Raw genomic sequence first — 144,179 nt, 5'->3', positions numbered from 1 at the left:
CAGTCTAACCCCAAACCTTAACTCTGACTAGACAGCAGGTCTGACAGTCTAACCCCTAACTTTAACTGACGAGACAGCAGGTCTGACAGTCTAACCTTAACTCTGACTAGACAGCAGGTCTGACAGTCTAACCTTTACTCTGACTGGACAGCAGGTCTGACAGTCTAACCCCTAACCTTAACTCTGACTGGACAGCAGGTCTGACAGTCTAACCCCTAACCTTAACTCTGACTGGACAGCAGGTCTGACAGTCTAATCCCTAAACTTAACTCTGACTGGACAGCAGGTCTGACAGTCTAACCCCTAACCTTAACTCTGACTGGACAGCAGGTCTGACAGTCTAACCTCAACTCTGACTGGACAGCAGGTCTGACAGTCTAACCTTAACTCTGACTAGACAGCAGGTCTGACAGTCTAACCCCAAACCTTAACTCTGACTAGACAGCAGGTCTGACAGTCTAACCCCTAACTTTAACTGACGAGACAGCAGGTCTGACAGTCTAACCTTAACTCTGACTAGACAGCAGGTCTGACAGTCTAACCCCAAACCTTAACTCTGACTGGACAGCAGGTCTGACAGTCTAACCCCTAACCTTAACTCTGACTAGACAGCAGGTCTGACAGTCTAACCCCTAACCTTAACTCTGACTGGACAGCAGGTCTGACAGTCTAACCTTTACTCTGACTGGACAACAGGTCTGACAGTCTAACCCCTAACCTTAACTCTGACTGGACAGCAGGTCTGACAGTCTAACCTTTACTCTGACTGGACAACAGGTCTGACAGTCTAACCCCTAACTTTAACTGACGAGACAGCAGGTCTGACAGTCTAACCCCGAACCTTAACTCTGACTAGACAGCAGGTCTGACAGTCTAACCTCAACTCTGACTAGACAGCAGGTCTGACAGTCTAACCTTAACTCTGACTGGACAACAGGTCTGACAGTCTAACCCCTAACTTTAACTGACGAGACAGCAGGTCTGACAGTCTAACCCCGAACCTTAACTCTGACTAGACAGCAGGTCTGACAGTCTAACCTCAACTCTGACTAGACAGCAGGTCTGACAGTCTAACCTCAACTCTGACTAGACAGCAGGTCTGACAGTCTAACCTCAACTCTGACTAGACAGCAGGTCTGACAGTCTAACCTTAACTCTGACTGGACAGCAGGTCTGACAGTCTAACCCCTAACCTTAACTCTGACTGGACGGCAGGTCTGACAGTCTAACCTTAACTCTGACTGGACAGCAGGTCTGACAGTCTAACCTTAACTCTGACTGGACAGCAGGTTCTAACATATAGAATTGTTTTAAGATGGTCATAACAGGGATTATTTAGCTATTTGAAATGTAATTTTAGGACCTTTAAGGTATAAATATATACATATAAACATACACTGGGGAGAACAAGTATTTGACACCATGCCGATGTTGCAGGTTTTCCTACTTACAAAGCATGTAGAGGTCTGTAATTTTTATCATAGGTACACTTCAACTGTGAGAGACGGAATCAAAAATCCAGAAAATCACATTGTATGATTTTTAAGTAATGTCTCCAAGAACACAGTGGCCTCCATCATTCTTAAATGGAAGAAGTTTGGAACCGCCAAGACTCCTAGAGCTGGCCGCCCGGCCAAACTGAGCAATCGGGACAAGGGCCTTGGTCAGAGAGGTGACTGAGAACCCACTGGTCACTCTGACAGAGCTCCTTTGAGGAGATGGGATAACCTTCCAGAAGGACAACCATTTCTGCAGCACTCCACCAATCAGGCCTTATGGAGTTTGCAAAAAGGCACCTAAAGGACTCTCAGACCATGAGAAACAAGATGAAACCTCGGATGAAACCAAGATTGAACTCTTTGGCCTGAATGCCAAGCGTCACATCTGGAGGAAACCTGGCACAATCCCTACGGTGAAGCATGGTGGTGGCAGCGTCATGCTTGTGGGGATGTTTTTCAGTGGCAGGGACATGAAGACTAGTCAGGATCGAGGGAAAGATATACGGAGCAAAGTACAGAATGGAGCATATCTCTGGAGAGACCTGAAAATAGCTGTGCAGCGACACTCCCCATCCAACCTGACAGCGCTGGAGAGGATCTGCAGAGAAGAATGGGAGATCCTCCCCAAATACAGGTGTGCCAAGCTTGTAGCATCTTATCTAAGAAGACTCAAGGCTGTAATCTCTGACAAAGGTGCTTCAACAAAGTACTGAATAAAGGGTCTGAATACTTATGTAAATGTGATATTTCCATATTTTGTTTGTAGTAAATTATCAAAAATGTTTTTGCTTTGTCATTATGGGTTATTGTGGTGTCATTATGGGGCATTGTGATGTCATTATGGGTTGTTGTGGTGTCATTATGGGGCATTGTGATGTCATTATGGGGTATTGTGTGGTGATTGAGTGGATTTAAAAATATATATATATTTTATAATAAGGCTATAAAGCAACAAAATGTGGTAAAAGTCTTGTGAGGCTAATGTACATCCAGTTAACTAATGTAATATCTTTGTGCTCTAGGAGCTGACGGGGTTCCGTTTGCGTTCCTGAACGGCTTGGAGATCTCCTCTCAGACTGGGATCATTTACTTTACGGACTCCTCCTCTCGCTGGGGACGACGACACGTCAAACTAGAGGTCTGTCGCTCTGTACTCCTACAAATCACCCTTCTTTATACGCTCTATAACCCCTGACTTCTAACGTCTAGGTGATAGAGACCAACGCTCTGGGTCGTCTCCTGACCTTTGACCCCTTGTCAGGACGTGTGGGTGTCCTACTGGATGGTCTCTACATGCCCAATGGCATCGCCCTGTCACCTGACGAGAGCTTCCTGCTGCTAGCCGAGACCAGCATCGGGTGTATCCTCAGGTACACACACACACACACTAACGGAGGACAGTGTTTTCCATAGTAACTGTCCTTCCTGTGTTTTTCCTTTTAACATGTAAATATCATTGTGTTATCAGAGGTGGCTGATCAGCAGGACAGAGGAACCCTCACAGTACAGAAAGGCCTTTTTGTCATAGAACAATCATTGCCCTCCCTCCCTCCCTCCCTCCAGATACTGGCTGAAAGGCCTTTTGTTTGAATGACTCATGGTTCCTTTTCTCTCTCTACCTCTGTAGGTACTGGCTGAAAGGCCCCAAGGCTGGCACCAAGGAGGTCATCATGAACAATATGCCCGGTTACCCTGACAACATCCGCCTTAGCGACCGTGGAACCTTCCTGGTTGGCCTAACGACCACACGCTTCAGGAAGCTCATGCCTCCATTCCTGGACCTGATTGGTCCGTACCCAGCGGTCAAACGCTTTCTGGCTAAGGTTAGTTTCACCATCATCATCATCATCATCATCAATGTGTGGTAGACCTCTCTCCCAGGCCCCTGTGTTGTAGACCTCTCTCCCAGGCCCCTGTGTGGTAGACCTCTCCCCCAGGCCCCTGTGTGGTAGACCTCTCTCCCAGGCCCCTGTGTGGTAGACCTCTCTCCCAGGCCCCTGTGTTGTAGACCTCTCTCCCAGGCCCCTGTGTGGTAGACCTCTCTCCCAGCCCCCTCCCTGTGTGGTAGACCTCTCTCCCAGGCCCCTGTGTGGTAGACCTCTCTCCCAGCCCCCTCCCCGTGTGGTAGACCTCTCTCCCAGGCCCCTGTGTGGTAGACCTCTCTCCCAGGCCCCTGTGTTGTAGACCTCTCTCCCAGGCCCCTGTGTTGTAGACCTCTCTCCCAGGCCCCTGTGTTGTAGACCTCTCTCCCAGGCCCCTGTGTGGTAGACCTCTCTCCCAGGCCTCTGTGTGGTAGACCTCTCTCCCAGGCCCCTGTGTTGTAGACCTCTCTCCCAGGCCCCTGTGTGGTAGACCTCTCTCCCAGGCCCCTGTGTGGTAGACCTCTCTCCCAGCCCCCTCCCTGTGTTGTAGACCTCTCTCCCAGGCCCCTCCCTGTGTAGTAGACCTCTCTCCCAGGCCCCTCCCTGTGTGGTAGACCTCTCTCCCAGGCCCCTCCCTGTGTTGTAGACCTCTCTCCCAGGCCCCTCCCTGTGTTGTAGACCTCTCTCCCAGGCCCCTGTGTGGTAGACCTCTCTCCCAGGCCCCTGTGTGGTAGACCTCTCTCCCAGGCCCCTGTGTGGTAGACCTCTCTCCCAGGCCCCTCCCTGTGTTGTAGACCTCTCTCCCAGGCCCCTGTGTGGTAGACCTCTCCCCAGGCCCCTGTGTGGTAGACCTCTCTCCCAGGCCCCTCCCTGTGTGGTAGACCTCTCTCCCAGGCCCCTCCCTGTGTGGTAGAGCTCTCTCCCAGGCCCCTGTGTGGTAGACCTCTCTCCCAGGCCCCTCCCTGTGTTGTTGACCTCTCTCCCAGGCCCCTGTGTGGTTGACCTCTCTCCCAGGCCCCTCCCTGTGTTGTTGATCTCTCTCCCAGGCCCCTGTGTTGTAGACCTCTCTCCCAGGCCCCTGTGTGGTAGACCTCTCTCCCAGGCCCCTGTGTGGTAGACCTCTCTCCCAGGCCCCTGTGTGGTAGACCTCTCTCCCATGTCCCTGTGTGGTAGACCTCTCTCCCATGCCCCTGTGTTGTAGACCTCTCTCCCATGCCCCTGTGTGGTAGACCTCTCTCCCAGGCCCCTGTGTGGTAGACCTCTCTCTCAGGCCCCTGTGTGGTAGACCTCTCTCCCAGGCCCCTGTGTGGTAGACCTCTCCCCAGGCCCCTGTGTGGTAGACCTCTCTCCCAGGCCCCTGTGTTGTAGACCTCTCTCCCAGGCCCCTGTGTTGTAGACCTCTCTCCCAGGCCCCTGTGTGGTAGACCTCTCTCAGGCCCCTGTGTGGTAGACCTCTCTCCCAGGCCCCTGTGTGGTAGACCTCTCTCAGGCCCCTGTGTGGTAGACCTCTCTCCCAGGCCCCTGTGTGGTAGACCTCTCTCCCAGGCCCCTGTGTGGTAGACCTCTCTCCCAGGCCCCTGTGTGGTAGACCTCTCTCCCAGGCCCCTGTGTGGTAGACCTCTCTCCCAGGCCCCTGTGTGGTAGACCTCTCTCCCAGGCCCCTGTGTTGTAGACCTCTCTCCCAGGCCCCTGTGTTGTAGACCTCTCTCCCAGGCCCCTGTGTGGTAGACCTCTCTCCCAGGCCCCTGTGTGGTAGATCTCTCTCCCAGGCCCCTGTGTGGTAGACCTCTCTCTCAGGCCCCTGTGTTGTAGACCTCTCTCCCAGGCCCCTCCCTGTGTTGTAGATCTCTCTCCCATGCCCCTGTGTGGTAGACCTCTCTCCCAGGCCCCTGTGTGGTAGACCTCTCTCCCAGGCCCCTGTGTGGTAGACCTCTCTCCCAGGCCCCTGTGTGGTAGACCTCTCTCCCAGGCCCCTGTGTGGTAGACCTCTCTCCCAGGCCCCTCCCTGTGTTGTAGACCTCTCTCCCAGGCCCCTCCCTGTGTTGTAGACCTCTCTCCCAGGCCCCTGTGTTGTAGACCTCTCTCCCAGGCCCCTGTGTTGTAGACCTCTCTCCCAGGCCCCTGTGTTGTAGACCTCTCTCCCAGGCCCCTGTGTTGTAGATCTCTCTCCCATGCCCCTGTGTGGTAGACCTCTCTCCCAGGCCCCTGTGTTGTAGACCTCTCTCCCAGGCCCCTGTGTTGTAGACCTCTCTCCCAGGCCCCTGTGTGGTAGACCTCTCTCAGGCCCCTGTGTGGTAGACCTCTCTCCCAGGCCCCTGTGTGGTAGACCTCTCCCAGGCCCCTGTGTGGTAGACCTCTCTCCCAGGCCCCTGTGTGGTAGACCTCTCTCCCAGGCCCCTGTGTGGTAGACCTCTCTCCCAGGCCCCTGTGTGGTAGACCTCTCTCCCAGGCCCCTGTGTGGTAGACCTCTCTCCCAGGCCCCTGTGTGGTAGACCTCTCTCCCAGGCCCCTGTGTTGTAGACCTCTCTCCCAGGCCCCTGTGTTGTAGACCTCTCTCCCAGGCCCCTGTGTGGTAGACCTCTCCCCAGGCCCCTGTGTGGTAGACCTCTCTCCCAGGCCCCTGTGTGGTAGATCTCTCTCCCAGGCCCCTGTGTGGTAGACCTCTCTCAGGCCCCTGTGTTGTAGACCTCTCTCCCAGGCCCCTCCCTGTGTTGTAGATCTCTCTCCCATGCCCCTGTGTGGTAGACCTCTCTCCCAGGCCCCTGTGTGGTAGACCTCTCCCAGGCCCCTGTGTGGTAGACCTCTCTCCCAGGCCCCTGTGTGGTAGACCTCTCTCCCAGGCCCCTGTGTGGTAGACCTCTCTCCCAGGCCCCTCCCTGTGTTGTAGACCTCTCTCCCAGGCCCCTCCCTGTGTTGTAGACCTCTCTCCCAGGCCCCTGTGTTGTAGACCTCTCTCCCAGGCCCCTGTGTTGTAGACCTCTCTCCCAGGCCCCTGTGTTGTAGACCTCTCTCCCAGGCCCCTGTGTTGTAGATCTCTCTCCCATGCCCCTGTGTGGTAGACCTCTCTCCCAGGCCTCTGTGTTCTTTGTTCCAGGCTGCAGTGAGACTAGAGAGAGTAATCTGAGAGGACAGAGAGCCTCCATCAAGAGATGATTCAGACAGCAACATGATACAGTGCCTTGTTAAAGTATTCACTCCCTTGGCGTTTTTCCTATTTTGTTACATTACAACCTGTAATTTAAATAGATTTGTATTTGGATTGCATGTAATGGACCTACACAAATTAGTTCAAATCGGTGAAGTGAAATTTAATTAACTTCAATAAATTCAAAAGAAATTCAAAAGGAAAAGTGGTGTGTGCATATGTATTCACCCCCTTCGCTATGAAGCCCCTACATAAGATCTGGTGCAACCAATTACCTGCAGAAGTCACATCATTAGTTCAATAAAGTCCACCTGTGTGCAATCTAATTGTCACATGATCTACGTATATACAGATCAGGGTTGGATTATAAAAAAGCACCATTAAATCCATTATAAAAAAATGGAAAGAATATGGCAACACAACAAACCTGCCAAGAGAGGGCCGCCCACCACAACTCACAGACCAGGCAAGGAGGGCATTAATCAGAGAGGAAACAAAGAGACCAAAGATAACCCTGAAGGAGCTGCAAAGCTCTACAGCAGAGATGGGAGTATCTGTCCATAGGGCCACTTTAAGCCATACACTCCACAGAGCTGGGCTTTACAGAAGAGTGGCCAGGAAAAAAAGCCATTGCTTCAAGAAAAAATAAGCAAATATGTTTGGTGTTCGCCAAAGGGCATGTGGGAGACTCCCCAAACATATGGAAGAAGGTACTCTGGTTAGATGAGACTAAAATGTAGCTTTTTGGCCATCAAGGAAAACGCTATGCCTGGCGCAAACCCAATCCCAAGATAAATACAAGAGATAATTCAGACAGCAACATGGTGTTCTAGAGGAGATAAATACAATAGATAATTCAGACAGCAACATGGTGTTCTAGAGGAGAAAAATACAAGAGATAATTCAGACAGCAACATGGTGTTCTCGAGGAGATAAATACAAGACATAATTCAGACAGCAACATGGTGTTCTCGAGGAGATAAATACAAGACATAATTCAGACAGCAACATGGTGTTCTAGTAGAGAAAAATACAAGAGATAATTCAGACAGCAACATGGTGTTCTTGAGGAGATAAATACAAGAGATAATTCAGACAGCAACATGGTGTTCTAGAGGAGATAAATACAATAGATAATTCAGACAGCAACATGGTGTTCTAGTAGAGATAAATACAAGAGATAATTCAGACAGCAACATGGTGTTCTAGAGGAGGTAAATACAAGACATAATTCAGACAGCAACATGATACAGTGCCTTGTTAAAGTATTCACCCCCTTGGCGTTTTTCCTATGTTCTAGTAGAGATAAATACTATAGATAATTCAGACAGCAACATGGTGTTCTAGTAGAGATAAATACAAGAGATAATTCAGACAGCAACATGGTGTTCTAGTAGAGATAAATACTATAGATAATTCAGACAGCAACATTGTGTTCTAGAGGAGAAAAATACAAGAGATAATTCAGACAGCAACATGGTGTTCTAGAGGAAATAAATACAAGAGATAATTCAGACAGCAACATGGTGTTCTCGAGGAGATAAATACAATAGATAATTCAGACAGCAACATGGTGTTCTAGTAGAGAAAAATACAAGAGATAATTCAGACAGCAACATGGTGTTCTTGAGGAGATAAATACAAGAGATAATTCAGACAGCAACATGGTGTTCTCGAGGAGATAAATACAAGACATAATTCAGACAGCAACATGGTGTTCTCGAGGAGATAAATACAAGACATAATTCAGACAGCAACATGGTGTTCTAGTAGAGAAAAATACAAGAGATAATTCAGACAGCAACATGGTGTTCTTGAGGAGATAAATACAAGAGATAATTCAGACAGCAACATGGTGTTCTAGAGGAGATAAATACAAGACATAATTCAGACAGCAACATGGTGTTCTCGAGGAGATAAATACAAGACATAATTCAGACAGCAACATGGTGTTCTAGTAGAGAAAAATACAAGAGATAATTCAGACAGCAACATGGTGTTCTAGAGGAAATAAATACAAGAGATAATTCAGACAGCAACATGGTGTTCTCGAGGAGATAAATACAATAGATAATTCAGACAGCAACATGGTGTTCTAGTAGAGATAAATACAAGAGATAATTCAGACAGCAACATGGTGTTCTAGAGGAGGTAAATACAAGACATAATTCAGACAGCAACATGATACAGTGCCTTGTTAAAGTATTCACCCCCTTGGCGTTTTTCCTATGTTCTAGTAGAGATAAATACAAGAGATAATTCAGACAGCAACATGGTGTTCTAGAGGAGATAAATACAAGACATAATTCAGACAGCAACATGGTGTTCTAGTAGAGAAAAATACAAGAGATAATTCAGACAGAAACATGGTGTTCTTGAGGAGATGAATACAAGAGATAATTCAGACAGCAACATGGTGTTCTAGAGGAGATAAATACAAGACATAATTCAGACAGCAACATGGTGTTCTCGAGGAAATAAATACAAGAGATAATTCAGACAGCAACATGGTGTTCTAGTAGAGAAAAATACAAGAGATAATTCAGACAGCAACATGGTGTTCTAGAGGAGATAATGTATGTAAACAGTACTGTTCTGGAATGTACGATGCTATAGTAATATTATAGTACAGTGGTATAATACTAATAGTAAAGTACCCTTTGTGTTCTGGTGGATGTTTCCAGGAATATACACTTAGTGGACAAAAGATTAAGAACACCTGCTCTTTCCATGACATAGACTGACCAGGTGAATCCAGGTGAAAGCTATGATCCCTTTTTATTTATTTAACCTTTATTTAACCGGGTAGGCTGGTTGAGAACAAGTTCTCATTTGCAACTGCGACCTGGCCAAGATCAAGCATAGCAGTGTGAACAGACAACACAGAGTTACACATGGAGTAAACAATAAACAAGTCAATAACACAGTAGGAAAAAAAGAGAGTCTATATACATTGTGTGCAAAAGGCATGAGGAGGTAGGCGAATAATTACAATTTAGCAGATTAACACTGGAGTGATAAATGATCAGATGGTCATGTACAGGTAGAGATATTGGTGTGCAAAAGAGCAGAAAAGTAAATCATTATAAACAGTATGGGGATGAGGTAGGTAAAATTGGGTGGGCTATTTACCGATATACTATGTACAGCTGCAGCGATCAGTTAGCTGCTCAGATAGTTGATGTTTGAAGTTGGTGAGGGAGATAAAAGTCTCCAACTTCAGCGATTTTTGCAATTCGTTCCAGTCACAGGCAGCAGAGAACTGGAACGAAAGGCGGCCAAATTAGGTATTGGCTTTAGGGATGATCAGTGAGATACACCTGCTGGAGCGCGTGCTACGGGTGGGTGTTGCCATCGTGACCAGTGAACTGAGATAAGGCAGAGCTTTACCTAGCATGGACTTGTATAAGGTGCTTTAGTGACAAAACGGATGGCACTGTGATAAACTGCATCCAGTTTGCTGAGTAGATTGTTGGAAGCTATTTTGTAGATGATATCGCCGAAGTCGAGGATCGGTAGGATAGTCAGTTTTACTAGTGTAAGTTTGGCGGCGTGAGTGAAGGAGGCTTTGTTGCGGAATAGAAAGCCGACTCTAGATTTGATTTTAGATTGGAGATGTTTGATAGGAGTCTGGAAGGAGAGTTTACAGTCTAGCCAGACACCTAGGTACTTATAGATGTCCACATATTCTAGGTCGGAACCATCCAGGGTGGTGATGCTAGTCGGGCGTGCGGGTGCAGGCAGCGAACGGTTGAAAAGCATGCATTTGGTTTTACTAGCGTTTAAGAGCAGTTGGAGGCCACGGAAGGAGTGTTGTATGGCATTGAAGCTTGTTTGGAGGTTAGATAGCACAGTGTCCAAAGAAGGGCCAGAAGTATACAGAATGGTGTCGTCTGCGTAGAGGTGGATCAGGGAATCGCCCACAGCAAGAGCAACATCATTGATATATACAGAGAAGAGAGTCGGTCCAAGAATTGAACCCTGTGGCACCCCCATAGAGACTGCCTGAGGACCGGACAGCATGCCCTCCGATTTGACACACTGAACTCTGTCTGCAAAGTAGTTAATGATGTCACCTGTTAAATCCACTTCAATCAGTGTAGATGAAGGGGAGGAGACGGGTTGAAGAAGGATTTTTAAGCCTTGAGACATGGATTGTGTATGTGTGCCATTCAGAGGGTGAATGGCAGAGGCCAGAGATTTAAGTGCCTCTGAACGGGTTCTGATAGTAGGTGCCAGGCGCACCAGTTTGTGTCAGGAACTGCAACGCTGCGGGGTTTTACACACTCAACAGTTTCCTGTGTGTGTCAAGAATGGTCCACCACCCAGCGGACATCCAGCCAACTTGACACAACTGTGGGAAGCATTGGAGTCAACATGGGCCAGCATCCCTGTGGAACTCTTGACACCTTGTGGAGTCCACGACCCAATGAATTGAGGCTGTTCTGAGGGCTAAAGGGGAGGAGCAACTCAATATGAGGAAGGTGTTCTTAATGTTTTGTCCAGTGTCTTTCTATGATAAAATGCCATATTAAAGCCTGGAGCCTGTGTTCTGTTTTCTTCCAGGTGGTTCCTCTGAGCTGGTACAACATGCTGTTGCCTAGATACGGCCTAGTGTTGGAGTTGGACGGGGAAGGGGAGGTGCTGGGGAGTCTCCATGACCCTACAGGCAGCCTGACCTGGGCCGTCAGCGACGTGTTCTCCCACCAGGGGAGAATCTACCTGGGTAGCACCGACCTGCCCTTCCTTCCTGTCCTGGAGGACTGGAGCTAACCACTAACTTCTGCTGCAGGCCTCTCATACGGCAGGGTAGCCTAGTGGTTAGAGCGTTGGACTAGTAATGGAAAGGTTGGGGGGGGGAGTTAACTGACTGTGACGTGTCCAGAGACTGTAGCAGGCCTCTCATACTAGGCCTGGGGGGGGGGGCTGGAAGTTAACTGACTGAGGTGTCCAGAGACTGTGGGGTGTCCAGAGACTGGAGCAGAGATACTCTGGTTCTGGCTCTACTGCCAATCACAACCAGGTATCCTTTTCACTCCATACAGACAGATTCCTGTTGATCTGGGACATTTTAATACAGATCATTTGGTTCCACAGTGTCTCCTCAGACCCATACAGGGACCAGATGCTGTTGTAGGGGTCTGTCTAACCCAGCTGTAGTTAGTAGTGGTCAGTGTCTCCTCAGACCCACACAGGGACCAGATGCTGTTGTAGGGGTCTGTCTAACCCAGCTGTAGTTAGTAGTGGTCAGTGTCTCCTCAGACCCATACAGGGGCCAGATGCTGTTGTAGGGGTCTGTCTAACCCAGCTGTAGTTAGTAGTGGTCAGTGTCTCCTCAGACCCATACAGGGGCCAGATGCTGTTGTAGGGGTCTGTCTAACCCAGCTGTAGTTAGTAGTGGACAGTGTCTCCTCAGACCCATACAGGGGCCAGATGCTGTTGTAGGGGTCTGTCTAACCCAGCTGTAGTTAGTAGTGGACAGTGTCTCCTCAGACCCATACAGGGGCCAGATGCTGTTGTAGGGGTCTGTCTAACCCAGCTGTAGTTAGTAGTGGTCAGTGTCTCCTCAGACCCATACAGGGACCAGATGCTGTTGTAGGGGTCTGTCTAACCCAGCTGTAGTTAGTAGTGGTCAGTGTCTCCTCAGACCCATACAGGGACCAGATGCTGTTGTAGGGGTCTGTCTAACCCAGCTGTAGTTAGTAGTGGACAGTGTCTCCTCAGACCCATACAGGGGCCAGATGCTGTTGTAGGGGTCTGTCTAACCCAGCTGTAGTTAGTAGTGGTCAGTGTCTCCTCAGACCCATACAGGGACCAGATGCTGTTGTCGGGGTCTGTCTAACCCAGCTGTAGTTAGTAGTGGACAGTGTCTCCTCAGACCCATACAGGGGCCAGATGCTGTTGTAGGGGTCTGTCTAACCCAGCTGTAGTTAGTAGTGGTCAGTGTCTCCTCAGACCCATACAGGGACCAGATGCTGTTGTCGGGGTCTGTCTAACCCAGCTGTAGTTAGTAGTGGTCAGTGTCTCCTCAGACCCATACAGGGACCAGATGCTGTTGTCGGGGTCTGTCTAACCCAGCTGTAGTTAGTAGTGGTCAGTGTCTCCTCAGACCCATACAGGGGCCAGATGCTGTTGTAGGGGTCTGTCTAACCCAGCTGTAGTTAGTAGTGGTCAGTGTCTACTCAGACCCATACAGGGGCCAGATGCTGTTGTCGGGGTCTGTCTAACCCAGCTGTAGTTAGTAGTGGTCAGTGTCTCCTCAGACCCATACAGGGACCAGATGCTGTTGTAGGGGTCTGTCTAACCCAGCTGTAGTTAGTAGTGGTCAGTGTCTCCTCAGACCCATACAGGGGAAGGAATGTTTTTGGCCCACCAGACGACAAGGAAGGATGTTTTAAATGATCATAACATGGTTATATCTTGCCGTAACTAATCTGAAAGACCATTTAATAAAGAACACCAATAATATCACAATGTTACTGTTCTGTGGACTCATAAAGCATCTCTGTAATAGTCTGGAATACTGTTCTGTGGACTCATAAATCATCTCTGTAATAGTCTGGAATACTGTTCTGTGGACTCATAAAGCATCTCTGTAATAGTCTGGAATACTGTTCTGTGGACTCATAAAGCATCTCTGTAATAGTCTGGAATACTGTTCTGTGGACTCATAAAGCATCTCTGTAATAGTCTGTAATACTGTTCTGTGGACTCATAAATCATCTCTGTAATAGTCTGGAATACTGTTCTGTGGACTCATAAAGCATCTCTGTAATAGTCTGGAATACTGTTCTGTGGACTCATAAAGCATCTCTGTAATAGTCTGGAATACTGTTCTGTGGACTCATAAAGCATCTCTGTAATAGTCTGGAATACTGTTCTGTGGACTCATAAATCATCTCTGTAATAGTCTGGAATACTGTTCTGTGGACTCATAAAGCATCTCTGTAATAGTCTGGAATACTGTTCTGTGGACTCATAAAGCATCTCTGTAATAGTCTGTAATACTGTTCTGTGGACTCATAAAGCATCTCTGTAATACTGTTCTAATATCGGACTCTGCTGATCTGAAGACAGTCAATGGTGTCACCTGTCACTGATTTTAGAGAGCTGCATAATGTTTTGAATGGTTTCTCTGTCCAGATCTGTCAAAAGATGATTTTAGAGAGCTGCATAATGTATTGAATGGTTTCTCTGTCCAGATCTGTCGAAAGATGATTTTAGAGAGCTGCATAATGTATTGAATGGTTTCTCTGTGCAGATCTGTTGAAAGATGATTTTAGAGAGTAGCATAATGTTTTGAATGGTTTCTCTGTCTGCATAATGTATTGAATTGTTTCTCTGTCTAAAGATGGTTTTAGAGAGCTGCATAATGTTTTGAATGGTTTCTCTGTCCAGATCTGTCGAAAGATGATTTTAGAGAGCTGCATAATGTTTTGAATGGTTTCTCTGTCTGCATAATGTTTTGAATGGTTTCTCTGTCCAGATCTGTCTAAGGATGATTTTAGAGAGCTGCATAATGTTTTGAATGGTTTCTCTGTCCAGATCTGTCTAAGGATGCATCTGACGACCTCCCGAGGGGGGCGAGGAGCTCTTCCTCATGATTTCCTGCTCTGACAGGTTCTCCACTAGGACCAGTAGAGACACAGAACACTATTCAATCCCCTCTATTCAACCTCCAGCTGCCTACCCCCTATATTCAACCTCTAGCTGCCTACCCCCTCTATTCAACCTCCAGCTGCCTACCCCCTCTATTCAACCTCCAGCTGCCTACCCCCTCTATTCAACCTCCAGCTGCATACTCCCTCTATTCAACCTCCAGCTGCCTACCCCCTATATTCAACCTCTAGCTGCCTACCCCCTCTATTTAACCTCCAGCTGCCTACCCCATCTATTCAACCTCCAGCTGTCTACCCCATCTATTCAACCTCCAGCTGTCTACCCCCTCTATTCAACCTCCAGCTGCCTATCCCCTCTATTCTACCCCCTCTATTCAACCTCCAGCTGCCTACCCCCTCTATTCAACCTCCAGCTGCATATCCCCTCTATTCTACCCCCTCTATTCAACCTCCAGCTGCCTACCCCCTCTATTCAACCTCCAGCTGCCTATCCCCTCTATTCTACCCCCTCTATTCAACCTCCAGCTGCCTACCCTCTCTATTCAACCTCCAGCTGCCTACCCCCTCTATTCAACCTCCAGCTGCCTACCCCCTCTATTCAACCTCCAGCTGCCTACCCCCTCTATTCAACCTCCAGCTGCCTACCCCCTCTATTCAACCTCCAGCTGCCTACCCCCTCTATTCAACCTCCAGCTGCCTACCCCCTCTATTCAACCCCCTCTATTCAACCTCCAGCTGCCTACCCCCTCTATTCAACCTCCAGCTGCCTATCCCTCTATTCAACCCCCTCTATTCAACCTCCAGTTGCCTACCCCCTCTATTCTACCCCCTCTATTCAACCTCCGGCTGCCTATCCCTTCTATTCAACCTCCAGTTGCCTACCCCCTCTATTCTACCCCTCTATTCAACCTCCAGCTGCGTACCCCCTCTATTCAATCTCCAGCTGCCTACCCCCTCTATTCAACCTCCAGCTGCCTACCCCCTCTATTCAACCTCCAGCTGCCTACCCCCTCTATTCAACCTCCAGCTACCTACCCCCTCTATTCTACCCCTCTATTCAACCTCCAGCTGCGTACCCCTCTATTCAATCTCCAGCTGCCTACCCCCTCTATTCAACCTCCAGCTGCCTACCCCCTCTATTCAACCTCCAGCTGCCTACCCCCTCTATTCAACCTCCAGCTGCCTACCCCCTCTATTCAACCTCCAGCTGCCTACCCCCTCTATTCTACCCCCTCTATTCAACCTCCAGCTGCCTATCCCCTCTATTCTACCCCCTCTATTCAACCTCCAGCTGCCTACCCCTCTATTCAACCTCCAGCTGCATATCCCCTCTATTCTACCCCCTCTATTCAACCTCCAGCTGCCTACCCCCTCTATTCAACCTCCAGCTGCCTACCCCCTCTATTCTACCCCCTCTATTCAACCTCCAGCTGCCTATCCCCTCTATTCTACCCCCTCTATTCAACCTCCAGCTGCCTACCCCTCTATTCAACCTCCAGCTGCCTATCCCCTCTATTCTACCCCCTCTATTCAACCTCCAGCTAGCTACCCCCTCTATTCAACCTCCAGCTGCCTACCCCCTCTATTCTACCCCTCTATTCAACCTCCAGCTGCCTATCCCCTCTATTCTACCCCCTCTATTCAACCTCCAGCTGCCTATCCCCTCTATTCTACCTCCTCTATTCAACCTCCAGCTGCCTAACCCCTCTATTCAACCTCCAGCTGCCTACCCCCTCTATTCAACCTCCAGCTGCCTACCCCCTCTATTCAACCTCCAGCTGCCTACCCCCTCTATTCTACCCCCTCTATTCAACCTCCAGCTGCCTACCCCCTTTATTCTACCCCCTCTATTCAACCTCCAGCTGCCTATCCCCTCTATTCTACCCCCTCTATTCAACCTCCAGCTGCCTACCCCCTCTATTCAACCTCCAGCTGCCTATCCCCTCTATTCTACCCCCTCTATTCAACCTCTAGCTGCCTACCCCCTCTATTCAACCTCCAGCTGCTTATCCCCTCTATTCTACCCCATCCATTCAACCTCCAGCTGCCTACCCCCTCTATTCTACCCCTCTATTCAACCTCCAGCTGCCTACCCCCTCTATTCTACCCCCTCTATTCAACCTCCAGCTGCCTATCCCCTCTATTCTACCCCCTCTATTCAACCTCCAGCTGCCTACCCCCTCTATTCAACCTCCAGCTGCCTATCCCCTCTATTCTACCCCCTATTCAACCTCCAGCTGCCTACCCCCTCTATTCAACCTCCAGCTGCCTACCCCCTCTATTCAACCCCCAGCTGCCTACCCCCTCTATTCAACCTCTAGCTGCCTACCCCCTCTATTCAACCTCCAGCTGCTTATCCCCTCTATTCTACCCCCTCTATTCAACCTCCAGCTGCCTATCCCCTCTATTCTACCCCCTATTCAACCTCCAGCTGCCTACCCCCTCTATTCAACCTCCAGCTGCCTACCCCCTCTATTCAACCTCCAGCTGCCTATCCCCTCTATTCTACCCCCTCTATTCAACCTCCAGCTGCCTATCCCCTCTATTCTACCCCCTCTATTCAACCTCCAGCTGCCTACCCCCTCTATTCAACCTCCAGCTGCCTATCCCCTCTATTCTACCCCCTCTATTCAACCTCCAGCTGCCTACCCCTCTATTCAACCTCCAGCTGCCTATCCCCTCTATTCTACCCCTCTATTCAACCTCTAGCTGCCTACCCCCTCTATTCAACCTCCAGCTGCTTATCCCCTCTATTCTACCCCATCTATTCAACCTCCAGCTGCCTATCCCCTCTATTCTACCCCCTATTCAACCTCCAGCTGCCTACCCCCTCTATTCAACCTCCAGCTGCCTACCCCCTCTATTCAACCCCCAGCTGCCTATCCCTCTATTCAACCCCCTCTATTCAACCTCCAGCTGCCTATCCCCTCTATTCTACCCCCTCTATTCAACCTCCAGCTGCCTACCCTCTCTATTCAACCTCCAGCTGCCTACCCCCTCTATTCAACCTCCAGCTGCCTACCCCCTCTATTCAACCTCCAGCTGCCTACCCCCTCTATTCAACCTCCAGCTGCCTACCCCCTCTATTCAACCTCCAGCTGCCTACCCCCTCTATTCAACCTCCAGCTGCCTACCCCCTCTATTCAACCCCTCTATTCAACCTCCAGCTGCCTACCCCCTCTATTCAACCTCCAGCTGCCTATCCCTCTATTCAACCCCTCTATTCAACCTCCAGTTGCCTACCCCCTCTATTCTACCCCCTCTATTCAACCTCCGGCTGCCTATCCCTTCTATTCAACCTCCAGTTGCCTACCCCCTCTATTCTACCCCTCTATTCAACCTCCAGCTGCGTACCCCCTCTATTCAATCTCCAGCTGCCTACCCCTCTATTCAACCTCCAGCTGCCTACCCCCTCTATTCAACCTCCAGCTGCCTACCCCCTCTATTCAACCTCCAGCTACCTACCCCCTCTATTCTACCCCTCTATTCAACCTCCAGCTGCGTACCCCCTCTATTCAATCTCCAGCTGCCTACCCCCTCTATTCAACCTCCAGCTGCCTACCCCCTCTATTCAACCTCCAGCTGCCTACCCCCTCTATTCAACCTCCAGCTGCCTACCCCCTCTATTCTACCCCCTCTATTCAACCTCCAGCTGCCTATCCCCTCTATTCTACCCCCTCTATTCAACCTCCAGCTGCCTACCCCTCTATTCAACCTCCAGCTGCATATCCCCTCTATTCTACCCCTCTATTCAACCTCCAGCTGCCTACCCCCTCTATTCAACCTCCAGCTGCCTACCCCCTCTATTCTACCCCCTCTATTCAACCTCCAGCTGCCTATCCCCTCTATTCTACCCCCTCTATTCAACCTCCAGCTGCCTACCCCACTATTCAACCTCCAGCTGCCTATCCCCTCTATTCTACCCCCTCTATTCAACCTCCAGCTAGCTACCCCTCTATTCAACCTCCAGCTGCCTACCCCCTCTATTCTACCCCCTCTATTCAACCTCCAGCTGCCTATCCCCTCTATTCTACCCCCTCTATTCAACCTCCAGCTGCCTATCCCCTCTATTCTACCTCCTCTATTCAACCTCCAGCTGCCTAACCCTCTATTCAACCTCCAGCTGCCTACCCCCTCTATTCAACCTCCAGCTGCCTACCCCCTCTATTCAACCTCCAGCTGCCTATCCCCTCTATTCTACCCCCTCTATTCAACCTCCAGCTGCCTACCCCCTTTATTCTACCCCCTCTATTCAACCTCCAGCTGCCTATCCCCTCTATTCTACCCCCTCTATTCAACCTCCAGCTGCCTACCCCCTCTATTCAACCTCCAGCTGCCTATCCCCTCTATTCTACCCCCTCTATTCAACCTCTAGCTGCCTACCCCCTCTATTCAACCTCCAGCTGCTTATCCCCTCTATTCTACCCCATCCATTCAACCTCCAGCTGCCTACCCCCTCTATTCTACCCCCTCTATTCAACCTCCAGCTGCCTACCCCCTCTATTCTACCCCCTCTATTCAACCTCCAGCTGCCTATCCCCTCTATTCTACCCCCTCTATTCAACCTCCAGCTGCCTACCCCCTCTATTCAACCTCCAGCTGCCTATCCCCTCTATTCTACCCCCTATTCAACCTCCAGCTGCCTACCCCCTCTATTCAACCTCCAGCTGCCTACCCCCTCTATTCAACCCCCAGCTGCCTACCCCCTCTATTCAACCTCTAGCTGCCTACCCCCTCTATTCAACCTCCAGCTGCTTATCCCCTCTATTCTACCCCCTCTATTCAACCTCCAGCTGCCTATCCCCTCTATTCTACCCCCCTATTCAACCTCCAGCTGCCTACCCCCTCTATTCAACCTCCAGCTGCCTACCCCCTCTATTCAACCTCCAGCTGCCTATCCCCTCTATTCTACCCCCTCTATTCAACCTCCAGCTGCCTATCCCCTCTATTCTACCCCTCTATTCAACCTCCAGCTGCCTACCCCCTCTATTCAACCTCCAGCTGCCTATCCCTCTATTCTACCCCCTCTATTCAACCTCCAGCTGCCTACCCCCTCTATTCAACCTCCAGCTGCCTATCCCCTCTATTCAACCCCCTCTATTCAACCTCTAGCTGCCTACCCCCTCTATTCAACCTCCAGCTGCTTATCCCCTCTATTCTACCCCATCTATTCAACCTCCAGCTGCCTATCCCCTCTATTCTACCCCCTATTCAACCTCCAGCTGCCTACCCCCTCTATTCAACCTCCAGCTGCCTACCCCCTCTATTCAACCCCCAGCTGCCTATCCCTCTATTCAACCCCCTCTATTCAACCTCCAGCTGCCTATCCCTTCTATTCAACCTCCAGCTGCCTACCCCCTCTATTCTACCCCTCTATTCAACCTCCAGCTGCGTACCCCCTCTATTCAATCTCCAGCTGCCTACCCCCTCTATTCAACCTCCAGCTGCCTACCCCCTCTATTCAACCTCCAGCTGCCTACCCCCTCTATTCAACCTCCAGCTACCTACCCCCTCTATTCTACCCCTCTATTCAACCTCCAGCTGCGTACCCCCTCTATTCAATCTCCAGCTGCCTACCCCCTCTATTCAACCTCCAGCTGCCTACCCCTCTATTCAACCTCCAGCTGCCTACCCCCTCTATTCAACCTCCAGCTGCCTACCCCCTCTATTCAACCTCCAGCTGCCTACCCCCTCTATTCAACCTCCAGCTGCCTACCCCCTCTATTCTACCCCCTCTATTCAACCTCCAGCTGCCTACCCCCTCTATTCTACCCCCTCTATTCAACCTCCAGCTGCCTATCCCCTCTATTCTACCCCCTCTATTCAACCTCCAGCTGCCTACCCCTCTATTCAACCTCCAGCTGCCTATCCCCTCTATTCTACCCCCTCTATTCAACCTCCAGCTGCCTACCCCCTCTATTCAACCTCCAGCTGCCTACCCCCTCTATTCTACCCCCTCTATTCAACCTCCAGCTGCCTACCCCCTCTATTCAACCTCCAGCTGCCTATCCCCTCTATTCTACCCCCTCTATTCAACCTCCAGCTGCCTACCCCCTCTATTCAACCTCCAGCTGCCTATCCCCTCTATTCTACCCCCTCTATTCAACCTCCAGCTGCCTACCCCCTCTATTCAACCTCCAGCTGCCTACCCCCTCTATTCTACCCCCTCTATTCAACCTCCAGCTGCCTATCCCCTCTATTCTACCCCTCTATTCAACCTCCAGCTGCCTATCCCCTCTATTCTACCTCCTCTATTCAACCTCCAGCTGCCTAACCCCTCTATTCAACCTCCAGCTGCCTACCCCCTCTATTCAACCTCCAGCTGCCTACCCCCTCTATTCAACCTCCAGCTGCCTACCCCCTCTATTCTACCCCCTCTATTCAACCTCCAGCTGCCTACCCCCTCTATTCTACCCCCTCTATTCAACCTCCAGCTGCCTATCCCCTCTATTCTACCCCCTCTATTCAACCTCCAGCTGCCTACCCCTCTATTCAACCTCCAGCTGCCTATCCCCTCTATTCTACCCCCTCTATTCAACCTCTAGCTGCCTACCCCCTCTATTCAACCTCCAGCTGCTTATCCCCTCTATTCTACCCCATCCATTCAACCTCCAGCTGCCTACCCCCTCTATTCAACCTCCAGCTGCCTACCCCCTCTATTCTACCCCCTCTATTCAACCTCCAGCTGCCTATCCCCTCTATTCTACCCCCTCTATTCAACCTCCAGCTGCCTACCCCCTCTATTCAACCTCCAGCTGCCTATCCCCTCTATTCTACCCCCTATTCAACCTCCAGCTGCCTACCCCCTCTATTCAACCTCCAGCTGCCTACCCCCTCTATTCAACCCCCAGCTGCCTATCCCCTCTATTCTACCCCCTCTATTCAACCTCTAGCTGCCTACCCCCTCTATTCAACCTCCAGCTGCTTATCCCCTCTATTCTACCCCCTCTATTCAACCTCCAGCTGCCTATCCCCTCTATTCTACCCCCCTATTCAACCTCCAGCTGCCTACCCCCTCTATTCAACCTCCAGCTGCCTACCCCTCTATTCAACCTCCAGCTGCCTATCCCCTCTATTCTACCCCCTCTATTCAACCTCCAGCTGCCTATCCCCTCTATTCTACCCCCTCTATTCAACCTCCAGCTGCCTACCCCCTCTATTCAACCTCCAGCTGCCTATCCCCTATATTCTACCCCCTCTATTCAACCTCCAGCTGCCTACCCCCTCTATTCAACCTCCAGCTGCCTATCCCCTCTATTCTACCCCCTCTATTCAACCTCCAGCTGCCTATCCCCTCTATTCTACCCCCTCTATTCAACCTCCAGCTGCCTACCCCTCTATTCAACCTCCAGCTGCCTATCCCCTCTATTCTACCCCCTCTATTCAACCTCCAGCTGCCTACCCCCTCTATTCAACCTCCAGCTGCCTACCCCCTCTATTCTACCCCCTCTATTCAACCTCCAGCTGCCTATCCCCTCTATTCTACCCCCTCTATTCAACCTCCAGCTGCCTATCCCCTCTATTCTACCTCCTCTATTCAACCTCCAGCTGCCTAACCCCTCTATTCAACCTCCAGCTGCCTACCCCCTCTATTCAACCTCCAGCTGCCTATCCCCTCTATTCTACCCCCTCTATTCAACCTCCAGCTGCCTATCCCCTCTATTCTACCCCCTCTATTCAACCTCCAGCTGCCTACCCCCTCTATTCAACCTCCAGCTGCCTATCCCCTCTATTCTACCCCCTCTATTCAACCTCCAGCTGCCTACCCCCTCTATTCAACCTCCAGCTGCCTATCCCCTCTATTCTACCCCCTCTATTCAACCTCTAGCTGCCTACCCCCTCTATTCAACCTCCAGCTGCTTATCCCCTCTATTCTACCCCATCTATTCAACCTCCAGCTGCCTATCCCCTCTATTCTACCCCCCTATTCAACCTCCAGCTGCCTACCCCCTCTATTCAACCTCCAGCTGCCTACCCCCTCTATTCAACCCCCAGCTGCCTATCCCCTCTATTCTACCCCCTCTATTCAACCTCTAGCTGCCTACCCCCTCTATTCAACCTCCAGCTGCTTATCCCCTCTATTCAACCTCCAGCTGCCTATCCCCTCTATTCTACCCCCCTATTCAACCTCCAGCTGCCTACCCCCTCTATTCAACCTGAGTTTGTAACAACCCGGCTCGTGGGAAGTGAGAAAGAGGTCTTATCAGACCAGGGCACAAATAATAATAATCAATTTTGCTCATTATTTAACCATCTTTAACCACCCTATTTGTTCATTGAAAATGGTGAATAACTCCCCACAGATTAATGTTGTGTTGTATTGGAGAGTCTCAGTCAAATCATTTTCCACACAGTCTGTATTTAGTTTTCATGCTAATGAGGGCCGAGAATCCACTCTCACATAGGTACAGTGGGGCAAAAAAATTAATACAGGTAACGAGTGGAGGACAGAGGAGCCTCTTAAAGAAGAAGTTACAGGTCTGTGAGAGCCAGAAATCTTGCTTGTTTGTAGGTGACCAAATACTTATTTTCCACCATAATTTGCAAATAAATTCATAAAAAATCCTACTGTGATTTTCTGGATTTTTCTTCCTCATTTTGTCTGTCATAGTTGAAGTGTACCTATGATGAAAATTACAGGTCTCTCATCTTTTTAAGTGGGAGAACTTGCACAATTGGTGGCTGACTAAATACTTTTTTGCCCCACTGTATGTGCACAAATAATATAAAGGGCTTCAGTGTCTAAACAGCAGGATTTGCCAAGGCAGGATACTCTGAGCGCAGCCCTATCCAGAAATCTGGCAGTGGCTTCTGATTAAATTACATTTTCACAGCACCGCTTGTTGTAATTTCGATGAGGCTCTCTTGTTCAGATATCGGTAAGTGGACTGGAGGCAGGACATGAAAGGGATAACAAATCCAGTTGTTTTTGTCATCTGTTTCAGGAAATTACCTGCGTAATTGAGCACCCAACTCACTCAGGTGCTTAACTATATCACATTTGACATTGTCCATTAGCTTGAGTTCATTTGCACACAAAAAAATCATACAACGATGGAAAGACCTGTGTGTTGTCCTTGTTAATGCAGACAGAGAGGAGCTCCAACTTCTTAATCATAGCCTCAATTTTGTCCCGCACATTGATAGTTGCGGATAGTTGAGGATAGTCCCTGTAATCCTAGATTCAGAACATTCAGGTGAGAAAAACATCACCCAGACAGACCAGTCGTGTGAGAAACTCGTCATCATCAAGCGATCAGACAAGTGAAAATGATGGTCAGTAAAGAAAACTTCAGTGTACTACAGTGGACCCAAGAGCCTCTTGGTGGATGCTAGTGGACCCAAGAGCCTCTCGGTGGATGCTACAGTGTACCCAAGAGCCTCTCGGTGGATGCTGCAGTGTACCCAAGAGCCTCTCAGTGGATGCTGCAGTGTACCCAAGAGCCTCTCGGTGGATGCTACAGTGGACCCAAGAGCCTCTAGGTGGATGCTAGTGTACCCAAGAGCCTCTAGGTGGATGCTGCAGTGTACCCAAGAGCCTCTCGGTGGATGCTACAGTGGACCCAAGAGCCTCTCGGTGGATGCTAAAGTGGACCCAAGAGCCTCTAGGTGGATGCTAGTGTACCCAAGAGCCTCTAGGTGGATGCTGCAGTGTACCCAAGAGCCTCTCTGTGGATGCTACAGTGGACCCAAGAGCCTCTCTGTGGATGGTGCAGTGTACCCAAGAGCCTCTCTGTGGATGCTGCAGTGGAACCAAGAGCCTCTAGGTGGATGCTGCAGTGTACCCAAGAGCCTCTAGGTGGATGCTGCAGTGTACCCAAGAGCCTCTCGGTGGATGCTACAGTGGACCCAAGAGCCTCTCTGTGGATGCTACAGTGGACCCAAGAGCCTCTCGGTGGATGCTACAGTGTACCCAAGAGCCTCTCAGTGGATGCTACAGTGTACCCAAGAGCCTCTCGGTGGATGCTACAGTGGACCCAAGAGCCTCTCGGTGGATGCTGCAGTGGACCCAAGAGCCTCTCGGTGGATGCTGCAGTGTACCCAAGAGCCTCTCGGTGGATGCTATAGTGGACCCAAGAGCCTCTCGGTGGATGCTGTAGTGGACCCAAGTGGTGTTGGGAGCAACTGCTTGCACACGCGTTACCAGTCCACTATGTCTCCCTGTCATGACTTTTGCGCCATCAGTACAGATACCAAACACATCTTGACCAAAGTCCATTTGATGTCACAAAACTGTCCAGTACTTTAAAAATATCCTCTCCTGTTGTCCTGGTTTGCAGAAGAGAATGTCTTCCTTAATTGACCCCCCATAAAAGTAACAGACATATACCAGGAGCTGTGCCAGGCCCCACCACGTCTGTTGACTCATCCAGCTGTAACAGACATATACCAGGAGCTGTGCCAGGGCCTCCACGTCTGTTGACTCATCCAGCTGTAACAGACATATACCAGGAGCTGTGCCAGGCCCTCCACGTCTGTTGACTCATCCAGCTGTAATGCATAGATTTCACTGGCTTGTATGCGAAGCAGTACTCGTTTCAAAACATCTCCTGCCATGTCACTGATGCGTCAGGAAACAGTGATATTTGATGGAGACATTGTCTGTATAGTTTTTGGGCCTATTCCCCCAGCATTGTCCCAGCCAACAGGAAGAATGAAGTCATCCACAATAGTATGTGTCTTGCCTGTCCCAGCCACTCGGTAGCTCACCATATAAGACTCTTCTAGCCCCTTCTTATTAATGGTATCTGTTGCTTTTATTCATGTCTTACTACTCAGAAGTCTTTATTCTCACTCAAACTCCTGTGGCTTATTTTTCTAATTGTCATGTTTTGTTTCTAAATGTCTTCGCAAGAGTGAAGGTTTCCTGTGAGAGAGTAACGGTTAACATGATTGGATGAGTAACGTGATTGGATGAGTAACGTGATTGGATGAGTAACGTGATTGGATGAGTAACGTGATTGGATGAGTAACGGTTAATGTGATTGTATGTTAATTATTTGACTAGGATACCTGGTTAATGTGATTGTATGTTAATTATTTGACTAGGATACCTGGTTAATGTGATTGTATGTTAATTATTTGACTAGGATACCTGGTTAATGTGATTGTATGTTAATTATTTAACTAGGATACCTGGTTAATGTGATTGTATGTTCATTATTTGACTAGGATACCTGGTTAATGTGATTGGATGTTAATTATTTGACTAGGATACCTGGTTAATGTGATTGTATGTTAATTATTTGATTAGGATACCTGGTTAATGTGATTGGATGTTAATTATTTGACTAGGATACCTGGTTAATGTGATTGTATGTTAATTATTTGACTAGGATACCTGTATTTGACTGTGTTGTTACTTCACTGAACACTAGATGGTCATTGTATTTGGCTGTGTTGTTATTTCACTGAATACTAGATGGTCATTGTATTTGACTGTGTTGTTATTTCACTGAACACTAGATGGTCATTGTATTTGACTGTGTTGTTATTTCACTGAACACTGGATGGTCATTGTATTTGACTGTGTTGTTATTTCACTGAATACTAGATGGTCATTGTATTTGACTGTGTTGTTATTTCACTGAATACTAGATGGTCATTGTATTTGGCTGTGTTGTTATTTCACTGAACACTAGATGGTCATTGTATTTGACTGTGTTGTTATTTCACTGAACACTAGATGGTCATTGTATTTGACTGTGTTGTTATTTCACTGAACACTAGATGGTCATTGTATTTGACTGTGTTGTTATTTCACTGAACACTAGATGGTCATTGTATTTGACTGTGTTGTTATTTCACTGAACACTAGATGGTCATTGTATTTGACTGTGTTGTTATTTCACTGAACACTAGATGGTCATTGTATTTGACTGTGTTGTTATTTCACTGAACACTAGATGGTCATTGTATTTGACTGTGTTGTTATTTCACTGAACACTAGATGGTCATTGTATTTGACTGTGTTGTTATTTCACTGAACACTAGATGGTCATTGTATTTGACTGTGTTGTTATTTCACTGAACACTAGATGGTCATTGTATTTGACTGTGTTGTTATTTCACTGAACACTAGATGGTCATTGTATTTGACTGTGTTGTTATTTCACTGAACACTAGATGGTCATTGTATTTGACTGTGTTGTTATTTCACTGAACACTAGATGGTCATTGTATTTGACTGTGTTGTTATTTCACTGAACACTAGATGGTCATTGTATTTGACTGTGTTGTTATTTCACTGAACACTAGATGGTCATTGTATTTGACTGTGTTGTTATTTCACTGAACACTAGATGGTCATTGTATTTGACTGTGTTGTTATTTCACTGAACACTAGATGGTCATTGTATTTGACTGTGTTGTTATTTCACTGAACAGTAGATGGTTTGTATTTGGCAGTGAAACGAGGCTGATCAGGCGAGAAAAAAAACCCATTGGAAAATATAAAACGGACCGTTTGAAAATGTGAATCACATTTTTATTTGGCGTACCCCCGACAGCACCCCGTACCCCAGTTTGGGAACACCTGGACGAATCAACCTTGATCTGGCAGTGTTCCTGTTTGAGGTAAGTTAGTGCTGTGCTGGAACAAACCCCTGCACCCCTTCTCTAGAACCAAGGTTAGTGACCACTGGGGTAACATGTTGTACTACGACTGTGGTCAGATCTCTGTCTTCCAACAGTACATTTTAAACACCACGAACCAGGAAGTGATTTCAGAATACCGTTAGTTTATTGGACAAAACACCCAGAAATGTAACAACCGCATAACAAAAAACTAAATGTGCAAAACCACAGAAAGGTTTTGACAGATTGGAAAGCGCACCAGAGGCTGGCCAATGGATACAGTTGGATTATATGATTGGCAGGCTGGCTGTGTGTGATTAGTCTGACTGTGTAGAGACAATCCAAACAGGTTTTAACGGAAATTAAACTGGACATTTATTTCTGTAACGTAACTAAATGCACCCTGTAGATAGATATCCATAAGATCAGTTGTAATCAACAAGAAACCCTCTGGAATTACAAACACAAAGTTGATGCTGGTTTATGTGCTGCCATGGCAACACATCAGAAGATGTTCAGTTAAAGGCCCTCAGTCTCCCGGACCCCTCCACCGTTTCTGTCCGTACCACTAGACTCCCCCTCCACCGTCTCTGTCCGTACCACTAGACTCCCCCTCCACTGTCTCTGTCCGTACCACTAGACTCCCCCTCCACTGTCTCTGTCCGTACCACTAGACTCCCCCTCCACTGTCCGTACCACTAGACTCCCCCTCCACTGTCCGTACCACTAGACTCCCCCTCCACCGTCTCTGTCCGTACCACTAGACTCCCCCTCCACCGTCTCTGTCCGTACCACTAGACTCCCCCTCCACCGTCTCTGTCCGTACCACTAGACTCCCCTCCACCGTCTCTGTCCGTACCACTAGACTCCCCCTCCACCGTCTCTGTCCGTACCACTAGACTCCCCCTCCACTGTCTCTGTCCGTACCACTAGACTCCCCCTCCACTGTCTCTGTCCGTACCACTAGACTCCCCCTCCACTGTCTCTGTCCGTACCACTAGACTCCCCTCCACTGTCTCTGTCCGTACCACTAGACTCCCCTCCACCGTTTCTGTCCGTACCACTAGACTCCCCTCCACTGTCTCTGTCCGTACCACTAGACTCCCCCTCCACTGTCTCTGTCCGTACCACTAGACTCCCCTCCACTGTCTCTGTCCGTACCACTAGACTCCCCTCCACTGTCTCTGTCCGTACCACTAGACTCCCCCTCCACTGTCTCTGTCCGTACCACTAGACTCCCCTCCACTGTCTCTCTCCGTACCACTAGACTCCACCTCCACTGTCTCTGCCAGTACCACTAGACTCCCCTCCACTGTCTCTGTCCGTACCACTAGACTCCCCCTCCACTGTCTCTGTCCGTACCACTAGACTCCCCCTCCACCGTCTCTGTCCGTACCACTAGACTCCCCTCCACTGTCTCTGTCCGTACCACTAGACTCCCCCTCCACCGTCTCTGTCCGTACCACTAGACTCCCCTCCACTGTCTCTGTCCGTACCACTAGACTCCCCTCCACTGTCTCTGTCCGTACCACTAGACTCCCCCTCCACTGTCTCTGTCCGTACCACTAGACTCCCTCCACTGTCTCTGTCCGTACCACTAGACTCCCCTCCACTGTCTCTGTCCGTACCACTAGACTCCCCCTCCACCGTCTCTGTCCGTACCACTAGACTCCCCCTCCACCGTCTCTGTCCGTACCACTAGACTCCCCCTCCACTGTCCGTACAACTAGACTCCCCCTCCACTGTCCGTACCACTAGACTCCCCCTCCACTGTCTCTGTCCGTACCACTAGACTCCCCCTCCACTGTCCGTACAACTAGACTCCCCCTCCACTGTCCGTACAACTAGACTCCCCCTCCACTGTCCGTACCACTAGACTCCCCCTCCACTGTCCGTACCACTAGACTCCCCCTCCACTGTCCGTACCACTAGACTCCCCTCCACTGTCCGTACCACTAGACTCCCCTCCACTGTCTCTGTCCGTACCACTAGACTCCCCCTCCACTGGTTAGATATATTTCTCAGAACTTTAAGGTCTGTAAATATGTTCAAATGATGCCACAACCGTACATACAGTGATCTCCAACAGTACTGTCACGCACTCATCTAGAGGAAATACAGTGATCTCCAACAGTATTGAGACAGGGATCCATGTTGGTTGGTTTGGCTCTGTACTCCAGAACTTTGGATTTGAAATGATACAGTGACTGAGGTTAAAGTGCAGACTGTCAGATGAATTTGAGGGTATTTTCATCCATATTGGGTGAACCGTTTAGAAATTACACCACTTTTTGTACATAGTCCTCCTATTTTAAGGGACCAAAAGTTTTGGGACAAATTCACTTGTGTATATTCAAGTAGTAAAACACATTGTCCCATATTCTTAGAACACAATGACGACATCCCATATTCTTAGAACACAATGACGACATCCCATATTCTTAGAACACAATGACGACATCCCATATTCTTAGAACACAATGACGACATCCCATATTCTTAGAACACAATGACGACGTCCAGCGTGTGACTCTATAAACGTGGACGCATTGGCTGTTTGTTTTGGTTGTAGATCACATCATTTTGTGCCCAATAGAAATGAACGGTAAAGTGGTCATTTGGAGTCACTTTTACCTTTTTAATTAAGAATAGAACATGTTTCTGAACACTTCTACATTAAAAGTGGATTAATTCAGGATTATCCGTAACCATGGTAGCATCCACATTCATGTAGAAGCGTTCAGAAACATATTCTATTCTTATTTACAATAAAAGTGACTCCAAAATGACCTGTTTCTAGTCCTACTGGGAGAAAGAGGAATGGTTTCTAGTCCTACTGGGAGAAAGAGGAATGGTTTCTAGTCCTACAGGGAGAAAGAGGAACAACAGGAATGGTTTCTAGTCCTACAGGGAGGAAGAGGAACAACAGGAATGGTTTCTAGTCCTACAGGGAGGAAGAGGAACAACAGGAATGGTTTCTAGTCCTACTGGGAGGAAGAGGAATGGTTTCTAGTCCTATACTGAGAGGAAGAGGAACAACAGGAATGGTTTCTAGTCCTACTGGGAGAAAGAGGAACAACAGGAATGGTTTCTAGTCCTACAGGGAGGAAGAGGAACAACCGGAATGGTTTCTAGTCCTACTGGGAGAAAGAGGAACAACAGGAATGGTTTCTAGTCCTACTGGGAGAAAGAGGAATGGTTTCTAGTCCTACTGAGAGAAAGAGGAACAACAGGTATGGTTTTTAGTCCTACTGGGAGAAAGAGGAACAACAGGAATGGTTTCTAGTCCTACTGGGAGAAAGAGGAATGGTTTCTAGTCCTACTGAGAGAAAGAGGAACAACAGGTATGGTTTTTAGTCCTACTGGGAGAAAGAGGAACAACAGGAATAGTTTCTAGTCCTACTGGGAGAAAGAGGAACAACAGGAATGGTTTCTAGTCCTACTGGGAGAAAGAGGAATGGTTTCTAGTCCTACAGGGAGAAAGAGGAACAATAGGAATGGTTTCTAGTCCTACTGGGAGAAAGAGGAACAACAGGAATGGTTTCTAGTCCTACAGGGAGAAAGAGGTATGGTTTCTAGTCCTACAGGGAGAAAGAGGAATGGTTTCTAGTCCTATACTGAGAGAAAGAGGAATGGTTTCTAGTCCTACTGAGAGAAAGAGGAACAACAGGTGTGGTTTTTAGTCCTACTGGGAGAAAGAGGAACAACAGGAATGGTTTCTAGTCCTACTGGGAGAAAGAGGAACGGTTTCTAGTCCTACTGAGAGAAAGAGGAACAACAGGTGTGGTTTTTAGTCCTACAGGGAGAAAGAGGAACAACAGGAATGGTTTCTAGTCCTACTGGGAGAAAGAGGAACAACAGGAATGGTTTCTAGTCCTACTGGGAGAAAGAGGAACAATAGGAATGGTTTCTAGTCCTACTGGGAGAAAGAGGAACAACAGGTATGGTTTCTAGTCCTACTGGGAGAAAGAGGAACAACAGGAATGGTTTCTAGTCCTACTGGGAGAAAGAGGAATGGTTTCTAGTCCTACAGGGAGAAATAGGAACAATAGGAATGGTTTCTAGTCCTACTGGGAGAAAGAGGAACAACAGGAATGGTTTCTAGTCCTACTGGGAGAAAGAGGAATGGTTTCTAGTCCTATACTGAGAGAAAGCGGAATGGTTTCTAGTCCTACTGGGAGAAAGAGGAACAACAGGTATGGTTTCTAGTCCTACTGGGAGAAAGAGGAACAACAGGAATGGTTTCTAGTCCTACTGGGAGAAAGAGGAACAACAGGAATGGTTTCTAGTCCTACTGGGAGAAAGAGGAATGGTTTCTAGTCCTATACTGAGAGAAAGAGGAATGGTTTCTAGTCCTACTGGGAGAAAGAGGAACAACAGGTATGGTTTCTAGTCCTACTGGGAGAAAGAGGAACAACAGGAATGGTTTCTAGTCCTACTGGGAGAAAGAGGAACAACAGGAATGGTTTCTAGTCCTACTGGGAGAAAGAGGAACAACAGGAATGGTTTCTAGTCCTACAGGGAGAAAGAGGAACAACAGGTATGGTTTCTAGTCCTACTGGGAGAAAGAGGAACAACAGGAATGGTTTCTAGTCCTACAGGGAGAAAGAGGAACAACAGGAATGGTTTCTAGTCCTACTGGAAGAAAGAGGAACAACAGGTATGGTTTCTAGTCCTACTGGGAGAAAGAGGAATGGTTTTTAGTCCTACTGGGAGAAAGAGGAACAACAGGTATGGTTTCTAGTCCTACAGGGAGAAAGAGGAACAACAGGTATGGTTTCTAGTCCTACTGGGAGAAAGAGGAACAACAGGAATGGTTTCTAGTCCTACTGGAAGAAAGAGGAACAACAGGTATGGTTTCTAGTCCTACAGGGAGAAAGAGGAATGGTTTCTAGTCCTATACTGAGAGAAAGAGGAATGGTTTCTAGTCCTACTGGGAGAAAGAGGAACAACAGGAATGGTTTCTAGTCCTACTGGGAGAAAGAGGAACAACAGGTATGGTTTCTAGTCCTACAGGGAGAAAGAGGAATGGTTTCTAGTCCTATACTGAGAGAAAGAGGAATGGTTTCTAGTCCTACTGTAGCAGGTCAAGACTTGTTAATTATTTGAAAAACAGCTGATTTGAGGTAATTGATTTTCCTCACGTAATTAACAAACATGTAAAATTAAAATCAGTCAAACAATGTCTTAAAATAACCAATCAATGGGTGATACTGTGTCCAAACACAGGGTAGACGGGGGGGTGTCGTGTACAGACTGTTAAAAGTGCTGTAGTGTGGAGTTTACAGAGGTCCCCCTCCAACCCTGACCCCTACAGGGCTGAGGTCTCAGACACTAGGGAACAGCAGCACAGGCTCAGACAGCCTCCTCTCCTCCTCTCATTTCAGGCCCGTCTCAGCCTGGTGCTCCGGGGGCTCCTGTTACTGAACATCAGCTCAGGGGCAAACGTATATCTGCAGAGAGAAGAACAGAGGGGGGAGTAGAGCTGGGTGGTCTGCAGAGAGGAGAACAGAGGGGTGGTTAGTTCTGGGTGGTCTGTAGAGAGGAGAGGGGGGTAGAGCTGGGTGGTCTGCAGAGAGGAGAACAGAGGGGGGGGGGGGGTAGAGCTGGGTGGTCTGCAGAGAGAAGAACAGAGGGGTGGTTAGTTCTGGGTGGTCTGTAGAGAGGAGAGGGGGTAGAGCTGGGTGGTCTGTAGAGAGGAGAGGGGGTAGAGCTGGGTGGTCTGTAGAGAGGAGAGGGGGGTAGAGCTGGGTGGTCTGTAGAGAGGAGAGGGGGGTAGAGCTGGGTGGTCTGTAGAGAGGAGAGGGGGGGTAGAGCTGGGTGGTCTGTAGAGAGGAGGGGGTTAGAGCTGGGTGGTCTGTAGAGAGGAGAGGGGGTAGAGCTGGGTGGTCTGTAGAGAGGAGAGGGGGGTAGAGCTGGGTGGTCTGTAGAGAGGGGGGGGTTAGAGCTGGGTGGTCTGTAGAGAGGAGAGGGGGGTAGAGCTGGGTGGTCTGTAGAGAGGAGAGGGGGGTAGAGCTGGGTGGTCTGGGGAGAGGAGAGGGGGGTAGAGCTGGGTGGTCTGTAGAGAGGAGAGGGGGGTAGAGCTGGGTGGTCTGGGGAGAGGAGAGGGGGGTAGAGCTGGGTGGTCTGTAGAGAGGAGAGGGGGGGGGGTCGAGCTGGGTGGGCTGTAGAGAGGAGAGGGGGGTAGAGCTGGGTGGTCTGTAGAGAGGAGAGGGGGGTAGAGCTGGGTGGTCTGTAGAGAGGAGAGGGGGGTCGAGCTGGGTGGTCTGTAGAGAGGAGGGGGGGGTAGAGCTGGGTGGATGGTCAGTGTACCGTGCATACCGTGTATCGTAGACCCCAGGGGTCCTACAGGACTGTCCAGAACAGGACTGGAGCATCATCAGTCTGTGGTTCATCTTCTCCAGGACTTCCTGGTCGATGGTCTTAGCCAGGTTAATGAGCTGGTAGGGGTCAACTGTTATGTTATACACCTCTACAAACACCTGGGGAACACAGAGAGAGAGAGTTAGTCATTACTAATGACCTGGTAGGGGTCAACTGTAATGTTATACACCTCTACAAACACCTGGGGACACAGAGAGAGAGTTAGTCATTACTAATGACCTGGTAGGGGTCAACTGTAATGTTATACACCTCTACAAACACCTGGGGAACACAGAGAGAGAGTTAGTTATTACTAATGACCTGGTAGGGGTCAACTGTTATGTTATACACCTCTACAAACACCTGGGGAACACAGAGAGAGAGTTAGTTATTACTAATGACCTGGTAGGGGTCAACTGTTATGTTATACACCTCTACAAACACCTGGGGAACACAGAGAGAGAGTTAGTTATTACTAATGACCTGGTAGGGGTCAACTGTAATGTTATACACCTCTACAAACACCTGGGGACACAGAGAGAGAGTTAGTTATTACTAATGACCTGGTAGGGGTCTACTGTTATGTTATACACCTCTACAAACACCTGGGGAACACAGAGAGAGAGTTAGTTATTACTAATGACCTGGTAGGGGTCAACTGTTATGTTATACACCTCTACAAACACCTGGGGAACACAGAGAGAGAGTTAGTTATTACTAATGACCTGGTAGGGGTCAACTGTAATGTTATACACCTCTACAAACACCTGGGGAACACAGAGAGAGTTAGTTATTACTAATGACCTGGTAGGGGTCAACTGTAATGTTATACACCTCTACAAACACCTGGGGACACAGAGAGAGAGTTAGTTATTACTAATGACCTGGTAGGGGTCTACTGTTATGTTATACACCTCTACAAACACCTGGGGACACAGAGAGAGAGTTAGTTATTACTAATGACCTGGTAGGGGTCTACTGTTATGTTATACACCTCTACAAACACCTGGGGACACAGAGAGAGAGTTAGTCATTACTAATGACCTGGTAGGGGTCTACTGTTATGTTATACACCTCTACAAACACCTGGGGAACACAGAGAGAGAGTTAGTCATTACTAATGACCTGGTAGGGGTCTACTGTAATGTTATACACCTCTACAAACACCTGGGGACACAGAGAGAGAGTTAGTCATTACTAATGACCTGGTAGGGGTCAACTGTAATGTTATACACCTCTACAAACACCTGGGGAACACAGAGAGAGAGTTAGTTATTACTAATGACCTGGTAGGGGTCAACTGTTATGTTATACACCTCTACAAACACCTGGGGAACACAGAGAGAGAGTTAGTTATTACTAATAACCTGGTAGGGGTCAACTGTAATGTTATACACCTCTACAAACACCTGGGGACACAGAGAGAGAGTTATTACTAATGACCTGGTAGGGGTCAACTGTTATGTTATACACCTCTACAAACACCTGGGGACACAGAGAGAGAGTTAGTCATTACTAATGACCTGGTAGGGGTCTACTGTTATGTTAAACACCTCTACAAACACCTGGGGAACACAGAGAGAGAGTTAGTCATTACTAATGACCTGGTAGGGGTCAACTGTAATGTTATACACCTCTACAAACACCTGGGGACACAGAGAGAGAGTTAGTCATTACTAATGACCTGGTAGGGGTCAACTGTAATGTTATACACCTCTACAAACACCTGGGGACACAGAGAGAGAGTTAGTCATTACTAATGACCTGGTAGGGGTCAACTGTTATGTTATACACCTCTACAAACACCTGGGGACACAGAGAGAGAGCGTTAGTTATTACTAATGACCTGGTAGGGGTCAACTGTTATGTTATACACCTCTACAAACACCTGGGGAACACAGAGAGAGAGTTAGTCATTACTAATGACCTGGTAGGGGTCTACTGTTATGTTATACACCTCTACAAACACCTGGGGAACACAGAGAGAGAGTTAGTCATTACTAATGACCTGGTAGGGGTCTACTGTTATGTTATACACCTCTACAAACACCTGGGGAACACAGAGAGAGAGTTAGTCATTACTAATGACCTGGTAGGGGTCTACTGTTATGTTATACACCTCTACAAACACCTGGGGACACAGAGAGAGAGTTAGTCATTACTAATGACCTGGTAGGGGTCAACTGTAATGTTATACACCTCTACAAACACCTGGGGACACAGAGAGAGAGTTAGTCATTACTAATGACCTGGTAGGGGTCTACTGTTATGTTATACACCTCTACAAACACCTGGGGAACACAGAGAGAGAGTTAGTCATTACTAATGACCTGGTAGGGGTCTACTGTTATGTTATACACCTCTACAAACACCTGGGGAACACAGAGAGAGAGTTAGTCATTACTAATGACCTGGTAGGGGTCTACTGTTATGTTATACACCTCTACAAACACCTGGGGACACAGAGAGAGAGTTAGTCATTACTAATGACCTGGTAGGGGTCTACTGTTATGTTATACACCTCTACAAACACCTGGGGACACAGAGAGAGAGTTAGTCATTACTAATGACCTGGTAGGGGTCTACTGTAATGTTAAACACCTGGGGAACACAGAGAGAGAGTTAGTCATTACTAATGACCTGGTAGGGGTCTACTGTTATGTTATACACCTCTACAAACACCTGGGGACACAGAGAGAGAGTTAGTCATTACTAATGACCTGGTAGGGGTCTACTGTAATGTTATACACCTCTACAAACACCTGGGGACACAGAGAGAGAGTTAGTCATTACTAATGACCTGGTAGGGGTCAACTGTTATGTTATACACCTCTACAAACACCTGGGGAACACAGAGAGAGAGTTAGTTATTACTAATGACCTGGTAGGGGTCAACTGTTATGTTATACACCTCTACAAACACCTGGGGAACACAGAGAGAGTTAGTTATTACTAATGACCTGGTAGGGGTCAACTGTAATGTTATACACCTCTACAAACACCTGGGGACACAGAGAGAGAGTTAGTTATTACTAATGACCTGGTAGGGGTCTACTGTTATGTTATACACCTCTACAAACACCTGGGGAACACAGAGAGAGAGTTAGTTATTACTAATGACCTGGTAGGGGTCAACTGTTATGTTATACACCTCTACAAACACCTGGGGAACACAGAGAGAGAGTTAGTTATTACTAATGACCTGGTAGGGGTCAACTGTAATGTTATACACCTCTACAAACACCTGGGGAACACAGAGAGAGAGTTAGTTATTACTAATGACCTGGTAGGGGTCAACTGTAATGTTATACACCTCTACAAACACCTGGGGACACAGAGAGAGAGTTAGTTATTACTAATGACCTGGTAGGGGTCTACTGTTATGTTATACACCTCTACAAACACCTGGGGACACAGAGAGAGAGTTAGTTATTACTAATGACCTGGTAGGGGTCTACTGTTATGTTATACACCTCTACAAACACCTGGGGACACAGAGAGAGAGTTAGTCATTACTAATGACCTGGTAGGGGTCTACTGTTATGTTATACACCTCTACAAACACCTGGGGAACACAGAGAGAGAGTTAGTCATTACTAATGACCTGGTAGGGGTCTACTGTAATGTTATACACCTCTACAAACACCTGGGGACACAGAGAGAGAGTTAGTCATTACTAATGACCTGGTAGGGGTCAACTGTAATGTTATACACCTCTACAAACACCTGGGGAACACAGAGAGAGAGTTAGTTATTACTAATGACCTGGTAGGGGTCAACTGTTATGTTATACACCTCTACAAACACCTGGGGAACACAGAGAGAGAGTTAGTTATTACTAATAACCTGGTAGGGGTCAACTGTAATGTTATACACCTCTACAAACACCTGGGGACACAGAGAGAGAGTTATTACTAATGACCTGGTAGGGGTCAACTGTTATGTTATACACCTCTACAAACACCTGGGGACACAGAGAGAGAGTTAGTCATTACTAATGACCTGGTAGGGGTCTACTGTTATGTTAAACACCTCTACAAACACCTGGGGAACACAGAGAGAGAGTTAGTCATTACTAATGACCTGGTAGGGGTCAACTGTAATGTTATACACCTCTACAAACACCTGGGGACACAGAGAGAGTTAGTCATTACTAATGACCTGGTAGGGGTCAACTGTAATGTTATACACCTCTACAAACACCTGGGGACACAGAGAGAGAGTTAGTCATTACTAATGACCTGGTAGGGGTCAACTGTTATGTTATACACCTCTACAAACACCTGGGGACACAGAGAGAGCGTTAGTTATTACTAATGACCTGGTAGGGGTCAACTGTTATGTTATACACCTCTACAAACACCTGGGGAACACAGAGAGAGTTAGTCATTACTAATGACCTGGTAGGGGTCTACTGTTATGTTATACACCTCTACAAACACCTGGGGAACACAGAGAGAGAGTTAGTCATTACTAATGACCTGGTAGGGGTCTACTGTTATGTTATACACCTCTACAAACACCTGGGGAACACAGAGAGAGAGTTAGTCATTACTAATGACCTGGTAGGGGTCTACTGTTATGTTATACACCTCTACAAACACCTGGGGACACAGAGAGAGAGTTAGTCATTACTAATGACCTGGTAGGGGTCAACTGTAATGTTATACACCTCTACAAACACCTGGGGACACAGAGAGAGAGTTAGTCATTACTAATGACCTGGTAGGGGTCTACTGTTATGTTATACACCTCTACAAACACCTGGGGAACACAGAGAGAGAGTTAGTCATTACTAATGACCTGGTAGGGGTCTACTGTTATGTTATACACCTCTACAAACACCTGGGGAACACAGAGAGAGAGTTAGTCATTACTAATGACCTGGTAGGGGTCTACTGTTATGTTATACACCTCTACAAACACCTGGGGACACAGAGAGAGAGTTAGTCATTACTAATGACCTGGTAGGGGTCTACTGTTATGTTATACACCTCTACAAACACCTGGGGACACAGAGAGAGTTAGTCATTACTAATGACCTGGTAGGGGTCTACTGTAATGTTAAACACCTGGGGAACACAGAGAGAGTTAGTCATTACTAATGACCTGGTAGGGGTCTACTGTTATGTTATACACCTCTACAAACACCTGGGGACACAGAGAGAGAGTTAGTCATTACTAATGACCTGGTAGGGGTCTACTGTAATGTTATACACCTCTACAAACACCTGGGGACACAGAGAGAGTTAGTCATTACTAATGACCTGGTAGGGGTCAACTGTTATGTTATACACCTCTACAAACACCTGGGGAACACAGAGAGAGAGTTAGTCATTACTAATGAGCTGGTAGGGGTCAACTGTTATGTTATACACCTCTACAAACACCTGGGGACACAGAGAGAGAGTTAGTTATTACTAATGACCTGGTAGGGGTCAACTGTTATGTTATACACCTCTACAAACACCTGGGGACACAGAGAGAGAGTTAGTTATTACTAATGACCTGGTAGGGGTCTACTGTTATGTTATACACCTCTACAAACACCTGGGGAACACAGAGAGAGAGTTAGTTATTACTAATGACCTGGTAGGGGTCTACTGTTATGTTATACACCTCTACAAACACCTGGGGACACAGAGAGAGAGTTAGTTATTACTAATGACCTGGTAGGGGTCTACTGTTATGTTATACACCTCTACAAACACCTGGGGAACACAGAGAGAGAGTTAGTTATTACTAATGACCTGGTAGGGGTCTACTGTAATGTTAAACACCTGGGGAACACAGAGAGAGCGTTAGTTATTAGCTGGTGTTAGCTGGTAGGGGTCTACTGTAATGTTAAACACCTGGGGAACACAGAGAAAGCGTTAGTTATTAGCTGGTGTTAGCTGGTGTTCCCCATTCAGTTCAATGCCATAATAGGTGGACTGGCGGCCATGTTGAATGTCCCCATAGCAGTAAAGCAGGAACTTCATTGAATTTCTATGGGTGAGACATGTCTACACATCCCCACAGACACGTGGCGACTAAACAGTTCTCTCCCTTTCACCTCGTTGTCATCAAACTCGCAGTACTGGAGGTTGGCAGAGGGGGCGACGGTACGAACGCAGGCGTACGTGTTGTTGAAGGAGTCCTCACACACACAGTCAGGGAAACACACGGAGACCCCAGGACCCAGCAGGGGGCAGGCGGGATCAGACACATTAGACCCCTCCCCTTCATACTCCACCAGGAAGTCTGTTCTCCACGTAGTGCTGTTCACAGATCCCTCCTGACACAGAGAATACACACACCAGTTAAACACTGATCCCTCCTGTCACAGAGAATACACACAACTGCCACCAGGTCTAGGCTGCGTTGCGCTAGGCTACTAGGCTGCGTTGCGCTAGGCTACGTTGCGCTAGGCTACGTTTCGCTAGGCTACGTTGCGCTAGGCTACGTTGCGCTAGGCTACTAGGCTGTGTTGTGCTAGGCTACAAGGCTGCGTTGTGCTAGGCTACGTTGTGCTAGGCTACTAGGCTGCGTTGACGTTGTACTTGGTGTGATATATAGTATAGTGGGTTCTCACCAGTACAGACAGGAAGGACATGACGTTGTACTAGGTGTTATATATAGTATAGTGGGTTCTCACCAGTACAGACAGGAAGGACATGACGTTGTACTAGGTGTTATATATAGTATAGTGGGTTCTCACCAGTACAGACAGGAAGGACATGACGTTGTACTAGGTGTTATATATAGTATAGTGGGTTCTCACCAGTACAGACAGGAAGGACATGACGTTGTACTTGGTGTGATATATAGTATAGTGGGTTCTGTATGGGTTCTCACCAGTACAGACAGGAAGGACATGACGTTGTACTAGGTGTTATATATTGTATAGTGGGTTCTCACCAGTACAGACAGGAAGGACATGACGTTGTACTAGGTGTTATATATAGTATAGTGGGTTCTCACCAGTACAGACAGGAAGGACATGACGTTGTACTAGGTGTTATATATAGCATAGTGGGTTCTCACCAGTACAGACAGGAAGGACATGACGTTGTACTAGGTGTTATATATAGTATAGTGGGTTCTCACCAGTACAGACAGGAAGGACATGACGTTGTACTAGGTGTTATATATAGTATTGTGGGTTCTCACCAGTACAGACAGGAAGGACATGCCATCCATGGCAGTCTTGCTGATGTTGTAACCGGCCATGTCCAGGATGGTAGGACCCAGGTCAACGTTCTGGACCGCCAGCCCGGTGGTCTGGTTAGGCTTGATGTTGGGCCCTCGGATCAGCAGAGGAACTCTTATATCAGACTCATACAGCTGCCTCTTATCCAGGGGGAGAGAGAACTGACCTGGAGGGGTGGGAGGAGGAGAGAGGGGGGGGGGGGGTCAGCAGAGTGGTATCCAGGGGGAGAGAGAACTGACCTGGAGGGGTGGGAGGAGGAGAGGGGGGGTCAGCAGAGTGGTATCCAGGGGGAGAGAGAACTGACCTGGGGGGTGGGAGGAGGAGAGAGGGGGGGTCAGCAGAGTGGTATCCAGGGGGAGAGAGAACTGACCTGGAGGGGTGGGAGGAGGAGAGGGGGGGTCAGCAGAGTGGTATCCAGGGGGAGAGAGAGAACTGACCTGGGGGTGGGAGGAGGAGAGAGGGGGGGTCAGCAGAGTGGTATCCAGGGGGAGAGAGAACTGACTTGGGGGGTGGGAGGAGGAGAGGGGGGTCAGCAGAGTGGTATCCAGGGGGAGAGAGAACTGACCTGGGGGGTGGGAGGAGGAGAGGGGGGGTCAGCAGAGTGGTATCCAGGGGGAGAGAGAACTGACCTGGGGGGTGGGAGGAGGAGAGGGGGGGGGGGTCAGCAGAGTGGTATCCAGGGGGAGAGAGAACTGACCTGGGGGGGAGGAGGAGAGAGGGGGGGTCAGCAGAGTGGTATCCAGGGGGAGAGAGAACTGACCTGGAGGGGTGGGAGGAGGAGAGGGGGGTCAGCAGAGTGGTATCCAGGGGGAGAGAGGACTGACCTGGAGGGGTGGGAGGAGGAGAGGGGGGGGGTCAGCAGAGTGGTATCCAGGGGGAGAGAGAACTGACCTGGGGGGTGGGAGGAGGAGAGAGGGGGGGGGGGGTCAGCAGAGTGGTATCCAGGGGGAGAGAGAACTGACCTGGGGGGTGGGAGGAGGAGAGGGGGGGGGTCAGCAGAGTGGTATCCAGGGGGAGAGAGAACTGACCTGGGGGGTGGGAGGAGGAGAGGGGGGGGTCAGCAGAGTGGTATCCAGGGGGAGAGAGAACTGACCTGGAGGGGTGGGAGGAGGAGAGAGGGGGGGGTCAGCAGAGTGGTATCCAGGGGGAGAGAGAACTGACTTGGGGGTGGGAGGAGGAGAGGGGGGGGTCAGCAGAGTGGTATCCAGGGGGAGAGAGAACTGACCTGGAGGGGTGGGAGGAGGAGAGAGGGGGGGTCAGCAGAGTGGTATCCAGGGGGAGAGAGAACTGACCTGGAGGGGTGGGAGGAGGAGAGGGGGGTCAGCAGAGTGGTATCCAGGGGGAGAGAGAACTGACCTGGGGGGTGGGAGGAGGAGGAGAGGGGAGGGGGGGTCAGCAGAGTGGTATCCAGGGGGAGAGAGAACTGACCTGGGGGGTGGGAGGAGGAGAGGGGGGGGTCAGCAGAGTGGTATCCAGGGGGAGAGAGAACTGACCTGGGGGTGGGAGGAGGAGAGAGGGGGGGGGGTCAGCAGAGTGGTATCCAGGGGGAGAGAGAACTGACCTGGGGGGTGGGAGGAGGAGAGGGGGGGGGGGTCAGCAGAGTGGTATCCAGGGGGAGAGAGAACTGACCTGGAGGGGTGGGAGGAGGAGAGGGGGGGGTCAGCAGAGTGGTATCCAGGGGGAGAGAGAACTGACCTGGGGGGGTGGGAGGAGGAGAGGGGGGGGGGGGTCAGCAGAGTGGTATCCAGGGGGAGAGAGAACTGACCTGGGGGGTGGGAGGAGGAGAGAGGGGGGGGGGGTCAGCAGAGTGGTATCCAGGGGGAGAGAGAACTGACCTGGGGGGTGGGAGGAGGAGAGGGGGGGGGGGGTCAGCAGAGTGGTATCCAGGGGGAGAGAGAACTGACCTGGGGGGGTGGGAGGAGGAGAGAGGGGGGGGGTCAGCAGAGTGGTATCCAGGGGGAGAGAGAACTGACCTGGGGGTGGGAGGAGGAGGGGGGGGTCAGCAGAGTGGTATCCAGGGGGAGAGAGAACTGACCTGGGGGGTGGGAGGAGGAGAGGGGGGTCAGCAGAGTGGTATCCAGGGGGAGAGAGAACTGACCTGGAGGGGTGGGAGGAGGAGAGAGGGGGGGGGGGGGGGGTCAGCAGAGTGGTATCCAGGGGGAGAGAGAACTGACTTGGGGGGTGGGAGGAGGAGAGGGGGGTCAGCAGAGTGGTATCCAGGGGGAGAGAGAACTGACCTGGGGGGTGGGAGGAGGAGAGAGGGGGGGGGTCAGCAGAGTGGTATCCAGGGGGAGAGAGAACTGACCTGGGGGGTGGGAGGAGGAGAGGGGGTCAGCAGAGTGGTATCCAGGGGGAGAGAGAACTGACCTGGAGGGGTGGGAGGAGGAGAGAGGGGGGTCAGCAGAGTGGTATCCAGGGGGAGAGAGAACTGACCTGGGGGTGGGAGGAGGAGAGAGGGGGGGGGTCAGCAGAGTGGTATCCAGGGGGAGAGAGAACTGACCTGGGGGTGGGAGGAGGAGAGGGGGGGGTCAGCAGAGTGGTATCCAGGGGGAGAGAGAACTGACCTGGGGGGTGGGAGGAGGAGAGGGGGGGTCAGCAGAGTGGTATCCAGGGGGAGAGAGAACTGACCTGGGGGGTGGGAGGAGGAGAGGGGGGGGTCAGCAGAGTGGTATCCAGGGGGAGAGAGAACTGACCTGGGGGTGGGAGGAGGAGAGGGGGGTCAGCAGAGTGGTATCCAGGGGGAGAGAGAACTGACCTGGGGGTGGGAGGAGGAGAGAGGGGGGTCAGCAGAGTGGTATCCAGGGGGAGAGAGAACTGACCTGGGGGTGGGAGGAGGAGAGAGGGGGGGGGGTCAGCAGAGTGGTATCCAGGGGGAGAGAGAACTGACCTGGGGGGTGGGAGGAGGAGAGAGGGGGGGTCAGCAGAGTGGTATCCAGGGGGAGAGAGGACTGACCTGGGGGGGTGGGAGGAGGAGAGGGGGGGGGGGGTCAGCAGAGTGGTATCCAGGGGGAGAGAGGACTGACCTGGGGGGGTGGGAGGAGGAGAGAGGGGGGGTCAGCAGAGTGGTATCCAGGGGGAGAGAGAACTGACCTGGGGGGTGGGAGGAGGAGAGAGGGGGGGGGTCAGCAGAGTGGTATCCAGGGGGAGAGAGAACTGACCTGGGGGGTGGGAGGAGGAGAGAGGGGGGGGGGTCAGCAGAGTGGTATCCAGGGGGAGAGAGAACTGACCTGGGGGGTGGAAGGAGGAGAGAGGGGGGGGGGTCAGCAGAGTGGTATCCAGGGGGAGAGAGAACTGACCTGGGGGGTGGGAGGAGGAGAGGGGGGGGTCAGCAGAGTGGTATCCAGGGGGAGAGAGGACTGACCTGGGGGGTGGGAGGAGGAGAGAGGGGGGGTCAGCAGAGTGGTATCCAGGGGGAGAGAGAACTGACCTGGGGGGTGGGAGGAGGAGAGAGGGGGGGTCAGCAGAGTGGTATCCAGGGGGAGAGAGAACTGACCTGGGGGTGGGAGGAGGAGAGGGGGGGGTCAGCAGAGTGGTATCCAGGGGGAGAGAGAACTGACCTGGGGGGTGGGAGGAGGAGGGGGGGGGGGTCAGCAGAGTGGTATCCAGGGGGAGAGAGAACTGACCTGGGGGGTGGGAGGAGGAGAGAGGGGGGGTCAGCAGAGTGGTATCCAGGGGGAGAGAGAACTGACTTGGGGGGTGGGGAGGAGGAGGGGGGGTCAGCAGAGTGGTATCCAGGGGGAGAGAGAACTGACCTGGGGGGTGGGAGGAGGAGAGGGGGGGGGTCAGCAGAGTGGTATCCAGGGGGAGAGAGGACTGACCTGGGGGGTGGGAGGAGGAGAGAGGGGGGGGTCAGCAGAGTGGTATCCAGGGGGAGAGAGAACTGACCTGGGGGGTGGGAGGAGGAGAGGGGGGGGGTCAGCAGAGTGGTATCCAGGGGGAGAGAGAACTGACCTGGGGGGGTGGGAGGAGGAGAGGGGGGGTCAGCAGAGTGGTATCCAGGGGGAGAGAACTGACTTGGGGGTGGGAGGAGGAGGAGAGGGGGGGGGGGGGTCAGCAGAGTGGTATCCAGGGGGAGAGAGAACTGACTTGGGGGGTGGGAGGAGGAGGAGAGGGGGGTCAGCAGAGTGGTATCCAGGGGGAGAGAGAACTGACTTGGGGGGTGGGAGGAGGAGGAGAGGGGGGGGGGTCAGCAGAGTGGTATCCAGGGGGAGAGAGAACTGACTTGGGGGGTGGGAGGAGGAGGAGGGGGGGGGGTCAGCAGAGTGGTATCCAGGGGGAGAGAGAACTGACTTGGGGGGTGGGAGGAGGAGGAGAGGGGGGGGTCAGCAGAGTGGTATCCAGGGGGAGAGAGAACTGACCTGGGGGTGGGAGGAGGAGAGAGGGGGGGTCAGCAGAGTGGTATCCAGGGGGAGAGAGAACTGACCTGGGGGGTGGGAGGAGGAGAGAGGGGGGGTCAGCAGAGTGGTATCCAGGGGGAGAGAGAACTGACCTGGAGGGGTGGGAGGAGGAGAGAGGGGGGGGGGTCAGCAGAGTGGTATCCAGGGGGAGAGAGAACTGACCTGGGGGTGGGAGGAGGAGAGAGGGGGGGGGTCAGCAGAGTGGTATCCAGGGGGAGAGAGAACTGACCTGGGGGGTGGGAGGAGGAGAGAGGGGGGGGGTCAGCAGAGTGGTATCCAGGGGGAGAGAACTGACCTGGGGGTGGGAGGAGGAGAGAGGGGGGTCAGCAGAGTGGTATCCAGGGGGAGAGAGAACTGACCTGGGGGGTGGGAGGAGGAGAGAGGGGGGGTCAGCAGAGTGGTATCCAGGGGGAGAGAGAACTGACCTGGGGGGTGGGAGGAGGAGAGAGGGGGGGGGTCAGCAGAGTGGTATCCAGGGGGAGAGAGAACTGACCTGGGGGGTGGGAGGAGGAGAGAGGGGGGGTCAGCAGAGTGGTATCCAGGGGGAGAGAGAACTGACCTGGGGGGTGGGAGGAGGAGAGGGGGGGGTCAGCAGAGTGGTATCCAGGGGGAGAGAGAACTGACCTGGGGGGTGGGAGGAGGAGAGAGGGGGGGGGGGGTCAGCAGAGTGGTATCCAGGGGGAGAGAGAACTGACCTGGGGGGTGGGAGGAGGAGAGAGGGGGGGGTCAGCAGAGTGGTATCCAGGGGGAGAGAGAACTGACCTGGGGGTGGGAGGAGGAGAGAGGGGGGGTCAGCAGAGTGGTAGCTATCCTCTTAGGAGGGGTGGAGCTTTACTTTTCTGAAGGCAGTGTATGTGTGTGTTGTGTACCTGTGTCAGGTGTGTTGTGTACCTGTGTCAGGTGTGTTGTGTACCTGTGTCAGGTGTGTTGTGTACCTGTGTCAGGTGTGTTGTGTACCTGTGTCAGGTGTGTTGTGTACCTGTGTGGTATCCGTTGTCTGAGGTAAAGATGATGTAAGTGTTGTCCAGTTCCCCTCTGACCTCTAACCTCTTCACCACCTTCTCCACCAGGTCATCCACTGACAGCAGAGTACGCCACCTAGTGGGGGGGAGGGGGAAAACATTACTCAAAGGATAGGGGGGATACATTATCACTCATAAAGGATACATTATAACTCATAAAGGATACATTATAACTCATAAAGGATACATTATAACTCAAAGGATAGGGGGGATACATTATCACTCATAAAGGATACATTATAACTCATAAAGGATACATTAGAACTCATAAAGGATACATTATAACTCATAAAGGATACATTAGAACTCATAAAGGATACATTAGAACTCATAAAGGATACATTATAACTCATAAAGGATAGGGGGGATACATTATCACTCAAAGGATACATTATCACTCGTAAAGGATACATTATCACTCATAGAGGATACACTATCACTCATAAAGGATACACTATCACTCATAAAGGATACACTATAACTCATAAAGGATACATTATAACTCATAAAGGATACATTATAACTCATAAAGGATACATTATAACTCATAAAGGATACATTATAACTCATAAAGGATACATTATAACTCATAAAGGATAGGGGGGATACATTATAACTCATAAAGGATACATTATAACTCATAAAGGATACATTATAACTCATAAAGGATACATTATAACTCATAAAGGATACATTATAACTCAAAGGATACATTATAACTCAAAGGATACATTATAACTCAAAGGATACATTATAACTCATAAAGGATACATTATAACTCATAAAGGATACATTATAACTCAAAGGATAGGGGGGATACATTATAACTCATAAAGGATACATTATAACTCATAAAGGATACATTATAACTCATAAAGGATACATTATAACTCATAAAGGATACATTATAACTCAACATTCCGCGTCGCTCCACAGGTAGTATCACATTTTCATTTCACTTCATTACAGTACAACGGTTTGATTTGTTTGATCGTAGCTAGCCAGCTACATAGCCGTCTTTGTATCTAAGACAATTGTGTAGTCTAGAGCGATTTTCTAGGTTAGCTGGCCAGCTATTGTCGTTCTGTTAACGTAGCTAGCCAGCTAGCCCCCGAATAGCAGCACTGTAGAAACTATTACAGTACAACGGTTTGATTTGTTTGATCGTAGCTAGCTAGCTACATAGCCGTCTTTGTATCTAAGACAATTGTGTAGCCTAGAGCGATTTTCTAGGTTAGCTAGCCAGCTATTGTCGTTCTTTTAAGGTAACGTAACGCAATCAACCTGCTAGCTAGCCAGCTAGCCCCGAATAGCAGCACTGTAGAAACTATTACACTCGACGGAACGACTTGATTAGTGTAGTGTCAACATCGCAGCCACTACCAGCTAGCCTACTCCAGCAGTACTGTATCATTTTAGTCAATAAGATTCTTGCTACGTAAGCTTAACTTTCTGAACATTCGTGACGAGTAGTCCACTTGTCATTCCAATCTCCTTTGCATTAGCGTAGCCTCTTCTGTAGCCTGTCAACTATGTGTCTATCTATCCCTGTTCTCTCCTCTCTGCACAGACCATACAAACGCTCCACACCGCGCGGCCACCCTAATCTGGTGGTCCCAGCGCGCACGACCCACGTGGAGTTCCAGGTCTCCGGTAGCCTCTGGAACTGCCGATCTGCGGCCAACAAGGCAGAGTTCATCTCAGCCTATGCCTCCCTCCAGTCCCTCGACTTCTTGGCACTGACGGAAACATGGATCACCACAGATAACACTGCTACTCCTACTGCTCTCTCTTCGTCCGCCCACGTGTTCTCGCACACCCCGAGAGCTTCTGGTCAGCGGGGTGGTGGCACCGGGATCCTCATCTCTCCCAAGTGGTCATTCTCTCTCTCTCCCCTTACCCATCTGTCTATCGCCTCCTTTGAATTCCATGCTGTCACAGTTACCAGCCCTTTCAAGCTTAACATCCTTATCATTTATCGCCCTCCAGGTTCCCTCGGAGAGTTCATCAATGAGCTTGATGCCTTGATAAGCTCCTTTCCTGAGGACGGCTCACCTCTCACAGTCCTGGGCGACTTTAACCTCCCCACGTCTACCTTTGACTCATTCCTCTCTGCCTCCTTCTTTCCACTCCTCTCCTCTTTTGACCTCACCCTCTCACCTTCCCCCTACTCACAAGGCAGGCAATACGCTCGACCTCATCTTTACTAGATGCTGTTCTTCCACTAACCTCATTGCAACTCCCCTCCAAGTCTCCGACCACTACCTTGTATCCTTTTCCCTCTCGCTCTCATCCAACACTTCCCACACTGCCCCTACTCGGATGGTATCGCGCCGTCCCAACCTTCGCTCTCTCTCCCCCGCTACTCTCTCCTCTTCCATCCTATCATCTCTTCCCTCTGCTCATACCTTCTCCAACCTATCTCCTGATTCTGCCTCCTCAACCCTCCTCTCTTCCCTTTCTGCATCCTTTGACTCTCTATGTCCCCTATCCTCCAGGCCGGCTCGGCCCTCCCCTCCCGCTCCGTGGCTCGATGACTCATTGCGAGCTCACAGAACAGAGCTAAGAGGCAGCCGAGCGGAAATGGAGGAAAACTCGCCTCCCTGCGGACCTGGCATCCTTTCACTCCCTCCTCTCTACATTTTCCTCCTCTGTCTCTGCTGCTAAAGCCACTTTCTACCACTCTAAATTCCAAGCATCTGCCTCTAACCCTAGGAAGCTCTTTGCCACCTTCTCCTCCCTCCTGAATCCTCCCCCCCCTCCTCCCTCTCTGCAGATGACTTCGTCAACCATTTTGAAAAGAAGGTCGACGACATCCGATCCTCGTTTGCTAAGTCAAACGACACCGCTGGTTCTGCTCACACTGCCCTACCCTGTGCTCTGACCTCTTTCTCCCCTCTCTCTCCAGATGAAATCTCGCTTCTTGTGACGGCCGGCCGCCCAACAACCTGCCCGCTTGACCCTATCCCCTCCTCTCTTCTCCAGACCATTTCCGGAGACTTCTCCCTTACCTCACCTCGCTCATCAACTCATCCCTGACCGCTGGCTACGTCCCTTCCGTCTTCAAGAGAGCGAGAGTTGCACCCTTCTGAAAAAACCTACACTCGATCCCTCCGATGTCAACAACTACAGACCAGTATCCCTTCTTTCTTTTCTCTCCAAAACTCTTGAACGTGCCGTCCTTGGCCAGCTCTCCCGCTATCTCTCTCAGAATGACCTTCTTGATCCAAATCAGTCAGGTTTCAAGACTAGTCATTCAACTGAGACTGCTCTTCTCTGTATCACGGAGGCGCTCCGCACTGCTAAAGCTAACTCTCTCTCCTCTGCTCTCATCCTTCTAGACCTATCGGCTGCCTTCGATACTGTGAACCATCAGATCCTCCTCTCCACCCTCTCCGAGTTGGGCATCTCCGGCGCGGCCCACGCTTGGATTGCGTCCTACCTGACAGGTCGCTCCTACCAGGTGGCGTGGCGAGAATCTGTCTCCTCGCCACGCGCTCTCACCACTGGTGTCCCCCAGGGCTCTGTTCTAGGCCCTCTCCTATTCTCGCTATACACCAAGTCACTTGGCTCTGTCATAACCTCACATGGTCTCTCCTATCATTGCTATGCAGACGACACACAACTAATCTTCTCCTTTCCCCCTTCTGATGACCAGGTGGCGAATCGCATCTCTGCATGTCTGGCAGACATATCAGTGTGGATGACGGATCACCACCTCAAGCTGAACCTCGGCAAGACGGAGCTGCTCTTCCTCCCGGGGAAGGACTGCCCGTTCCATGATCTCGCCATCACGGTTGACAACTCCATTGTGTCCTCCTCCCAGAGCGCCAAGAACCTTGGCGTGATCCTGGACAACACCCTGTCGTTCTCAACCAACATCATGGCGGTGGCCCGTTCCTGTAGGTTCATGCTCTACAACATCCGCAGAGTACGACCCTGCCTCACACAGGAAGCGGCGCAGGTCCTAATCCAGGCACTTGTCATCTCCCGTCTGGATTACTGCAACTCGCTGTTGGCTGGGCTCCCTGCCTGTGCCATTAAACCCCTACAACTCATCCAGAACGCCGCAGCCCGTCTGGTGTTCAACCTTCCCAAGTTCTCTCACGTCACCCCGCTCCTCCGCTCTCTCCACTGGCTTCCAGTTGAAGCTCGCATCCGCTACAAGACCATGGTGCTTGCCTACGGAGCTGTGAGGGGAACGGCACCGCAGTACCTCCAGGCTCTGATCAGGCCCTACACCCAAGCAAGGGCACTGCGTTCATCCACCTCTGGCCTGCTCGCCTCCCTACCACTGAGGAAGTACAGTTCCCGCTCAGCCCAGTCAAAACTGTTCGCTGCTCTGGCCCCCAATGGTGGAACAAACTCCCTCACGACGCCAGGACAGCGGAGTCAATCACCACCTTCCGGAGACACCTGAAACCCCACCTCTTCAAGGAATACCTAGGATAGGATAAGTAATCCTTCTCACCCCCCCCTTAATAATTTAGATGCACTATTGTAAAGTGGCTGTTCCACTGGATGTCAGAAGGTGAATTCACCAATTTGTAAGTCGCTCTGGATAAGAGCGTCTGCTAAATGACTTAAATGTAATGTAAATGTAATAAAGGATACATTATAACTCAAAGGATAGGGGGGATACATTATAACTCATAAAGGATACATTATAACTCATAAAGGATACATTATCACTCATAAAGGATATATAACTCATAAAGGATAGGGGGGATACATTATAACTCATAAAGGATACATTATCACTCATAAAGGATACATTATAACTCATAAAGGATAGGGGGGATACATTATAACTCATAAAGGATACATTATCACTCATAAAGGATACATTATAACTCATAAAGGATAGGGGGGATACATTATAACTCATAAAGGATACATTATAACTCATATAGGATACATTATAACTCCTAAAGGATACATTATAACTCATAAAGGATACATTATAACTCCTAAAGGATACATTATAACTCATAAAGGATACATTATAACTCATAAAGGATACATTATCACTCATAAAGGATACATTATAACTCATATAGGATACATTATAACTCATAAAGGATACATTATAACTCATAAAGGATACATTATAACTCATATAGGATACATTATAACTCATATAGGATACATTATAACTCCTAAAGGATACATTATAACTCCTAAAGGATACATTATAACTCATAAAGGATAGGGGGACACATTATAACTCATAAAGGATACATTATCACTCATAAAGGATACATTATCACTCATAAAGGATACATTATCACTCATAAAGGATACATTATCACTCATAAAGGATACATTATAACTCAAAGGATACATTATAACTCAAAGGATACATTATAACTCAAAGGATACATTATAACTCATAAAGGATACATTATAACTCATAAAGGACACATTATAACTCAAAGGATAGGGGGGATACATTATAACTCGTAAAGGATACATTATAACTCATAAAGGATAGGGGGGATACATTATCACTCATAAAGGATACATTATAACTCATAAAGGATACATTATCACTCATAAAGGATACATTATAACTCATAAAGGATACATTATAACTCATATAGGATACATTATAACTCCTAAAGGATACATTATAACTCCTAAAGGATACATTATAACTCCTAAAGGATACATTATAACTCATAAAGGATACATTATAACTCAAAGGATACATTATCACTCATAAAGGATACATTATAACTCATATAGGATACATTATAACTCATAAAGGATACATTATAACTCATATAGGATACATTATAACTCATATAGGATACATTATAACTCCTAAAGGATACATTATAACTCCTAAAGGATACATTATAACTCCTAAAGGATACATTATAACTCATAAAGGATAGGGGGACACATTATAACTCATAAAGGATACATTATCACTCATAAAGGATACATTATCACTCATAAAGGATACATTATAACTCAAAGGATACATTATAACTCAAAGGATACATACTAACTCAAAGGATACATACTAACTCAAAGGATACATTATAACTCAAAGGATACATTATAACTCATAAAGGATACATTATAACTCATAAAGGACACATTATAACTCAAAGGATAGGGGGGATACATTATAACTCGTAAAGGATACATTATAACTCATAAAGGATAGGGGGGATACATTATCACTCATAAAGGATACATTATAACTCATAAAGGATAGGGGGGATACATTATCACTCATAAAGGATACATTATAACTCATAAAGGATACATTATCACTCATAAAGGATACATTATCACTCATAAAGGATACACTATAACTCATAGGATACATTATAACTCATAAAGGATACATTATAACTCATAAAGGATAGGGGGATACATTATAACTCATAAAGGATACATTATAACTCATATAGGATACATTATAACTCATATAGGATACATTATCACTCAAAGGATACATTTTCACTCATAAAGGATAGGGGGATACATTATAACTCATAAAGGATACATTATAACTCATATAGGATACATTATAACTCATATAGGATACATTATAACTCATAAAGGATAGGGGGACACATAACTCATAAAGGATACATTATAACTCATAAAGGATAGGGGGGATACATTATAACTCATAAAGGATACATTATAACTCAAAGGATACATTATAACTCAAAGGATACATTATTAATCATAAAGGATGGGGGGATACATTATAACTCATAAAGGACACATTATAACTCAAAGGATACATTATAATTCAAAGGATACATTATAACTCATAAAGGATACATTATAACTCATAAAGGACACATTATAACTCATAAAGGATACATTATAACTCATAAAGGATACAAAATCACTCATAAAGGATACATTATAACTCATAAAGGATACATTATAACTCATAAAGGATACATTATAACTCATAAAGGATACATTATAACTCATAAAGGATAGGGGGGATACATTATAACTCATAAAGGATACATTATAACTCATAAAGGATAGGGGGGGGATACATTATAACTCATAAAGGATAGGGGGGATACATTATAACTCATAAAGGATACATTACAACTCATAAAGGATAGGGGGGGGGATACATTATAACTCATAAAGGATACATTATAACTCATAAAGGATAGAGGGGGGATACATTATAACTCATAAAGGATAGAGGGGGATACATTATAACTCATAAAGGATACATTATAACTCATAAAGGATAGAGGGGGGGATACATTATAACTCATAAAGGATACATTACAACTCATAAAGGATAGGGGGGGGGATACATTATAACTCATAAAGGATAGAGGGGGGATACATTATAACTCATAAAGGATAGAGGGGGATACATTATAACTCATAAAGGATACATTATAACTCATAAAGGATAGGGGGGATACATTATAACTCATAAAGGATACATTACAACTCATAAAGGATAGGGGGGGGGGGGATACATTATAACTCATAAAGGATAGAGGGGGGATACATTATAACTCATAAAGGATAGAGGGGGGGGATACATTATAACTCATAAAGGATAGGGGGGATACATTATAACTCATAAAGTATACATTACAACTCATAAAGGATACATTATAACTCATAAAGGATAGAGGGGGGATACATTATAACTCATAAAGGATACATTATAACTCATAAAGGATACATTATAACTCATAAAGGATAGAGGGGGATACATTATAACTCATAAAGGATACATTACAACTCATAAAGGATAGGGGGGATACATTATAACTCATAAAGGATAGAGGGGGATACATTATAACTCATAAAGGATAGAGGGGGATACATTATAACTCATAAAGGATAGAGGGGGGATACATTATAACTCATAAAGGATAGAGGGGGGATACATTATAACTCAAAGGATAGAGGGGGGATACATTATAACTCATAAAGGATAGAGGGGGATACATTATAACTCATAAAGGATAGAGGGGGGATACATTATAACTCATAAAGGATAGAGGGGGGGGATACATTATAACTCATAAAGGATAGAGGGGGGATACATTATAACTCATAAAGGATAGAGGGGGATACATTATAACTCATAAAGGATAGAGGGGGGGATACATTATAACTCATAAAGGATAGAGGGGGGGATACATTATAACTCATAAAGGATAGAGGGGGGGGATACATTATAACTCATAAAGGATAGAGGGGGGGATACATTATAACTCATAAAGGATACATTATAACTCATAAAGGATATATTATAACTCATAAAGGATACATTGTAACTCATAAAGGATAGGGGGGATACATTATAACTCATATAGGATACATTATAACTCATAAAGGATATATTATAACTCATAAAGGATACATTGTAACTCATAAAGGATAGGGGGGATACATTATAACTCATAAAGGATACATTATAACTCATAAAGGATACATTATAACTCATAAAGGATACATTATAACTCATAAAGGATACATTATAACTCATAAAGGATACATTATAACTCATAAAGGATACATTATAACTCATATAGGATACATTATAACTCATATAGGATACATTATAACTCATATAGGATACATTGTAACTCATAAAGGATACATTGTAACTCATAAAGGATACATTATAACTCATAAAGGATACATTATAACTCATAAAGGATACATTATAACTCATAAAGGATACATTATAACTCATATAGGATACATTATAACTCATATAGGATACATTGTAACTCATAAAGGATACATTGTAACTCATAAAGGATACATTATAACTCATAAAGGATACATTATAACTCATAAAGGATACATTATAACTCATAAAGGATACATTATAACTCATATAGGATACATTGTAACTCATAAAGGATACATTATAACTCATAAAGGATAGGGGGGATACATTATAACTCATAAAGGATACATTATAACTCATATAGGATACATTATAACTCATAAAGGATATATTATCACTCAAAGGATACATTGTAACTCATAAAGGATACATTATAACTCATAAAGGATCGGGGGGGATACATTATAACTCATAAAGGATACATTATAACTCATAAAGGATACATTATCACTCATAAAGGATAGGGGGATACATAACTCATAAAGGATAGGGGGATACATTATCACTCATAAAGGATACATTATAACTCATAAAGGATACATTATAACTCATAAAGGATAGGGGGGGATACATTATAACTCATAAAGGATAGAGGGGGGGATACATTATAACTCATAAAGGATAGAGGGGGGATACATTATAACTCATAAAGGATACATTATAACTCATAAAGGATAGGGGGATACATTATAACTCATAAAGGATACATTACAACTCATAAAGGATAGGGGGGATACATTATAACTCATAAAGGATAGGGGGATACATTATAACTCATAAAGTATACATTACAACTCATAAAGGATAGGGGGGATACATTATAACTCATAAAGGATAGAGGGGGGATACATTATAACTCATAAAGGATACATTATAACTCATAAAGGATACATTATAACTCATAAAGGATAGAGGGGGATACATTATAACTCATAAAGGATACATTACAACTCATAAAGGATAGGGGGGATACATTATAACTCATAAAGGATAGAGGGGGATACATTATAACTCATAAAGGATAGAGGGGGGATACATTATAACTCATAAAGGATAGAGGGGGATACATTATAACTCAAAGGATAGAGGGGGGATACATTATAACTCATAAAGGATAGAGGGGGATACATTATAACTCATAAAGGATAGAGGGGGGGATACATTATAACTCATAAAGGATAGAGGGGGGATACATTATAACTCATAAAGGATAGAGGGGGGATACATTATAACTCATAAAGGATAGAGGGGGATACATTATAACTCATAAAGGATAGAGGGGGATACATTATAACTCATAAAGGATAGAGGGGGGATACATTATAACTCATAAAGGATAGAGGGGGGATACATTATAACTCATAAAGGATAGGGGGATACATTATAACTCATAAAGTATACATTACAACTCATAAAGGATAGGGGGGATACATTATAACTCATAAAGGATAGAGGGGGGATACATTATAACTCATAAAGGATACATTATAACTCATAAAGGATACATTATAACTCATAAAGGATAGAGGGGGATACATTATAACTCATAAAGGATACATTACAACTCATAAAGGATAGGGGGGATACATTATAACTCATAAAGGATAGAGGGGGATACATTATAACTCATAAAGGATAGAGGGGGGATACATTATAACTCATAAAGGATAGAGGGGGGATACATTATAACTCAAAGGATAGAGGGGGGGATACATTATAACTCATAAAGGATAGAGGGGGATACATTATAACTCATAAAGGATAGAGGGGGGATACATTATAACTCATAAAGGATAGAGGGGGATACATTATAACTCATAAAGGATAGAGGGGGATACATTATAACTCATAAAGGATAGAGGGGGGATACATTATAACTCATAAAGGATAGAGGGGGGATACATTATAACTCATAAAGGATAGAGGGGGATACATTATAACTCATAAAGGATAGAGGGGGATACATTATAACTCATAAAGGATAGAGGGGGGATACATTATAACTCATAAAGGATAGAGGGGGGATACATTATAACTCATAAAGGATAGAGGGGGATACATTATAACTCATAAAGGATAGAGGGGGGATACATTATAACTCATAAAGGATAGAGGGGGGGGATACATTATAACTCATAAAGGATAGAGGGGGGGATACATTATAACTCATAAAGGATACATTATAACTCATAAAAGATAGGGGGGATACATTATAACTCATATAGGATACATTATAACTCATAAAGGATATATTATAACTCATAAAGGATACATTGTAACTCATAAAGGATAGGGGGGATACATTATAACTCATAAAGGATACATTATAACTCATAAAGGATACATTATAACTCATAAAGGATACATTATAACTCATAAAGGATACATTATAACTCATATAGGATACATTATAACTCATATAGGATACATTGTAACTCATAAAGGATACATTGTAACTCATAAAGGATACATTATAACTCATAAAGGATACATTATAACTCATAAAGGATACATTATAACTCATATAGGATACATTGTAACTCATAAAGGATACATTATAACTCATAAAGGATAGGGGGGATACATTATAACTCATAAAGGATACATTATAACTCATATAGGATACATTATAACTCATAAAGGATACATTATCACTCAAAGGATACATTGTAACTCATAAAGGATACATTATAACTCATAAAGGATCGGGGGGGATACATTATAACTCATAAAGGATACATTATAACTCATAAAGGATACATTATCACTCATAAAGGATAGGGGGATACATAACTCATAAAGGATAGGGGGATACATTATCACTCATAAAGGATACATTATAACTCATAAAGGATAGGGGGGGATACATTATAACTCATAAAGGATAGGGGGTGTTGTGAGAGAAGATGGGAGAGAGAAGAGGAGGTACTACTAACCGTTTCCTGTAGGCCTCGTCCAGTAACTCGATAGAGGAGTTGGTCATGGGAGTCTTCGCCTGTCTGATCAGCCAGTGCTTGTCCTGGAGAAGGTCATTATGGGAAAGACAGAGCACTTAATAAGTGGTAGGTCTCTGTAGTGTGTTGAGAGGTTAGACGTGGCCATCAGACAGTGGGAAAGGAGAGGGGATACCTAGTCTGAAAGCACTGAAATGTGTCTTCAGCATTTAACCCAACCCCTGAGGTGCGTGGGACTGCCTTAATCCACGTCAACGACATCAGCTCCCGAAAAGCATTATTGTTAGGGGTAACTGCCTTGCTCAAGAGAAGAACGTCTCGGGGGTTCGAACCAGAAAACTTTTGGTTACTGTCCCTATGCTAGGCTACACGTCACCCCTAAAACTGTAGTGAGAACGAAGAGACGTCCACCCCTAAAACGGTAGTGAGAACGTCCACCCCTAAAACGGTAGAGACGTCCACCCCTAAAACGGTAGTGAGAACGTCCACCCCTAAAACGGTAGAGACGTCCACCCCTAAAACGGTAGAGAGAACGAAGACGTCCACCCCTAAAACGGTAGTGAGAACGAAGAGACGTCCACCCCTAAAACGGTAGTGAGAACGAAGAGACGTCCACCCCTAAAACGGTAGTGAGAACGAAGAGACGTCCACCCCTAAAACGGTAGTGAGAACGAAGAGACGTCCACCCCTAAAACGGTAGTGAGAACGAAGAGACGTCCACCCCTAAAACGGTAGTGAGAACGAAGAGACGTCCACCCCTAAAGCGGTAGTGAGAACGAAGAGACGTCCACCCCTAAAACGGTAGTGAGAACGAAGAGACGTCCACCCCTAAAACGGTAGAGAGAACGAAGAGACGTCCACCCCTAAAACGGTAGAGAGAACGAAGAGACGTCCACCCCTAAAACGGTAGAGAGAACGAAGAGACGTCCACCCCTAAAACGGTAGAGAACGAAGAGACGTCCACCCCTAAAACGGTAGAGAGAACGAAGAGACGTCCACCCCTAAAACGGTAGAGAGAACGAAGAGACGTCCACCCCTAAAACGGTAGTGAGAACGAAGAGACGTCCACCCCTAAAACGGTAGTGAGAACGAAGAGACGTCCACCCCTAAAACGGTAGAGAGAACGAAGAGACGTCCACCCCTAAAACGGTAGAGAGAACGAAGAGACGTCCACCCCTAAAACGGTAGAGAGAACGTCCACCCCTAAAACGGTAGAGAGAACGAAGAGACGTCCACCCCTAAAACGGTAGAGAGAACGAAGAGACGTCCACCCCTAAAACGGTAGAGAGAACGAAGAGACGTCCACCCCTAAAACGGTAGAGAGAACGAAGAGACGTCCACCCCTAAAACGGTAGAGAGAACGAAGTGACGTCCACCCCTAAAACGGTAGAGAGAACGAAGAGACGTCCACCCCTAAAACGGTAGTGAGAACGAAGAGACGTCCACCCCTAAAACGGTAGAGAGAACGACGAGACGTCCACCCCTAAAACGGTAGTGAGAACGACGAGATTCAGGCATTGAAGACTTGCACGGTGTTGGGGTTGTGGTGGAGTTGGGGTGGTGGTGGTGGAGTGGTGGTATGGGTGGTTTGATATGGGTGCGGCGGTGGTGTGGGTGCTGTGGTGGTATTGGTACTGCGGTGGTATGGGTGGTTTGATATGGGTGCTGTGGTATGGTTGCTGTGGTGGTATATGTGCTGCGGTGGTATGGGTGGTTTGATATGGGTGCTGCGGGGGTATGGGTGCTGTGGTAGTATATGTGCTGTGGTGGCATGTTTGGAGCCTACCTTCCCATGGACGTTGAAGTTAGGGTCTCGAGGGGCCTTGAGGTCCTTGAAGCGGTCCTGGTACTGCGGGGCGGGGTCCAGGGGGCGTGGGGGGGGGGCGAAACCATCATGAAAAACGGACGGTAGTTAGACTTATACTGGAGGAAGTCTAGAGACATGTTGGCCTGGAGAGGACAGAGAGAGGTAGTTAGACTTATACTGGAGGAAGTCTAGAGACATGTTGGCCTGGAGAGGACAGACAGAGGTAGTTAGACTTATACTGGAGGAAGTCTAGAGACATGTTGGCCTGGAGAGGACAGAGAGAGGTAGTTAGACTTATACTGGAGGAAGTCTAGAGACATGTTGGTCTGGAGAGGACAGAGAGAGGTAGTTAGACTTATACTGGAGGAAGTCTAGAGACATGTTGGCCTGGAGAGGACAGAGAGAGTAGTTAGACTTATACTGGAGGAAGTCTAGAGACATGTTGGTCTGGAGAGGACAGAGAGAGGTAGTTAGACTTATACTGGAGGAAGTCTAGAGACATGTTGGCCTGGAGAGGACAGAGAGAGGTAGTTAGACTTATACTGGAGGAAGTCTAGAGACATGTTGGCCTGGAGAGGACAGAGAGGTAGTTAGACTTATACTGGAGGAAGTCTAGAGACATGTTGGCCTGGAGAGGACAGAGAGAGGTAGTTAGACTTATACTGGAGGAAGTCTAGAGACATGTTGGCCTGGAGAGGACAGAGAGAGGTAGTTAGACTTATACTGGAGGAAGTCTAGAGACATGTTGGCCTGGAGAGGACAGAGAGAGGTAGTTAGACTGGTGTTGATCCCAGACTGAGGCTGTAGTGATCAGACCAGGAGTTAGTGGACAGAGATAGAGGTGGTTAGACAGGTTATTCTCTGTGTCCTTCAGTAGGACTACTAGCAGATCTTCTTACCAGTACGTCTGTCAGGTAGTCTTCACTGTAGTTCCCTCCATGCTTCTTAGGCTTCCCATTCACAGACAGTGTGTAGTTGTAGTACCGAGAGTTCCTCTCCTGAATAGAACACAGACAGTGTAGTACCTAGAGTTCCTCTCCTGAATAGAACACAGACAGTGTAGTACCTAGAGTTCCTCTCCTGAATAGAACACAGACAGTGTAGTACCTAGAGTTCCTCTCCTGAATAGAACACAGACAGTGTAGTACCTAGAGTTCCTCTCCTGAATAGAACACAGACAGTGTAGTACCTAGAGTTCCTCTCCTGAATAGAACACAGACAGTGTAGTACCTAGAGTTCCTCTCCTGAATAGAACACAGACAGTGTAGTACCGAGAGTTCCTCTCCTGAATAGATCACAGACAGTGTAGTACCTAGAGTTCCTCTCCTGAATAGAACACAGACAGTGTAGTACCGAGAGTTCCTCTCCTGAATAGAACACAGACAGTGTAGTACCGAGAGTTCCTCTCCTGAATAGAACACAGACAGTGTAGTACCTAGAGTTCCTCTCCTGAATAGAACACAGACAGTGTAGTACCTAGAGTTCCTCTCCTGAATAGAACACAGACAGTGTAGTACCTAGAGTTCCTCTCCTGAATAGAACACAGACAGTGTAGTACCTAGAGTTCCTCTCCTGAATAGAACCTAGAGTTCCTCTCCTGAATAGACCCTAGAGTTCCTCTCCTGAATAGAACACAGACAGTGTAGTACCTAGAGTTCCTCTCCTGAATAGAACACAGACAGTGTAGTACCTAGAGTTCCTCTCCTGAATAGAACACAGACAGTGTAGTACCTAGAGTTCCTCTCCTGAATAGAACCTAGAGTTCCTCTCCTGAATAGAACACAGACAGTGTAGTACCAAGAGTTCCTCTCCTGAATAGAACCTAGAGTTCCTCTCCTGAATAGAACACAGACAGTGTAGTACCAAGAGTTCCTCTCCTGAATAGAACACAGACAGTGTAGTACCTAGAGTTCCTCTCCTGAATAGAACACAGACAGTGTAGTACCTAGAGTTCCTCTCCTGAATAGAACACAGACAGTGTAGTACCTAGAGTTCCTCTCCTGAATAGAACCTAGAGTTCCTCTCCTGAATAGAACACAGACAGTGTAGTACCAAGAGTTCCTCTCCTGAATAGAACCTAGAGTTCCTCTCCTGAATAGAACACAGACAGTGTAGTACCAAGAGTTCCTCTCCTGAATAGAACACAGACAGTGTAGTACCTAGAGTTCCTCTCCTGAATAGAACACAGACAGTGTAGAACCTAGAGTTCCTCTCCTGAATAGAACACAGACAGTGTAGTACCAAGAGTTCCTCTCCTGAATAGAACACAGACAGTGTAGTACCAAGAGTTCCTCTCCTGAATAGAACACAGACAGTGTAGTACCTAGAGTTCCTCTCCTGAATAGAACACAGACAGTGTAGAACCTAGAGTTCCTCTCCTGAATAGAACACAGACAGTGTGTAGTTGTAGTACCAAGAGTTCCTCTCCTGAATAGAACACAGACAGTGTAGTACCAAGAGTTCCTCTCCTGAATAGAACACAGACAGTGTAGTACCTAGAGTTCCTCTCCTGAATAGAACACAGACAGTGTAGTACCTAGAGTTCCTCTCCTGAATAGAACACAGACAGTGTAGTACCTAGAGTTCCTCTCCTGAATAGAACACAGACAGTGTAGTACCTAGAGTTCCTCTCCTGAATAGAACACAGACAGTGTAGTACCTAGAGTTCCTCTCCTGAATAGAACACAGACAGTGTAGTACCTAGAGTTCCTCTCCTGAATAGAACACAGACAGTGTGTAGTTGTAGTACCGAGAGTTCCTCTCCTGAATAGAACACAGACAGTGTAGTACCAAGAGTTCCTCTCCTGAATAGAACACAGACAGTGTAGTACCTAGAGTTCCTCTCCTGAATAGAACACAGACAGTGTAGTACCTAGAGTTCCTCTCCTGAATAGAACACAGACAGTGTAGTACCGAGAGTTCCTCTCCTGAATAGAACACAGACAGTGTAGTACCTAGAGTTCCTCTCCTGAATAGAACACAGACAGTGTGTAGTTGTAGTACCGAGAGTTCCTCTCCTGAATAGAACACAGACAGTGTAGTACCTAGAGTTCCTCTCCTGAATAGAACACAGACAGTGTGTAGTTGTAGTACCGAGAGTTCCTCTCCTGAATAGAACACAGACAGTGTAGTACCAAGAGTTCCTCTCCTGAATAGAACACAGACAGTGTAGTACCTAGAGTTCCTCTCCTGAATAGAACACAGACAGTGTAGTACCTAGAGTTCCTCTCCTGAATAGAACACAGACAGTGTAGTACCTAGAGTTCCTCTCCTGAATAGAACACAGACAGTGTAGTACCTAGAGTTCCTCTCCTGAATAGAACACAGACAGTGTGTAGTTGTAGTACCTAGAGTTCCTCTCCTGAATAGAACACAGTGTAGTACCTAGAGTTCCTCTCCTGAATAGAACACAGTGTAGTACCTAGAGTTCCTCTCCTGAATAGAACACAGACAGTGTGTAGTTGTAGTACCTAGAGTTCCTCTCCTGAATAGAACACAGACAGTGTAGTACCTAGAGTTCCTCTCCTGAATAGAACACAGACAGTGTAGTACCTAGAGTTCCTCTCCTGAATAGAACACAGACAGTGTAGTACCAAGAGTTCCTCTCCTGAATAGAACCTAGAGTTCCTCTCCTGAATAGAACACAGACAGTGTAGTACCTAGAGTTCCTCTCCTGAATAGAACACAGACAGTGTAGTACCTAGAGTTCCTCTCCTGAATAGAACACAGACAGTGTAGAACCTAGAGTTCCTCTCCTGAATAGAACACAGACAGTGTAGTACCGAGAGTTCCTCTCCTGAATAGAACACAGACAGTGTGTAGTTGTAGTACCGAGAGTTCCTCTCCTGAATAGAACACAGACAGTGTAGTACCTAGAGTTCCTCTCCTGAATAGAACACAGACAGTGTAGTACCTAGAGTTCCTCTCCTGAATAGAACACAGACAGTGTAGTACCTAGAGTTCCTCTCCTGAATAGAACACAGACAGTGTAGTACCTAGAGTTCCTCTCCTGAATAGAACACAGACAGTGTGTAGTTGTAGTACCGAGAGTTCCTCTCCTGAATAGAACACAGACAGTGTAGTACCAAGAGTTCCTCTCCTGAATAGAACACAGACAGTGTAGTACCTAGAGTTCCTCTCCTGAATAGAACACAGACAGTGTAGTACCTAGAGTTCCTCTCCTGAATAGAACACAGACAGTGTAGTACCTAGAGTTCCTCTCCTGAATAGAACACAGACAGTGTAGTACCTAGAGTTCCTCTCCTGAATAGAACACAGACAGTGTGTAGTTGTAGTACCTAGAGTTCCTCTCCTGAATAGAACACAGTGTAGTACCTATAGTTCCTCTCCTGAATAGAACACAGACAGTGTGTAGTTGTAGTACCTAGAGTTCCTCTCCTGAATAGAACACAGACAGTGTAGTACCTAGAGTTCCTCTCCTGAATAGAACACAGACAGTGTAGTACCTAGAGTTCCTCTCCTGAATAGAACACAGACAGTGTAGTACCTAGAGTTCCTCTCCTGAATAGAACACAGACAGTGTAGTACCTAGAGTTCCTCTCCTGAATAGAACACAGACAGTGTAGTACCTAGAGTTCCTCTCCTGAATAGAACACAGACAGTGTAGTACCTAGAGTTCCTCTCCTGAATAGAACACAGACAGTGTAGTACCTAGAGTTCCTCTCCTGAATAGAACACAGACAGTGTAGTACCTAGAGTTCCTCTCCTGAATAGAACACAGACAGTGTAGTACCTAGAGTTCCTCTCCTGAATAGACCACAGACAGTGTAGTACCGAGAGTTCCTCTCCTGAATAGAACACAGACAGTGTGTAGTTGTAGTACCTAGAGTTTCTCTCCTTAATAGAACACAGACAGTGTAGTACCTAGAGTTCCTCTCCTGAATAGAACACAGACAGTGTAGTACCTAGAGTTCCTCTCCTGAATAGAACACAGACAGTGTAGTACCAAGAGTTCCTCTCCTGAATAGAACACAGACAGTGTAGTACCTAGAGTTCCTCTCCTGAATAGAACACAGACAGTGTAGTACCTAGAGTTCCTCTCCTGAATAGAACACAGACAGTGTAGTACCTAGAGTTCCTCTCCTGAATAGAACACAGACAGTGTAGTACCTAGAGTTCCTCTCCTGAATAGAACACAGACAGTGTAGTACCTAGAGTTCCTCTCCTGAATAGAACACAGACAGTGTAGTACCTAGAATTCCTCTCCTGAATAGAACACAGACAGTGTAGTACCTAGAGTTCCTCTCCTGAATAGAACACAGACAGTGTAGTACCGAGAGTTCCTCTCCTGAATAGAACACAGACAGTGTGTAGTTGTAGTACCTAGAGTTCCTCTCCTTAATAGAACACAGACAGTGTAGTACCTAGAGTTCCTCTCCTGAATAGAACACAGACAGTGTAGTACCTAGAGTTCCTCTCCTGAATAGAACACAGACAGTGTAGTACCAAGAGTTCCTCTCCTGAATAGAACACAGACAGTGTAGTACCTAGAGTTCCTCTCCTGAATAGAACACAGACAGTGTAGTACCTAGAGTTCCTCTCCTGAATAGAACACAGACAGTGTAGTACCTAGAGTTCCTCTCCTGAATAGAACACAGACAGTGTAGTACCGAGAGTTCCTCTCCTGAATAGAACACAGACAGTGTAGTACCGAGAGTTCCTCTCCTGAATAGAACACAGACAGTGTAGTACCTAGAGTTCCTCTCCTGAATAGAACACAGACAGTGTAGTACCTAGAGTTCCTCTCCTGAATAGAACACAGACAGTGTGTAGTTGTAGTACCGAGAGTTCCTCTCCTGAATAGAACACAGACAGTGTAGTACCTAGAGTTCCTCTCCTGAATAGAACACAGACAGTGTAGTACCTAGAGTTCCTCTCCTGAATAGAACACAGACAGTGTAGTACCTAGAGTTCCTCTCCTGAATAGAACACAGACAGTGTAGTACCTAGAGTTCCTCTCCTGAATAGAACACAGACAGTGTAGTACCTAGAGTTCCTCTCCTGAATAGAACACAGACAGTGTAGTACCGAGAGTTCCTCTCCTGAATAGAACACAGACAGTGTGTAGTTGTAGTACCTAGAGTTCCTCTCCTTAATAGAACACAGACAGTGTAGTACCTAGAGTTCCTCTCCTGAATAGAACACAGACAGTGTAGTACCTAGAGTTCCTCTCCTGAATAGAACACAGACAGTTGTAGTACCTAGAGTTCCTCTCCTGAATAGAACACAGACAGTGTAGTACCTAGAGTTCCTCTCCTGAATAGAACACAGACAGTGTAGTACCTAGAGTTCCTCTCCTGAATAGAACACAGACAGTGTAGTACCTAGAGTTCCTCTCCTGAATAGAACACAGACAGTGTAGTACCGAGAGTTCCTCTCCTGAATAGAACACAGACAGTGTGTAGTTGTAGTACCTAGAGTTCCTCTCCTTAATAGAACACAGACAGTGTAGTACCTAGAGTTCCTCTCCTGAATAGAACACAGACAGTGTAGTACCTAGAGTTCCTCTCCTGAATAGAACACAGACAGTTGTAGTACCTAGAGTTCCTCTCCTGAATAGAACACAGACAGTGTAGTACCTAGAGTTCCTCTCCTGAATAGAACACAGACAGTGTAGTACCTAGAGTTCCTCTCCTAAATAGTACCTAGAGTTCCTCTCCTGAATAGAACACAGACAGTGTAGTACCTAGAGTTCCTCTCCTGAATAGAACACAGACAGTTGTAGTACCTAGAGTTCCTCTCCTGAATAGAACACAGACAGTGTAGTACCTAGAGTTCCTCTCCTGAATAGAACACAGACAGTGTAGTACCTAGAGTTCCTCTCCTGAATAGAACACAGACAGTGTAGTACCTAGAGTTCCTCTCCTGAATAGAACACAGACAGTGTAGAACCTAGAGTTCCTCTCCTGAATAGAACACAGACAGTGTAGTACCTAGAGTTCCTCTCCTGAATAGAACACAGACAGTGTAGTACCTAGAGTTCCTCTCCTGAATAGAACACAGACAGTGTAGTACCTAGAGTTCCTCTCCTGAATAGAACACAGACAGTGTAGTACCTAGAGTTCCTCTCCTGAATAGAACACAGACAGTGTAGTACCTAGAGTTCCTCTCCTGAATAGAACACAGACAGTGTAGTACCTAGAGTTCCTCTCCTGAATAGAACACAGACAGTGTAGTACCTAGAGTTCCTCTCCTGAATAGAACACAGACAGTGTAGTACCTAGAGTTCCTCTCCTGAATAGAACACAGACAGTGTAGTACCTAGAGTTCCTCTCCTGAATAGAACACAGACAGTGTAGTACCTAGAGTTCCTCTCCTAAATAGTACCTAGAGTTCCTCTCCTGAATAGAACACAGACAGTGTATCTATGTCACTACAGTATTTGAATATTATTAAATGAATACGTGAAGGAGATAAAGTTGACCGTCGTGTTTCTAGATTCAGTAGACTACAGAGGAGATAAAGTTGACCATCGTGTTTCTAGATTCAGTAGACTACAGAGGAGATAAAGTTGACCATCGTATCTCTAGATTCAGTAGACCACAGAGGAGATCAAGTTGTCTGTCGTGTTTCTAGATTCAGAAGACCACAGAGGAGATCAAGTTGTCTGTCGTGTTTCTAGATTCAGTAGACACCAGAGGAGATAAAGTTGTCTGTCGTGTTTCTAGATTCAGTAGACTACAGAGGAGATCAAGTTGTCCGTCGTGTTTCTGCCGGAACATTCTCAACTTTCTCCCGATCCTGACCTTTAGTGACCTCTAACCTCAGTTACCCTTGCAGATATAGTAAACAAGGTATGTCAACAATCTTTGATTGATGTGATTTTCCTTCCCAGAGGAAAAACCAGGCCAGAGCGAGCAGCAGTCGCAGCACCGTTGATTGATGATTGAGTCAGGACTACTGGCAGAAACACGTCTCTCGGGGTCAAAGTGGACCATTAGATTAGACTCACTAGACTGCTGAGGTGACATGTTGTTCTCACCAGAGTCTAGACTGATGTTGTGACGTTAGTAATAGAGTGTATAAATGTAGTCTCACCAGTCCGACCCAGTAGTCCCATCCCAGAGGAACGTGCTCCACTCCTCCTGCATCTGGGTTCCCATACTGAAACAGAGACCGTTTCCATACTGAAACAGAGACCGTTTCCATACTGAAACAGAGACAGTTTCCATACTGAAACAGAGACAGTTTCCATACTGAAACACATGTATAGTCAGTTTCCATACTGAATCACATGTATAGTCAGTTTCCATACTGAAACACATGTATAGTCAGTTTCCATACTGAAACACATGTATAGTCAGTTTCCATACTGAAACACATGTATAGTCAGTTTCCATACTGAATCACATGTATAGTCAGTTTCCATACTGAATCACATGTATAGTCAGTTTCCATACTGAATCACATGTATAGTCAGTTTCCATACTGAATCACATGTATAGTCAGTTTCCATACTGAAACACATGTATAGTCAGTTTCCATACTGAAACACATGTATAGTCAGTTTCCATACTGAAACACATGTATAGTCAGTTTCCATACTGAATCACATGTATAGTCAGTTTCCATACTGAATCACATGTATAGTCAGTTTCCATACTGAAACACATGTATAGTCAGTTTCCATACTGAAACACATGTATAGTCAGTTTCCATACTGAAACACATGTATAGTCAGTTTCCATACTGAAACACATGTATAGTCAGTTTCCATACTGAATCACATGTATAGTCAGTTTCCATACTGAATCACATGTATAGTCAGTTTCCATACTGAATCACATGTATAGTCAGTTTCCATACTGAATCACATGTATAGTCAGTTTCCATACTGAAACACATGTATAGTCAGTTTCCATACTGAATCACATGTATAGTCAGTTTCCATACTGAATCACATGTATAGTCAGTTTCCATACTGAATCACATGTATAGTCAGTTTCCATACTGAATCACATGTATAGTCAGTTTCCATACTGAAACACAGAGTCAGAGAGACAGAACGAGTCAGTTCACAGAGATTCAAAGCCAGACAGGGTGACTTCCTCTACATAGATGCATAGTGTGTGACTCAGTGGTTAGGGTTAGGAACAGACTCAGTGGTTAGGAACAGACTCAGTGGTTAGGAACAGACTCAGTGGTTAGGAACAGACTCAGTGGTTAGGAACAGACTCAGTGGTTAGGAACAGACTCAGTGGTTAGGAACAGACTCAGTGGTTAGGAACAGACTCAGTGGTTAGGAACAGACTCAGTGGTTAGGGTTAGGAACAGACTCAGTGGTTAGGGTTAGGAACAGACTCAGTGGTTAGGGTTAGGAACAGACTCAGTGGTTAGGGTTAGGAACAGACTCAGTGGTTAGGGTTAGGAACAGACTCAGTGGTTAGGGTTAGGAACAGACTCAGTGGTTAGGGTTAGGAACAGACTCAGTGGTTAGGAACAGACTCAGTGGTTAGGAACAGACTCAGTGGTTAGGGTTAGGAACAGACTCAGTGGTTAGGGTTAGGAACAGACTCAGTGGTTAGGGTTAGGAACAGACTCAGTGGTTAGGGTTTGGGTTAGGTTTAGGAACAGACAGAGAGTTAGGGTTAGGGGTTAGGGTGTGACTCAGTGGTAAGGGTTAGGGGTTTGGGTTAGTTCACATAGTGTGTGACTCAGTGGTTAGAGTTAGGGTCATAGGAACAGACAAAGAGTTAGGGTTAGGGTAAGGGTTGGGTTTAGGAACAGACATGGAGTTAGGGACATAGGAACAGACAGGGAGTTAGGGTCATAGGAACAGACAGGGAGTTAGGGTCATAGGAACAGACAGGGAGTTAGGGTCATAGGAACAGACAGGGAGTTAGGGTCATAGGAACAGACAGGGAGTTAGGGTCATAGGAACAGACAGGGAGTTAGGGTCATAGGAACAGACAGGGAGTTAGGGTCATAGGAACAGACAGGGAGTTAGGGTCATAGGAACAGACAGGGAGTTAGGGTCATAGGAACAGACAGGGAGTTAGGGTCATAGGAACAGACAGGGAGTTAGGGTCATAGGAACAGACAGGGAGTTAGGGTCATGGGAACAGACAGGGAGTTAGGGTCATGGGAACAGACAGGGAGTTAGGGTCATGGGAACAGACAGGGAGTTAGGGTCATAGGAACAGATAGGGAGTTAGGGTTAGGAACAGACAGGGAGTTAGGGTCATAGGAACAGACAGGGAGTTAGGGTCATAGGAACAGACAGGGAGTTAGGGTCATAGGAACAGACAGGGAGTTAGGGTCATAGGAACAGACAGGGAGTTAGGGTCATGGGAACAGACAGGGAGTTAGGGTCATAGGAACATATCAGCATCCTTCTACTGTAACCTATATGTTGATGATGCTGTCTCGTGTAACCTACATACATGACAGGACATGATGATGCTGTCTCGTGTAACCTACATACATGACATGATGATGCTGTCTCGTGTAACCTACATACATGACAGGACATGATGATGCTGTCTCGTGTAACCTACATACATGACAGGACATGATGATGCTGTCTCGTGTAACCTACATACATGACAGGACATGATGCTGTGAAGATGCTGTGTGTGGTATGGTTGTGGCATACTGTCATATTGCTTAAGACTTGTCCAAAGTAAATGCTGTTTTGAATTGAATAACCTGGTTGAGGTACTTCCCAGTGTAGAAGGTCTGGTAGCCAGCGTAGGGTTAGTGGCAGAGTTAGGTGGCAGAGTTAGGTGGCAGAGGTAGGTGGCAGAGGTAGGTGGCAGAGGTAGGTGGCAGAGGTAGGTGGCAGAGGTAGGTGGCAGAGGTAGGTGGCAGAGGTAGGTGGCAGAGGTAGGTGGTCGAGGTAGGTGGTCGAGGTAGGTGGTCGAGGTAGGTGGTCGAGGTAGGTGAGGTATATTTACCTGGTTGAGGTACTTCCCAGCGAAGTTGGTCTGGTAACCAGCGTAGGGTTAGTGGTAGAGTTAGGTGGTAGAGTTAGGTGAGGTATATTTACCTGGTTGAGGTACTTCCCAGCGAAGAAGGTCTGGTAACCAGCGTAGGGTTAGTGGTAGAGTTAGGTGGCAGAGTTAGGTGAGGTATATTTACCTGGTTGAGGTACTTCCCAGCGAAGAAGGTCTGGTAACCAGCGTAGGCCTGCAGTAGAGCAGGGAAGGTCTTGGGCTCCTGGGTCTTCTGCCAGGCCGTGCTGCTGCAGTTCCCCTCCAGAGTGTTGTTGATCACATGGTGGTTATGAGGATACGTTCCTGTTAGGATGCTGGCTCTGCTGGGACAGCACAGTGGGCTGGCTACAAACTGGGGTAAACACAACAACATACTCCCATCAGCATGTCTCCTGGTGCAGGTCAACTACACTCATTCATCTCCCGTCCTGCCCCTGAAACCCTCATCATGCATTCATCTCCTTCCAGAAGGAACCTGCAGGTAAGCATTTGGTTGGACGATGAACAGGAAACTCACAGCGTTGGAGACCAACCCCTAACCCTGACCAGGATACTCACAGCGTTGGAGACCAACCCCTAACCCCTAACCCTGACCAGGATACTCACAGCGTTGGAGACCAACCCCTAACCCCTAACCCTGACCAGGATACTCACAGCGTTGGAGACCAACCCCTAACCCCTAACCCTGACCAGGATACTCACAGCGTTGGAGACCAACCCCTAACCCCTAACCAGGATACTCACAGCGTTGGAGACCAACCCCTAACCCCCAACCCCTAACAGGATACTCAGTGTTGGAGACCAACCCCTAACCCCTAACCCTGAACAGGATACTCACAGCGTTGGAGACCAACCCCTAACCCCCAACCCCTAACAGGATACTCAGTGTTGGAGACCAACCCTAACCCCTAACAGGGTACTCACAGCGTTGGAGACCAACCCCTAACCCTGAACAGGATACTCACAGTGTTGGAGACCAACCCCTAACCCCTAACCCTGAACAGGATACTCACAGTGTTGGAGACCAACCCCTAACCCTGAACAGGATACTCACAGCGTTGGAGACCAACCCCTAACAGGATACTCACAGCGTTGGAGACCAACCCCTAACCCCTAACCCTGAACAGGATACTCACAGCGTTGGAGACCAACCCCTAACCCTGAACAGGATACTCACAGCGTTGGAGACCAACCCCTAACCCCTAACCCTGAACAGGATACTCACAGCGTTGGAGACCAACCCCTAACCCCTAACAGGATACTCACAGCGTTGGAGACCAACCCCTAACCCTGAACAGGATACTCACAGCGTTGGAGACCAACCCCTAACCCTGAACAGGATACTCACAGCGTTGGAGACCAACCCCTAACCCTGAACAGGCTACTCACAGCGTTGGAGACCAACCCCTAACCCCTAACAGGATACTCACAGCGTTGGAGACCAACCCCTAACCCCTAACAGGATACTCACAGCGTTGGAGACCAACCCCTAACCCTGAACAGGATACTCACAGCGTTGGAGACCAACCCCTAACAGGATACTCACAGCGTTGGAGACCAACCCCTAACAGGATACTCACAGCGTTGGAGACCAACCCCTAACAGGATACTCACAGTGTTGGAGACCAACCCCTAACAGGATACTCACAGCGTTGGAGACCAACCCCTAACAGGATACTCACAGCGTTGGAGACCAACCCCTAACAGGATACTCACAGCGTTGGAGACCAACCCCTAACAGGATACTCACAGCGTTGGAGACCAACCCCTAACCCCTAACCCTGAACAGGATACTCACAGCGTTGGAGACCAACCCCTAACCCCTAACCCTGACCAGGATACTCACAGCGTTGGAGACCAACCCCTAACAGGATACTCACAGTGTTGGAGACCAACCCCTAACAGGATACTCACAGCGTTGGAGACCAACCCCTAACCCCTAACCCTGAACAGGATACTCACAGCGTTGGAGACCAACCCCTAACCCCTAACCCTGACCAGGATACTCACAGCATTGGAGACCAACCCCTAACCCTGACCAGGATACTCACAGCGTTGGAGACCAACCCCTAACCCCTAACCCTGAACAGGATACTCACAGCGTTGGAGACCAACCCCTAACAGGATACTCACAGTGTTGGAGACCAACCCCTAACCAGGATACTCACAGCGTTGGAGACCAACCCCTGAACAGGATACTCACAGCGTTGGAGACCAACCCCTAACAGGATACTCACAGCGTTGGAGACCAACCCCTGAACAGGATACTCACAGCGTTGGAGACCAACCCCTAACCCCTAACAGGATACTCACAGCGTTGGAGACCAACCCCTAACAGGATACTCACAGCGTTGGAGACCAACCCCTAACAGGATACTCACAGCGTTGGAGACCAACCCCTAACCCTGAACAGGATACTCACAGCGTTGGAGACCAACCCCTAACAGGATACTCACAGCGTTGGAGACTAACCCCTAACCCCTAACAGGATACTCACAGCGTTGGAGACCAACCCCTAACCCCTAACCCCTAACAGGATACTCACAGCGTTGGAGACCAACCCCTAACAGGATACTCACAGCGTTGGAGACCAACCCCTAACCCCTAACCCCTAACAGGATACTCACAGCATTGGAGACCAACCCCTAACCCCTAACTCTGAACAGGATACTCACAGCGTTGGAGACCAACCCCTAACCCCTAACTCTGAACAGGATACTCACAGCGTTGGAGACCAACCCTAACCCCTAACAGGATACTCACAGCGTTGGAGACCAACCCCTAACCCTGAACAGGATACTCACAGCGTTGGAGACCAACCCCTAACCCTGAACAGGATACTCACAGCGTTGGAGACCAACCCCAAACAGGATACTCACAGCGTTGGAGAACAACCCCTAACAGGATACTCACAGCGTTGGAGACCAACCCCTAACCCCTAACAGGATACTCACAGCGTTGGAGACCAACCCCTAACCCCTAACCCTGACCAGGATACTCACAGCGTTGGAGACCAACCCCTAACAGGATACTCACAGCGTTGGAGACCAACCCCTAACAGGATACTCACAGCGTTGGAGACCAACCCCTAACAGGATACTCACAGCGTTGGAGACCAACCCCTAACAGGATACTCACAGCGTTGGAGACCAACCCCTAACCCTGAACAGGATACTCACAGCGTTGGAGACCAACCCCTAACAGGATACTCACAGCGTTGGAGACCAACCCCTAAACCCCTAACAGGATACTCACAGCGTTGGAGACCAACCCCTAACAGGATACTCACAGCGTTGGAGACCAACCCCTAACCCCTAACCCCTAACAGGATAATCACAGCGTTGGAGACCAACCCCTAACAGGATACTCACAGCGTTGGAGACCAACCCCTAACCCCTAACAGGATACTCACAGCGTTGGAGACCAACCCCTAACAGGATACTCACAGCGTTGGAGACCAACCCCTAACCCCTAACAGGATACTCACAGCGTTGGAGACCAACCCCTAACAGGATACTCACAGCGTTGGAGACCAACCCCTAACCCCTAACAGGATACTCACAGCGTTGGAGACCAACCCCTAACCCCTAACCCTGAACAGGATACTCACAGCGTTGGAGACCAACCCCTAACAGGATACTCACAGCGTTGGAGACCAACCCCTAACAGGATACTCACAGCGTTGGAGACCAACCCCTAACAGGATACTCACAGCGTTGGAGACCAACCCCTAACCCTGAACAGGATACTCACAGTGTTGGAGACCAACCCTAACCCCTAACAGGATACTCACAGCGTTGGAGACCAACCCCTAACCCTGAACAGGATACTCACAGCGTTGGAGACCAACCCCTAACAGGATACTCACAGCGTTGGAGAACAACCCCTAACAGGATACTCACAGCGTTGGAGACCAACCCCTAACCCCTAACCCTGAACAGGATACTCACAGCGTTGGAGACCAACCCTTAACAGGATACTCACAGCGTTGGAGACCAACCCCTAACAGGATACTCACAGCGTTGGAGACCAACCCCTAACAGGATACTCACAGCGTTGGAGACCAACCCCTAACAGGATACTCACAGCATTGGAGACCAACCCCTAACAGGATACTCACAGCGTTGGAGACCAACCCCTAACCCCTAACAGGATACTCACAGCGTTGGAGACCAACCCCTAACAGGATACTCACAGCGTTGGAGACCAACCCCTAAAAGGATACTCACAGCGTTGGAGACCAACCCCTAACCCCTAACAGGATACTCACAGCGTTGGAGACCAACCCCTAACAGGATACTCACAGCGTTGGAGACCAACCCCTAACAGGATACTCACAGTGTTGGAGACCAACCCCTAACAGGCTACTCACAGCGTTGGAGACCAACCCCTAACCCCTAACCCTGACCAGGATACTCACAGCGTTGGAGACCAACCCCTAACCCCTAACCCTGAACAGGATACTCACAGCGTTGGAGACCAACCCCTAACAGGATACTCACAGCGTTGGAGACCAACCCCTAACCCCTAACAGGATACTCACAGCGTTGGAGACCAACCCCTAACCCTGAACAGGATACTCACAGCGTTGGAGACCAACCCCTAACAGGATACTCACAGCGTTGGAGACCAACCACTAACCCCTAACAGGATACTCACAGCGTTGGAGACCAACCCCTAACCCCTAACAGGATACTCACAGCGTTGGAGACCAACCCCTAACCCCTAACCCTGAACAGGATACTCACAGCGTTGGAGACCAACCCCTAACCCTGAACAGGATACTCACAGCGTTGGAGACCAACCCTAACCCCTAACCCTGAACAGGATACTCACAGCGTTGGAGACCAACCCCTAACCCCTAACAGGATACTCACAGCGTTGGAGACCAACCCCTAACAGGATACTCACAGCGTTGGAGACCAACCCCTAACAGGATACTCACAGCGTTGGAGACCAACCCCTAACCCCTAACAGGATACTCACAGTGTTGGAGACCAACCCCTAACCCCTAACCCTGAAAGGGATACTCACAGCGTTGGAGACCAACCCCTAACCCTGACCAGGATACTCACAGCGTTGGAGACCAACCCCTAACCCTGACCAGGATACTCACAGCATTGGAGACCAACCCCTAACCCTGACCAGGATACTCACAGCGTTGGAGACCAACCCCTAACCCTGAACAGGCTACTCACAGCGTTGGAGACCAACCCCTAACCCCTAACCCCTAACAGGATACTCACAGCGTTGGAGACCAACCCCTAACCCCTAACAGGATACTCACAGCGTTGGAGACCAACCCTAACCCCTAACAGGATACTCACAGCGTTGGAGACCAACCCCTAACCCTGACCAGGATACTCACAGCGTTGGAGACCAACCCCTAACCCCTAACCCTGAACAGGATACTCACAGTGTTGGAGACCAACCCCTAACCCCTAACAGGATACTCACAGTGTTGGAGACCAACCCCTAACAGGATACTCACAGCGTTGGAGACAAACCCCTAACAGGATACTCACAGCGTTGGAGACCAACCCCTAACCCCTAACCCTGAACAGGATACTCACAGCGTTGGAGACCAACCCCCAACCCCTAACAGGATACTCACAGCGTTGGAGACCAACCCCTAACCCCTAACCCTGAACAGGATACTCACAGCGTTGGAGACCAACCCCTAACAGGATACTCACAGCGTTGGTAAAGGTGATCCCTGCTTCACCAATCAGTTTCTTGGTCTTGTTCAGTGGGGTCTGAAGAAACACAATGCGGGTTTTAGAATGTCCCATCAGCTCACAGACACACCTGTTCCACTAACTTATTACACACCTGTTCCACTAACTTATTACACACCTGTTCCGCTAACTTATTACACACTGATCGGTCATCAACATCTGGCGGTTCTGAACTTTACAATAAAAAAACTGAAAAATGGACCTGGGTTACAGCATCAAAAGATTCTCCTGGCCAGACTTCTAGTATACCTACTGGGCATACTGAACTAGTTCAGACTGGCTGCCAAAGACCTGGACTGTGGGAGCAGGGCCCTGCTAAACAATAAGGTGAGAATAGAACCTACTGGAAACATGTCTGGGATTTAGACTAGTTTAGAGAGGAGGGACTGATCACGGGTTTATGAAGGGCCCAGTCCATCAGCTATTGCTGTAGTCGTGTGTATCAAGACTCTCAGAAGTAGGATTGCTGATCAGGGATCAGGTCCATGTAATATTATAAATTATGGAAGAACATCTAAACTGATCAGGGATCAGGTTCCCCCCGTCCATGTAATATTATAAATTATGGAAGAACATCTAAACTGATCAGGGATCAGGTTCCCCCCGTCCATGTAATATTATCCATTATGGAAGAACATCTAAACTGATCCTAGATCAGCATGACTCCTGACATTTGACACATCCAGTCATGTTATGATTGTTCTGTAGGCTGGTGAGATCGGGGACATGATTAGGCAAGGCAGGCTTGAGGGGGTAGATAGCCTCGCAGGTCATGATCACCTTTTGCAAAACAACACATATAGCTGGGCTATATGTGATGGCTATCTATTTATCTAACTCCGCAGCCTAACGGTTAACTAAAGGTAAACACTGCGCGCATCAGCCCATAGCAGTTCCAACCTAACGTTAGTTCTTCAAACACACCAACAATATGTTAAACTAATGTTTTAAACTGATTTACCATGCCCCCAATAACGACGTCCAGGTCATCGGTGAGGATCAAAACAACGTTGGGTCTGTGATACCACTTGGCAACGACACAGCAGCGGTTATTCAACAGCAAGGTGACGCAGATTATGAGACAATTCAATAACGTTGGCAGATTTAACCGAATCGAGGTCATTTTTCACTGTGAAATTAAAGACGGTGTCTTCTCGCTGCGACTCCTAAACTGCTAAAAGCGTGAAACGTAGTTAGGAAAATGCTCCCGTGAGGGGTTAGAATGACTCCGTTGTAAAGTACGCACGAATAAGTAAGCGCTTTCGGGTCACGGATTTGTATACACCTTCAGAATAAGAGTCAAATCAAGCTTTATTTATACAGCACATTTCAGACATAATGCAACGCAGTGGAGTACCATAGTATGAGTCATATTACCCATAAAACCTAGTGGTCAAACTAGGAAATAGTTCCAGTCATTTTTCCATCATTCATTTTTCCCATAAGAGCTTTTAGAAACACTAAATAATGTCTGTTTTGATAACAATGTAAATCTCTAGGACAAGGTGACTTGCAGATGTTGCAGGGTTAAATGCAAAATACTTTTCGGTTGAGTGCATTCAGTTGTTCAACTGGCCCGGTATCCTCTTCCCCTTTCCCTTCTCATTAGCTAGATCATCACATTGATGGTTAGAAAAGCCTTTTACACTTTTAAATCAACATTTCCAACAGCATGCTTGCCAAACACTGCTGGGGTTTCAAACAACAATTAACTATGTAAACTATTACAGCCCAGCTTTCAATCACATCTGTCGAAATCAGGGTTGAATATATTCCCAGTATTTTACAAATGTTCCATCCTGAGAATAAATCACTTTTCTCGCTGGTTAACCCGGTCTTTTCCGCCAAAACCGAACACTCAGACATCATTACAGATAGGCAGGGACACGCTCCAACACTCAGACATCATTACAGATAGCCAGGGTCACGCTCCAACACTCAGACATCATTACAGATAGCCAGGGGCACGCTCCAACACACAGACATCATTACAGATAGCCAGGGGCATGCTCCAACACTCAGACATCATTACAGATAGCCAGGGACACGCTCCAACACTCAGATAGCCAGGGGCACGCTCCAACACTCAGATATCATTACAGATAGCCAGGGGCACGCTCCAACACACAGACATCATTACAGATAGCCAGGGGCACGCTCCAACACTCAGACATCATTACAGATAGCCAGGGGCATGCTCCAACACTCAGACATCATTACAGATAGCCAGGGACACACTCCAACACTCAGACATCATTACAGATAGCCAGGGGCACGCTCCAACACTCAGACATCATTACAGATAGCCAGGGACACGCTCCAACACTCAAGACATCTTTACAGATAGCCAGGGACACGCTCCAACACTCAGACATCATTACAGATAGCCAGGGACACGCTCCAACACTCAGACATCATTGCAGATAGCCAGGGGCACGCTCCAACACTCAGACATCATTACAGATAGCCAGGGGCACGCTCCAACACTCAGACATCATTACAGATAGCCAGGGGCATGCTCCAACACTCAGACATCATTACAGATAGCCAGGGGCACGCTCCAACACACAGACATCATTACAGATAGCCAGGGGCACGCTCCAACACTCAGACATCATTACAGATAGCCAGGGGCACGCTCCAACACTCAGATAGCCAGGGGCACGCTCCAACACTCAGACATCATTACAAATAGCCAGGGGCACGCTCCAACACACAGACATCATTACAGATAGCCAGGGGCACGCTCCAACACTCAGACATCATTACAGATAGCCAGGGGCACGCTCCAACACTCAGACATCATTACAGATAGCCAGGGGCACGCTCCAACACACAGACATCATTACAGATAGCCAGGGGCACGCTCCAACACTCAGACATCATTACAGATAGCCAGGGGCACGCTCCAACACTCAGATAGCAGGGGCACGCTCCAACACTCAGACATCATTACAGATAGCCAGGGGCACGCTCCAACACACAGACATCATTACAGATAGCCAGGGGCATGCTCCAACACTCAGACATCATTACAGATAGCCAGGGACACGCTCCAACACTCAGATAGCCAGGGGCACGCTCCAACACTCAGATATCATTACAGATAGCCAGGGGCACGCTCCAACACACAGACATCATTACAGATAGCCAGGGACACGCTCCAACACTCAGACATCATTACAGATAGCCAGGGACACGCTCCAACACTCAGACATCATTACAGATAGCCAGGGACACGCTCCAACACTCAGACATCATTACAGATAGCCAGGGGCACGCTCCAACACTCAGACATCATTACAGATAGCCAGGGACACACTCCAACACTCAGACATCATTACAGATAGCCAGGGGCACACTCCAACACTCAGACATCATTACAGATAGCCAGGGTCACGCTCCAACACTCAGACATCATTACAGATAGCCAGGGACACACTCCAACACTCAGACATCATTACAGATAGCCAGGGGCACGCTCCAACACTCAGACATCATTACAGATAGCCAGGGACACACTCCAACACTCAGACATTATTGCATTATTTAAGTAGTACTTTACACCACTGGTTGGTCTGATGGGAGTCCATGATGTCATTGGGCTCCTCCGTTACTTGACGAACAATAGAGGAGCAATAGAGAACAACCCCCCATCCCTACCCGACAATTGTGCTTGACTGGACTTACCTGGACCACCTTATGAGATGTGCCTTTTAATGAAACCAGGTGATAAATTAGGTTGAAAGGAGACTGAAGTGCCAATGCTATTGTTGATATTGTCAATGCTCTTGTCAATATGGTAAATGCTATAATATTATTTGTGCTATCAAGGCTATTATCTATTTTACTTTTTTTTATATCGGTGAACAAAATTCTAAGTCTGGTAACATTTCCTAATAAAATGTACCACATTTCGACCATTTGTATTATTTTTTACAATCGTCAGTTCGAGACTATTATTTTGAAGGATAATGGTTAATTTGCTGCTCAGTGGTCATGTGTTGCCTGACAACGGATCAGCTGATCTACCATGTGCACCCGCACGACTTGGGGTATGACGTCAAAATGAGGAAAACGTTCAATTGAACATGTCAATATAAAAAAAATACAACAACAAAAAATAACCTGTCAATATAAAAATAAATAAATAAAAACATGTCAATATAAAAATAAATAAAATAAACATGTCAATATAAAAATAAATAAAATAAACATGTCAATATAAAAATAAATAAAATAAACATGTCAATATAAAAATGAATAAAATAAACATGTCAATATAGTCGGCAGGTTTCATTATCATGTTCCTTCGTTTTTTCTCCACACAGATATTATATATGGAATAATCGGGACATATTGTTTAAAAATACTTCTTTGTTTTTAGAATATTGGTTCTGAAATAATATCCTATTGGTGCCAACTGGTAAATGCAGAGGCTCTTCTCCTCGGTTATAAGGAGTTCTCCCTTTACCAGGTCCCTGTAACACCTGAAGATGTTGTTTTAGACACCTTTCCCTCAGGTGTTGCTCTGTCATTCAGGAACGTGACCCTCAGAGCTTCTATTGGCCTTCTATTGACCTTATATTGGCCTTCTACTGGCCTTCTATTGACTTTCTATTGACCTTCTATTGGCTTTCTATTGACCTTCTATTGACCTTCTATTGGCCTTCTATTGACCTTCTATTGACCTATTGGCCTTCTATTGGCCTTCTATTGACCTTCTATTGACCTTCTACTGACCTTCTATTGGCCTTCTACTGACCTTCTATTTACCTTCTACTGACCTTCTATTGGCCTTCTATTGGCCTTCTATTGACCTTCTATTGACCTTCTACTGACCTTCTATTGGCCTTCTACTGACCTTCTATTTACCTTCTACTGACCTTCTATTGGCCTTCTATTGACCTTCTATTGGCCTTCTATTGACCTTCTATTGGTCTTCTATTGGCCTTCTATTGACCTTCTATTGGCCTTCTATTGACCTTCCATCAGTAGGAAAGATTCGTTTTTATTTCGGTCCATTCAACAACAATAGAACTATAGGAACCTTGTTTCAACAGGATGTTGTATCTATACCTCATGTCATGTTGGTCCATTCAACAACAATAGAACTATAGGAGCCTTGTTTCAACAGGATGTTGATTCTATACCTCATGTCATGTTGGTCCATTCAACAACAATAGAACTATAGGAACCTCGTTTCAACAGGATGTTGATTCTATACCTCATGTCATGTTGGTCCATTCAACAACAATAGAACTATAGGAACCTTGTTTCAACAGGATGTTGATTCTATACCTCATGTCATGGATGGTGATTCTATATCTCATGTCATGGATGGTGATTCTATACCTCATGTCATGTTGGTCCATTCAACAACAATAGAACTATAGGAACCTCGTTTCAACAGGATGTTGTATCTATTCCTGATGTCATGTTGGTCCATTCAACAGCAATAGAACTATAGGAACCTTGTTTCAACAGGATGTTGATTCTATACCTCATGTCATGTTGGTCCATTCAACAACAATAGAACTATAGGAACCTCGTTTCAACAGGATGTTGTATCTATTCCTGATGTCATGTTGGTCCATTCAACAACAATAGAACTATAGGAACCTCGTTTCAACAGGATGTTGTATCTATTCCTGATGTCATGTTGGTCCATTCAACAACAATAGAACTATAGGAGCCTTGTTTCAACAGGATGTTGTATCTATTCCTTATGTCATGGATGTTGATTCTATATCTCATGTCATGCCCTATTGGATGTTGATTCTATATCTCATGTCATGCCCTATTGGATGTTGATTCTATATCTCATGTCATGCCCTATTGGATGTTGATTCTATATCTCATGTCATGCCCTATTGGATGTTGATTCTATACCTCATGTCATGCCCTATTGGATGTTGATTCTATACCTCATGTCATGCCCTATTGGATGTTGATTCTATACCTCATGTCATGCCCTATTGGATGTTGATTCTATACCTCATGTCATGCCCTATTGGATGTTGATTCTATACCTCATGTCATGCCCTATTGGATGTTGATTCTATACCTCATGTCATGCCCTATTGGATGTTGATTCTATACCTCATGTCATGCCCTATTGGATGTTGATTCTATATCTCATGTCATGCCCTATTGGATGTTGATTCTATACCTCATGTCATGCCCTATTGGATGTTGATTCTATACCTCATGTCATGGATGTTGATTCTATACCTCATGTCATGGATGTTGATTCTATATCTCATGTCATGCCCTATTGGATGTTGATTCTATACCTCATGTCATGCCCTATTGGATGTTGATTCTATACCTCATGTCATGCCCTATTGGATGTTGATTCTATACCTCATGTCATGCCCTATTGAATGTTGATTCTATACCTCATGTCATGCCCTATTGGATGTTGATTCTATACCTCATGTCATGCCCTATTGGATGTTGATTCTATACCTCATGTCATGCCCTATTGAATGTTGATTCTATATCTCATGTCATGCCCTATTGGATGTTGATTCTATACCTCATGTCATGCCCTATTGGATGTTGATTCTATACCTCATGTCATGCCCTATTGGATGTTGATTCTATACCTCATGTCATGCCCTATTGGATGTTGATTATATACCTCATGTCATGCCCTATTGGATGTTGATTCTATACCTCATGTCATGCCCTATTGGATGTTGATTCTATACCTCATGTCACGCCCTATTGGATGTTGATTCTATACCTCATGTCATGCCCTATTGGATGTTGATTCTATACCTCATGTCATGCCCTATTGGATGTTGATTCTATACCTCATGTCATGCCCTATTGGATGTTGATTCTATATCTCATGTCATGCCCTATTGGATGTTGATTCTATACCTCATGTCATGCCCTATTGGATGTTGATTCTATATCTCATGTCATGCCCTATTGGATGTTGATTCTATATCTCATGTCATGCCCTATTGTTGCTCCACACATACCTACTTATTAACAACATGAAGGAAGTTTCTTTTTAAATTATTTATAAATATTATCCTGCCAACCACTATATGAAGAAGTTTAAGAAAAGCATCAATTCAAATTGTACCTTTTGTAATGACCACCCAGAAAACAGTGTTGCATTGTGTTCATGTAAGGAATCTGTGGCAAGACATCAGTAGATTTATAATTGAACACATTTATGAAGATGTTACACTATTATGGAGAGATGTAGTGCTTGGACTCTTTACCTATGATAGAAATAATTTGAAACAATTTTATGTAATTCATTTCATCAATTATTTTGGCCAAATTTCATATTCACAAATGCAAATTTACAAACATCACATTTACTTACCTTACAAAAATAAATTGAACTATATTCCAAGACAATGGAATAATCTGTTAGATGATAAATATGTTTATTTCCCTTAAGGGCCTTGAGTAATGTGATATTGTACCCACTAGCCCCGCCCCCAGCCTCGCCCCCAGCCCCGCCCCCAGCCTATGCCCTTATTCCAGTATATTCTTTATATATACTTTTGTGTTCCCCCATGTACTTTTTCCGTTTATAAAACATGTTAATGCAACAATAAATGTTTAATTGGAACTTGTTGATAGGTCTATTTTATAACCTACATTGAGGTATTCCTATACAATTGACTCTATTTGGACTGTATAGTTCAATATTTTTGTGTCACAAACCACGTTTCCATCTACATTTTTTTATGCGAGTAAAGTCATACCATATTATTAAAAAATAACATAATGACAGCTGTGATGAAAACAGGAAGTTTCGGTTCAATTGTATACATGTTGACAGATCATTTTTTCGTTCAACATGGTGGAATCGTTTTGTGATGGTAAAATATATTATGTGAGAAATGGCGGTGGAAACGCCTTTTTGTTCAACATATTGATATAATAACCGTCATACTGTATCAAAGTAAACTTGGAGCGACGCGATGACATGTTGTCTCCCACGACATCATCTCCCACTACGACTCGGGAAACGGTGCGGTTTATCAGGCTACAGGTGAAATGAATTGTATGATCAACTTCACAGGGTGGTGAAAGTCATGGTGATGAGTTTGATGCTCTTTTCCGACACATATACTGTGTCTCATTCTGGTGACATGATGATCAATGCTTCACTGCCGATTGACAAATACAAATATTCTCGCTATTATCCATAATAATCTCATCATGTAGACTAGCCTACCCGCACTGGCCGGGGAAACGCATCATTTCATAATCCAGAATGTTGAATATTCACATGAAAATCCAATTGGATGAAAACATGGCTATAGTAACGGAAATATACAGTTTAAACAGTTGTCTATATCACAGGGCTACAAACGAGGGAGAAGACAGTTTGATATTGTCTTACTGCCATATTTATTACTTGATTGTAACATGAGGACTAGGCTTTAAGAATCCTCTAAATCCTCATCAATAGACGGTTATTATCTGCGCTGTAATTCTACATTGTCACCGTACACCGCTCTGCTGAGATGACCGGTCAGTTCGGCTCCTCTCTGAGTGGTCAGGGGGTGTTGATGTGGAGGAGCGCCGCAGCACTGGGGAACTGTAGCGGTTGCGGGTGAATAAAGTTGATCAGTGCTTTTCGAAACCCTTGGGACGTCCCTAACCTTAACCCCCTACCTAACCATTTAACCATCAAATTCAATGGGAGGCACGTCCCAAAGATATCGGATAGCATGGACAGAAGAAGTTTCCAGTGGGCTGGACTATTCACTCCGGAGGGGCGGCAGATTGCAAACTTTCAGGAAGGAAACTAGTAGCTCCCGGTCACAGCCCTGCCTCCTGAGTAGTGGAATGGAATGCACCCGGAACTCACTTCCTCTTGAAGACGAGTGTTGAATTAAGAAAGTAGTTGCACCTGTTCCCATGAAACGTTCATGTTTGGAGAGATGGCAACTTGACAAGCACAATAATAACAGTAGCGAACGGGACAGCGTGTTGTAATGTCGTCCCAGGCTGAGAACGTGGCGGAACTTTTAGAAATAGACATATGTGACGGCGACATCTGCTCGGAGGGGGAGAGCGGAGTGTTCATCAACTCAGGTACAGGTGCGTCACTCTTAGACGGCTTCTCAGCGTTTCAGCAGTGGACCGGACCTAGTTCTCGTTCCTCCTCAGGCCACAACAACACAGACTCTGTCTCAAAGAGACCGAGAGAAACATCATCCCCGAGCCTGTATCTCCAGAACGGCCTGGGGTCTGGAGCCGGTGATCGTGTGACCCTTGGCGACCTCCAGGGTCAGGATCTCCGAGCCCCACGCTCCTCCATAGTGGACTGTCTGTTGGTGGAGCTCTATGACACCTACAGCAGCGCTCGGCTCAGTGTTGACAGCCCGGATAGCAGTACCGAGGCGTCCAGCTCTGAGCTGTTCTGCCGCAGTAATACTGGATCCAGCTTCCTCCAGGAACTACAGGAGAAACACACCAGGAGACACCAGGTCAACTACCTGTCCCAGAAAGGTGAGTGAGTTTTATTTGATTTTTATACCTTTTTTATTTAACATTAGTTAACTGGTCTAGGAACGGTGGGTTAACTGGTCTAGGAACGGTGGGTTAACTGGTCTAGGAACAGTGGGTTAACTGGTCTAGGAACAGTGGGTTAACTGGTCTAGGAACGGTGGGTTAACTGGTCTAGGAACGGTGGGTTAACTGGTCTAGGAACGGTGGGTTAACTGGTCTAGGAACGGTGGGTTAACTGGTCTAGGAACGGTGGGTTAACTGGTCTAGGAACGGTGGGTTAACTGGTCTAGGAACGGTGGGTTAACTGGTCTAGGAACGGTGGGTTAACTGGTCTAGGAACGGTGGGTTAACTGGTCTAGGAACGGTGGGTTAACTGGTCTAGGAACAGTGGAACAGTGGGTTAACTGGTCTAGGAACAGTGGGTTAACTGGTCTAGGAACAGTGGAAGAGTGGGTTAACTGGTCTAGGAACAGTGGAACAGTGGGTTAACTGGTCTAGGAACGGTGGGTTAACTGGTCTAGGAACGGTGGGTTAACTGGTCTAGGAACAGTGGAACAGTGGGTTAACTGGTCTAGGAACGGTGGGTTAACTGGTCTAGGAACGGTGGGTTAACTGGTCTAGGAACGGTGGGTTAACTGGTCTAGGAACGGTGGGTTAACTGGTCTAGGAACGGTGGGTTAACTGGTCTAGGAACGGTGGGTTAACTGGTCTAGGAACGGTGGGTTAACTGGTCTAGGAACGGTGGGTTAACTGGTCTAGGAACGGTGGGTTAACTGGTCTAGGAACGGTGGGTTAACTGGTCTAGGAACGGTGGGTTAACTGGTCTAGGAACGGTGGGTTAACTGGTCTAGGAACAGTGGAACAGTGGGTTAACTGGTCTAGGAACGGTGGGTTAACTAACTGGTCTAGGAACGGTGGGTTAACTATCTGGTCTAGGAACGGTGGGTTAACTATCTGGTCTAGGAACGGTGGGTTAACTGGTCTAGGAACGGTGGGTTAACTAACTGGTCTAGGAACGGTGGGTTAACTATCTGGTCTAGGAACGGTGGGTTAACTGGTCTAGGAACGGTGGGTTAACTGACTGGTCTAGGATACAGTGGGGGGAGTTTAGCGTAGATGATGAGATTATTATGAATGAGCGCGAGAATATTGTATTTGTCAAACGGCAGTCGATCATCATGTCACGAGACTCTCTATTGAAAATCGGCATCAAACGCATAGCGTGCACTTTGAATACCCTGTGAAGTTGATCATCATGTATTTTAATCTGTAGCCTAAGAAACGACATGGTCGTAGTGGGAGGACTGCACACCTTATTATCACTCCCACATTTGATCTGAGCTTTATCTTGGCCAGGTGGCAGTTTTAAATGAGGACTTCTTCTCAGCTAGCCTACCTGGTTAAATAAAGGTCAAATATAAATGTCTGTATAAATGTCTTTGTGTATATAGGCGTTTCCACGGCCATATCTCGCATAATACATTTACACAAAGGTCCCATGTAATATGAACATGATCTGTAACCATTTTATAAAATTGTACTGAAATGTTGTTAATTTTTTGTATGGTATGGCTTTACTGGCATGAAACCTGTGTCTGGAAACGTGGTCTACAACGGGCCGTAGAGTCTACAACGGGCCGTAGAGTCTACAACGGGCCGTAGAGTCTACAACGGGCCGTAGAGTCTACAACGGGCCGTAGAGTCTACAACGGGCCGTAGAGTCTACAACGGGCCCTACTACGGGCCGTAGAGTCTACTACGGGCCGTAGAGTCTACTACGGGCCCTACTACGGGCCGTAGAGTCTACTACGGGCCGTAGAGTCTACTACGGGCCCTACTACGGGCCGTAGAGTCTACTACGGGCCGTAGAGTCTACTACGGGCCGTAGAGTCTACTACGGGCCGTAGAGTCTACTACGGGCCGTAGAGTCTACTACGGGCCCTACTACGGGCCGTAGAGTCTACTACGGGCCCTACTACGGGCCGTAGAGTCTACTACGGGCCCTACTACGGGCCGTAGAGTCTACTACGGGTCCTACTACGGGCCGTAGAGTCTACTACGGGCCCTACAACGGGCCGTAGAGTCTACTACGGGCCGTAGAGTCTACTACGGGCCCTACTACGGGCCGTAGAGTCTACTACGGGCCCTACTACGGGCCGTAGAGTCTACTACGGGCCGTAGAGTCTACTACGGGCCCTACTACGGGCCGTAGAGTCTACTACGGGCCCTACTACGGGCCGTAGAGTCTACAACGGGCCGTAGAGTCTACAACGGGCCGTAGAGTCTACAACGGGCCCTACTACGGGCCGTAGAGTCTACTACGGGCCCTACAACGGGCCGTAGAGTCTACAACGGGCCGTAGAGTCTACAACGGGCCGTAGAGTCTACAACGGGCCCTACTACGGGCCGTAGAGTCTACTACGGGCCGTAGAGTCTACTACGGGCCCTACTACGGGCCGTAGAGTCTACTACGGGCCCTACTACGGGCCGTAGAGTCTACAACGGGCCCTACTACGGGCCGTAGAGTCTACTACGGGCCCTACTACGGGCCGTAGAGTCTACTACGGGCCCTACTACGGGCCGTAGAGTCTACTACGGGCCGTAGAGTCTACTACGGGCCCTACTACGGGCCGTAGAGTCTACTACGGGCCCTACTACGGGCCGTAGAGTCTACTACGGGCCCTACTACGGGCCGTAGAGTCTACTACGGGCCCTACTACGGGCCGTAGAGTCTACAACGGGCCCTACTACGGGCCCTACTACGGGCCGTAGAGTCTACAACGGGCCCTACTACGGGCCGTAGAGTCTACAACGGGCCCTACTACGGGCCGTAGAGTCTACTACGGGCCCTACTACGGGCCGTAGAGTCTACTACGGGCCCTACTACGGGCCGTAGAGTCTACTACGGGCCGTAGAGTCTACTACGGGCCGTAGAGTCTACTACGGGCCCTACTACGGGCCGTAGAGTCTACTACGGGCCCAACTACGGGCCGTAGAGTCTACTACGGGCCCTACTACGGGCCGTAGAGTCTACTACGGGCCCTACTACGGGCCGTAGAGTCTACTACGGGCCCTACTACGGGCCGTAGAGTCTACTACGGGCCCTACTACGGGCCGTAGAGTCTACAACGGGCCCTACAACGGGCCGTAGAGTCTACAACGGGCCCTACAACGGGCCGTAGAGTCTACAACGGGCCCTACTACGGGCCGTAGAGTCTACAACGGGCCGTAGAGTCTACAACGGGCCCTACTACGGGCCGTAGAGTCTACTACGGGCCATAGAGTCTACTACGGGCCCTACTACGGGCCGTAGAGTCTACTACGGGCCCTACTACGTTGTAGACTCTATGGCCCGTTGTAGGGCCCGTAGTAGACTCTACGGCCCGTAGTAGGGCCCGTTGTAGACTCTACGGCCCGTAGAGTCTACAACGGGCCCTACTACGGGCCGTAGAGTCTACAACGGGCCCTACTACGGGCCGTAGAGTCTACAACGGGCCCTACTACGGGCCGTAGAGTCTACTACGGGCCCTACTACGGGCCGTAGAGTCTACTACGGGCACTACAACGGGCCGTAGAGTCTACAACGGGCCGTGGAGTCTACAACGGGCCCTACTACGGGCCGTGGAGTCTACAACGGGCCCTACTACGGGCCGTGGAGTCTACAACGGGCCCTACTACGGGCCGTGGAGTCTACAACGGGCCCTACTACGGGCCGTGGAGTCTACAACGGGCCCTACTACGGGCCGTAGAGTCTACAACGGGCCGTAGAGTCTACAACGGGCCGTAGAGTCTACAACGGGCCGTAGAGTCTACAACGGGCCGTAGAGTCTACAACGGGCCGTAGAGTCTACAACGGGCCGTAGAGTCTACAACGGGCCGTAGAGTCTACAACGGGCCCTACTACGGGCCGTAGAGTCTACTACGGGCCGTAGAGTCTACTACGGGCCCTACTACGGGCCGTAGAGTCTACTACGGGCCGTAGAGTCTACTACGGGCCGTAGAGTCTACTACGGGCCCTACTACGGGCCGTAGAGTCTACTACGGGCCCTACTACGGGCCGTAGAGTCTACTACGGGCCGTAGAGTCTACTACGGGCCCTACTACGGGCCGTAGAGTCTACTACGGGCCCTACTACGGGCCGTAGAGTCTACAACGGGCCGTAGAGTCTACAACGGGCCGTAGAGTCTACAACGGGCCCTACTACGGGCCCTACTACGGGCCGTAGAGTCTACTACGGGCCCTACTACGGGCCGTAGAGTCTACTACGGGCCGTAGAGTCTACAACGGGCCCTACTACGGGCCGTAGAGTCTACAACGGGCCCTACTACGGGCCGTAGAGTCTACTACGGGCCCTACTACGGGCCGTAGAGTCTACTACGGGCCGTAGAGTCTACTACGGGCCCTACTACGGGCCGTAGAGTCTACTACGGGCCCTACTACGGGCCGTAGAGTCTACTACGGGCCCTACTACGGGCCGTAGAGTCTACTACGGGCCCTACTACGGGCCGTAGAGTCTACTACGGGCCCTACTACGGGCCGTAGAGTCTACAACGGGCCCTACTACGGGCCGTAGAGTCTACTACGGGCCGTAGAGTCTACTACGGGCCCTACTACGGGCCGTAGAGTCTACTACGGGCCCTACTACGTTGTAGACTCTACGGCCCGTTGTAGGGCCCGTAGTAGACTCTACGGCCCGTAGTAGGGCCCGTTGTAGACTCTACGGCCCGTAGAGTCTACAACGGGCCCTACTACGGGCCGTAGAGTCTACAACGGGCCCTACTACGGGCCGTAGAGTCTACTACGGGCCCTACTACGGGCCGTAGAGTCTACTACGGGCACTACAACGGGCCGTAGAGTCTACAACGGGCCGTAGAGTCTACAACGGGCCGTGGAGTCTACAACGGGCCCTACAACGGGCCGTGGAGTCTACAACGGGCCCTACAACGGGCCGTGGAGTCTACAACGGGCCCTACTACGGGCCGTGGAGTCTACAACGGGCCCTACTACGGGCCGTAGAGTCTACTACGGGCCCTACTACGGGCCGTAGAGTCTACTACGGGCCCTACAACGGGCCGTAGAGTCTACAACGGGCCGTAGAGTCTACAACGGGCCGTAGAGTCTACAACGGGCCCTACTACGGGCCGTAGAGTCTACTACGGGCCGTAGAGTCTACTACGGGCCCTACAACGGGCCATAGAATCTACTACCGGCCGTAAAGTCTACTACAGGAAGAGTAGCTGCTGCCTTGGCAGGAAGTAATGCCATATATCTATAATATCTATATCTGTAATATCTATATTGTGTTTCAGCACCAGAAGAGTTGAGCTTTATCATAGGAGAGGTACGCTACAGGACCGGTCTCCAGTCAGCCAAGCTGATCTATATATCTATATTGTGTTTCAGCACCAGAAGAGTTGAGCTGTATCATAGGGGAGGTACGCTACAGGACCGGTCTCCAGTCAGCCAAGCTGCTGCGCCAGCTGAAGAGGAGAGACCGCCTCAGTCACAAGCTCCAGAAGAACTATGACATCATCACCGCCTGTCTGCAGGCCGTGTCCCAGAAGAGAAGTAAGGAGTAGTGTCATGCTTCTATTGACTGTGTAGTGTCATGCTCCTATTGACTGTGTAGTGTCATGCTCCTATTGACTGTGTAGTGTCATGCTTCTATTGACTGTAGTGTCATGCTTCTATTCCCTGTGTAGTGTCGTGCTTCTATTCCCTGTGTAGTGTCATGCTTCTATTGACTGTGTAGTGTCATGCTCCTATTGACTGTGTAGTGTCATGCTTCTATTGACTGTAGTGTCGTGCTTCTATTCCCTGTGTAGTGTCATGCTTCTATTGACTGTAGTGTCATGCTTCTATTGACTGTGTAGTGTCATGCTTCTATTGACTGTGTAGTGTCATGCTTCTATTGACTGTGTAGTGTCATGCTCCTATTGACTGTGTAGTGTCATGCTCCTATTGACTGTGTAGTGTCATGCTTCTATTGACTGTGTAGTGTCATGCTTCTATTGACTGTGTAGTGTCATGCTTCTATTGACTGTGTAGTGTCATGCTCCTATTGACTGTGTAGTGTCATGCTTCTATTGACTGTGTAGTGTCATGCTTCTATTGACTGTGTAGTGTCATGCTTCTATTGACTGTGTAGTGTCATGCTTCTATTCCCTGTGTAGTGTCATGCTTCTATTGACTGTGTAGTGTCATGCTCCTATTGACTGTGTAGTGTCATGCTTCTATTGACTGTGTAGTGTCATGCTTCTATTGACTGTGTAGTGTCATGCTTCTATTGACTGTGTAGTGTCATGCTTCTATTCCCTGTGTAGTGTCATGCTTCTATTGACTGTGTAGTGTCATGCTTCTATTGACTGTGTAGTGTCGTGCTTCTATTGACTGTGTAGTATCATGCTTCTATTCCCTGTGTAGTGTCATGCTCCTATTGACTGTGTAGTGTCATGCTTCTATTGACTGTGTAGTGTCATGCTTCTATTGACTGTGTAGTGTCGTGCTTCTATTGACTGTGTAGTATCATGCTTCTATTCCCTGTGTAGTGTCATGCTCCTATTGACTGTGTAGTGTCATGCTTCTATTGACTGTGTAGTGTCATGCTCCTATTGACTGTGTAGTGTCATGCTTCTATTGACTGTGTAGTGTCATGCTTCTATTGACTGTGTAGTGTCATGCTTCTATTGACTGTGTAGTGTCGTGCTTCTATTGACTGTGTAGTGTCGTGCTCCTATTGACTGTAGTGTCATGCTTCTATTGACTGTGTAGTGTCATGCTCCTATTTACTGTGTAGTGTCGTGCTCCTATTGACTGTGTAGTGTCATGCTTCTATTTACTGTGTAGTGTCATGCTTCTATTCCCTGTGTAGTGTCATGCTTCTATTGACTGTGTAGTGTCATGCTCCCTGTTCCCTGTGTAGTGTCATGCTCCTATTGACTGTGTAGTGTCATGCTCCTATTGACTGTGTAGTGTCATGCTTCTATTGACTGTGTAGTGTCGTGCTTCTATTGACTGTGTAGTGTCATGCTCCTATTTACTGTGTAGTGTCATGCTTCTATTCCCTGTGTAGTGTCATGCTTCTATTGACTGTGTAGTGTCATGCTCCCTGTTCCCTGTGTAGTGTCATGCTCCTATTGACTGTGTAGTGTCATGCTCCTATTGACTGTGTAGTGTCATGCTCCTATTGACTGTGTAGTGTCATGCTTCTATTGACTGTAGTGTCGTGCTTCTATTGACTGTGTAGTGTCGTGCTCCTATTGACTGTGTAGTGTCATGCTCCTATTGACTGTGTAGTGTCATGCTTCTATTGACTGTAGTGTCGTGCTTCTATTGACTGTGTAGTGTCGTGCTCCTATTGACTGTGTAGTGTCATGCTCCTATTGACTGTGTAGTGTCATGCTTCTATTGACTGTAGTGTCGTGCTTCTATTGACTGTGTAGTGTCGTGCTCCTATTGACTGTGTAGTGTCGTGCTCCTATTGACTGTAGTGTCATGCTCCTATTGACTGTGTAGTGTCGTGCTCCTATTGACTGTGTAGTGTCGTGCTCCTATTGACTGTGTAGTATCATGCTCCTATTGACTGTGTAGTGTCATGCTCCTATTGACTGTGTAGTGTCGTGCTCCTATTGACTGTGTAGTGTCATGCTTCTATTGACTGTGTAGTGTCATGCTTCTATTGACTGTGTAGTGTCATGCTCCTATTGACTGTGTAGTGTCATGCTTCTATTGACTGTGTAGTGTCATGCTTCTATTGACTGTGTAGTGTCATGCTTCTATTGACTGTGTAGTGTCATGCTTCTATTGACTGTGTAGTGTCATGCTTCTATTGACTGTGTAGTGTCATGCTTCTATTGACTGTGTAGTGTCGTGCTTCTATTGACTGTGTAGTGTCATGCTTCTATTGACTGTGTAGTGTCGTGCTCCTATTGACTGTAGTGTCGTGCTCCTATTGACTGTAGTGTCGTGCTCCTATTGACTGTAGTGTCGTGCTCCTATTGACTGTAGTGTCGTGCTCCTATTGACTGTAGTGTCGTGCTCCCTATTCCCTGTGTAGTGTCATGCTTCTATTCCCTGTGTAGTGTCGTGCTCCTATTGACTGTAGTGTCGTGCTCCTATTGACTGTAGTGTCGTGCTCCCTATTCCCTGTGTAGTGTCGTGCTCCTATTGACTGTGTAGTGTTGTGCTCCCTATTCCCTGTGTAGTGTCGTGCTCCCTGTTCCCTGTGTAGTGTCATGCTCCTATTGACTGTAGTGTCGTGCTCCTATTGACTGTAGTGTCGTGCTCCCTATTCCCTGTGTAGTGTCGTGCTCCTATTGACTGTAGTGTCGTGCTCCCTGTTCCCTGTGTAGTGTCGTGCTCCTATTGACTGTGTAGTGTCGTGCTCCCTGTTCCCTGTGTAGTGTCGTGCTCCCTATTCCCTGTGTAGTGTCGTGCTCCCTATTCCCTGTGTAGTGTCGTGCTCCTATTGACTGTGTAGTGTCGTGCTCCCTGTTCCCTGTGTAGTGTCGTGCTCCTATTCCCTGTGTAGTGTCGTGTTCCCTGTGTAGTGTCGTGCTCCCTATTCCCTGTGTAGTATCATGCTCCTATTCCCTGTGTAGTGTCGTGCTCCTATTCCCTGTGTAGTGTCGTGCTCCCTATTCCCTGTGTAGTGTCGTGCTCCTATTTACTGTGTAGTGTCGTGCTCCTATTGACTGTGTAGTGTCGTGCTCCCTGTTCCCTGTGTAGTGTCGTGTTCCCTGTGTAGTATCATGCTCCCTATTCCCTGTGTAGTGTCGTGCTCCTATTCCCTGTGTAGTATCATGCTCCTATTCCCTGTGTAGTGTCGTGCTCCTGTTCCCTGTGTAGTGTCGTGCTCCTATTCCCTGTGTAGTGTCGTGTTCCCTGTGTAGTGTCGTGCTCCTATTCCCTGTGTAGTGTCGTGCTCCTATTCCCTGTGTAGTGTCGTGCTCCTATTCCCTGTGTAGTGTCGTGCTCCTATTTACTGTGTAGTGTCGTGCTCCTATTTACTGTGTAGTGTCGTGCTCCCTGTTCCCTGTGTAGTGTCGTGTTCCCTGTGTAGTATCATGCTCCCTATTCCCTGTGTAGTGTCGTGCTCCTATTCCCTGTGTAGTGTCGTGCTCCTATTCCCTGTGTAGTGTCGTGCTCCCTGTTCCCTGTGTAGTGTCGTGCTCCTATTCCCTGTGTAGTGTCGTGTTCCCTGTGTAGTGTCGTGCTCCTATTCCCTGTGTAGTGTCGTGCTCCTATTCCCTGTGTAGTGTCGTGCTCCTATTCCCTGTGTAGTGTCGTGCTCCTATTTACTGTGTAGTGTCGTGCTCCTATTTACTGTGTAGTGTCGTGCTCCCTGTTCCCTGTGTAGTGTCGTGTTCCCTGTGTAGTATCATGCTCCCTATTCCCTGTGTAGTGTCGTGCTCCTATTCCCTGTGTAGTGTCGTGCTCCTATTCCCTGTGTAGTGTCGTGCTCCCTGTTCCCTGTGTAGTGTCGTGTTCCCTGTGTAGTATCATGCTCCCTATTCCCTGTGTAGTGTCGTGCTCCTATTCCCTGTGTAGTGTCGTGCTCCTATTGACTGTGTAGTGTCATGCTCCTATTCCCTGTGTAGTGTCGTGCTCCTATTCCCTGTGTAGTGTCGTGCTCCCTGTTCCCTGTGTAGTGTCGTGCTCCCTGTTCCCTGTGTAGTGTCGTGCTCCTATTCCCTGTGTAGTGTCGTGCTCCTATTCCCTGTGTAGTGTCGTGCTCCCTATTCCCTGTGTAGTGTTGTGTTCCCTGTGTAGTGTCGTGTTCCCTGTGTAGTGTCGTGTTCCCTGTGTAGTGTCGTGCTCCTATTCCCTGTGTAGTGTCGTGCTCCTATTGACTGTGTAGTGTCGTGCTCCTACTGACTGTGTCGTGTCGTGCTCCTACTGACTGTGTCGTGTCGTGCTCCTATTCGCTATATTACCCTGACCACAACCTCCAGGCGGTGTGCCCCGGGCCTCCAGGCGTTGTGCCCGGGGCCTCCAGGCGTTGTGCCCGGGGCCTCCAGGCGGTGTGCCCGGGGCCTCCAGGCGGTGTGCCCGGTGCCTCCAGGCGGTGTGCCCGGGGCCTCCACTTTTTCCACATTTTATTTTTACAGCCTGAATTTAAAATGGATTCAATTTAAGTTGTTTTTTTGCTGCGTACCGGTGTTCCCTATATTTATATATTTATAGTTATATATTTATATATTTTTGGGGGGCAATGAGCACATTTTATGTCTTGTGAGCGGAATCTCGAACATTGAGAATGTTCAGTGTTAGACAGTAGCCAATAGGCTGTACCCTTACAGTTTCAGTAGTCAATAGGCTGTACTCTTACAGTTTCAGTAGCCAATAGGCTGTACTCTTACAGTTGTAGACAGTAGCCAATAGGCTGTGCCCTTACAGTTTTAGACTGTAGCCAATAGGCTGTGCCCTTAGTTGTAGACGGTAGCCAATAGGCTGTGCCCTTAGTTTTAGACAGTAGCCAATAGGCTGTGCCCTTAGTTGTAGACGGTAGCCAATAGGCTGTGCCCTTAGTTTTAGACGGTAGCCAATAGGCTGTGCCCTTAGTTTTAGACAGTAGCCAATAGGCTGTGCCCTTAGTTTTAGACAGTAGCCAATAGGCTGTGCCCTTAGTTTTAGACAGTAGCCAATAGGCTGTTGTGGCTATTTGAGCATAATGTAGTCCTACCAACAAAACCAATGGAACAAATTCCATAACATGCATGAGACTTTTAAAATCGTTTTTACATTTTGATGGGCTTGACATTAATGATAGATTTTACTTGATCTCTAACGCCATGGGTCTGTACATTGTATTGTGTTGTATGATGCGAGAAACCACGTTACAAAATTAAATGTATTGTTATTACCATGCAGTAAAGTAGACGACATTGTGGGCTACACTTCCGCCTATTGGCTTATTTGCATATTCAAGCCTGTCTCAAAACACTGCCCCTTTTAAGACGTAAGCTTGTTTACGTCGACTGTCTTTTCAGACTGCTTGAAATGTAGCCGACACGTGTTGTGCTTTGGAAGCAGTAACTCCCCATTGCTGATACTTATCTATACTTGGGCTAATAACTCGCTAACTAGCAAAGAATATCGACGATAGTGCACTGGTCTGAATAGCGCATTCACTCGCTGGTGATGGGAAGACCGCTGGTGGACAACCCCCACCAATAGAGTTGCGCTCTGCCTACAACAACATCGCAGATTCAATCTAGCGAAGTTACAATTGTTTTGTTTCATTGAAAAGGGCATGATTTTATTATGTTGATTTGATCACAGAAAAAAAGGTTGATCTGCAAACTAATGGAGTGAATTTGCGTCTCTGCGTGCAGCATGGCGTTAAACCAGCAGTCCAGGAGGAAGTGCGCAGCCGCATTGTTGCCTACAACAAACAATACGCCATAATGTCAACGGGATTATGCTTTTTGAAATTTTTACAAATTACTAAATGAAAAGCTTAAGTCTTGTCATAAGTATTCGATCCCTTTGTAATGACAAGCCTAAATAAGTTCAGGAGTAAACATTTGCTTAACAAGTCACATAATAAGTTGCATGGACAATAATAGGGTTTAACATGTTTTTTTTAATGACTTCCTCATCTCTGCTTTCCACCGGACACTGGGAGATAAATTCACCTTTCAGTTGGACAATAACCTGAAACGAGCTCAGATCTACACTGGAGCTGCTTACCGATTAGACAGTGAATGTTCCTGAGGGGTCTAGTTACCGTTTTGACTTAACTCGGCTAGAAGATCAATAGCAAGACTTGGAAATGGCTGTCTAACAATGATCAACAACCAACTTGAGTTTGAACATAAAAAAACAAGTTTTCAAATGTTTTATAATCCAGCTGTAGAGCTGAGATTTCCCATAACGACCCACAGCTGTAGAGCTGAGATTTACCCATAACGACCCACAGCTGTAGAGCTGAGATTTACCCATAACGACCCACAGCTGTAGAGCTGAGATTTACCCATAACGACCCACAGCTGTAGAGCTGAGATTTACCCATAACGACCCACAGCTGTAGAGCTGAGATTTACCCATAACGACCCACAGCTGTAGAGCTGAGATTTACCCATAACGACCCACAGCTGTAGAGCTGAGATTTACCCATAACGACCCACAGCTGTAGAGCTGAGATTTACCCATAACGACCCACAGCTGTAGAGCTGAGATTTACCCATAACGACCCACAGCTGTAGAGCTGAGATTTACCCATAACGACCCACAGCTGTAGAGCTGAGATTTACCCATAACGACCCACAGCTGTAGAGCTGAGATTTACCCATAACGGCCCACAGCTGTAGAGCTGAGATTTACCCATAACGACCCACAGCTGTAATCGCTGTCAAAGGTGATTATGTATTGACTCGGGGTGTGTATACTTATGTATTCAGATTTGTTTTCATTTTCCAAAAACGTGCTAACATTTCTAAAAACATGTTTTCAACTTGTCATCATGGGGTTTTGTGGGTAAATGGGGGGGATTAATGCTGTAACACAACAAAATGTGGATTAAGTCAAGGGGTATGAATATGTTCTGCTGTCTGTTCTCTGCCCCCACACACCCAGTTGACCCCCCCCTTCAGTTGGTGATGTCATTATCTTCAGGGTGGATGGATGTTTGCCCCCCCCCCCCTTCAGTTGGTGATGTCATTATCTTCAGGTTGGATGGATGTTTGCCCCCCCCCCCCCTCCTCTCTGTTGGTGATGTCATTGTCTTCAGGGGTGGATGGATGTTGGCTGTGCAGGTTTGCTCTTATTAACCAGGAAGTGGTATGGGTGTTTCCCCCAGAGAGCTGAGTAGACGAGCATGTTCCACGTCTCAGCACCATATTATAACCTACATACACCATTCCTCAATATCCTGCCCAGTGTCCACCCAGACGGGGATCTAAGTCTGCTTGGATAGGTTGTTTTCACACACTACTTTCCAGCAGGGCTCCATGATCTACAGTAGATGTGGAGCTGTAGACAGGCAAGTGCAGGATCTGTACATCTGGTTACTCCATTCTTACAGCTACTTTTTTTAATGTATTTCTCTGTTTGATCAACATGCAGCATGGCACCTACCATGGAGGTATAGTATGTAGGAACAGGGATCAACATGGCACCTACCATGGAGGTATAGTATGTAGGAACAGGGATCAACATGGCACCTACCATGGAGGTATAGTATGTAGGAACAGGGATCAACATGGCACCTACCATGGAGGTATAGTATGTAGGAACAGGGATCAGCATGGCACCTACCATGGAGGTATAGTATGTAGGAACAGGGATCAGCATGGCACCTACCATGGAGGTATAGTATGTAGGAACAGGGATCAACATGGCACCTACCATGGAGGTATAGTATGTAGGAACAGGGATCAACATGGCACCTACCATGGAGGTATAGTATGTAGGAACAGGGATCAACATGGCACCTACCATGGAGGTATAGTATGTAGGAACAGGGATCAGCATGGCACCTACCATGGAGGTATAGTATGTAGGAACAGGGATCAACATGGCACCTACCATGGAGGTATAGTATGTAGGAACAGGGATCAACATGGCACCTACCATGGAGGTATAGTATGTAGGAACAGGGATCAACATGGCACCTACCATGGAGGTATAGTATGTAGGAACAGGGATCAACATGGCACCTACCATGGAGGTATAGTATGTAGGAACAGGGATCAACATGGCACCTACCATGGAGGTATAGTATGTAGGAACAGGGATCAACATGGCACCTACCATGGAGGTATAGTATGTAGGAACAGGGATCAACATGGCACCTACCATGGAGGTATAGTATGTAGGAACAGGGATCAACATGGCACCTACCATGGAGGTATAGTATGTAGGAACAGGGATCAGCACGGCACCTACCATGGAGGTATAGTATGTAGGAACAGGGATCAACACGGCACCTACCATGGAGGTATAGTATGTAGGAACAGGGATCAGCACGGCACCTACCATGGAGGTATAGTATGTAGGAACAGGGATCAACACGGCACCTACCATGGAGGTATAGTGTGTAGGAACAGGGATCAACACGGCACCTACCATGGAGGTATAGTGTGTAGGAACAGGGATCAACATGGCACCTACCATGGAGGTATAGTATGTAGGAACAGGGATCAACATGGCACCTACCATGGAGGTATAGTATGTAGGAACAGGGATCAGCATGGCACCTACCATGGAGGTATAGTATGTAGGAACAGGGATCAACATGGCACCTACCATGGAGGTATAGTATGTAGGAACAGGGATCAACATGGCACCTACCATGGAGGTATAGTATGTAGGAACAGGGATCAACACGGCACCTACCATGGAGGTATAGTATGTAGGAACAGGGATCAACATGGCACCTACCATGGGGGTATAGTATGTAGGAACAGGGATCAACATGGCACCTACCATGGAGGTATAGTATGTAGGAACAGTGTGTAAAGTGGGACTTGTCTTCTCACAGGACCAGCAGCATGTTACAGTACCTCTACCTGAAGTCATCTGGCTGAGACATGCCTTGTTATCTAGTGATGTAGCAGCGATGACTGTCTCTCCATTCACAATGGCTCTCTTTTTGGGGTTGTTGCTCTGCCGAGCTTCCCCTCTCCACCCCTCCCTTCACATTACTTCATCACGGCTTTCTTCTCCTCCCGCCACCATACCGCATCCTTCCCTCCCTCCCTCCCTGTGACGTTGGGTAGGGGTGTATACCCGGGCTGCAGCTCCTGAGACCGCTGCAGAGCCGCATCTCCTCCGTATGGTTAGAGGGAGATCTGATCATCGATTAAGACAGATCTATATATTCTAGCAACTCTTGAATCAATGTTTTAAATGCATAATTGCGCGCGATTTCCTCCTGGATGGATCGGACATCAAGGCCATTTCCTGTGTGCGCGAGACTGTTGACAGTTCTTGGGTTGGACCGGAGACGGAAAGATCAATGTGATTGATCAACCTCCCTGCTCCCTGGAAGACATCGGGCTGTCGTGGAGCAGCTGGGTAACGGGATTCGCGTGGGACGGAGGGAATAACGGACATTTTTAGATTGAAGCAGCGCACAAAGGGGAATAAACATCAATGTAGTCTACCAACAATAACTTTTAGGCTACACGGTGCGTGTTTCGGTTTGATTGGGAAATGAAGCAGGCCCGGTTTAACGCGGGGAGGAGGGCTCGGTCTGGGCCGTGTGTGTTGCGGCAGGGTTCGAGCGGTGTCGGTAACATCATCAGTAACGTCCTGAAGAAAAGGAACGGAATCTCCCGGAGAGCGCCCCGTCTGCTCTGCACGCTCGAGCCAGGTGACCGAACGGAGCCCGTTCAGCTCCAGCCTGATTGATACTCTGTTCGTTTTTGTCTCAGGGGAGGGAACGCTGTGGTCTTGTCTGTACAGAATAACTTGTCACTGCTAGTTGTGGTGGCGTCATGGGTGTTCATTCATTGTGTTCATTCATTGTGTTTCTGAAATCATGGCGATAGTTTACAAGGCGTTTCATTCATGTGATTCCCTATCAACCGTGTGTTAGGGCTGATATGACTGATATAACTAAAGCCCTGTAGTTGAATTCCTTCATGTCGTATTGGATGCTGCTGTCCGATGTAGCCTAGCTACATGTAGCCTAGCCCATAGGTCTAGTCATATCTATCTCTAGGAGGAGGGTGTCAGGGTCGCTGTAATGTAAACACAGTGTCGGGGCGACTCTGGTGGCCAGCTATAGAAGACCTGACCAGATCTCAACATGGAGGAGACAGACAGCGCTCAGAGAGACCCAGGTTGGAGCTATACTCTAAACTGTATAAAAGGTTAGTGTAGGTGGGGAGAGTTAGAGAGACCGGTGTGAGCTGGTAGCATGAAGCCGTGCGGGGCAAATGGCGGCTGTGTGGTCGCTGGCTGGCCGCCAGACAGGTTGGGGCTGGAGGAACGGGTTCAGTCTGAATCATTCTCTTTCCCGTTTGTTTCATTTAAGGATGCTCTGATCTGGGTTATAGTTTCGTTACTTCCGTTGTGTGTGTTTCAGAGCGTCAGGTTGTTGTCGTTAGGACTTGTTGTAGTGTAACTCGAGAGCGAAACCGGAAAGGATTCAGCACCACAGTGGCGGACAGCAACATCTAATAAAACACAACCTGGGGTGAATTCGTCATGGAAACGTTTACCGTTTAAGAACCAAACGGAGACAAACAGAGCAAAACGATAGTTTTTATTGGACAAATCCGGGTAGATGCCACCCTGTTTTAGTTCTGTTTGCTCCCGTTTTAAGAAACGTTTTGCAACAGAATTAGCTTAATGAATAGCCCCAGAGAGCCTAGCACCTCACAGCTGTTCGGTGTTGCTGAAAACAGATTAAGAGTAAATCATTGGAAGAACGCAAAGTCATTGTCACTATATTTCCACGTCGCCATGTTTGAGTACTATGATAAATGTGATTTGTTTAGCCCAGGTGCACACGGATAGCAGTGACGTCATTAGTAATGGACGTGCTTACTTTCCTCCCCGCATGTCACTGTACTGAGACTGATGATATCATGTACCTGATTAGTCAGTAGGCCTCGTTAGAGAGCTTGTGTGTGGTGACTGACCGGTCTGCTACTGTGGAGTTCTTTAGTCTGTACATTGTTCTCTGTAGGAGTGGACACCAGGTTAAAGTTCACCATCGAACCTTCTCTGGGCAAGAACGGCTTCCAACAGGTCAGTATGGTCGTGTCCCATCACATCTTTAGCCCCGTTTCAGGTGTGTGTGTATCATATTTATGTGGATCTGATCTGTGTGAATCTGATCTGTGTGTTCTCTCTCCCCAGTGGTATGATGCTCTGAAGGCTGTGGTCAGACTTCCTACAGGCATCCCTAAAGAGTGGAGGAAGAGGGTACGTCATTGTAGTGCTACTGATATAACCGATGTGATGGTTCTTCCCATCTCTCTAGTGCTGTTTATTCTGACTGTTCAGCCAGGGGTCCCAGTTGATTGGTGTTTATTCTGACTGGCCAGCCAGCGGTCCCAGTTGATTGGTGTTTATTCTGACTGGCCAGCCAGCTGTCCCAGTTGATTGGTGTTTATTCTGACTGGCCAGCCAGCGGTCCCAGTTGATTGGTGTTTATTCTGACTGGCCAGCCAGCGGTCCCAGTTGATTGGTGTTTATTCTGACTGGCCAGCCAGCTGTCCCAGTTGATTGGTGTTTATTCTGACTGGCCAGCCAGGGGTCCCAGTTGATTGGTGTTTATTCTGACTGGCCAGCCAGCGGTCCCAGTTGATTGGTGTTTATTCTGACTGGCCAGCCAGCGGTCCCAGTTGATTGGTGTTTATTCTGACTGGCCAGCCAGCGGTCCCAGTTGATTGGTGTTTATTCTGACTGGCCAGCCAGCTGTCCCAGTTGATTGGTGTTTATTCTGACTGGCCAGCCAGGGGTCCCAGTTGATTGGTGTTTATTCTGACTGGCCAGCCAGCGGTCCCAGTTGATTGGTGTTTATTCTGACTGGCCAGCCAGCGGTCCCAGTTGATTGGTGTTTATTCTGACTGGCCAGCCAGCTGTCCCAGTTGATTGGTGTTTATTCTGACTGGCCAGCCAGCGGTCCCAGTTGATTGGTGTTTATAATGACTGTAGACGGAAGGAAACACATCAGATGTGCAGGACAAGCAGTATTTTGATGGCTGTAGGTTTGTCTGTTACCATGGAAATACCTGTGCATTAGCTAGGTGGTAATGCAGCCATTACAACTCGAGCATGCTAGCTAACTCTCCTGTAGAACACTGTGAGGGCCCACTGGGACAGGCTGAATTTCTTCAGCTTCCTGTGGTTGAAGAGTCGCCGTCGTGCCGCCTTCGCTACGGTGTCAGTGTGGTTTGACCATTTCAGCTCCTCTGAGATGGGTACGCAGAGGAACTTGAGGTTTTTTGACAGTCTTCACGGATGCCGAATGATGAGGACGGGGACGTGTCCAGCCTGGGTCCTCCTGGGGTCCACAATCAGCTGCTTTGCTGATGTTCAGGGAGAGGTTGTTTACCTGACACCACACCGTCAGACTGCCTACCTCCTCTCTGTAGGCCGTCTGGTCAACCAGTTTAGTTAATTATCGCTTACCCATTTATTACATTGATCAACGCTGAGAAGGCTTCTTGACCTGAGTTCTAATCGTGCCTACCTCTGAACTAGTGGAATCATGAATGATTCATGCATGCTCATTATGTTCGACTGCTCCCTCTGAATCATGAATGATTCATGCGTGCTCATTATGTTCGACTGCTCCCTCTGAATCATGAATGATTAATGTGTGCTCGTTATGTTCGACTGCTCCCTCTGAATCATGAATGATTAATGTGTGCTCGTTATGTTCGACTGCTCCCTCTGAATCATGAATGATTCATGCGTGCTCATTATGTTCGACTGCTCCCTCTGAATCATGAATAATATGTGCTCGTTATGTTCCCCTGGATTTGCCTTGTTAGCAGGTCAATCATTCACCACTCTGTCCGACAGGAAACGCTGCCCACGACATACAGTAGGCAGAGAGGTGAAAAGAAATAGCTTAGCCCAGACCTAAAGTGTCAGAGACAGTGGGGATTTTTAAAAACTGCCCTTGACACTATCACATCAATTTTGTGAAGTGCACCAGTCTCTCCTGCAGCAAAGCACCCCCACAACATGATGCTGCCACCCCTGTGCTTCACAGTTAGGATGGTGTTATTCGGCTTGCAAGCCTCCCCTTTTTCCTCCAAACATAATGATGGTCATTATGGCCAAACAGTTCTATTTTTGTCTCATCAGACCAGAGGACATTTCTTCAAAAAGTACGATCTTTGCCCATATGTGCAGTTGCAAACCGTAGTCTTTTTTTATAGAGGTTTTGGAGCAGTGGCTTCTTTCTTGCTGAGCGGCCTTTCAGGTTATGTCGATATAGGACTCGTTTTACTGTGGATATAGATACTTTTGTACCCGTTTCCTCCAGCATCTTCAAGGTCCTTTACTGTTGTTCTGGGATTGATTTGCACTTTTCGCACCAAACTACATTCATCTCTAGGAGACCGAACGCGTCTCCTTCCTGAGCGGTATGACGGCTGCGTGGTCCCTTGGTGTTTCTACTTACGTACTATTGTTTGTACAGATGAACTTGGTACCTTCAGGCATTTGGAAATTGCTCCCGAGGTTGAACCAGACTTGTGGAGGTCTACAATTTTTTTTCTGAGGTCTTGGCTGATTTCTTTTGATTTTCCCATGATGTCAAGCAAAGAGGCACTGAGTTTGAATGTAGGCCTTGAAATACATCCACAGGTGCACCTCCAATTGACTCAAATGATGTCAATTAGCCTATCAGAAGCTTCTAAAGCCATGACATAATTTTCTAGAATGTTCCAAGCTGTTTAAAGGCACAGTCAACTTAGTGTATGCAAACTTCTGACCCACTGGAATTGCAATACAGTGTATTACAAGTGAAATTATCTGTCTGGAAACAATAGTTGGAAAAATTACTTATGTAATGCACAAAGTAGATGTCCTAAACGACTTGCCAAAACTCAATGCCGCGACATGGCTGGCTTTTTTTGTAATCCGTGAAAGTTAGGAGCCTCTGCCACAAACGCCTAGTGTTCGACCCGCTCAATTGCTCCTCCACTTTGTCCTATACTTCTGCTTTGCCATCTTGATCAATCTGCGTAGGTCATATTTGTTCTGTTTAACCAAACTAGTGTCCCTGGTCACCTTGCCCGAAGCACCATCTCTCTCCTTCAGAGACGGCCCCTGGCTTCTTCACCTGCGGGGTCGTCTTAGACCAGCCGAACAACTGAGGAGTATTTCTGTCTGTAATAAAGACCCTTTGTGGGAACAGAGTAATTCTGATTGGCTGGGCCTGGCTCCCCTGTGGGTGGCACTATGACCTCCCAGGCCCACCCATTGCTGTGCGCCTGCCCAGTCATGTGAAATCCATAGATTAGGCCCTAATTTATTTATTTCAGTTGACTGATTTCCTTCTGTGAACTATAACTTGTTATGTTTTGTATTTTTATGTGTATCTACTGTGTGTCTCCTCTGTCAGGGCTCTTTACTGTGTGTCTCCTCTGTCAGGACTCTTTACTGTGAGTCTCCTCTGTCAGGGCTCTTTACTGTGAGTCTCCTCTGTCAGGGCTCTTTACTGTGAGTCTCCTCTGTCAGGGCTCTTTACTGTGAGTCTCCTCTGTCAGGGCTCTTTACTGTGTGTCTCCTCTGTCAGGGATCTTTACTGTGTGTTTCCTCTGTCAGGGCTCTTTACTGTGTGTCTCCTCTGTCAGGGCTCTTTACTGTGTGTCTCCTCTGTCAGGGCTCTTTACTGTGTGTCTCCTCTGTCAGGGCTCTTTACTGTGAGTCTCCTCTGTCAGGGCTCTTTACTGTGAGTCTCCTCTGTCAGGGCTCTTTACTGTGTGTCTCCTCTGTCAGGGCTCTTTACTGTGTGTCGTCTAAGCACTAGTGTGTACAGTATTACTGTGTAAATATGAATACTCTGTGTTCTCCAGGTATGGCTGACTCTAGCTGATCAGTACCTCCACAGTATCTCTATCGACTGGGACAAAACTCTCCGCTTCGCTTTCAACGAACGCAGTAACCCTGACGATGACTCACTGGGCATCCAGATTGTTAAGGTAACACCCATACTGATGTTTGTGTAGCAGGATATTTGTACATGGAATGCATCATGGAAAACAACAGCTGTTTCCTCCTTCCCTTGTTCAGAGAGAACCATGAATTAGCAGGACAAGGTCCATACCCCTCTCCTTTCTGTCTCTCCTTTCTGTCTCTCCTTTCTGTCTCTGTGTCTCTGTGTCTCTGTGTCTCTGTCTCTCTCTCTGTGTCTCTGTCTCTCTGTCTCTCTGTCTCTCTGTGTGTGTGTAAAACTGTGTTGTGTTATATCATTAAATGCAGTCCTCTGGTTTGGATGAATAAAGTCTTGTTGTTCATTAGGACCTACACAGGACAGGTTGTAGTTCATACTCCGGCCAGGAGGGGGAGCAGGACCGGGTGGTGCTGAAGAGGGTACTCCTGGCGTACGCTCGCTGGAATAAGGCTGTAGGATACTGTCAGGGCTTCAACGTACTGGCAGCGCTCATATTGGAGGTTACAGAGGGCAACGAGAGCCACGCACTCAAGGTACACAACAACACTGCTCTGAAAGGGGATGAATTATTACACTCCAACACTGCTGTGAAAGGGGATGATTTATTACACTCCAACACTGCTCTGAAAGGGGATGATTTATTACACTCCAACACTGCTCTGAAAGGGGATGATTTATTACACTCCAACACTGCTCTGAAAGGGGATGATTTATTACACTCCAACACTGCTCTGAAAGGGGATGATTTATTACAACAACACTGCTCTGAAAGGGGATGATTTATTACACTCCAACACTGCTGTGAAAGGGGATGATTTATTACACTCCAACACTGCTGTGAAAGGGGATGATTTATTACATTCCAACACTGCTGAGAAAGGGGTTGATTTATTACACTCCAACACTGCTGTGAAAGGGGATGATTTATCTGTTGTAGTCATTCTAACTGATCCTCCGTCTCTCCTCCAGGTGATGATCTACCTGATAGACAAGGTGCTACCAGAGAGTTATTTTGCCAACAACCTGCGTTCTCTGTCTGTGGACATGGCTGTGTTTAGAGATCTCCTGAGGATGAAGCTGCCTCATCTCTCACAGCACCTACACCTCCTGCAGAAGACTGCTGATAGAGAGGCTGGAGGTGGGTCTGTCTGTCTCTGTCTTACGGACCTCTACACCTCCCCTGACTAACGCCAGCATGTGATATGGACCAGACTAACGTCAGCATGTGATACGGACCACTACAACTCCCCTGACTAACGCCAGCGTGTGACTCGGACCAGACTAACGCCAGCGTGTGACTCGGACCAGACTAACGCCAGCGTGTGACTCGGACCAGACTAACGCCAGCGTGTGACTCGGACCAGACTAACGCCAGCGTGTGACTCGGACCAGACTAACGCCAGCGTGTGACTCGGACCAGACTAACGCCAGCGTGTGACTCGGACCAGACTAACGCCAGCGTGTGACTCGGACCTGACTAACGCCAGCGTGTGACTCGGACCAGACTAACGCCAGCGTGTGATACGGACCACTACAACTCCCCTGACTAACGCCAGCGTGTGATACGGACCTGACTAACGCCAGCGTGTGATACGGACCACTACACCTCCCCTGACTAACGCCAGCGTGTGATACGGACCACTACACCTCCCCTGACTAACGCCAGCGTGTGATACGGACCTGACTAACGCCAGCGTGTGATACGGACCTGACTAACGCCAGCGTGTGACTCGGACCAGACTAACGCCAGCGTGTGACTCGGACCTGACTAACGCCAGCGTGTGACTCGGACCAGACTAACGCCAGCGTGTGATACGGACCTGACTAACGCCAGCGTGTGGTTCGGACCAGACTAACGCCAGCGTGTGATACGGACCACTACAACTCCCCTGACTAACGCCAGCGTGTGATACGGACCTGACTAATGCCAGCGTGTGATACGGACCACTACAACTCCCCTGACTAACGCCAGCGTGTGATACGGACCTGACTAACGCCAGCGTGTGATACGGACCACTACACCTCCCCTGACTAACGCCAGCGTGTGATACGGACCTGACTAACACCAGCGTGTGTCTTACAGGCAGCTACGAGCCTCCCCTGACCAACGTGTTCACGATGCAGTGGTTTCTGACCATGTTTGCTACGTGCCTGCCCCCCAACACCGTGCTAAAGATCTGGGACTCTGTGTTCTTCGAAGGTTCTGAGGTTCTGCTGAGGGTGGCTCTGGCCATCTGGTCTCACCTAGGGGAGTGAGTACCCTAACCCCTACACACTGTATCCCTAACCCCTACACACTGTAACCCTAACCCCTACACACTGTATCCCTTACCCCTACACACTGTATCCCTTACCCCTACACACTGTATCCCTTACCCCTACACACTGTATCCCTAACTCCTACACACTGTATCCCCCAGGCATATAGAGTACTGTCAGACAGCAGACGACTTCTACAGCACCATGGGATGGATCACTCAGGAGATGTTGGAGAACAGCCTCATAGACTGTAGCCACCTCATGCAGGTGAGAGATGTTGGAGAACGGCCTCGCAGACTGTAGCCACCTCACGTGGTTTGGAGATGAAAAGCCGAAATATCTAATTTACATAAGTATTCACACCCCTGAGTCAATACGTTGTCTTGTTAGACTTCAGTGCAGATCTTGACATGATTGATCATAGTCTGCTGCTGGAAAGACATATGTGTTATGGCTTTACACCCCCTGCTATAATGTGGATGAAGAATTACATGTCTAACAGAACAGAGGGTGTTCTTTAACTTCTTGAAACTCCCCATCCCGGATCCGGGATCGTGACTAAAGCCTCAGGCTCATTAGCATAACGCAACGTTAACGATTTCTGAAAATCGCAAATAAAATTAAAATAATGCGTTTGCTCTCAAGCTTAGCCTTTTCTTAACAACACTGTCATCTCAGATTTTCAAAATATGCTTTTGAACCATAGAAATTGACTAATTTGTGTAAGAGTATGCAAAGCTAGCATAGCATTTTGTGTAGCATGTAGCACGCAACATTTTCACAAAAGCCAGATAACCAAATAAATAAAATCATTAACTTTGAAGAGCTTCGGATGTTTTCAATGAGGAGACTCTCAGTTACATAGCAAATGTGCAGTTTTTCAAAAAAATATTATTTGTGTAGGACAAATCGCTCCGTTTTGTTCACGTTTGGCTATGAAAAAACCCTGTATACAGTTATAGCCTGAAGCTCATTAGCATAATGTAACGTTAACGATTTCTGAAAATCGCAAATAAAATGAAAATAATGCATCTGCTCTCAAGCTTAGCCTTTTCTTAACAACACTGTCATCTCAGATTTTCAAAATATGCTTTTGAACCATAGAAATTGACTAATTTGTGTAAGATTATGCAAAGCTAGCAATGCATTTTGAATAACATGTAGCACGCAACATTTTCACAAAAACCAGATAACCAAATAAATAAAATCATTTACCTTTGAAGAGCTTCTGATGTTTTCAATGAGGAGACTCTCAGTTACACACAAAATGCGCAGTGTTTCCTGAAAGCGTCTGTGTGTAGGAGAAATCATTCCGTTTTCTACATTGCGCCTGGCTACTGAAACGAACCGAAAATGCAGTCACCTACAACGTAAAACTTTTTCCGGATTAACTACATAATATCGACCGAAACATGGCAAACGTTGTTTGGAATCAGTCCTCAAGGTGTTTTTTCACATATCTCTTCATTGACATGCAGTTCGTGGAAGCTTGCTTTACTCTCTGTATTGTTTGGAAAAATACTGGCAGGTGACTTTTGCGCACCAATTTCGGCGCAGGACACCGGGCGGACACGTGGTAAATGTGGTCTCTTATGGTCAATCTTCCAATGATCTGCCTACAAATACGTCACAATGCTGCAGACACCTTGGGGAAACGACAGAAAGGGCAGACTCATTTCTCTTGCGTTCACAGCCATATAAGGAGATCATGACAAACAGAGCCTCAAAAATCCTTGTCATTTCCTGGATGCCATCTCATCTTGGTTTTGCCTGAAGCTCACGTTAAAGGGCACGCACAGAGAAGATCTTTGTATTTCTGGACACGTCAGAGTGTTTTCTTTCGAACAGTAGCAATTATATGCATAGTCGAGCATCTTTTTGTGACAAAATATCTTGTTTAAAACGGGAACGTTTTTCATCCAAAAATGAAATTGCGCCCCTAGAGTTCCAACAGGTTAATGGAAGCCTCTCCAACATCATCCAGGTAGAATCAGGCATTCTCCAGGGCAGCTGTTTAGGACCCTTGCTGTTTTCAATGTTTACTAACGACACGCCATTGACTTTGATTAAAGCCTGTGTCTATGTTTTCGGATAACTCAACACTATACATGTCAGCTACGACAGCGACTGAAATGACTGCAACACTTAACAAAGAGCTGCAGTTAGTTTCAGAGTGGGTGGCAAGGAATAAATTAGCCTTAAATATATATAAAACTAAAAGCATTGTATTTGGATCAAAACTCTCACTCAACCTCAACTAAAACTTGTAATAGATAATGTGGTAATTGAGCAAGTTGAGATGACTAAACTTCTTGGAGTAACACTAGATTGTAAACTGTCATGGTCAAAACATATTGATACAACAGTAGCTAAGATGGGGAGAAGTCTGTTCATAATAAAGCTCTGCTCTACCTTCTTAACATCACTATAAACAAGACAGGTCGTACAGGTCGTAGTTTCTACCTTCTTAACATCACTATAAACAAGGCAGGTCCTACAGTCACTAGTTTCTACCTTCTTAACAGCACTATCAACAAGGCAGGTCCTACAGGCCCAAGTTTCAACCTTCTTAACATCACTATAAACAAGGCAGGTCGTACAGGCCCTAGTTTCTACCTTCTTAACAGCACTATCAACAAGGCAAGTCCTACAGGTCCTAGTTTTGTCGCACCTTGACTACTCTTCAGTCATGTGGTCAGGTGTCACAAAAAGGGACATAAGGAAAATTACAAATGGCTCAGAACACAGCAGCACAGCTGGCCCTTGGATGTACACAGAGAGCTAATATTAATAATATGCATGTCACTCTCACCTGGCTCAAAGTGGAGGAGAGATTGACGACTTCATCACTACTTGTATTTATGAGAGGTATTGACATGTTGAATGCACCGAGCTGTCTGTTTTTAAACTACTGGCACACAGCTCAGACACCCGTGCATACCCCACAAGACATGCCACCAGAGGTCTCTTCACAGTCCCCAAGTCTAGAACAGACTATAGGAGGTGCACAGTACCACATAGAGCCATGACCACATGGAACTCTATTCCACAGTACTACATAGAGCCATGACTACATGGAACTCTATTCCACAGTACTACATAGAGCCATGACTACATGGAACTCTATTCCACATCAGGTAACTGATACAAGCAGTAGAATTACATTTAAACAGATAAAATACACCTTATGGAACAGCGAGGACTGTGAAGCAACACAAACATAGGCACAGACACATGCATACACACACACACACGTATGATAACATATGCGCTATGAACACACGTACACATGGATTAAGTACTGTAGATATGTGGTAGTGGTGGAGTAGGGGCCTGAGGCCACACAGTGTGTTGTAGATATGTGGTAGTGGTGGAGTAGGGGCCTGAGGACACACAGTGTGTTGTAGATATGTGGTAGTGGTGGAGTAGGGGCCTGAGGACACACAGTGTGTTGTAGATATGTGGTAGTGGTGGAGTAGGGGCCTGAGGACACACAGTGTGTTGTAGATATGTGGTAGTGGTGGAGTAGGGGCCTGAGGACACACAGTGTGTTGTAGATATGTGGTAGTGGTGGAGTAGGGGCCTGAGGGCACACAGTGTGTTGTAGATATGTGGTAGTGGTGGAGTAGGGGCCTGAGGACACACAGTGTGTTGAAGATATGTGGTAGTGGTGGAGTAGGGGCCTGAGGGCACACAGTGTGTTGTAGATATGTGGTAGTGGTGGAGTAGGGGCCTGAGGGCACACAGTGTGTTGTAGATATGTGGGAGTAGGGGCCTGAGGGCACACAGTGTGTTGTAGATATGTGGTAGTGGTGGAGTAGGGGCCTGAGGGCACACAGTGTGTTGTGAAATCTTTGAATGTATTGTAATGTTTGGAAAATTGTATAAACTGCAATAACTTTGCTGGACCCCAGGAAGAGTAGCTGCTGCTTTGGCAGGAACTAACGGGGATTCATAATTCAACCACACCTTTATTTAAATTTTTTTTAACCTTTATTTAACTAGGCAAGTCAGTTAAGAACAAATTCTTATTTTCAATGATGGCACTAGGAACAGTGGGTTAGCTACCTTGTTCAGGGGCAGAACGACAGAACGTCAGCTCAGGGATTCGATCTTGCAACCTTTCAGTTACTAGTCCAACGCTCTAACCACTAGGCTACGCTGCCAAAAAATACAAATACTTTGTAGAAGCACCTTTGGCAGCGTTTACAGCTGTGAGTCTTTCTAAGTGGGATTCTAAGAGCTTTGCACACCTGGATTGTACAATATTTGCACATTATTCTTCAAGCTCTGTCAAGTTGGTTGTTGATCATTGCTAGACAGCAATTTTCAAGATAATAAAAAAATTAATATTTTATTTATTTTTTATTCTTTTATTTTAAGTCAAAACTGTAACTAGGCTGCTCAGGAACATTCACCACAATGACTTCTTGGTGAGCAACTCCAGTGTATATCTGGCCTTGCGTTTTAGGTCGTTGGTAAGCAACTCCAGTGTAGATCTGGCCTTGTGTTTTAGGTCGTTGGTAAGCAACTCCAGTGTAGATCTGGCCTTGTGTTTTAGGTTGTTGGTGACCAACTCCAGTGTATATCTGGCCTTGTGTTTTAGGTCGTTGGTAGGCAACTCCAGTGTATATCTGGCCTTGCGTTTTAGGTCGTTGGTAAGCAACTCCAGTGTATGTCTGGCCTTGTGTTTTAGGTCGTTGGTGAGCAACTCCAGTGTATATCTGGCCTTGTGTTTTAGGTCGTTGGTAAGCAACTCCAGTGGATATCTGGCCTTGTGTTTTAGGTCGTTGGTAAGCAACTCCAGTGTATATCTGGCCTTGTGTTTTAGGTCGTTGGTAAGCAACTCCAGTGTATATCTGGCCTTGTGTTTTAGGTCGTTGGTGAGCAACTCCAGTGTATATCTGGCCTTGTGTTTTAGGTCGTTGGTAAGCAACTCCAGTGGATATCTGGCCTTGTGTTTTAGGTCGTTGGTAAGCAACTCCAGTGTATATCTGGCCTTGTGTTTTAGGTCGTTGGTAAGCAACTCCAGTGTATATCTGGCCTTGTGTTTTAGGTCGTTGGTGAGCAACTCCAGTGTATGTCTGGCCTTGTGTTTTAGGTCGTTGGTGAGCAACTCCAGTGTATGTCTGGCCTTGTGTTTTAGGTCGTTGGTGAGCAACTCCAGTGTATGTCTGGCCTTGTGTTTTAGGTCGTTGGTGAGCAACTCCAGTGTATATCTGGCCTTGTGTTTTAGGTCGTTGGTGAGCAACTCCAGTGTATATCTGGCCTTGTGTTTTAGGTCGTTGGTAACCAACTCCAGTGTATATCTGGCCTTGTGTTTTAGGTCGTTGGTAACCAACTCCAGTGTATATCTGGCCTTGTGTTTTAGGTCGTTGGTAACCAACTCCAGTGTATATCTGGCCTTGTGTTTTAGGTCGTTGGTAAGCAACTCCAGTGTATATCTGGCCTTGTGTTTTAGGTCGTTGGTAACCAACTCCAGTGTATATCTGGCCTTGTGTTTTAGGTCGTTGGTAACCAACTCCAGTGTATATCTGGCCTTGTGTTTTAGGTCGTTGGTAAGCAACTCCAGTGTATATCTGGCCTTGTGTTTTAGGTCGTTGGTAAGCAACTCCAGTGTATATCTGGCCTTGTGTTTTAGGTCGTTGGTAAGCAACTCCAGTGGATATCTGGCCTTGTGTTTTAGGTCGTTGGTAAGCAACTCCAGTGGATATCTGGCCTTGCGTTTTAGGTCGTTGGTAAGCAACTCCAGTGTATGTCTGGCCTTGTGTTTTAGGTCGTTGGTAAGCAACTCCAGTGTATGTCTGGCCTTGTGTTTTAGGTCGTTGGTAAGCATCTCCAGTGTAGGTCTGGCCTTGTGTTTTAGGTCGTTGGTGAGCAACTCCAGTGTATATCTGGCCTTGCGTTTTAGGTCGTTGGTAAGCAACTCCAGTGTATATCTGGCCTTGTGTTTTAGGTCGTTGGTAAGCAACTCCAGTGTATATCTGGCCTTGTGTTTTAGGTCGTTGGTGAGCAACTCCAGTGTATGTCTGGCCTTGTGTTTTAGGTCGTTGGTGAGCAACTCCAGTGTATGTCTGGCCTTGTGTTTTAGGTCGTTGGTAAGCAACTCCAGTGTATGTCTGGCCTTGTGTTTTAGGTCGTTGGTGAGCAACTCCAGTGTATATCTGGCCTTGCGTTTTAGGTCGTTGGTGAGCAACTCCAGTGTATATCTGGCCTTGCGTTTTAGGTCGTTGGTGAGCAACTCCAGTGTATATCTGGCCTTGCGTTTTAGGTCGTTGGTAAGCAACTCCAGTGTATATCTGGCCTTGCGTTTTAGGTCGTTGGTAAGCAACTCCACTGTATATCTGGCCTTGCGTTTTAGGTCGTTGGTAAGCAACTCCAGTGTATATCTGACCTTGCGTTTTAGGTCGTTGGTAAACAACTCCAGTGTATGTCTGGCCTTGCGTTTTAGGTCGTTGGTAAGCAACTCCAGTGTATGTCTGGCCTTGTGTTTTAGGTCGTTGGTAAGCAACTCCAGTGTATGTCTGGCCTTGTGTTTTAGGTCGTTGGTAAGCAACTCCAGTGTATATCTGGCCTTGCGTTTTAGGTCGTTGGTAAGCAACTCCAGTGTATATCTGGCCTTGTGTTTTAGGTCGTTGGTGAGCAACTCCAGTGTATATCTGGCCTTGTGTTTTAGGTCGTTGGTAAGCAACTCCAGTGGATATCTGGCCTTGTGTTTTAGGTCGTTGGTGAGCAACTCCAGTGTATATCTGGCCTTGTGTTTTAGGTCGTTGGTAAGCAACTCCAGTGTATGTCTGGCCTTGTGTTTTAGGTCGTTGGTAAGCAACTCCAGTGTATGTCTGGCCTTGTGTTTTAGGTCGTTGGTGAGCAACTCCAGTGTATGTCTGGCCTTGTGTTTTAGGTCGTTGGTGAGCAACTCCAGTGTATATCTGGCCTTGTGTTTTAGGTCGTTGGTAACCAACTCCAGTGTATATCTGGCCTTGTGTTTTAGGTCGTTGGTAACCAACTCCAGTGTATATCTGGCCTTGTGTTTTAGGTCGTTGGTAAGCAACTCCAGTGTATATCTGGCCTTGTGTTTTAGGTCGTTGGTAAGCAACTCCAGTGTATATCTGGCCTTGTGTTTTAGGTCGTTGGTAACCAACTCCAGTGTATATCTGGCCTTGTGTTTTAGGTCGTTGGTAACCAACTCCAGTGTATATCTGGCCTTGTGTTTTAGGTCGTTGGTGAGCAACTCCAGTGTATATCTGGCCTTGCGTTTTAGGTCGTTGGTGAGCAACTCCAGTGTATATCTGGCCTTGCGTTTTAGGTCGTTGGTAAGCAACTCCAGTGTATATCTGGCCTTGCGTTTTAGGTCGTTGGTAAGCAACTCCACTGTATATCTGGCCTTGCGTTTTAGGTCGTTGGTAAGCAACTCCAGTGTATATCTGACCTTGCGTTTTAGGTCGTTGGTAAACAACTCCAGTGTATGTCTGGCCTTGCGTTTTAGGTCGTTGGTAAGCAACTCCAGTGTATGTCTGGCCTTGTGTTTTAGGTCGTTGGTAAGCAACTCCAGTGTATGTCTGGCCTTGCGTTTTAGGTCGTTGGTAAGCAACTCCAGTGTATGTCTGGCCTTGCGTTTTAGGTCGTTGGTAAGCAACTCCAGTGTATGTCTGGCCTTGCGTTTTAGGTCGTTGGTAAGCAACTCCAGTGTATGTCTGGCCTTGCGTTTCAGGTCGTTGGTGAGCAACTCCAGTGTATATCTGGCCTTGTGTTTTAGGTCGTTGGTAAGCAACTCCAGTGTATATCTGGCCTTGTGTTTTAGGTCGTTGGTAAGCAACTCCAGTGTATATCTGGCCTTGTGTTTTAGGTCGTTGGTAAGCAACTCCAGTGTATATCTGGCCTTGTGTTTTAGGTCGTTGGTGAGCAACTCCAGTGTATTTCTGGCCTTGTGTTTTAGGTCGTTGGTAAGCAACTCCAGTGGATGTCTGGCCTTTTGTTTTAGGTCGTTGGTAAGCAACTCCAGTGGATGTCTGGCCTTGTGTTTTAGGTCGTTGGTAAGCAACTCCAGTGTATGTCTGGCCTTGTGTTTTAGGTCGTTGGTAAGCAACTCCAGTGTATATCTGGCCTTGTGTTTTAGGTCGTTGGTGAGCAACTCCAGTGTATATCTGGCCTTGTGTTTTAGGTCGTTGGTAAGCAACTCCAGTGTATATCTGGCCTTGTGTTTCAGGTCGTTTTAATTCAGTGGCTTGTTGGAAACAGGATGCATGTTCTCTCCACTCTGTCTTATAGATTACTATTGTGGAGTAACTACAATGTTAATCCGTCCTCAGTTTTCTATCACAGCCATTAAACTCTGTAACTGTTTTAAAGTCACCTTTGGCCTCGTGGTGAAATCCCTGAGCGGTTTCCTTCCTCTTCGGCAACTGAGTTAAGGATGCCTGTATCGTTGTAGTGACTGGGTGTATTGATACACCATCCATAGTGTAGTAACTACACCGTGCTCTAACGGATATTCAATGTCTGACTGAGTTAAGGATGCCTGTATCGTTGTAGTGACTGGGTGTATTGATACACCATCCATAGTGTAGTAACTACACCGTGCTCTAACGGATATTCAATGTCTGACTGAGTTAAGGATGCCTGTATCGTTGTAGTGACTGGGTGTATTGATACACCATCCATAGTGTAGTAACTACACCGTGCTCTAACGGATATTCAATGTCTGCTTTTTATTTTTGCCCATCTAACAATAGGTGCCCTTTGCGAGGCATTGGAAAACCTCCCTGGTCTTTGTGTTTTGAAATTCTGTGCTTGACTGAGGGACCTGACAGATAATTGTATGTGTGGAGAACAGACATGAGGTAGTCGTTCAGAAATCATGTTGAACACTATGCACACAGAGTCCAGGCAACTTGTGACTTGTTGAGCACATTTTGACTCCTGAACTTATTTAGGCATAAATCAAATCAAATTTATATAGCCCTTCGTACATCAGCTGATATCTCAAAGTGCTGTACAGAAACCCAGCCTAAAACCCCAAACAGCAAGCAATGCAGGTGTAGAAGCACGGTGGCTAGGAAAAACTCCCTAGAAAGGCCAAAACCTAGGAAGAAACCTAGAGAGGAACCAGGCTATGTGGGGTGGCCAGTCCTCTTCTGGCTGTGCCGGGTGGAGAGGAACCAGGCTATGTGGGGTGGCCAGTCCTCTTCTGGCTGTGCTGGGTGGAGATTATAACAGAACATGACACAGGGGTGAATACTTATTGACTGAAGACATTTCAGCTTTTATATATATTTTAACGTAATTTGTAAACATTTCAAAATATATAATTTGTCTGACTTGTTGTGTGTGTAGGCCAGTAATAAAACCTTTATTTCATCCATTGTAAATTCAGTAGTCATCTATCTATTCTGAACACACTGTGTATCCAACACAAAGCCTTTATTTACATCCACAAATGTTACATGAGTCATTTAGCAGACTCTCTTATCCAGAGCCACTACAGTAGTGAGTCATTTAGCAGACTCTCTTATCCAGAGCCACTACAGTAGTGAGTCATTTAGTAGACTCTCTTATCCAGAGCCACTACAGTAGTGAGTCATTTAGTAGACTCTCTTATCCAGAGCCACTACAGTAGTGAGTCATTTAGCAGACTCTCTTATCCAGAGCCACTACAGTAGTGAGTCATTTAGTAGACTCTCTTATCCAGAGCCACTACAGTAGTGAGTCATTTAGCAGACTCTCTGATCCAGAGCCACTACAGTAGTGAGTCATTTAGCAGACTCTCTTATCCAGAGCCACTATAGTATTGAGTCATTTAACAGACTCTCTTATCCAGGGCCACTACAGTAGTGAGTCATTTAGCAGACTCTCTGATCCAGAGCCACTACAGTAGTGAGTCATTTAGCAGACTCTCTTATCCAGAGAGACATTTTCATATTTGTTGGTACTGGTCCCTCGTGGGAATCGAACCCACAACCCTGCCGCTGCAACTGCCAACTGAGCCACACGGGATCAATCAGAATGCATGGATGTAATATCGTAGGAAAAAGCCCTTTCTCCTCCTCTGTGTTTCCCAGCTGTTTAAGCTGCCACCCTGATCCCTCTTTTCTCTCCAGACGGTGTACTCCATGGCTGTGTTTCCATTCCCTCAGCTGGCTGAACTCCGAGAGAAATACACCTACAACATCACCCCCTTCCCCACCTCCAACCCCAACGGCAGGTTGGTCAATGTCCCTACAGCATCACCCCCTTCCCCACCTCCAACCCCAAAGGCAGGTTGGTCAATGTCCAAGGTCTCTGGGGCTGGTAAAGTGATGATGATGATATATCCTAGAGGAGGTCTCTGGGGCTGGTAAAGTGATGATGATGATGTATCCTAGAGGAGGTCTCTGGGGCTGGTAAAGTGATGATGATGATGTATCCCAGAGGAGGTCTCTGGGGCTGGTAAAGTGATGTTGATGATGTATCCCAGAGGAGGTCTGTGGGGCTGGTAAAGTGATGATGATGATGTATCCTAGAGGAGGTCTCTGGGGCTGGTAAAGTGATGATGTATCCCAGAGGAGGTCTCTGGGGCTGGTAAAGTGATGATGATGATGTATCCTAGAGGAGGTCTCTGGGGCTGGTAAAGTGATGATGATGATGTATCCTAGAGGAGGTCTCTGGGGCTGGTAAAGTGGTGATGATGATGTATCCCAGAGGAGGTCTCTGGGGCTGGTAAAGTGATGATTATGATGTATCCTAGAGGAGGTCTCTGGGGCTGGTAAAGTGATGATGATGATGTATCCCAGAGGAGGTCTCTGGGGCTGGTAAAGTGATGATGATGATATATCCTAGAGGAGGTCTCTGGGGCTGGTAAAGTGATGATGATGATGTATCCTAGAGGAGGTCTCTGGGGCTGGTAAAGTGATGATGATGATGTATCCTAGAGGAGGTCTCTGGGGCTGGTAAAGTGATGATGATGATATATCCTAGAGGAGGTCTCTGGGGCTGGTAAAGTGATGATGATGATGTATCCCAGAGGAGGTCTCTGGGGCTGGTAAAGTGATGATGATGATGTATCCTAGAGGAGGTCTCTGGGGCTGGTAAAGTGATGATGATGATGATGTATCCCAGAGGAGGTCTCTGGGGCTGGTAAAGTGATGATGATGATGATGTATTCCAGTGGTGGTCTAGGTGGCTGGGAGGGTGATGAAGACGAGGATGAAGATGAAGATGCAGTGGTGACAGCAGCGTTGGGATGTTTGGGTCCTCTGGGGGGGCTGTTAGCTCCAGAACTACAACGGTACCAGAGACACATTAAAGGTTGGTCTGACTCCTGACCTCTTACCTGTTATCATGTACAGGACCCATAAGTCAGTATTTCACTGTTAGTTGTACCAGTGTCTCTCTACCCCTGCTGGCCTGCACAGAGCCCTGACCTCAACCCATCGAACACGTTTGGGATGAATCGCCCAACATCAGTGTCCGACCTCACTAATGCTCTTGTTGCTGAATGGGAGCAAGTCCCCGCAGCAATGTTCTTACATCTAGTGGAAAACCTTACCAGAAGAGTGGAGGCTGTTATAGCAGCAATGTTCCTGCATCTAGTGGAAAGACTTTCCAGAAGAGTGGAGGCTGTTATAGCAGCAATGTTCCAGCATCTAGTGGAAAGCCTTCCCAGAAGAGTGGAGGCTGTTATAGCAGCAATGTTCCAACATCTAGTGGAAAGCCTTCCCAGAAGAGTGGAGGCTGTTATAGCAGCAATGTTCCAACATCTAGTGGAAAGCCTTCCCAGAAGAGTGGAGGCTGTTATAGCAGCAATGTTCAAACATCTAGTGGAAAGCCTTCCCAGAAGAGTGGAGGCTGTTATAGCAACAATGTTCCTACATCTAGTGGAAAGCCTTCCCAGGAGAGTGGAGGCTGTTATAGCAGCAATGTTCCAACATCTAGTGGAAAGCCTTCCCAGAAGAGTGGAGGCTGTTATAGCAACAATGTTCCTACATCTAGTGGAAAGCCTTCCCAGAAGAGTGGAGGCTGTTATAGCAGCAATGTTCCAACATCTAGTGGAAAGCCTTCCCAGAAGAGTGGAGGCTGTTATAGCAGGAAAGGGGGGACCGTCTCCACATTAATGCCCATGATTTTGTAAGGAGATGATGGCTGAGCAGGTTTCCACATACTTTTACAGTGCAGGGTATGTAGACCTAGAGTCCTGCTCTCTCCTCCAGCCAGGTCCATTAGTTTAATGTAGACAGGACTCCAGCCAGGTCCCATTAGTTTAATGTAGTGGTAGACAGGACTCCAGCCAGGTCCCATTAGTTTAATGTAGTGGTAGACAGGACTCCAGCCAGGTCCATTAGTTTAATGTAGACAGGACTCCAGCCAGGTCCATTAGTGTAATGTAGTGGTAGACAGGACTCCAGCCAGGTCCATTAGTTTAATGTAGACAGGACTCCAGCCAGGTCCATTAGTTTAATGTAGACAGGACTCCAGCCAGGTCCATTAGTGTAATGTAGTGGTAGACAGGACTCCAGCCAGGTCCATTAGTGTAATGTAGTGGTAGACAGGACTCCAGCCAGGTCCATTAGTGTAATGTAGTGGTAGACAGGACTCCAGCCAGGTCCATTAGTTTAATGTAGTGGTAGACAGGACTCCAGCCAGGTCCATTAGTGTAATGTAGTGGTAGACAGGACTCCAGCCAGGTCCCATTAGTGTAATGTAGTGGTAGACAGGACTCCAGCCAGGTCCATTAGTTTAATGTAGTGGTAGACAGGACTCCAGCCAGGTCCATTAGTGTAATGTAGTGGTAGACAGGACTCCAGCCAGGTCCCATTAGTGTAATGTAGTGGTAGACAGGACTCCAGCCAGGTCCATTAGTTTAATGTAGTGGTAGACAGGACTCCAGCCAGGTCCATTAGTTTAATGTAGTGGTAGACAGGACTCCAGCCAGGTCCATTAGTTTAATGTAGTGGTAGACAGGACTCCAGCCAGGTCCATTAGTTTAATGTAGTGGTAGACAGGACTCCAGCCAGGTCCATTAGTGTAATGTAGTGGTAGACAGGACTCCAGCCAGGTCCATTAGTGTAATGTAGACAGGACTCCAGCCAGGTCCCATTAGTTTAATGTAGTGGTAGACAGGACTCCAGCCAGGGTCCATTAGTTTCATGTAGTGGTAGACAGGACTCCAGCCAGGTCCCATTAGTTTAATGTAGTGGTAGACAGGACTCCAGCCAGGTCCATTAGTTTAATGTAGACAGGACTCCAGCCAGGTCCATTAGTTTAATGTAGACAGGACTCCAGCCAGGTCCATTAGTTTAATGTAGACAGGACTCCAGCCAGGTCCAATAGTTTAATGTAGACAGGACTCCAGCCAGGTCCATTAGTGTAATGTAGTGGTAGACAGGACTCCAGCCAGGTCCATTAGTGTAATGTAGTGGTAGACAGGACTCCAGCCAGGTCCATTAGTGTAATGTAGACAGGACTCCAGCCAGGTCCATTAGTTTAATGTAGACAGGACTCCAGCCAGGTCCATTAGTTTAATGTAGACAGGACTCCAGCCAGGTCCATTAGTTTAATGTAGACAGGACTCCAGCCAGGTCCATTAGTGTAATGTAGTGGTAGACAGGACTCCAGCCAGGTCCATTAGTGTAATGTAGTGGTAGACAGGACTCCAGCCAGGTCCATTAGTTTAATGTAGTGGTAGACAGGACTCCAGCCAGGTCCATTAGTTTAATGTAGTGGTAGACAGGACTCCAGCCAGGTCCATTAGTTTAATGTAGACAGGACTCCAGCCAGGTCCATTAGTGTAATTTAGTGGTAGACAGGACTCCAGCCAGGTCCATTAGTGTAATGTAGTGGTAGACAGGACTCCAGCCAGGTCCATTAGTGTAATGTAGTGGTAGACAGGACTCCAGCCAGGTCCATTAGTTTAATGTAGACAGGACTCCAGCCAGGTCCATTAGTGTAATGTAGTGGTAGACAGGACTCCAGCCAGGTCCATTAGTGTAATGTAGTGGTAGACAGGACTCCAGCCAGGTCCATTAGTTTAATGTAGTGGTAGACAGGACTCCAGCCAGGTCCATTAGTTTAATGTAGTGGTAGACAGGACTCCAGCCAGGTCCATTAGTTCAATGTAGACAGGACTCCAGCCAGGTCCATTAGTGTAATGTAGTGGTAGACAGGACTCCAGCCAGGTCCATTAGTGTAATGTAGTGGTAGACAGGACTCCAGCCAGGTCCATTAGTGTAATGTAGACAGGACTCCAGCCAGGTCCATTAGTTTAATGTAGTGGTAGACAGGACTCCAGCCAGGTCCATTAGTGTAATGTAGTGGTAGACAGGACTCCAGCCAGGTCCATTAGTGTAATGTAGACAGGACTCCAGCCAGGTCCATTAGTTTAATGTAGACAGGACTCCAGCCAGGTCCATTAGTTTAATGTAGACAGGACTCCAGCCAGGTCCATTAGTTTAATGTAGACAGGACTCCAGCCAGGTCCATTAGTTTAATGTAGACAGGACTCCAGCCAGGTCCATTAGTTTAATGTAGACAGGACTCCAGCCAGGTCCATTAGTTTAATGTAGACAGGACTCCAGCCAGGTCCATTAGTGTAATGTAGACAGGACTCCAGCCAGGTCCATTAGTTTAATGTAGACAGGACTCCAGCCAGGTCCATTAGTTTAATGTAGACAGGACTCCAGCCAGGTCCATTAGTTTAATGTAGACAGGACTCCAGCCAGGTCCATTAGTGTAATGTAGACAGGACTCCAGCCAGGTCCCATTAGTGTAATGTAGACAGGACTCCAGCCAGGTCCCATTAGTTTCATGTAGTGGTAGACAGGACTCCAGCCAGGTCCATTAGTTTCATGTAGTGGTAGACAGGACTCCAGCCAGGTCCATTAGTTTAATGTAGTGGTAGACAGGACTCCAGCCAGGTCCATTAGTTTAATGTAGTGGTAGACAGGACTCCAGCCAGGTCCATTAGTTTAATGTAGACAGGACTCCAGCCAGGTCCATTAGTGTAATGTAGTGGTAGACAGGACTCCAGCCAGGTCCATTAGTGTAATGTAGTGGTAGACAGGACTCCAGCCAGGTCCATTAGTGTAATGTAGACAGGACTCCAGCCAGGTCCATTAGTTTAATGTAGACAGGACTCCAGCCAGGTCCATTAGTTTAATGTAGTGGTAGACAGGACTCCAGCCAGGTCCATTAGTTTAATGTAGACAGGACTCCAGCCAGGTCCATTAGTTTAATGTAGTGGTAGACAGGACTCCAGCCAGGTCCATTAGTGTAATGTAGTGGTAGACAGGACTCCAGCCAGGTCCATTAGTGTAATGTAGACAGGACTCCAGCCAGTTCCCATTAGTGTAATGTAGTGGTAGACAGGACTCCAGCCAGGTCCATTAGTGTAATGTAGTGGTAGACAGGACTCCAGCCAGGTCCATTAGTGTAATGTAGTGGTAGACAGGACTCCAGCCAGGTCCCATTAGTGTAATGTAGACAGGACTCCAGCCAGGTCCCATTAGTTTAATGTAGACAGGACTCCAGCCAGGTCCATTAGTGTAATGTAGTGGTAGACAGGACTCCAGCCAGGTCCATTAGTGTAATGTAGTGGTAGACAGGACTCCAGCCAGGTCCATTAGTGTAATGTAGTGGTAGACAGGACTCCAGCCAGGTCCATTAGTGTAATGTAGTGGTAGACAGGACTCCAGCCAGGTCCATTAGTTTAATGTAGTGGTAGACAGGACTCCAGCCAGGTCCATTAGTTTAATGTAGACAGGACTCCAGCCAGGTCCATTAGTTTAATGTAGACAGGACTCCAGCCAGGTCCATTAGTTTAATGTAGACAGGACTCCAGCCAGGTCCATTAGTTTAATGTAGTGGTAGACAGGACTCCAGCCAGGTCCATTAGTGTAATGTAGTGGTAGACAGGACTCCAGCCAGGTCCCATTAGTTTAATGTAGTGGTAGACAGGACTCCAGCCAGGTCCATTAGTTTAATGTAGTGGTAGACAGGACTCCAGCCAGGTCCATTAGTTTAATGTAGTGGTAGACAGGACTCCAGCCAGGTCCATTAGTGTAATGTAGTGGTAGACAGGACTCCAGCCAGGTCCATTAGTTTCATGTAGTGGTAGACAGGACTCCAGCCAGGTCCCATTAGTTTAATGTAGTGGTAGACAGGACTCCAGCCAGGTCCATTAGTTTAATGTAGTGGTAGACAGGACTCCAGCCAGGTCCCATTAGTGTAATGTAGTGGTAGACAGGACTCCAGCCAGGTCCATTAGTTTAATGTAGACAGGACTCCAGCCAGGTCCATTAGTGTAATGTAGTGGTAGACAGGACTCCAGCCAGGTCCATTAGTGTAATGTAGTGGTAGACAGGACTCCAGCCAGGTCCATTAGTGTAATGTAGTGGTAGACAGGACTCCAGCCAGGTCCATTAGTGTAATGTAGTGGTAGACAGGACTCCAGCCAGGTCCATTAGTGTAATGTAGTGGTAGACAGGACTCCAGCCAGGTCCATTAGTGTAATGTAGACAGGACTCCAGCCAGGTCCATTAGTGTAATGTAGTGGTAGACGGGATCCAGCCAGGGTCCATTAGTGTAATGTAGTGGTAGACGGGACTCCAGCCAGGTCCAATAGTTTAATGTAGACAGGACTCCAGCCAGGTCCCATTAGTGTAATGTAGTGGTAGACAGGACTCCAGCCAGGTCCATTAGTTTAATGTAGACAGGACTCCAGCCAGGTCCATTAGTGTAATGTAGTGGTAGACGGGATCCAGCCAGGGTCCATTAGTGTAATGTAGTGGTAGACGGGACTCCAGCCAGGTCCAATAGTTTAATGTAGACAGGACTCCAGCCAGGGTCCATTAGTGTAATGTAGTGGTAGACGGGATCCAGCCAGGGTCCATTAGTGTAATGTAGTGGTAGACAGGACTCCAGCCAGGTCCCATTAGTTTAATGTAGTGGTAGACAGGACTCCAGCCAGGTCCATTAGTGTAATGTAGTGGTAGACGGGACTCCAGCCAGGTCCATTAGTGTAATGTAGACAGGACTCCAGCCAGGTCCATTAGTGTAATGTAGTGGTAGACAGGACTCCAGCCAGGTCCATTAGTGTAATGTAGTGGTAGACAGGACTCCAGCCAGGTCCATTAGTGTAATGTAGACAGGACTCCAGCCAGGTCCATTAGTGTAATGTAGTGGTAGACAGGACTCCAGCCAGGTCCATTAGTGTAATGTAGTGGTAGACAGGACTCCAGCCAGGTCCATTAGTGTAATGTAGTGGTAGACAGGACTTCAGCCAGGTCCATTAGTGTAATGTAGTGGTAGACAGGACTTCAGCCAGGTCCATTAGTGTAATGTAGTGGTAGACAGGACTCCAGCCAGGTCCATTAGTGTAATGTAGTGGTAGACAGGACTCCAGCCAGGTCCATTAGTGTAATGTAGTGGTAGACAGGACTCCAGCCAGGTCCCATTAGTGTAATGTAGTGGTAGACAGGACTCCAGCCAGGTCCATTAGTGTAATGTAGTGGTAGACAGGACTCCAGCCAGGTCCCATTAGTGTAATGTAGTGGTAGACAGGACTCCAGCCAGGTCCATTAGTGTAATGTAGTGGTAGACAGGACTCCAGCCAGGTCCATTAGTGTAATGTAGTGGTAGACAGGACTCCAGCCAGGGTCCATTAGTGTAATGTAGTGGTAGACAGGACTCCAGCCAGGTCCATTAGTGTAATGTAGTGGTAGACGGGGTTATCTGGGAAGGTGTCAACACTGAGGTCATTTCCGCTTGGGCTTTCCGAGGTGTGATATTTGAATCTCTCCTCTCCAGACCAGCGTGGGGGGGAGCCGGGCGGGAACATGGCAGACCTGAGTCCCGGGGCGGTGGATGGTGGCGGCAGAGCGGAGCATCAAGCGGCCATCAACAGCATGCTGCAGGAGAGGATGAGTACTGACATCAGCGCTCTGAAGAAACAATACTCACGTATCAAGAGACATCAGCAACAACAGGCCAGGCAGCTGTACATACACACAGGTAACACACTGTCAACTCTACACAACAACAGGCCAGGCAGCTGTACATACACACAGGTAACACGCTGTCAACTCTACACAACAACAGGCCAGGCAGCTGTACATACACACAGGTAACACGCTGTCAACTCTACACAACAACAGGCCAGGCAGCTGTACATACACACAGGTAACACGCTGTCAACTCTACACAACAACAGGCCAGGCAGCTGTACATACACACAGGTAACACGCTGTCAACTCTACACAACAACAGGCCAGGCAGCTGTACATACACACAGGTAACACGCTGTCAACTCTACACAACAACAGGCCAGGCAGCTGTACATACACACAGGTAACACGCTGTCAACTCTACACAACAACAGGCCAGGCAGCTGTGCATACACACAGGTAACACGCTGTCAACTCTACACAACAACAGGCCAGGCAGCTGTACATACACACAGGTAACACGCTGTCAACTCTACACAACAACAGGCCAGGCAGCTGTACATACACACAGGTAACACGCTGTCAACTCTACACAACAACAGGCCAGGCAGCTGTACATACACACAGGTAACACGCTGTCAACTCTACACAACAACAGGCCAGGCAGCTGTACATACACACAGGTAACACGCTGTCAACTCTACACAACAACAGGCCAGGCAGCTGTACATACACACAGGTAACACGCTGTCAACTCTACACAACAACAGGCCAGGCAGCTGTACATACACACAGGTAACACGCTGTCAACTCTACACAACAACAGGCCAGGCAGCTGTACATACACACAGGTAACACGCTGTCAACTCTACACAACAACAGACCAGGCAGCTGTACATACACACAGGTAACACGCTGTCAACTCTACACAACAACAGGCCAGGCAGCTGTGCATACACACAGGTAACACGCTGTCAACTCTACACAACAACAGGCCAGGCAGCTGTACATACACACAGGTAACACGCTGTCAACTCTACACAACAACAGGCCAGGCAGCTGTACATACACACAGGTAACACGCTGTCAACTCTACACAACAACAGGCCAGGCAGCTGTACATACACACAGGTAACACGCTGTCAACTCTACACAACAACAGGCCAGGCAGCTGTACATACACACAGGTAACACGCTGTCAACTCTACACAACAACAGGCCAGGCAGCTGTACATACACACAGGTAACACGCTGTCAACTCTACACAACAACAGGCCAGGCAGCTGTACATACACACAGGTAACACGCTGTCAACTCTACACAACAACAGGCCAGGCAGCTGTACATACACACAGGTAACACGCTGTCAACTCTACACAACAACAGGCCAGGCAGCTGTACATACACACAGGTAACACGCTGTCAACTCTACACAACAACAGGCCAGGCAGCTGTACATACACACAGGTAACACGCTGTCAACTCTACACAACAACAGGCCAGGCAGCTGTACATACACACAGGTAACACGCTGTCAACTCTACACAACAACAGGCCAGGCAGCTGTACATACACACAGGTAACACGCTGTCAACTCTACACAACAACAGGCCAGGCAGCTGTACATACACACAGGTAACACGCTGTCAACTCTACACAACAACAGGCCAGGCAGCTGTACATACACACAGGTAACACGCTGTCAACTCTACACAACAACAGGCCAGGCAGCTGTACATACACACAGGTAACACGCTGTCAACTCTACACAACAACAGGCCAGGCAGCTGTACATACACACAGGTAACACGCTGTCAACTCTACACAACAACAGGCCAGGCAGCTGTACATACACACAGGTAACACGCTGTCAACTCTACACAACAACAGGCCAGGCAGCTGTACATACACACAGGTAACACGCTGTCAACTCTACACAACAACAGGCCAGGCAGCTGTACACACAAACGTACGTATATTGATTCGTATACCACGGGTATTACAAAGCATTTATTTATACTGTTATAATTACGTTGGTAACCAGCAACACATCTGTATACATCTATACAGACAGATGGTCACATCTATACAGACAGATGGTCACACCAACACATCTATACAGACAGATGGTCACACCAACACATCTATACAGACAGATGGTCACACCAACACATCTGTATACATCTATACAGACAGACGGTCACGGCAACACATCTGTATACATCTATACAGACAGACGGTCACGGCAACACATCTGTATACATCTATACAGACAGACGGTCACGGCAACACATCTGTATACATCTATACAGACAGACGGTCACGGCAACACATCTGTATACATCTATACAGACAGACGGTCACGGCAACACATCTGTATACATCTATACAGACAGACGGTCACACCAACTGTAGATGGAGGATGTGGTGGTGTCTATAGATGGATGCTGCTGTTAGCTGGTCTGGGGTCAGGATCTGCTGTTAGCTGGTCTGTGGTCAGGATCTGCTGTTAGCTGGTCTGTGGTCAGGATCTGCTGCTAGCTGGTCTGGGGTGAGGATCTGCTGCTAGCTGGTCTGGGGTCAGGATCTGCTGTTAGCTGGTCTGGGGTCAGGATCTGCCGTTAGCTGGTCTGGGGTCAGGATCTGCCGTTAGCTGGTCTGGGGTCAGGATCTGCCGCTAGCTGGTCTGGGGTCAGGATCTGCCGTTAGCTGGTCTGGGGTCAGGATCTGCCGTTAGCTGGTCTGGGGTCAGGATCTGCTGTTAGCTGGTCTGGGGTCAGGATCTGCTGTTAGCTGGTCTGGGGTCAGGATCTGCCGCTAGCTGGTCTGGGGTCAGCTGGTCTGGGGTCAGGATCTGCTGTTAGCTGGTCTGGGGTCAGGATCTGCTGTTAGCTGGTCTGGGGTCAGGATCTGCTGTTAGCTGGTCTGGGGTCAGGATCTGCTGTTAGCTGGTCTGGGGTCAGGATCTGCTGTTAGCTGGTCTGGGGTCAGGATCTGCTGCTAGCTGGTCTGGGGTCAGGATCTGCTGTTAGCTGGTCTGGGGTCAGGATCTGCCGTTAGCTGGTCTGGGGTCAGGATCTGCCGTTAGCTGGTCTGGGGTCAGGATCTGCCGCTAGCTGGTCTGGGGTCAGGATCTGCCGCTAGCTGGTCTGGGGTCAGGATCTGCCGCTAGCTGGTCTGGGGTCAGGATCTGCTGCTAGCTGGTCTGGGGTCAGGATCTGCTGCTAGCTGGTCTGGGGTCAGGATCTGCCGCTAGCTGGTCTGGGGTCAGGATCTGCCGCTAGCTGGTCTGGGGTCAGGATCTGCCGTTAGCTGGTCTGGGGTCAGGATCTGCCGTTAGCTGGTCTGGGGTCAGGATCTGCCGTTAGCTGGTCTGGGGTCAGGATCTGCTGTTAGCTGGTCTGGGGTCAGGATCTGCCGTTAGCTGGTCTGGGGTCAGGATCTGCCGCTAGCTGGCCGGGGGTTGGATGGTGCTGGCCGGGGGTTGGAGGGTGCTGGCCGGGGGTTGGAGGATGCTGGCCGGGGGTTGGAGGATGCTGGCCGGGGGTTGGAGGGTGCTGGCCGGGGTTGGATGGTGCTGGCCGGGGTTGGATGGTGCTGGCCGGGGTTGGATGGTGCTGGCCGGGGGTTGGAGGGTGCTGGCCGGGGGTTGGAGGGTGCTGGCCGGGGGTTGGAGGGTGCTGGCCGGGGTTGGAGGGTGCTGGCCGGGGTTGGAGGGTGCTGGCCGGGGTTGGAGGGTGCTGGCCGGGGTTGGAGGGTGCTGGCCGGGGTTGGAGGGTGCTGGCCGGGGTTGGAGGGTGCTGGCCGGGGGTTGGAGGGTGCTGGCCGGGGGTTGGAGGATGCTGGCCGGTGGTTGGATGGTGCTGGCCGGGGGTTGGATGGTGCTGGCTCTTCTCTGTGACTGACAGGAGGCTCCCCATCTAAACACGGCATCACCTAACAGGAATCTACTACTTGTGTAACTGACTTCCATTGGATTTGGCTCCAGAGCTTCTATTCCCCAAACTATTTTTCTAACTCCCAGATGCGTCTGTCTTCAGTAATCAGGACTCAAAGCTCCTTATAACCCAAAGCAGTATTTTATGTAACTCTGTAAGCTTCTTCATCTTGTTCCCATGATAAATGTAAGCTCTGTGCTGAGGTCTGAGGTTGGGCCAGAGCCAGATTGTTGTCGTAATGCTAGATGTTTCTTATTGCTACATGTGGAATCCTCTTTATATTCACGTCATGCTATGGTGTTATTATTGTCCTGCTGCTGCAGTAGGCAGACAGAACATTGACCTGTGTGTGTTCTCTCTGTAGATCGATGTCCAGCCACCAGCGTGTTAGCATCTCAGCTACATCCTTCTCCTGTCGTCAACCACCTGTTGCTAGGCAGGAAGCCCAGGAACAGCCTGAAACACCCTCCCTCCAGCCTGCGAGGTGTCCCCCTGCCTCAGGCCAGCCCTGCCACCCCTGGCCCCGCCCCTAACCCCGCCCCTAGCGGGGAGAGGGGGAGGAACAGCCTGAAACACCCTCCCTCCAGCCTGCGAGGTGTTCCCCTGCCTCAGGCCAGCCCTGCCACCCCTGGCCCCGCCCCTAACCCCGCCCCTAGCGGGGAGAGGGGGAGGAACAGCCTGAAACACCCTCCCTCCAGCCTGCGAGGTGTCCCCCTGCCTCAGGCACAGTCCAGCCCTGCCACCCCTGGCCCCGCCCCTAACCCCGCCCCTAGCGGGGAGAGGGGGAGGAACAGACTGGTATCTCAGGCTGAAGACTGTCAGAGCAGGGTGGGGTCCCCCTGGCGCGCCCACGTACGTGCCCACCGCAGGAACATAGCCCGGGCACGGGTACAGCTAGGGTTTGGAGACATGGAGGACAGACACCCTCGTCAGGGGGAGGAGGACAGACACCCTCGTCAGGGGGAGGAGGACAGACACCCTCGTCAGGGGGAGGAGGACAGACACCCTCGTCAGGGGGAGGAGGACAGACACCCTCGTCAGGGGGAGGAGGACAGACACCCTCGTCAGGGGGAGGAGGACAGACACCCTCGTCAGGGGGAGGAGGACAGACACCCTCGTCAGGGGGAGGAGGACAGACACCCTCGTCAGGGGGAGGAGGACAGACACCCTCGTCAGGGGGAGGAGGACAGACACCCTCGCCAGGGGGAGGAGGACAGACACCCTCGCCAGGGGGAGGAGGACAGACACCCTCGCCAGGCGGAGGAGGACAGACACCCTCGCCAGGCGGAGGAGGACAGACACCCTCGCCAGGCGGAGGAGGACAGACACCCTCGTCAGGGGGAGGAGGACAGACACCCTCGTCAGGGGAGGAGGACAGACACCCTCGTCAGGGGAGGAGGACAGACACCCTCGTCAGGGGGAGGAGGACAGACACCCTCGCCAGGGGGAGGAGGACAGACACCCTCGCCAGGGGGAGGAGGACAGACACCCTCGCCAGGGGGAGGAGGACAGACACCCTCGCCAGGGGGAGGAGGACAGACACCCTCGCCAGGGGGAGGAGGACAGACACCCTCGCCAGGCGGAGGAGGACAGACACCCTCGCCAGGCGGAGGAGGACAGACACCCTCGCCAGGCGGAGGAGGACAGACACCCTCGCCAGGGGGAGGAGGACAGACACCCTCGTCAGGCGGAGGAGGACAGACACCCTCGCCAGGGGGAGGAGAGAGATGGGGGGGGTGAGGGGAAGGCTGATGATGATGAGGGTAGTCACCTCCCTGTGTCTCCTGCCCAGGCCTCCAGTAAGGAGGTGCCGGCTGTGGTGGAAGAGGAGGAGCACCTGTTATCTCTAGAGCTGGACTCTGGATCAGAACTAAACCAGACCCCACCTCCACTACCCTCCTCTCCTAGAGAGACTGACCCAGACACACTACCCTGCTCTCCTAGAGAGACTGACCCAGACACACTACCCTGCTCTCCTAGAGAGACTGACCCAGACACACTACCCTGCTCTCCTAGAGAGACTGACCCAGACACACTACCCTGCTCTCCTAGAGAGACTGACCCAGACACACTACCCTGCTCTCCTAGAGAGACTGACCCAGACACACTACCCACCTCTCCTAGAGGGACTGACCCAGACACACTACCCTCCTTTACCACCATCCCAGAGCTGCCTGTCCTGCCTCCTCTTCCTCGACCACCCTCATCACACCACCACCACCATCAACAGTCTGACCCTTCATTCTCCTCTCAGAACATCTACTGTATGAGACTCTCTCCTGGTAGCCCTGTTACCCTCTCTAACCCCCCTCCCCCTGTTACCCTCTCTAACCCCCCTACTCCTGTTACCCTCTCTAACCCCCCTCCCCCTGTTACCCTCACTAACCCTCCTCCTCCTGTTACCCTCACTAACCCCCCTCCCCCTGTTACCCTCTCTAACCCCCCTCCTCCTGTTACCCTCTCTAACCCCCCTACTCCTGTTACCCTCTCTAACCCCCCTACTCCTGTTACCCTCACTAACCCTCCTCCCCCTGTTACCATTACTAACCCCCCACCCCCTGTTACCCTCTCTAACCCCCTCCCCCTGTTACCCTCTCTAACCCCCTCCTCCTGTTACCCTCTCTAACCCCCCTCCTCCTGTTACCCTCACTAACCCCCTCCCCCTGTTACCCTCTCTAACCCCCCTCCTCCTGTTACCCTCTCTAACCCCCCTACTCCTGTTACCCTCTCTAACCCTCCTCCCCCTGTTACCATTACTAACCCCCCACCCCCTGTTACCCTCACTAACCCCCCTCCCCCTGTTACCCTCTCTAACACCCCTCCCCCTGTTACCCTCTCTATCCCTCCTCCCCTCTCTAACCCCCCTACTCCCCTCTCTAACCCCCCTACTCCCCTCACTAACCCTCCTCCTGGTACCCTCTCTAACCCCCCTACTCCCCTCTCTAACCCCCCTACTCCCCTCTCTAACCCCCCTACTCCCCTCACTAACCCTCCTCCTGGTACCCTCTCTAACCCCCCTACTCCCCTCTCTAACCCCCCTACTCCCCTCACTAACCCTCCTCCTGGTACCCTCTCTAACCCCCCTACTCCCCTCTCTAACCCCCCTACTCCCCTCTCTAACCCCCCTACTCCCCTCACTAACCCTCCTCCTGGTACCCTCTCTAACCCCCCTACTCCCCTCTCTAACCCCCCTACTCCCCTCTCTAACCCCCCTACTCCCCTCACTAACCCTCCTCCTGGTACCCTCTCTAACCCCCCTACTCCCCTCTCTAACCCCCCTACTCCCCTCACTAACCCTCCTCCTGGTACCCTCTCTAACCCCCCTACTCCCCTCTCTAACCCCCCTACTCCCCTCTCTAACCCCCCTACTCCTGATACACCGCTATCCCCCTCCCTCCCTCTCTCCTGCCCCTCCACGCCCCAGGACCAACCCGGGGCCACCCCCCAGCAGGTGTTCTCTCCCTTCCCGAGTGTGAAACAGCACAGGCGGTCAGCTGCAGCCCGTAACCTGGGTCTCTACGGTCCCACAGCCAGAACCCCCACAGTTCACTTCCCTCAGCTCAGCCTGAACCGTCCCTCCTCCACTCTCTCCACCAGGAAGCGCTAGAGGCCACGCTTCACTGACTGACTGGCTCTGGAAAATATACAGCCTGATTCTCTCTGATGGTCTGGATCTGTGGCATTGGGACAGGGGACTGTCCCTGAGAGGAACAGGCAGGGACAGTATCAGCTATGGTCTGATCCACTGCTGTAGTTAGGCCCTTAACTCTTCACAGTGTAGGTCACTCCCCTCTCAACCACTGGGAGAGGTAGAGCTGCTATGAAACCCACTATGTTGTAGTCATCTCCCTGGGTCTGGCTGAATGTCATCATGGGACGTCTCTGTCCACTCACCTTCTCTTCCAGGTTCTCTTCACCATAACACAATGTTGAACCCTTAAAGCTCCTTCCTCCTCTCAGCTGATTTCTGTTTCCACTTCCTGTCTGCCTGTTACTTCCTGTCAATGTCTCTCCACATTAAGACTCCATACTAAAAGATCCATAGACCATATCATGCCATTGATCTGATTGTATTGTTCTCTACAGTCTGCCATTGATCTGATTGTATTGTTCTCTACAGTCTGCCATTGATCTGATTGTATTGTTCTCTACAGTCTGCCATTGATCTGATTGTATTGTTCTCTACACTCTGCCATTGATCTGATTGTATTGTTCTCTACAGTCTGCCATTGATCTGATTGTATTGTTCTCTACAGTCTGCCATTGATCTGATTGTATTGTTCTCTACACTCTGCCATTGATCTGATTGTATTGTTCTCTACAGTCTGCCATTGATCTGATTGTATTGTTCTCTACAGTCTGCCATTGATCTGATTGTATTGTTCTCTACAGTCTGCCATTGATCTGATTGTATTGTTCTCTACACTCTGCCATTGATCTGATTGTATTGTTCTCTACAGTCTGCCATTGATCTGATTGTATTGTTCTCTACAGTCTGCCATTGATCTGATTGTATTGTTCTCTACAGTCTGCCATGGATCTGATTGTATTGTTCTCTACAGTCTGCCATTGATCTGATTGTATTGTTCTCTACAGTCTGCCATTGATCTGATTGTATTGTTCTCTACAGTCTGCCATTGATCTGATTGTATTGTTCTCTACAGTCTGCCATGGATCTGATTGTATTGTTCTCTACAGTCTGCCATTGATCTGATTGTATTGTTCTCTACAGTCTGCCATTGATCTGATTGTATTGTTCTCTACAGTCTGCCATTGATCTGATTGTATTGTTGGTAAATGAACCCCCACCATCCTGGTGTCAGAGGTCACTGCACTCCTAATAAAGAAGGTGAAAGGATGCTGTTGGCTCTTTCATTTCATCTTGGTAAGAGCTCCATTCAATCTGCCTATGAAATGTCAATGTTCTGAGACGAGAACGCAGACCTTCCATGCTGCAGGTTGACCGTCTCGCCCGGTTTCACTGCTTTAGAGAGCTGGAAATGAACAGGTACTTTCCCATTGAGCAGATATATGCAGCGTGTACCGTAAACGCTGTCTCCGCTAACGCTGTCTTTAAACTTCAATAACAAGTACTTTCCCATTGAGCAGATATATGCAGCGTGTACCGTAAACGCAGTCTCCACTAACGCTGTCTTTAAACTTCAATAACAAGTACTTTCCCATTGAGCAGATATATGCAGCGTGTACCGTAAACGCAGTCTCCACTAACGCTGTCTTTAAACTTCAATAACAAGTACTTTCCCATTGAGCAGATATATGCAGCGTGTACCGTAAACGCAGTCTCCACTAACGCTGTCTTTAAACTTCAATAACACTGTAGCTCTGAACTCAGACCATATAACACTGTAGCTCTGAACTCAGGCCGTACGGATTGAATCGAGCCCTCCGTCTCCTTGAGATCTATTGCCTCAACCTGGGCGACTATAAAAAGGTTCAGGCCAAAAGGAAGGTACAGATTTACCAGTGATTGGATAGGTGTAAGGCTCTGTGATTACCTCCGAGAAGGTAGGATGCATTTAATTTGTGATGTATTGAAACAGAACCCTGGTAACTGTTTCCAACCCAGAATGATACGTCGCTGCTGTTTAAAAACACTGGTGTTTAGGACGGAACACCACAACTACAAAGCACATTCCTGTCCGAGCCAGGGTGGTCTAGGGGAGGAGCCAGGGTGGTCTAGGGTAGGGTGGCCAGGGTGGTCTAGGGGAGGGGCCAGGGTGGTCTAGGGGAGGAGCCAGGGTGGTCTAGGGTAGGGGCCAGGGTGGTCTAGGGGAGGGGCCAGGGTGGTCTAGGGGAGGGGCCAGGGTGGTCTAGGGGGGAGCCAGATGGGGACAGGAGAAACATTAGCAAGAGGAACTTCACAGGGGAAAGGGTGTGTGCCAGTGTGTGTAGCATTTCGTAAACCAAAGGAATGTCCCATCTAGATGATGAGGGGTCATTAAACATGGAAAGTCATTAAGCTCTTCTGTCCACATACTGGTTATAATGGATATTACTGCTGTACTCTACATGGTTATAATGGATATTACTGCTGTCCTCCTCATGGTTATAATGGATATTACTACTTTCCTCCTCATGGTTATAATGGGTATTACTGCTGTACTCTACATGGTTATAATGGATATTACTGCTATCCTCCTCATGGTTATAATGGGTATTACTGCTATCCTCCTCATGGTTATAATGGGTATTACTGCTGTCCTCCTCCTGGTTATAATGGGTATTACTGCTGTCATCATGGTTATAATGGATATTACTGCTGTACTCTACATGGTTATAATGGATATTACTGCTGTCCTCATGGATATTACTGCTGTCCTCCTCATGGTTATAATGGGTATTACTGCTTACCAACAACGACGTGACGGCCTACAGGGAGGAGGTGAGGGCCCTCGGAGTGTGGTGTCAGGAAAATAACCTCACACTCAACGTCAACAAAACTAAGGAGATGATTGTGGACTTCAGGAAACAGCAGAGGGAACACCCCCCTATCCACATCGATGGAACAGTAGTGGAGAGGGTAGTAAGTTTTAAGTTCCTCGGCATACACATCACAGACAAACTGAATTGGTCCACCCACACAGACAGCATCGTGAAGAAGGTCCTGTGTGGCTCAGTCGGTAGAGCATGGCGCTTGCAACGCCAAGCGTCGTGGGTTCGATTCCCGCTGGGACCACCCATATGTAAAAGCAGTGGCCCCAGCCGACTTGTAAGTCGCTTTGGACAAAAGCGTCTGCTAAATGGGATATATTATATTATTATTATTCAACCTCAGGAGGCTGAAGAAATTTGGCTTGTCACCAAAAGCACTCACAAACTTCTACAGACGCACAATCGAGAGCATCCTGTCGGGCTGTATCACCGCCTGGTACGGCAACTGCTCCGCCCTCAACCGTAAGGCTCTCCAGAGGGTAGTGAGGTCTGCACAACGCATCACCGGGGGCAAACTACCTGCCCTCCAGGACACCTACACCACCCGACGTTACAGGAAGGCCATAAAGATCATCAAGGACATCAACCACCCGAGCCACTGCCTGTTCACCCCGCTATCATCCAGAAGGCGAGGTCAGTACAGGTGCATCAAAGCTGGGACAGAGAGACTGAAAAACAGCTTCTATCTCAAGGCCATCAGACTGTTAAACAGCCACCACTAACATTGAGTGGCTGCTGCCAACACACTGACACTGACTCAACTCCAGCCACTTTAATAATGGGAATTGATGGGAAATGATGTAAATATATCACTAGCCACTTTAAACAATGCTACCTTATATAATGTTACTTACCCTACATTATTCATCTCATATGCATACGTATATACTGTACTCTATATCATCGACTGCATCCTTATGTAATACATGTATCACTAGCCACTTTAACTATGCCACTTTGTTTACATACTCATCTCATATGTATATACTGTACTCGATACCATCTACTGTATCTTGCCTATGCTGCTCTGTACCATCACTCATTCATATTTCCTTATGTACATATTCTTTATCCCCTTACACTGTGTATAAGACAGTAGATTAGGAATTGTTAGATTACTTGTTGGTTATTACTGCATTGTCGGAACTAGAAGCACAAGCATTTCGCTACACTCGCATTAACGTCTGCTAACCATGTGTATGTGACAAATAAAATTTGATTTGATTTGCTGTCCTCCTCATGGTTATAATGGGTATTACTGCTGTACTCTACATGGTTATAATGGGTATTACTGCTGTCCTCCTCATGGTTATAATGGGTATTACTGCTGTCCTCCTCATGGTTATAATGGGTATTACTGCTGTCCTCCTCCTGGTTATAATGGATATTACTGCTGTCTTCCTCCTGGTTATAATGGGTATTACTGCTGTCCTCCTCCTGGTTATAATGGGTATTACTGCTGTCCTCCTCCTGGTTATAATGGATATTACTGCTGTCCTCCTCCTGGTTATAATGGATATTACTGCTGTCCTCCTCATGGTTATTATGGGTATTACTGCTGTACTCTACATGGTTATAATGGATATTACTGCTGTACTCTACATGGTTATAATGACTATTACTGCTGTCCTCCTCTTGGTTATAATGGGTATTACTGCTGTCCTCCTCCTGGTTATAATGGATATTACTGCTGTACTCTACATGGTTATAATGGGTATTACTGCTGTCCTCCTCCTGGTTATAATGGGTATTACTGCTGTACTCTACATGGTTACAATGGATATTACTGCTGTCCTCATGGTTATAATGGGTATTACTGCTGTCCTCCTCATGGTTATAATGGGTATTACTGCTGTCCTCCTCACTGTTATATTGGGTATTACTGCTGTCCTCCTCCTGGTTATAATGGGTATTACTGCTGTCCTCCTCCTGGTTATAATGGATATTACTGCTGTCCTCCTCATGGTTATAATGGATATTACTGCTGTCCTCCTCACTGTTATAATGGGTATTACTGCTGTCCTCCTCCTGGTTATAATGGGTATTACTGCTGTCCTCCTCCTGGTTATAATGGGTATTACTGCTGTACTCTACATGGTTATAATGGGTATTACTGCTGTCCTCCCCCTGGTTATAATGGATATTACTGCTGTCCTCATGGTTATTATGGGTATTACTGCTGTCCTCCTCATGGTTATAATGGTTATTACTGCTGTCCTCCTCCTGGTTATAATGGATATTACTGCTGTCCTCCTCATGGTTATTATGGGTATTACTGCTGTCCTCCTCATGGTTATAATGGATATTACTGCTGTACTCTACATGGTTATAATGGGTATTACTGCTGTACTCTACATGGTTATTATGGGTATTACTGCTGTACTCTACATGGTTATAATGGGTATTACTACTGTCCTCCTCCTGGTTATAATGGGTATTACTGCTGTACTCTACATGGTTATTATGGGTATTACTGCTGTACTCTACATGGTTATTATAGTTATCACTGCCGCCCGTCTAGCATCACTACTCTGGACGGTTATGACTCGGTTCTGTAGATGTGGAGAACTACAAATACCTAGGTGTCTGGTTAGACTGTAAACTCTCCTTCCAGACTCACATTAAGCATCTCCAATCCAAAGCTAAATCTAGAATCGGCTTCCTATTTTGAAACAAAGCATCCTTCACTCATGCTGCTTTGAACATACTCTCGTAAAACTGACTACTCCCTAGAAAGGCCAGAACCTAGGAAGAAACCTAGAGAGGAACCAGGCTATGAGGGGTGGCCAGTCCTCTTCTGGCTGTGCCAGGTGGAGATTATAACAGAACATGGCCACGATGTTCAAATGTCCATAAATGACCAGCATGGTCAAATAATAATAATCACAGTGGTTGTAGAGGGTGCAACAAGTTATCACCTCAGGAGTAAATGTCAGCTGGCTTTTCATAGCCGATCATTGAGTATCTCTACCGCCCCTGCTGCCTCTAGAGAGTTGAAAACAGCAGCAAGGTAGCACGTCCGGTGAACAGGTCAGTGTTCCATAGCCGCAGGCAGAACAGTTGAAACTGGAGCAGCAGCACGGCCAGGTGGACTGGGGACACCAAGGAGTCATCTTGCCAGGTAGTCCTGCGGAATGGTCCTAGGGCTCAGGTCCTCCGAGAGAAAGACAGAGAGGGAACTAGAGAGAGCATACTTAAATTCACACAGGACACCGGAGAAATACTCCAGATATAATAGACTGACCCTAGCCCCCGACACATAAACTACTGCAGCATAAATACTGGAGGCTGAGACAGGAGGGGTCAGGAGACGATACCCCCGGACAGGGCCAGGCAGGATTCAACCCCACCCACTTTGCCAAAGCACAGCCCCCACACCACTTGAGGGATATCTTCATCCACCAACTTACCATCCTGAGACAAGGCCGAGTATAGCCCACGAAGATCTCCCCCACGGCACAAACCCAAGGGGGGCGCCAACCCAGACAGGAAGATCACGTCAGTGACTCAACCCACTCAAGTGACACACCCGTCCTAGGGATGGCATGAAAGAGCACCAGTAAGCCAGTGACTCAGCCCCTGTAATAGGGTTAGAGGCAGAGAATCCCAGTGGAGAGAGGGGAACCGGCCAGGCAGATACAGCAAGGGCGGTTTGTTGCTCTAGTGCCTTTCTGTTCACCTTCACACTCCTGGGTCAGACTACACTCAATCATATGACCTACTGAAGAGATGAGTCTTCAGTAAAGACTTAAAGGTTGAGACCGAGTTTGCGTCTCTGACATGGGTAGGCAGACCATTCCATAAAAAATGGAGCTCTATAGGAGAAAGCCCTGCCTCCAGCTGTTTGCTTAGAAATTCTAGGGACAATTAGGAGGCCTGCGTCTTGTGACCGTAGCGTACGTGTAGGTATGTACGGCAGGACCAAATAGGAAAGATAGGAAGGAGCAAGCCTATGTAATGCTTTGTAGGTTAGCAGTGAAACCTTGAAATCAGCCCTTGCCTTGACAGGAAGCCAGTGTAGGGAGGCTCGCACTGGAGTAATATTATCAAATATTTTGGTTCTAGTCACTAACTGAAGTTTATTTAGAGCTTTATCCGGGTATCCGGAAAGTAGAGCATTGCAGTAGTCTAACCTAGAAGTAACAAAAGCATGGATTAATTTTTCTGCGTAATTTTTTGACAGAAAGTTTCAGACTTTTGCATTGTTACGTAGATGGGAAAAGCTGTCCTTGAAACAGTCTTGATATGTTCGTCAAAAGAGAGATCAGGGTCCAGAGTAACGCCGTGGTCCTTCAGTTTTATTTGAGATGACTGTACAACCATCAAGATTAATTGTCAGATCCAACAGAAGATCTCTTTGTTTCATGGGACGTAGAACAAGCATCTGTTTTGTCAGAGTATAAAAGTAGAGCATTTGCCGCCATCCACTTCCTTATGTCTGAAACACAGGCTTCTAGCGAGGCAATTTTGGGGCTTCACCATGTTTCATTGAAATGTACAGCTGTGTGTCATCCGAATAGCAGTGAAAGTTAACATTATGTTTCTGAATGACATCACCAAGAGGTAAAATATATAGTGAAAACAATAGTGGTCCTGAAACAAAGCCTTGAGGAACACCGACATTTACAGTTGATTTGTCAGAGGACAAACCATCCACAGACAAACCGATATATATATAATAGTGGTCCTGAAACAAAGCCTTGAGGAACACCGACATTTACAGTTGATTTGTCAGAGGACAAACCATCCACAGACAAACCGATATATATATAATAGTGGTCCTGAAACAAAGCCTTGAGGAACACCGACATTTACAGTTGATTTGTCAGAGGACAAACCATCCACAGACAAAACGATATATATATAATAGTGGTCCTGAAACAAAGCCTTGAGGAACACCGACATTTACAGTTGATTTGTCAGAGGACAAACCATCCACAGACAAACGGATATATATATAAAACAGTCCTGAAACAGTGCCATGATGGGGTTGAAAACCAACCAAAACATTGTTTGTCTTCAGGAAGGCAGTGAGTTGCACAACAGCTTTTCCTAACATGTTTAAGAGGAATGGGAGATTCGATATAGGCTGATTAGTTTTTTATGTTTTCTCGGTCAAGGTTTGGCTTTTTCAAGAGAGGCTTTATTACTGCCACTTTTAGTGAGTTTGGTGCACATTCGGTGGATAGAGAGATGTTTATTATGTTCAACATAGGAGGGCCAAGCACAGGAAGCAGCTCTTTCAGTAGTTTAGTTGGAATAGGGTCCAGTATGCAGCATGAAGGTTTAGAGGCCATGATTATGTTCATCATTGTGTCAAGAGATATAGTATTAAAACACTTGATGGTCTCTCTTGATCCTAGGTCCTGGCAGAGTTGTGCAGACTCAGGACAACTGAGCTTTGGAGGAATACGCAGATTTAAAGAAGAGTCCGTAATTTGCTTTCTAAGGTTCATGATCTTTTCTCAAAGAAGTTAATGAATTTATCACTACTGAAATGAAAGCCATCCTCTCTTGGGGAATACTGCTTTTCAGTTAGCTTTGCGACAGTATCAAAAATACATTTTGGATTGTACTTATTTTCCTCAATTAAGTTGGTAAAATAGGACGATCGAGCAGCAGTGAGGGCTCTTCGGTACTGCACGGTACTGTCTTTCCAAGCTCGTCGGAAGACTTCCAGATTGGTGTGGCGCCATTTCCGTTCCAATTTTCTGGAAGCTTGCTTCAGAGCTCGGGTATTTTCTGTGTACCAGGGAGCTAGTTTCTTCTGTTTTAGTTTTTAGGGGTCTGCATCAATGGTATTGCGCAAGGTTAAATTGAATTCCTCAGTTAGGTGGTTAACTGATTTTTGTCCTCTGGCGTCCATGGGTAGACAGAGGGAATCTGGAAGGACATCAAGGAATCTTTGTGTTGTCTGTGAATTTATAGCACGACTTTTGATGTTCCTTGGTTGGGGTCTGAGCAGATTTTTTTGTTGCAATTGCAAACGTAATAAAATGGTAGTCCGATAGTCCAGGATTATGAGGAAAAACATTAAGATCCACAACATTTATTCCACAGCAGTGAGTAGGTCCAGGGACATGTTGGACAAAACCCACTGAGTCGACGATGGGTCCCAAAGCCTATTGGAGTGGGTCTGTGGATTTTTCTATGTGAATTTTAAACTCACCAAAAATTTGAATGTTATCTGCTATGACTACAAGGTCTGATAGGAATTCAGGGAACTCAATGAGGAACGCTGTATATGGCCCAGGAGGCCTGTAAACAGTAGCTATAAAAAGTGATTGAGTAGGCTGCATAGATTTCATGACTAGAAGCTCAAAAGACGAAAACGCAGTCTTTTTTTTTGTAAATTGAAATTTGCTATCATAAATGTTAGCAACACCTCATTTAACACAGTAAATTCTTAAGCCATATTTCAATCAGGCCAATCACGTCAAGATTATGATCAGTGATTAGTTCATTGACTATAACTGCCTTGGAAGTGAGGGATCTAACAGTAAGTTGCCCTATTTTGAGATGTGAGGTGTCACAATCTCTTTCAATAATGGCAGGAATGGAGGAGGTCTTTATCCTAGTGAGATTGCTAAAGCGAACACCTCCATGTTTAGTTTTGCCCAACCCAGGTCGAGGCACGGACATGGTCTCAATGAGGATTGCTGAGCTGACTACTGTACACTGACTGTGCTAGTGGCAGACTCCACTAAGCTGGCAGGCTGGCTAACAGCTTGCTGCCTTGCCTGCACCCTATCTCATTGTGGAGTTAGAGCCCTGTCTATGTTGGTAGATAAGATGAGAGCACCCCTCCAGCTAGGATGGAGTCTGTCACTCCTCAGCAGGTCAGGCTTGGTCCTGTCTGTGGGTGAGTCCCAGAAAGAGGGCCAATTATCTACAAATTCTATCTTTGGGTGGGGCAGAAAACAGTTTTCAACCAGCGATTGAGTTGTGAGACTCTGCTGTAGAGCTTATCACTCCCCCTAAATGGGAGGGGGCCAGAGACAATTACTCGATGCCGTCACATCTTTCTAGCTGATTTACACGCTGAAGCTATGTTGCGCTTGGTGATCTCTGACTGTTTCATCCTAACATCGTTGGTGCAGACGAGGATAACAATATCTCTATACTCTCTACACTTGCCAGTTTTAGCTTTAGCCAGCACCATCTTCAGATTAGCCTTAACGTCGGTAGCCCTGCCCGCTGGTAAACAATGTATGATCGCTGGATGATTTGTTTTAAGTCTAATACTGCGGGTAATGGAGTTGCCAATGACTAGGGTTTTCAATTTGTCAGAGCTAATGGTGGGAAGCTTCGTCGTCTCAGACCCCGTAACGGGAGGAGTAGAGACCAGAGAAGGCTCGGCCTCTGACACCGACCCGTTGCTTAATGAGGAGAACCGGTTGAAAGTTTTTGTCTGCTGAATGAGCAACACCGGTTGAGCGTTCCTACAGCATTTCCCTCCAGAAACCATGAGAAAGTTGTCCGGCTGCGGGGACCGTGCCAGGGGATTTATACTACTATCTGTACTTACTGGTGGCACAGACGCTGTTTCATCCGTTCCTACACTGAAATGACCCTGCCTAACGATTGTGTCTGAAGCCGGGATTGTAGCACAGCTATCCTCGCCGTAAGGCGAGTACAGCGACTGCAATTAGAAGGCATCATGTTAATGTTACTACTGAGCTTCGGCTGTTGGAGGTCCTGACGAACCATGTCCACATAAAGCGTCCAGAGT

General features: G+C 47.6%; 2 protein-coding genes and 1 pseudogene across 3 annotated transcripts in view; 2 read left to right on the top strand and 1 right to left on the bottom strand.

The window, feature by feature from the left end:
• The window catches only part of LOC135536332 (adipocyte plasma membrane-associated protein-like), a 46,098-nt gene extending 31,881 nt beyond the window's left edge, over nucleotides 1–14,217 (top strand). The window contains exons 6-9 of one of the 2 annotated variants that reach the window (XM_064962686.1): nucleotides 2,522–2,637; nucleotides 2,709–2,869; nucleotides 3,127–3,322; nucleotides 11,073–14,217. In XM_064962686.1, the coding sequence (XP_064818758.1) occupies nucleotides 2,522–2,637; nucleotides 2,709–2,869; nucleotides 3,127–3,322; nucleotides 11,073–11,279 (680 nt within the window). In that variant the 3' untranslated portion in view covers nucleotides 11,280–14,217. Of the gene's footprint in view, nucleotides 1–2,521; nucleotides 2,638–2,708; nucleotides 2,870–3,126; nucleotides 3,323–6,455; nucleotides 6,679–11,072 lie in introns of those variants that run through there. The other variant, XM_064962687.1, reaches the window with a different exon arrangement.
• A 16,200-nt stretch (nucleotides 14,218–30,417) lies between these two features.
• LOC135536334 (N-acetylglucosamine-6-sulfatase-like) lies at nucleotides 30,418–77,085 on the bottom strand (annotated as a pseudogene).
• A 7,488-nt stretch (nucleotides 77,086–84,573) lies between these two features.
• On the top strand, nucleotides 84,574–133,601 carry LOC135536336 (TBC1 domain family member 30-like). Its single transcript, XM_064962689.1, has 15 exons — nucleotides 84,574–85,289; nucleotides 90,693–90,857; nucleotides 101,932–101,993; nucleotides 102,105–102,170; nucleotides 105,785–105,910; nucleotides 106,230–106,415; nucleotides 106,852–107,020; nucleotides 107,966–108,134; nucleotides 108,303–108,408; nucleotides 118,239–118,342; nucleotides 119,285–119,424; nucleotides 125,920–126,123; nucleotides 130,359–131,380; nucleotides 131,493–131,801; nucleotides 133,419–133,601. The coding sequence occupies exons 1-15, from the start codon at nucleotides 84,773–84,775 to the stop codon at nucleotides 133,599–133,601; spliced, it is 3,528 nt and encodes a 1,175-aa protein (XP_064818761.1). The 5' UTR covers nucleotides 84,574–84,772.
• Nucleotides 133,602–144,179: the final 10,578 nt, after the last annotated feature.

This window comes from Oncorhynchus masou, unplaced genomic scaffold (genome assembly GCF_036934945.1).
Source record: "Oncorhynchus masou masou isolate Uvic2021 unplaced genomic scaffold, UVic_Omas_1.1 unplaced_scaffold_596, whole genome shotgun sequence".
NCBI classification, from domain to species: domain Eukaryota; kingdom Metazoa; phylum Chordata; class Actinopteri; order Salmoniformes; family Salmonidae; genus Oncorhynchus; species Oncorhynchus masou.
This window is presented reverse-complemented; position numbering and strand designations above follow the sequence as displayed.

What these genes read in the sequence shown, in the direction of transcription:
- LOC135536336 (XM_064962689.1), top strand. Translation starts at nt 84,773, where the DNA reads ATGTCGTCCCAGGCTGAGAACGTGGCGGAACTTTTAGAAATAGACATA. An exon ending in GCAGCTGTACATACACACAG is followed by an intron (nt 126,124 to 130,358) that starts GTAACACACTGT and finishes TTCTCTCTGTAG; the next exon opens with ATCGATGTCCAGCCACCAGC. An exon ending in CCCAGGCCTCCAGTAAGGAG is followed by an intron (nt 131,802 to 133,418) that starts GTGCCGGCTGTG and finishes TCCACGCCCCAG; the next exon opens with GACCAACCCGGGGCCACCCC.